At 49.2% G+C, this 137,158-nt stretch overlaps 10 protein-coding genes across 14 annotated transcripts in view; 3 read left to right on the top strand and 7 right to left on the bottom strand.

Moving 5' to 3' along the window:
• Nucleotides 1-17,131: 17,131 nt before the first annotated feature.
• CBY1 (chibby 1, beta catenin antagonist) lies at nucleotides 17,132-19,267 on the top strand. Its single transcript, XM_062491339.1, has 4 exons — nucleotides 17,132-17,376; nucleotides 18,056-18,161; nucleotides 18,246-18,361; nucleotides 19,187-19,267. The coding sequence occupies exons 1-4, from the start codon at nucleotides 17,299-17,301 to the stop codon at nucleotides 19,265-19,267; spliced, it is 381 nt and encodes a 126-aa protein (XP_062347323.1). The 5' UTR covers nucleotides 17,132-17,298.
• A 643-nt stretch (nucleotides 19,268-19,910) lies between these two features.
• On the top strand, nucleotides 19,911-21,768 carry TOMM22 (translocase of outer mitochondrial membrane 22). Its single transcript, XM_062491340.1, has 4 exons — nucleotides 19,911-20,033; nucleotides 20,133-20,251; nucleotides 20,550-20,667; nucleotides 21,046-21,768. Exons 1-4 carry the CDS (start codon nucleotides 19,923-19,925, stop codon nucleotides 21,118-21,120), a joined length of 423 nt encoding a protein of 140 aa, XP_062347324.1. The 5' UTR covers nucleotides 19,911-19,922; the 3' UTR covers nucleotides 21,121-21,768.
• A 229-nt stretch (nucleotides 21,769-21,997) lies between these two features.
• Nucleotides 21,998-32,351, bottom strand: JOSD1 (Josephin domain containing 1). The gene is made up of 4 exons (XM_062492181.1): nucleotides 31,347-32,351; nucleotides 26,048-26,176; nucleotides 25,740-25,934; nucleotides 21,998-24,385 (listed from the first exon to the last, which is right to left on the bottom strand). The coding sequence occupies exons 1-4, from the start codon at nucleotides 31,529-31,531 to the stop codon at nucleotides 24,286-24,288; spliced, it is 609 nt and encodes a 202-aa protein (XP_062348165.1). The 5' UTR covers nucleotides 31,532-32,351; the 3' UTR covers nucleotides 21,998-24,285.
• Nucleotides 32,352-33,484: 1,133 nt separating this feature from the next.
• GTPBP1 (GTP binding protein 1) lies at nucleotides 33,485-52,777 on the top strand. 3 transcript variants are annotated; one of them, XM_062492183.1, is made up of 13 exons: nucleotides 33,551-33,679; nucleotides 34,904-35,068; nucleotides 38,865-38,976; nucleotides 41,430-41,610; nucleotides 42,659-43,007; nucleotides 43,433-43,556; nucleotides 45,501-45,615; nucleotides 46,067-46,211; nucleotides 46,355-46,537; nucleotides 47,345-47,480; nucleotides 48,017-48,195; nucleotides 48,725-48,922; nucleotides 50,518-52,777. In XM_062492183.1, exons 3-13 carry the CDS (start codon nucleotides 38,871-38,873, stop codon nucleotides 50,608-50,610), a joined length of 1,809 nt encoding a protein of 602 aa, XP_062348167.1. In that variant the 5' UTR covers nucleotides 33,551-33,679; nucleotides 34,904-35,068; nucleotides 38,865-38,870; the 3' UTR covers nucleotides 50,611-52,777. The 3 variants fall into 3 exon arrangements, with proteins under 3 accessions (XP_062348166.1, XP_062348167.1, XP_062348168.1); XM_062492182.1 differs by lacking the exon at nucleotides 34,904-35,068 and having other exon boundaries at nucleotides 33,485-33,679; XM_062492184.1 differs by lacking the exon at nucleotides 33,551-33,679 and having other exon boundaries at nucleotides 34,319-35,068.
• Nucleotides 52,778-57,227: 4,450 nt separating this feature from the next.
• On the bottom strand, nucleotides 57,228-64,720 carry SUN2 (Sad1 and UNC84 domain containing 2). Its single transcript, XM_062491341.1, has 18 exons — nucleotides 64,694-64,720; nucleotides 64,198-64,352; nucleotides 63,456-63,628; nucleotides 63,200-63,334; nucleotides 62,913-63,008; nucleotides 62,631-62,724; nucleotides 62,375-62,445; nucleotides 61,992-62,116; nucleotides 61,423-61,644; nucleotides 61,265-61,342; nucleotides 61,134-61,177; nucleotides 59,909-60,074; nucleotides 59,604-59,831; nucleotides 58,491-58,575; nucleotides 58,292-58,407; nucleotides 57,978-58,145; nucleotides 57,453-57,545; nucleotides 57,228-57,364 (listed from the first exon to the last, which is right to left on the bottom strand). Exons 2-18 carry the CDS (start codon nucleotides 64,320-64,322, stop codon nucleotides 57,251-57,253), a joined length of 2,133 nt encoding a protein of 710 aa, XP_062347325.1. The 5' UTR covers nucleotides 64,323-64,352; nucleotides 64,694-64,720; the 3' UTR covers nucleotides 57,228-57,250.
• Nucleotides 64,721-66,815: 2,095 nt separating this feature from the next.
• Nucleotides 66,816-71,914, bottom strand: LOC134043210 (extracellular serine/threonine protein kinase FAM20C-like). The gene is made up of 10 exons (XM_062491343.1): nucleotides 71,439-71,914; nucleotides 69,801-69,976; nucleotides 69,635-69,713; nucleotides 69,045-69,137; nucleotides 68,744-68,859; nucleotides 68,261-68,441; nucleotides 68,035-68,144; nucleotides 67,276-67,357; nucleotides 67,132-67,191; nucleotides 66,816-67,050 (listed from the first exon to the last, which is right to left on the bottom strand). The coding sequence occupies exons 1-10, from the start codon at nucleotides 71,912-71,914 to the stop codon at nucleotides 66,816-66,818; spliced, it is 1,608 nt and encodes a 535-aa protein (XP_062347327.1).
• A 4,450-nt stretch (nucleotides 71,915-76,364) lies between these two features.
• Nucleotides 76,365-80,517, bottom strand: DNAL4 (dynein axonemal light chain 4). Of its 2 annotated transcripts, none has more exons than XM_062491345.1 (4): nucleotides 80,480-80,517; nucleotides 79,178-79,389; nucleotides 78,454-78,537; nucleotides 76,365-77,540 (listed from the first exon to the last, which is right to left on the bottom strand). In XM_062491345.1, the coding sequence occupies exons 2-4, from the start codon at nucleotides 79,247-79,249 to the stop codon at nucleotides 77,376-77,378; spliced, it is 321 nt and encodes a 106-aa protein (XP_062347329.1). In that variant the 5' UTR covers nucleotides 79,250-79,389; nucleotides 80,480-80,517; the 3' UTR covers nucleotides 76,365-77,375. The 2 variants fall into 2 exon arrangements, with proteins under 2 accessions (XP_062347329.1, XP_062347328.1); XM_062491344.1 differs by lacking the exon at nucleotides 80,480-80,517 and adding an exon at nucleotides 80,284-80,378.
• Nucleotides 80,518-88,399: 7,882 nt separating this feature from the next.
• Nucleotides 88,400-97,367, bottom strand: NPTXR (neuronal pentraxin receptor). The gene is made up of 5 exons (XM_062491347.1): nucleotides 96,777-97,367; nucleotides 89,881-90,103; nucleotides 89,504-89,748; nucleotides 88,993-89,172; nucleotides 88,400-88,624 (listed from the first exon to the last, which is right to left on the bottom strand). The coding sequence occupies exons 1-5, from the start codon at nucleotides 97,338-97,340 to the stop codon at nucleotides 88,400-88,402; spliced, it is 1,437 nt and encodes a 478-aa protein (XP_062347331.1). The 5' UTR covers nucleotides 97,341-97,367.
• Nucleotides 97,368-106,119: 8,752 nt separating this feature from the next.
• Nucleotides 106,120-118,828, bottom strand: CBX6 (chromobox 6). Its single transcript, XM_062491346.1, has 6 exons — nucleotides 118,738-118,828; nucleotides 118,527-118,570; nucleotides 118,325-118,390; nucleotides 118,037-118,103; nucleotides 109,211-110,178; nucleotides 106,120-106,323 (listed from the first exon to the last, which is right to left on the bottom strand). The coding sequence occupies exons 1-6, from the start codon at nucleotides 118,804-118,806 to the stop codon at nucleotides 106,272-106,274; spliced, it is 1,266 nt and encodes a 421-aa protein (XP_062347330.1). The 5' UTR covers nucleotides 118,807-118,828; the 3' UTR covers nucleotides 106,120-106,271.
• Nucleotides 118,829-130,258: 11,430 nt separating this feature from the next.
• The window catches only part of CBX7 (chromobox 7), a 9,120-nt gene continuing 2,220 nt past the window's right edge, over nucleotides 130,259-137,158 (bottom strand). Inside the window, exons 3-6 of one of the 2 annotated variants that reach the window (XM_062491349.1) lie at nucleotides 133,894-133,959; nucleotides 133,305-133,371; nucleotides 132,355-132,694; nucleotides 130,259-130,404 (exon numbers count right to left, since the gene is read on the bottom strand). In XM_062491349.1, coding sequence (XP_062347333.1) covers nucleotides 130,259-130,404; nucleotides 132,355-132,694; nucleotides 133,305-133,371; nucleotides 133,894-133,959 — 619 coding nt within the window. Of the gene's footprint in view, nucleotides 130,408-132,354; nucleotides 132,695-133,304; nucleotides 133,372-133,893; nucleotides 133,960-137,158 lie in introns of both variants that reach the window. The other variant, XM_062491348.1, reaches the window with a different exon arrangement.

Consider the following 137,158-nt stretch of genomic DNA (forward strand, 5'->3'; position numbering starts at 1 on the left):
CTCGATGCCCCTCAATCTCCCTCAGTGCCTCTCAATCCCCCTCACTGCCCCTCAATCCCTCTCAATCCCACTCCATGTCTGTCAATCCCCCTCAACCCCTCTCAATGCCCCTCAGTGCCCCTCAATGCCCCTCAATGCCCATCTCTTCAATCACTCCATCACCCGTGGTTTATCAACTACCGTACTCGCTGTCTCCCGGGAATATCGCGTTGCCCTTACTCTACAGCTGGGAAAGGCAGCCTTAGGTAAAGCCGCGTTGGTTTGGAAGGTGTTCACTTCAACGCGGCTTTGCCTTTTGTTTTTCCAGGGTGCCACTCACACGTCTTTCTCAACAAGGCACACACACGGCATTTTTGGATTGGATGGCCAAAATCTGTCAGAGAGCTGGAAGACAAGTGACTTGCCTGGAGTCACAGGACAAGAAAATGAGGCTGAGTCATACACATGACTTAATCTGCCATTTTAAAAGGATGGGAAAGGTGCTTTTTAGGATATGAACACTTCTACGAGACATCTGCAGTCTTCTTGGAGACAGTATTTGGAAAGCAGTCGCCCGTTTTAGCTTGCCTCTGGTAGCACAGTTGGTACGGGACTGTGTGTCAAGGAGACATCACATCTCCTGTGATCAGAAGTTCCTTGTCGCCCCTTGTGTGGGCTTGGAATGGCAGAAGGGATGGGAGCAGCATCTCAGCCTGCTTCAAGGGGTTGTGAAAACTTCCCCACCCTCTGCCCGTGGGAGGTTAAGGGCACCTTTTCCAAGCCATTTCTTAGCCAAGTCAGGAAACCAAGCAACAAAATCCATGACCCTGTGCCATCGTCAGCACACCACAGGAGTGCTCGCAGGGTCCCCATTTGAAACATCAAGCAATTTCTATAAGTACCAAAAGTCCAATGGCTTTGTCTATACAGAGGAAGCGGCTGGCATAGCTTTTGAAAACCACATTATTCTGCAAGAGCTATTCCAGAAGAGCACTTAGGCAGACAGCCCTTCAAAGGCAAATTCCTCCACAAAGTATGCTTTTATTCCAGAACAGAATGCACATGCAGGCGGTGACCCTTCTGGTGCTGCTGAGCAGCTCTGCAGCAGATAATACCTCACTCTGTAAACAACCTTCCCTTCATTATCCTTTTAGTTTGTAAAATGGTTCCCGGAAAGGTCAATGAATGCACAGAATCTTAAGACCATTTCCCACTCCAAAGAGCTACTTTGGGCAATAAATTGCATTCCACTGCTTCAAAACATTGTGTGATCATTAATTGTTCATTCGGCTTCAAGCTGGTGTTGTTCAGTAAACCCACAGAGTTAACAATGACCCATTAGACATTGGCCCAAGTGAGCAGAGGCATCCCTCAGTCTTGTCCTTCCATTTTACAGGTTCTGCTGCTGACCAATGACCAATCCCTGAGGTACACACTGGAATGCGACACACCACTGTGTTACACATTCCCTGTCCCTTGAGATCTTGTACCTGTTGTTGGACAAGGACCAAGTCAAACCATTACCATAAAATATTAAGGATTCCGGTTAATTTTTTTTTTTTTTTCATCCTCACAAACTTCCCCCACGGTTGCAAGAGGGAAATCATGAGGGGTTTTGTTGTTGTTGGGGTTTTGTTTTCTGTCTCTGGTCAGAACTAAGATGAACCACAAAAGCTCGGTGCATACAGTGGGTCTCAGGGCAGGACTGGCAAAATATCAGACCAGCCAAGCTTTGTAATCCAGACTGAAGTAACAGGAGAACTCTATTATTAAAATGGAATTACTGGAAGGAGTAGATATGGTACTGGGAGACTGAGTTATGTCTCTATCACAGTCTTGAGATCCTTAGGCTAAACCATGACAAAAGTACTCAATACTACAGTACTGGGAGTGATCCTGCATTAAAAGACAGAGATTTTGCTACCTCTAATTTATTTTGAGTTAATCACTAAAGATATGATATAGAATTAGATATCTCCTTTCTGTGTCTATCAAGATGTCCTGTCCAGACCATGGTTCAGCATTGCAGCTATGGAGGAAGTGATGAATTAGAGGGCCATGCCCATTGATATTAAAGAGATATCAGGTCAAGTCAGGAACACGACAGATTGTATGTGACTGGAAAAGCAGATAACAGTAATATCAAAACATGAGGAATGGGTATTTTCTAAATGAGAAATAAATTATCTGTGTGCCAACTGCACAAATACAGTTAGTCATAGCAGTCCAAGCACTACAAGATTCACTATTTTTATACGTGATTGTGAAATTAGAAATTGTTTATACATATAATTAAGGTTGACATGATAAAGTAAAATAAAATTTAAAGAAACTGGAGGAAAAAAGGCCACTTTCAAACTTTGCAAAACCTAAAGTGAGTTAGAGGATTTATGGAGACACGCATCAGTACATCACATGTGATCTATCAAAAAGACAAAGGAGATAACAAAATCTGTCCATTTTGAGAATGCACAAGGAATTTTTTATTTAAGATAAAAAACCAAACTAGTATAGAGAACAATAGGACTGAAAGAGACATCAAGAGATTATCTCAAAGCAGAGTCAGATGTTCTTTTGGCTGGGGAGGCTGCGGATTTTCTTCTGTCTTTTGAGAAAGAACTAGACAATTTCAGTGCTTGCCTATCCTTGCCATTACCTTTGTTGTCTACTCTTCACTATGTCATGTAATTTTATCTGTAAAATATAGTCAATATTTGAGCTAACTTCTACTTTTAAAAGTTCAGGTAACTGAGACTCTAATTCTTGCATGCTTTTTTTCTACCCCAAAAGAAAAAAAAAAAGCCAGCATAAGCAGTTCTAAAAAACCACCCAAACATGATGGATTATGTGTGCAGTTTGCTCTTACCTGCTCATGGGCTTTGGGGCTGAAACATGCAGCACTGGAGTACAATATTGCCACTCTCAGTAATTTGCCATAAGCTTTGTACTGAATGTGCAAGGCCTCGGGACTGAGCTTTGTCAAGTTTACTTTGTTTGAACTTCTCTGGATCCTTCTGTATCTTTTCCTGGTTAGCTGTGACAGCAGTTTCTATAATTAACCAGTCTGTGGCTAATTTGTTTTACTTCTGTATATCTGTGTGTGGTACAACCATCATTTTATATAAATAAAGTAACAAACAGTTATTCTGTGTAGAAAAAGAGATTTACGACTAGCACAATGATGCAGTGCAGGGAAATGCAGGCATGGAGCAATAGCAGAAGCCTCGAGAAGTGGGAGCAGGAGAATTGCTGAAGAATACAGGAATATAAAGGTAGCAGACAAGATATGGGCTTGGCATAGCTGGCCTGTTTGCTGTGAACAATTCACCAGTTATCTGTCAAAGAAAAGCTGACCTGGAACTGGATTTAGAGGTAACAAAGGGAAAAAAAAAAAGTAACATTCCTAATAGGCAATACATACCATAAAATCAGATGTAATGTGGTGCTGCCAGGTATAGGTGCAGCAATGTTGGAACCCTGCCAGGATCACCTTGCCATTCCTTTTCCAGCTCCAGTGTTCCTAGAGCTCTAGGCTCTTTGACTCTCTCAACCCTAAACCTAACCCTAACCACTATCCTAACCCTTTGGGCACATTTCTAACCTATGCTAATAGATATTATTTAAAAAATATATTTTTAAAGCAGGTTTTTAATTGTTAAGGTTTCTTTCTGCTTGAGCAACTGGTAAAGGCTGCAGTTTATCAGTCCCTACACACACACACACAAAAAAATCTATATTTTAATCACTATTGAAAAAAAAACCGAAATGCAGTTGGTAAAATATATTACTGTGAATCATTAAATGTATACTTTGGGAAGTGCATGTCTTTTTTTAAACTGTGAGAGCTTTCTAAACAGCTGTTGCAAATTCCAAAATAACTGCTCTTGACTAACTCCACATGCATAGATTTTTGTTGTGGAATAAGTGCACCTTGTTCTACTTCAGCTTAATATTAACTTTATGATAAACAGAAGTAACAGATTAATTATGAAATAAGACTGCCCACATACGTAACTAAGTGGGAGTAGTCATTGCAATTGCATATATCTTTGTTCATTTGAATTATATCCAAGATCAGATAAAAGTAGGATGAAGAAAGCAATAATAAAATTTGACATGAAACTGTTATCAGTCTTCAGATTTGGTGACAATGCTCTGACAAGCTTGCATTTGAATCAAAGCTCAGTCACAGCCCTGGTTAAAGTCCACGGGTGAATATCTTCATTCCACTAAGTAAACAGAAGAATTGACTAAACAATCCTCTGCTCACAGATTAAATGGAAAACCATTCCCCAAGGGAATGAAATGCATCACATGGCCAGTCCCTGCCATCAGGGGCCTGATCAGAGTAGAAAGCATGGCCAGGCTCCTACACTGACCTAACTGATGCCCCATATTCCAGCTCTCAGAGTGAGCCTGAGCTTAGCTTTAACCCAGCAAGGCATTATGATTTGCTTTTCTCCTATTTGTATTCCCTCTGGTGTTTATCTGAACAGTAAAAAAGGAAAGATGGAATCAGGGCAGCTGGGAGATGAGGGAGAACAATGAGGAAAGACTTCCTCTGCACGGTGTTGGATCAGTTTTGCCATTTGGTGGAGTGTCACCGTTCCTGTAGACAGACGGGCTTCTCTGGGACTGAATGCAAATACAAGGGGTAGAATTGTCCTGACAGCAGCTGTTGGTGCATAATAAAAAATGAGAGAGAGGCATAAAGGATTTGTTGCAAGAAGCTGAGTCAGAAAACTTGATTTAAATGCAATAACACCCAAGAAAGGAAGTTAAAACAAGAAAATGTTTCAATGCTGCAGAACATACACACACAATGCTGTTGTGTGTGTTCTTCACAAAGACATTCTGACTCCTAATGCAAAGTTGGAAGTACTGCAAATACTGTCTTAACTGTTATGGCCAAAAGAGTCAATGCTTCTTTAACTTATGCACACACTAGCACTGAAAATCAGCCTGCAAAAGACGTGAAGCAAAGCAGCTTTATGTACCAAACATAGGACATCAGGGTTTTCAGTGTTACAGCCGAAAAAAGGATAGTTCATTGAATGTCTTTTTCTCTCCTTTAATGCATTCCAGCTCCAAGAAGCTGAGTGCTTCTATTGTCAAGTAGGGTGAATAATGACTTTGAGTACACTGCTCTGTTGTGTACTAGGAAAACTTTTTCATTAGCATGATTTGGAAAGAAGAATGTATTTAAATTTCTAAGTCATGGCTGATTTCACTGGTCACATCAAAAAGTTATATATTACAGGAACAACATTTTTAGATTTGCATTTGGAGGAAATTCAGCACTGGTATTTGAGATATTTCTTCATTCTAAAAAAACCCACCAAATTTTGAAGAGCCTCTCCTTGAAAACACTAATAAATTTAACAGTCTTTCCACGTTCCTTATCAGTTTGGAAAAGCTCGGGTTTTCTAGCTTAGAACAGAACATGCTCTTCCTTTGGCCAGTTTTCTACTCTTGGCTTTGCCTGCTGCTTACAATTGAGTTTGTATGTAAACCACAGATAAAAACTCCAGTCTTGCTCCATTTGTATTCCATATGTTTGCCAGGCTATTGGCCACAAGAGATCATAAGCAGTTTGTTTTTCAAGCCTTAAAACTTGGATAGGCATTGAGTGCATCATCAGACAGTTATTTTTACATTATAATATTTACATTTTTTTATTTTACATAATTTTTACATAATAATATTTAAAGGTCTCAGGAATTATAATTGGCTTTAAAATACTGTTTCCTTGATTTTGCTACAATAGAGCCTTAATTTTCAGTAATGGTCCGGCTAATAATTTTCTTCAGTCTCAAACTTTTATTAAATTTCAGAGATTCATTAGCCTGATTATTCTTTTTTAATCCATCATTCTCCTTTCCTTAGATTACCATGGTTTCTTTACCAGCCTTGCTGGAAGTGAGTTCTTTATTAAACACTTCTCTGTCTACGTCTGAGAAAAAAAAAAAGCTGTTAATATCTCCTTCTCATGTTTTTGCTGAGTTGGTGATTATAAATGACATATCTGTGTTTCTGAAACTCAGTGCAGGTGCACAACTCCTACTCAATAACAACTCCCACTGGGGTTCAGTATGCCTCAGTACTTTCTGCTGCAGTGTTTCTTCCTATTTTGTCTGTCCTCCACTATTGTTCTTCCACTGGATTACTGAGGCAGCAATTCCTGTTTTAACAGTCAGGCAGTCCAAGACAGAGGAATAGGTCACAGTTTCTGAGACCAGAGTTCATACATGATCTCTGTTCTTATGGCAATGAGCATCAAACAAGAAGGAAGTCATGAGACACTCAAATATTTGATTTCAAAATTGTATTCAGCATTGAACTGCAGCCATGAGATGTTCCTAACTGACCAGGCACAGTTTCCCAGCCTCAGCTATCACATGCTGCTAATGCAGCAAAAGCAAACTGGAGATACGAAGCTAAGAGAACTACAACCATCTTTCATCCCAGGCATTTGCTGGAAATGACTGAGTGGTCCTGAAGAATGTTTTCTAAAGTAAAAGCCCCTGCAGATCAGCTCAGGATTTTGAATTGTCTGGGTGAAGGACATTGCTGGGTGTCGCTTCCCAGGAGGAGGAATTCAAGTATATTTGAAAGGATAGAGGACCTGCTTTCAAAGCAAGGAGTAATGTCCTCTCACCCATTCTTCTCAGGAAGACAAAAGGGTTTAAGTGGTGATGGGTAGGGACCTTACTGACTTATGGGCAGAATCTGTGAGAAAAACTGACAAAAAAGCAACACTAAAATGTGCAAAGCAATCCCACTTCCACACTGCCTTTACATGAGCAAATGCCCTTGAGAATTTTTTTTTTTTTTATTACAGGGTGCATATGGGTGCCACAAAACCAGCTATGTCAGCAGGAGAGAGGAAAATTAACTCAGTCTATGACATCATGTCCTATCCTTCTCCAAACACTGCATCACCTCCCTAGGATAAGGTGCTATTTTTAGTCCTCTAGTTTCAAACATATGTTGAGACTGCTTCCAAGTGTTTCTTTCTTATCCTTTTCAAGCTCTGCACCTTGGGTGTGGAGGTCTGAAATACTAAATATTTAGCAGTCCAGATTACCTACGCTTAGCACATGTCTGAATCCAAAACCTAAGGAAGCTGTTTGCGTTACTTAGGCACGCAAAGGAACACACACACACCCAAAAGCAGCTTTGATGGGTTCCAGCTGTCTGGGATTGACAAACATATACACATCTGTGTATAAACACTCCCCTGATTCACATATGGGGAACACCTATTGTGGCATAGTAATGACCTTCACAACAACAAGCCTGAAAATTCTTAGTAAAACAAATAGTGTTGAACCTTTTCTTCCCCCTTATATACCTGGAGAAGTCACTGGCTTATATTTTAATTGTTTGGACTTAGAAGATTTTCTTGTTTGATGACGATGGTACTTGCTAGAAGCTTGTCCATGTCTCAGTTCCTTCAAGAGAAATGAAGGGCAGAAAAAATGTCAGTAATTTATGATATTGTTAAGAATAATGCCTTCATTCTCATGCATTCCCTTTAAAAAGCCTGGCCCGTCCCCAAACGAAACATAAGCTGTCTCTGGGGCAAAATACAGCAGCACTAGTGCTAGCAGCACCACGCTGCACTCATGGGAGAAGGATTAAAAGCATCCTCTCCTGTTGAAATGGCAGGAGAAATTTCAGGGTCATAGAAGGCAATTGTAGCCTTGCAAAAGGCCTATGATATCAGGGAATGTCCTTATCTAGTAAAAATAAACCGATGGAATTATTCCATAAAGCTGTCTCCAACAGAAACTATTTGGGATGTTTCTTCCTTCAGGATTTATTGACTCCATAAACTGCTTTCACAAAATTAATAAATCACAACACACTTGTGTGTTTCAGTCTGCCAGCCTGGAGAGAAAAAGATGCTAGCATCACATGGTTATTTTATTTTTCTAAGTCAATTTTGTAAACAAGCTAATATCTCCCAAATTCCACTCCCTGCATAATTCCTTAGTGAAATATGTTTCCCCCTTGCCACTCCACGGTGACAAAGCAACACCGTTTAAAGGACTTTTTCTAACATGCTGTATTGGCAATGCCCTGCCTGTGGCAGGAAGAAAGTGGTGGGCAGCACAGCAGTATCACTGGGATGTTACTTAAACATAAGCAAAGGCAGGAGTTCAAAAAAATAAAAAATTACCTAGGTTCCATCATCATTGCTGTAGTAGTGACTATCAAAAGAAAAAATAAACCTAACTCTATTCAATTTGGTCAAGAGAAGCCAAAGATTTTGCTTCCACTTGTTGACACACATGTGGCAGCACAAACTTTCATTACAAAAATATGTAGAGATCAGCAAGTTGAAAACTGAGTAAACTGTGTTATGCTGAGAGGAGCATTGGCAGCATGAGTAAATATAAAAGAAAATGTTTAGTATACCTAATTTCAAAATTTAAGGAGAATAGCTTGCTCTCCTGCCAGCTTGTTTTCAAGAGCTCTGGATTTTAACAGAGCAGACAGATTTGTGTCTGATCATCTGTTTCTTCTCACTCCACCTCCCCTCCCTGCTTCAATGTACAGTACAGGAAAATTCACCAAGTGTATAACAATATAGATATTGTTCTTAACTTCAATTTAAGAGCAATATAATTCAGTTTAGTTCTGAAGCATTTGTAGTGAAATAAGTGTTTGACTCTATCAACACCAGCTTTGAAGATCCTCACAGGCTTCTGTATCTGGTTCAGTGTTCCTAGCCTCTGATTCAATGAAGCCTGTGTGCATTTACCACTACCATTCCTTCCACTGTTCATACTTTCTTCCATGCTGCTTTGCCCAAATATCCTTCCCTTGCTTTTTTTTCCTTCTCCCTTACTCTATTTGCTCCCTGTGCTTAGAGCTTTTCCCTTTTTTGTGTGACAAATAAGCATTTTTCCTTTCTCCTAAAACACTGACAAAAATCATGTTCAAAATTCCCTTTATTTTCTGTCAGACATTTCAAAGTAATTTGCTATTCTCTATGCAGATACAGTAATCATGCTGTTGCATTATACTCCATCATCCAGGTTATTCAGGTCTCAAGATATCAAACCAGGAATTAAATTAGGGGCACATAATTAAACAGTAAAATTTTAGTGGTGGGCACCTGCACTTCCCATTGACTGCAAAATAAATGCTTATTATGGAACATTTTTCAAAGTGTCACTACTTGCTTTGGATACTGCAATTCCCATTTTTTACTGGCAGATTATCCTTTTTTGCAGCCCACTGCACACTGGCTCACCTGTCCCAATTTTGATTACAAGCTTTCCCGTGTTCTACACCAGGCTTGACATCCCGACATGATCCCTGGCAACAAGTTATCACTACCAGTTGTTTAATCTTGGAACTGAAGTAGCACATTACTTCAACTGCAAATGAATGAGTGAATTGTGAGAACAGCCTGTCTGCTGACCCATGAAAACAATTTCCCTTTCTTTCAGAGTGACAAGATTTAAATCTTCAGAGACTCAGATTTTCATTTGCTTTTATTTCCAACAGGAATCAAATTACACAGATATGTGAGCTGGGAACCAGTTTCTAAATATGACATGCCTTCCCTCCCATGAAAAAGATGAGATTCTTTACAATATTTAAGCACGTGGTGCATAAGTCAAAGTTGAGTATAATTTGCCCTGTACCACATTCTTCCCTTACCTCTTTTCTCAAGGAAGTGTCTGCTGTATCTTGGATCTTGGCTAGCAAGTACAATATAGGCAGTGAGCGTTGCCTGGGGAATGATGAGCTGCAATAAATAAGAATCCCTGAACAGCAGAGGAAGTGCAAAAGGTGCTTGTGGGCATGTGTTTGAAATTAGGCTGATAGAACATCTGCCTAAATGACTTGAAGAAAGTCTTTCTGAATGGTTACAGGACAACTCCTGTTTCATGTCATCTGACAAATTGATTAAAAATAAAAAATCCAAAAATCCAACAAACCCAAACCAACAAACTTTTCAGTTATAGTAACAAGATGAAGAGTGTTGAGGAGCACATTCAGTGCAGGCAGCTCGGCATGCAGCTGCAGTGTCAGCCACAGGTTGGGCTCTGGGTGGTGAGAGCCCCAGGCAAGAGGCCAGGAACTGGCACTGACCCTTTGCACAACAGAGGGCACAGGACCTGTGGCACAGCCAGGTGACTGGATGCTGAGACACAGCAGGAGCTGAGGACTCAGCAGGAAGAGCCAGGATTTTGTCACTCACAGGTTGGGAGGGTATAAAAAGTCAGGGCTTTCTTTGGGGTCCCTTCTCAGAGGCACCCAGATCGAGCTGCTATTTTTTTATTGCACCATGGTTAAATTATTTTAAGGATCCAGATGTCTGAGACTCTGCTAAGGGAAATCCTGGCTTGAGGCAATAGGGAAACTTGGTCTGACTGTGGGAGTGTGGGGGGGTATAGGGAGTCAAGTGAGGCACCCACTGGGTCACTGGAGCTACTGACTGAGAAAGGGCTTCATTCCCAGTGTGACTGACAGAGTGGCTTCTGGATGGTCTGACAAGGAAAGTTTCCTTAAGAGCAATGAATACTTTTAATGAAAGCCTGAGCTTCTGTGACACATCTACTTGCTGGCCACATGTATTTGCAAATATATTTATATCCTGCATTCCTACCAGTCTTCTCTGAACTTCTTGTCATCTTGAGGGAATCTGGGGAAGGAAAGCAGAATGAAAAGCACAGTTACTAAGTTTAGAATCCAAGACTTAGTTTATGTTTTATTTTCAGTTTATGCAGAGAGAAAGCACCCTCCATTATGGCTCATTTTGCTTGGGCATTTAATGCAAATTCAAAATGAATACTTTCAGGGTTCGCTTTCCCTTGTGGACCAAGGAGTTTTACACTTGACACTGTGCAGGTACTTGTATGACAGCTGTTGACCTACCAAGATCACTTTCTGCCTGGTCCTAATATGTCTCATATTTGCATCTCTTGCTACCCCAGGGAACAACACAGAATTAGGACAGGACAGGGAACAAAAACCAACCAGATCTACCATCTATTGCTGTAAATACTACTGGCCTTTACAGGTCTCATAGGAATGGGTTCTAAATTGGCATCCTGGAGTAGTGCAGGCCATTGGTGAGCTGTCATCTGCATTCCTGAAAAGCCTGAAAAGCAATGTCATCTGCATATGAGCTGGCAGCAGATAGCCAAAAGGACTTTCTGGGCCAAACAGTCCATTGTCATGTTGTTGCAGACTCCACATCATCTAAAGACCAGGTTACTTCCAATTTTTGCATTTGATAGGAGGCCATCCACAGGCATACCTTCCTAACACAAAAAAATTAGTGTAAAGTAAGACCTATAGATCAAGGCATCCTGGGGGGAAAAGACAACCCAGTTGGATACAAAAATTCTTACTTTGATTAGCAGGGTCTAGGGAGAATGCTTACCTCAATGTTCTTATGACTCTCTCTTTGGCGACAGAAGTTTGTTCATCTTGAATTTTTCTGATTCCAGCTGGGAATAGTCTCGGTCAGTGTAGCTTTTGGGAAATGATAGTGTGCCTAAGTGAAGGTATAGAAGGAATGGTGAAAGAATATGGAAGAGGAAAGAATACTTAACACTTGTCTCCCACCTTCATAGCATGCTATATACACTGAGCTTCATGGAATCTCATGCTGCAGTTCATGATACACAAGTGTGCTTGTTTTGTACAGGCAAAGCACAGCTGATGCTCTTGTGAGGCCTAAGATGAAATCACCTTGGAAGGGAATTTAGAATGCAGGCCCTGTTTGCTCTCCCTTATAAACAGCTCAGCAGCACAGTCCAAAGGCCAAACATCTCGTCTCCAGCAGCTGCCCGTGGTGAAGAGTTACAACAGCACCAAACACCAACCCATATAGAGAGATGCTTGAGACCCTTTCCCTGATATTCCCTTTCCCTGAATCTGCTCATCAGGAATGTACAGACTGGAAGCTTAAATTTCATCCTTTCCTGGAAAGGACATCTTAAGTGAGCCATGGAAATGGATAACTATGAAAGCAAGAGACAAGGAAAAGGATGAAATACAGATGTGGAAGCAAGCAAACAGCAGCCAGGTAATAGGAACAAAGTGAAATAAAGCTTAACACAAACTTTCACTGCAATGTGGGCTGCTCATGTTCTCTGAATCTTTGGTCTCCTAGTCTCTAAGGACAGCCACGTGGCAAACTGTGTCAGGAAACAATGGATTCTCTCCAGAGCATGCAAGTGGCTCAACAGCCTGCATATTTATGTAAAGCCTTTCAAGTGAACAGTGTGGCCAGAATGGTGAGCATTGATTGGTAAATGTCCTCAGAGGCCTGGGTACTTTACATTTTCCATGCATGGCTTCATTTACACTTTTTCTGCTTCTTAGAGCAGAGGGTACATGTTTTCCATGTTAGCACATATTAGAGAGACCAAAGTACACAAATATAAAAATGTTGTATGCATGAACTCAGGGAAGGAGGGCAGGAACTGAGTTTGAAAGACAAGGGGTAACTCAGTTTGCAACTGAGGGTAACTTACCGCTTGCAAGAGTTGCATTTCCTGACAGGAGCAAAATTGTTCTCACCTATCATCCATTCTGAAATTGCATTGCAAAGCTGTGTCTTGGACTCATCAGTACTGAAACATAACCATGGGAAATAAGCACAGAAGCAGATACACAAGGCTTGACTCAGCAGTGAAGAGAAAAATAAATAGGTTTTAAGGAAAAAAGAATGACAACTCTACATACTTTTTAGTCAAGAGTTCATGTACACAGTGGTCTTTTGAATAACAAAGTCTACATTTCAGCCAAAGTAATGACTGCAGCTTTGAAAAGCCAGTAGGGAAGAAGTATGTGATTTGGTGAAAAAATAAGGATAAAAACATTTCTCCTTCCTCCTTTCTTTATTGGTCTGGTTAGCAAAATAGAACAACCAGAAAGAGTGTTAGTGCAAATATTTAGAACTTTTAAGACACTTTAAAAGCCAGCTGTGAAAAGCAAAAGGGAATTAAGAACCACTGAATAAGTAACTAAAAGAGAGAAGGCAGAGGCAAAGTAGGTGAAGGTGTATTTGTTGGGTGATGGAGGGCACACATGAGGGATGAGAACTATAACCCATGCTTTACTGCATTTTATTATTTTTTTAGGTTACTAAGATCCTTCCAGAAGACAGAGGCGTGAAGTTTCCTGGCTATCAGTCAGCTATTCAATGAAGGGTACCACCTGCGACAGACACTCCATTATCTCCAAATGTCATGGCATCCATGATAGCTGGATATTAGGATACTTACATTAATTAATTAATTAATTAATAGATGCCTGCACAGTACTCTGAAAATCTCAATTTATAGGATAAGTATTACATTCAGATTAGTCCTGTGCAGATAGGTTTCTCCACTTCACTCTCCTTTTTTTCTTTGCCTAGCTATAAGCACTGGAACGAGGGCCTCCTGGTGGTAGAATCTGTGACAGCCAAGCAGGAGAAAAGCACATTTCTTTACAAAGCACGGCTATTTTTATATCCCTTCAGTTAGCTATAGTGAAATAAAGAAACAGAGAGAGAAAAAGAAGTGTCGGCTTTGTCAACAAAAAATATTTTTTGGTATTTAATGTCTAGGATTCTAAAAGAAGGGACATCATTAACTGCACAGCACTGAAGCAACAAGAATTACCTCACTGATGAAAAATTTAATTGGGCAGAGAATTAATTTCAATATGCTAAAAAAGCTTTTATTTATAGGTTTTAAACTCAGTCTCATTTAGCCCACTAGGTGTTACCAATAGGTAAGGCTTTATAAAGCCTTACCTGTTGGTAACAACCAGGCAATGTAGCAACTTCCAATACAATAACTAAAATAAGTACTCTTTTTTTATGTCAGACTAAGCCTAGAGTAAGTCTTCTGAATTTACCAGTCAATGGGGTTTCCCTGCAATTATTGATATAACAGAGGACAATAATAATCCCACAGCATAGATGAAAAAAAAGCAAGAGAAACACTATGGAGTTAAAAGCAGCTCTGAGAACATCTAAGATATAGATTCTCTATAACTTTTGAGCCAAAAAGAGTTGAAGAAGATGTTCCAAATCAGGCAATCGAGAACAGCTTGGGTCTATTCCAAAATTTCCACACTGCCATGTGCTACAGCCCTATCTTCATCCTGTCAATCTCTCAGCCTTCCACCAGTGTTCTCTCAAATATGTCTTCCTGGGAACATAGGGCAGCTTCCTTACACGGTGACTGTAACATACAGGTTCTTCACCATTTAATGGGCTTTTGCAGTTCCTAAGTGATCTCTGTAGTTACTGTCTTGGGAGAAAGAGCATGTGCTAGGTGTTCTTTTCCCCACAGAGTGACAGGAACAGAAGGATGCACACTACTACACCATAATGCTTCTAACACAGCTGAAAATTGCATGTCAAACTATATATAAATACATATATATGTGTTTGCAATGTACTGAGAGACAATGCTAGAAACAGCAACAGTCGGTTCTTGTCTCGGTATCTACCTGATGTAGGTGGAGAAACAATGATGAAAAGTTGCTTCCAAAAGGTTGGTGCCTGGGAGGTTGGTGCAGTGAGGAAATTCCACCATTTTTCAAGGAAATGGAGTCTGGCGAGAAATGAAATTTCGTCAAACCATGCAGAAGAAGACAGATTCCTGAAGCAAATCACAGCAGAAATCAAAATACTGAACCTCCTTCCCTTAGTCTCCAGTGGAAGCTTTCTGACCTCCTGTTGACAAGCCCTACCAGCCATGAGACCATTCACACAGGCATTATCTATCGTGGGCACAGCAACCAGGCACAGAAGGAAGCATTCACCTCACATGCCAAGGCAGTGGGGATGGGCTGCCTGGCTTTTTCCAAGTCTCTGCTCCACAGAAAGAGGCAGTAAGAGAATCACTCTGAGACCCCAGATGCATGAGGCAGTTTAGTTTTACAATAATTACAGTGCATTTCTAGAATACTCATCCTGCTCAGCGCAAGGAGAGCTCAGGAAACAGCTGTGCTGAAATACACAGGTTTCTTCTAGGAAGGAGAACATCACTGAAAAAAAGACCCCAACCAAACTGAGCTCAGTCCATCAGTATCCTGTATGGTCTTTGGCTCTTAGAAGCAACCAGGTGAGCTGCCTTTATTTTCTCATTTCATAATTGTAATTTTACATGCTGTCAGCTTTTTTTCCAAAGTTCTTACCCTCATTTATCTGGACCTTCCTTTCTTCTTTCCTACCCAATATAATCACACACATATGGATATTAAGTGGTGATAGAAGCCACAACTACTTCACAATGACCTTGCTCTGAACAGTGAGTTATATATTCTACTTTTAAGTAGAATTATAATCACTTCTCCTATTGCAAAAATCACTGCTTTTCAGTGCACACTCTCGTATACTGGGTCAGAAGGCAACTGTTTTTATAGCATGTGTCCTGCAAGAACCAGGTATTGGTTAACTGAACTACCAAAAGATACTGCAGCACTAGAGATTTTTCCTGTCTCAAGTCATCGGGTTTAACTCTGCTATTTTTGCAATTCTCATTCCAAGCAAGCAATTTTCTGGTTCACTTAAGGCAGGGTGCCAATTAAGCACTCTGGGAATGAAAGACTGTTAGATAACTTTTTTTTTTTTCCTGGAGTACTAATAAATGTACAAACCAAGTCAAAATGTTGGTGATTCTCTTCTTTTCTCCTCATTTTATCTGCCTGCCCTTGTTTGTTTTTTTTCCCCTTGTCTTTACTGCTCCCTTTTAACTGAAGTCAGCATCTTACTATCTCATCAATCCAAAATTTCTCAGGAAAGCCCCAGTAAGTCCTCAACTAAGCTTTTTTTTAACAATGAAGCAAGTAACTTCAGATAACTATTCTAACATACTGGAGAATTATTTTATAGTTTGGGACATTTTGCCTCTGTAACATAAAAAGTATTGGTGATACGTGTTACATACCCATGCCACTCATTCAAAATATCCACTGCCACCTCCCATGGAATAAAAGTAACACAATGAATCTAAATTTATTCCGTCATGTGCTGAAAGGGAGGACTTTGCAACGCGCACAGGAAATCGGGATGCTGGGACTGCTTCAAAGGAAGGCGTGTGAGGAGCTGCTGCAGTGGAGCCACCGTCCCCGGAGGTGTTTGAGAAAAGACTGGACATGGCACTAAGTGTCACGGTTACGTTCACATGGTGGTGCTCGGTCCAAGACAGGACTCGATGATCTCAGAGATCTTTTCCAATCTAGCCGATTCTGTACGATTCTTCCCTCTCCAGCTCCTCACCCATCATCCCTGAACACATGCAGTTCAGGATGCCAGATCTCCTCCACTTCTTCTCCCACGCTCCCAACCAAGTAGGGGTTCTCTGCTTCATGGCGTTTGGTTATTTATCTGAAAAAATAAACAAACGCCACCAAAAACAATTTTAACAACTCTTCCAGGCGATTCGAGCATTTTAGGGAAGGTGAGAAGGAAAGCGCGGCGAGCACGGTACCCGTTTGACGCAGCCCGCCCATGAGCAGAGCCCGACCCCGAATCTCGCTGCCCGGCACTCCGCCCCCGTCCCCCTCCAGGACAGGAGGCGGAGCCGAGCGGATCCCATCGCCAGGGAAACGCGGAGGCCGCAAACCGCTCCCGGGACACGCGGCGGATCCCACCGGCGGCGGACGGCGAGCGCCGGGAGCGGGCGCGGCCCGACGGAAAGGTGCGGGCCCCCCCCCCCCAGGAATTAAGGCGAAGCTCGATGGAACAGCCCGGCCCAACCGCCCTCGCACCGCGGGGCTGACCCTACCACTGCGGCGCGGGGGGGATGGGGGGCATTCTTCATCAGCTCCGCTCTTGCCCAGCCCGCTGCTTTCGCCAGCGAGATGCCGGGAGGGAAAACAGAACAAAGGAGCATCCCGGTGGTGGCCCGTGCGGTGAATAACGCCCCGCGGGGCTCCCCTTCCAGCTTCTTGGCGTGCCCATAGCGTGGTACGGCCCGTGCTCTTCCCCATCCCCGAGGCCGCGGGGCGCTGGGGGTGGGGGGTACGGGCCGGGAGGGCGGAGAGGAGGGGGTGACACCTCGCACAGTCCGTCCTGTCACCCGCCCGGCTCGGTCACGTGCGGCGGAGGTGCGAGGGACGTGCCCGTTGAAGGCCGGTGCTGCCTGGTGGCAGTGGCGGGGAGGCAGCCGGGACTCCCCCCTCTCCCCTCCCCAAATCGCCATCCTGGCCTGAGAGCTGGAGGGCTTCGCCTGGGGAGAACAGCCGCCCTGTCACATCACTGCTCTCGGCCCGCAGCCTCAGACCCGTTGTGTCTGTCCTGCTCCTCCAGGAGCCCGCCGTAGGCCTGGCCAGCAGAGTGCGATGCCTCTCTTTGGGAACTCCTTCAGCCCGAAGAAGACCCCCCCCAGGAAATGGGCTTCGCTGTCCAACCTGCACCTGGTGAGTCTCAGCACCTCTGGTTTGCTGCAGGAGCGCTGCCTTGGTGGCAGAGATGGGTGGCTCCTGCTGTGAGTGCCATAATCCTTACAAGAGCTCCCAGCTGCTTCTGGGGCAGGAAAAAGTTCTTCACCCAGAGGGTGATTGGAAAACAGACTTCCCAGGGCAGTGGTCACAGCACCAAGCCTGGCAGTTCAGGAAGTGTTTGGACATTCCTCTCAGGCACATGGTGCAGCCCTTGGGGATGGTCCTTTGCAGGGCCAGGAGTTGGACTCAGTGATCCTTGTGGTTTCTTTCCAACTCAGTATATTCTATAATTTCAACTGTGCTGCTTTCTTCCTGCAGTGCAGCACCATTCCTGATCATTGGTGACTATACATGAAGCTACAAATGGAATAGCTCAGGGAAGAATCATCATCACCCCACCTGCAGTCCAGAACTGTGTCACTGAAAACTTCTCACCAGTGGTCTTCAAGTGTAGGGTAGATGAGTGGGTGGTAGAAGGTGCAGGGATGGCAGTGAGAGGAGTCAGTCCTCTACTGCAGCAATACATGACCAAAGTAGGGTTCCAGGCTCCAGGGCCATTTGGACCAGCATCTTCCACTGGAATGCCAGTCACTAAGAAATGGGAGAGCAGAGGGTGGCTCTGGAATTCTGTGAAACTCTGATCTTCTCCCTGCAGCTGGATAGATCTACCCGTGAAGTTGAGCTGGGCCTGGAATATGGCACCCCCACAATGCACCTTGCTGGCCAGAGCCTGAAGTTTGAAAATGGTCACTGGGTCTCAGGTAGAGTACAGCTCAGCTTGCTGTGGTCTGAAGTAGCCACAGTTGGCTGATAATCTGTATTTTGACCTCATTCCTTCCTCTAAGAATCAGGAAGCTTCCTGGGGGATCGCAGGGAACTGCAGCGCTTGCGCAAACGAAACCAGCAGCTAGAGGAAGAAAACAACCTACTTCGGCTGAAAGTGGACATTCTGCTGGACATGGTGAGCCTTTGCCCAACTCCTGCTTGCCCATAGCACTGGGGATGCCTGAGCAAAGAGTACTGGGTCCCCTGAAGAAGGCTGCTCTCACTGCACCCCTCTTTTTGCTTTACCTTGCCACGCAACATAGGTGTAATGGCAGTAATGGCTGAGGGAGTAAAGCCTGATCCCCTCTGAAAAGAGGGGAAGGTTCCCCCCTCATCAGAGTTTGTTGTGAACTATTACTGAGGAGAGGGAAGCTCCTGCAAGTACCATATCTCCTGTTTCCCTTTCTGCACAGAATGTGGCATTTTTCTTGCCACTCTGTCGTCTGCCTTAACTGTGAAACTGAGTTACCGCCAGTGTTTCTGGTCACAGAAGATTAAAACTTCTGTCTGCTGTCATGAGGGGTGTGACATACATCCTGTGTGTAAAACTGTGGATGAAAGATTTTCCACTAAATAAACCAAAATTCAACCTTACCCAGAGATCACAGCTTTCATGCTTAAAATCTGGAGAGACATTCAGTGAAATAGAACACACATCTATTCTCAGTTAATTAGTGATTTAGCCTTTATCTCACTCTAAACAAATGCTTTCTTTATCTTCACGTGTTTTAAAACTGGAAAATGGCTTTTGTGGCTGGAACACTTAGCAGAAGTGTTAGCTGCTCTCCAGCTTTTCCAAGTGATCTCAGTGAAGCGTGACATGGCAGCTTCCCCCTTGCCCAACAGGAACAAATTCCCTCCCGCAGGACCTGGCTTGTGGCTGTAAATCTCGGTTGTGCTGTGAAGTTGGAAAGGCCTCATGAGCCTTTAACTCACTCCTGTTGTTTGCTGTGCCTTCCAGCTTTCTGAGACCACTGCCGAGTCCCACCTCATGGAGAAGGAGCTGGAGGAGCTGAAGCAGCATAACCGGAGGAAGAAATGAACAAGAGGTGGCCAGGCTGGTCTTGGCCCACAGGATGCTGGGGCTGGCCTGGGCCTCCCTGCCACGTTGGTACTGCGTGGAGGTACTTTGTTTCACAGGACCACGGGTGCTGAGATGCCTCCAGTGTTGTGTGGTGTCATGGGTTGGTTTAAACCAGCTAATGGCTGGTTTAGCACCGCAGCACTCTTCATTAACACGATTTTCCTCAGAGCACTTTACCTCGATACGTTTCCTCACCGCAGCCCAGCATAGGTACCCTCTGCTCTAAGGCAGCCGGACAACAAGCGGTGGAGAAGATCAGTCTCCATGAGGGCTGCTCCTCGCCCTCTCTGCTTACCGAAGAGCTCTCTGCCCGCTGCCCCTGGGGAGCCCGCGGGTGCTTGTACTGACCTCACCGTCTGACTTGGGGCGAGCAGGATGCTGGAGTTGCTCATTCTGAGCGTTTTGCATATTTTACATAAAACTTTGCAATTAAAACCCGGTTTCTGAGGGTATTTTGTAACGCGTCGCGCTGTGCTGAGGGGGCCGGGGCGGGGGCAGCCGGTGTTCCTCCGGGCCGCCAGGGGTCGCTGCTTCGCCCGGGCTGGGCGCTGGGAGAGCCGCTGCGCTTCCGGCGGCGCTCTGGCCGCCGCTCCTTCCGTCCTGTCTGGTGGCGATGGCGGCCGCGGCGTCCCTGTCCCCTGAGGAGCTGCTGCCCAAGGGCGGCGCGGGCAAGGCCGAGGAGCTGGAGGACGAGCTCGATGAGGAGGAGGAGGACGACGAGGAGGTATCGTGGCAGGCAGCGGGGAAGGCCGGGCGGGGGCGGTGACCCCGCGGGGCGCGCAGGGCCGTGTGGCGCGGCCTGACACGGTGATGCCGCCCGCAGCTGGACGAGACGCTGGCGGAGCGGCTGTGGGGACTCACGGAGATGTTCCCCGAGAGCGTCCGATCGGCGGCTGGGGCTACATTCGACCTGTCCCTGACGGTAGCGCAGAAGATGTACAGGTGAGGGGGCGGCGGGCCGGGCCGGCGCCCCTCGAGCGGGCCCGGCGGACAGAGCGGCGGCGCGGGGCGGCTACGCCGGCTTTCGCGGCGGCTATGGCTGCTGGCAGCGCAGCGCGGGGCCTGCGGGGAGCGGTGGAGCCACGGTGTTTGTTTATGGGCGGCTTGGGCAGGGCGGGGATAAGGAGACGACCCGGAGCTCGGGGTTGGATTTGGAGGCAGGTTTATGATTGAGGCACGTAAGGGAAACGTGGGATTGTGCCTATAAGAACTGATTCCTAGGGTTCTTTCTCCTTGATAGATTCTCTAGGGCAGCTCTGTGGATTGGGACCACCTCCTTCATGATATTGGTTCTTCCTGTCGTCTTTGAAACCGAAAAACTGCAGATGGAGCAACAGCAGCAGCTGCAGCAGCGACAGGTGAGGCAGGAAGGCCAGCCCTCTCTCCCGGCCCTGCAGAGTTAGCTGGGAGTGCCTGCACCTCCCGCTGCTTCGGAAGCCTGGGGAGAAGGGTGCAGTCTGTTGTAGGCTGTGGCCTCACTCATCCCACCAGATTCTCTGGCTGGATGTTCTAATTGGACAGTCTTGCTGATTCCCAGTGTCAGGCTGGCAGCAATCCCTGGCAAGCACACAACCTGGCTTTCACCAGCCAAACTATGCTGTGAGGCACTGACCTTGGCTGTTGCAGAAGGCACAGGACTGGTGCTGCAAAGTGCCACCAGTACCTGTGGGAGGGGGAACAGCATGGCAAGGCGTCGTGTGTTCTTGAAACACCTCAACCAATTGTTTTCTTTCCAGATCCTCCTTGGACCCAACACGGGGCTCTCAGGGGGAATGCCAGGGGCCCTGCCTCCGCTGTCTGGAAAAATCTAATCTGCGGAAGCTGAGTTGGATTCATATCAAGTGGGAAGACCTTGTGATTATGATATATTGAACTGTTGATTTGTTGGGCCAGGGCAATTTTTTTTTTATTTTTGGTTCTCCTTTGGGACATTGACCTGTTCATAACAAGGGAGGGAAGCCCCCCTCTGGACCGGATGATGGCTCCTGTCTGCATCCCCCTCTCCTTTAGAAATCATGAGTATTTCCTTTTATTCAATCACTATGCCATAACCAGTTACATACTTGGACCGGGGGAGCTCCTCTGCCAGCTTCTTGCCCCACAAAACACCCTGGGGCACGGGTCAGGCTTTGAAAAGCAGCAGTCAGACACAACACCTGCTTTCCTGCCTGATTTGGAGCTGAAGGACAGTGGTGGCAGGAAGTGTGACTTTCCCAGCAGAGGAAGGAGGGGTGCCGGTGGCAATCAATACCCCGTGGAAAATACTCTTTGGGAAGATGCATCTGCAGAAACACTTTAGTGCAGCTGTGTGTGTGAGAACTGAGGGAGCAGCAGACCAGGTTTGAGACGATCACATCCACGCAGATTCTCTGCCTCATAAAGTAGAACAGACATCAGCTGCGTATTTTTTTGTATGGAATATTAAATAAATCCAACCTGAGCAGTGTGGTTTTAATAGATGTCCTTGAGGGAGGCTCAGTTCTTTCAGAGCTGCTGGGGGATTTCTGGGTAGGGATCTCTACTTCATGCACAGCCTGGCAGTGCAGAAGGGACCAATGTGGCTTTGTCACCTTCAGAGGGGTGGGGAAGCCTTGCATGGCTTAAGGGAATTCTCTGGGAGGTCATTCTACCTCAGCACTGGTGCCCACCATTCAAAGTCCCTAACTCACAGAAACATGGTGGTTTTATAACCAAAGAAAAAAAATTTATTTATCCTTTACATACTTTGTTACAGAACAATTCAATTGAACATACAGAAGTGATAGGACATTTATATGGAAACTTTTTTTTTCCATTTTTAATATTTGGTTAAACAAAATACATCTCTGTAAACAAACCCAAGACAAGGCTCTAACAAAACCAAACAAGCAAGGAAACAAAGAGGGGCTTCCCTGCTCCCAAGCTGTGAGACTGGACCAGCTCACCCACTCTGGGGGACAGCAGCCTCACCTCCCACGGGGATATGATCATACACTTTCCCTTTACCTGAGCAGCTGGATCACACTGTTTCTCCCCTGGGAAAGCAGCCCCTAAGTATTTTAAAACATCTTTGCATATTGCGCACTGATCCATTGGCTTGCAGTTTCCATGCAAACAGGGTTTTTGTCCAAAGTGCAACTTCAATCAGCATAGAAAATGTTGCTGTTGAGATTTTTATTTTCCCCCTCTTGAAGAAATGGCTTCAAGTCAGGAGCAGAATGCCTGCAGGCTGAACATCCTGCCTGGAAAGTGTTTGAAAACTCTGCCAGCTGGTATTGGTCATTGGAATGTGTTACGAAATAGGACTTTTTAAAATGTAAGAGCCATATGCCCTTGACTGTGGGAAGCTGTGCTCAAAGGACTGCAAAAGTGCTTGCCAGATGTCCAGGGGTCAGCAAACACCATCCTCCTGTAGTCATGTGGCCTCTTGTTTCCTGTTGGGATGGTGCCACTTTGGTGGTCTCTCAGGTTCGAGCACCTGCTCATGCATTTGCAGAGCTCTGAAGAGAAAAGTAACTGAGAAAAGGTCATTACAATTCATCCTTTCACCAGCTCAAACATCAGCAATGAGTTTCCTGCATGATGCAACAGGATCCTTCAAGCTCTATCAGGTCCCAGAGGGTGCATTTCAACCAAGACGTGTAAAGATGGAAGCAGCAGCTCAGCCAGGAAGTGCTAAACACAACAAGGTCAGTTCCAAATTCAGCATTTCCTCCTCCTGCCATGGAAGGCATGGCTGAGCTACAGCTCTCCTAGGTGACTGGGAAACAGCCAGTGAAGATTCCTCTTAGTGTCTCCGTGTCTAGTCTCTTCCCCATGGAAGGCAGGAAAAAGCAATACACCCATTAATGGAATGTTTGTTGGCCAATGCTAAAGGAGAGGCTGGTTCAGCTACCAAGCCAGGGTGTCTCCAAGGCCTGGAAGTTCTGGTGGACCCTCTGCAGCTCCCACGCCAGTGGATGGTAGCAATAAAAGGGGAAAACTGACTGTTATAAAGGCTCCCTTCCTCAGCCCATTTTTATTTTATAACTTGACCTCTTTCATTTCACATGACATCCATGACTGGGGGCTAGACTTCTGAAGAGAGGAAAATAAAAGGGAATTAATTTCTTTGAAAACCTCTTCAGCTTTATCCCTCTCTCCAAGAGGTGATCATGGGAGATCTACTGGGTGACCATGCAGAAAACCAAAACTGTCAATAAATAGTAAGAAAAATACCTCACCATAGCACGAAGAAACCCAAGCAGACTGTGGCCTCTCTCCAGTCCAGAAATTTGATACTCCTCAGTCAGCCTGTGCTTGCTGTTTCCATGTCACCTTACCCAGACACACTACCAAACAACTGCTCACCACATACATAAATCCTCGGAGAACCTGGGGAAGAATCCTCTAACTACCCGAAGAATTCCTTGGAAGATGACACTAGTTTTATTATTGTTTCCTAATTCCTGGCACAAACCAGCCCTAAGAAGCAGAGGGTCGTGCTGAGCACCATACCATTGCTAGTGTTTTGAGTGTCCTGAGAGACCCTTAGGAATTGCAAATGTCTGCACGACAACTTGGAGGGAGAGAACTGTAAAGAGGTGGCAGCATGCTCAGCCCCTGCTCCTTCCTGACAAGCCCTGGCGGGAGCAGTGTCCCACCACACACATCCTTGAACCACATGGGGAACTGGAGGCCCGAGGTTTCCAGGCACTTTCCCCCAGCCCAGTTTTTCAAGAGTGCAATGTCTTCCAGCTGGCCAAAGGGCACTGCAGCTCATCCACCTTGCAATTAAAGTGATTGGCTTCCAGTTTCCTCTGCTCTACCCTCAGCTCTTACCACCCACCACTTCCAATGTCCTGTGCCATTGCCCTATTGCACCAAGGAGGGAAGAGAAGAGCCTAACAAAGGAAATTCCAGACAAGAAGAGTCAGGGCACTCATCATCCAGGTTTTAGGACATCAGGAGTTCGGTAAAGGGGAAGAACTGTAGTGGGAGGACAGAGTCAGCCCAGGTCACACGTCAGCTCTCCAGGTCTGATGTGCTTCCACCTCCTCTGGCACCACCAATAGGAGTTCACAGTTCTTTCCTCTCAGCTGGTGTTTCAAAAATTTCCTATCATAAAGAGAAACAAGTACTACAGCATGTAGAGCTTTGTCATCTGCAACAACAACTAAATGCAACTAACTATTCAGATGTGACAAGAAATGGGGGGAAACCCCACTGTCTTGAGTTATTTTGTGACAGAAAAATCCTACAAACATGAAATTTGCCCCAATAAAGTCAACCATCTCTACCTAGAAAATTCTCATAATCAAATAGACATTACTGTAACCCCAACAGAGATGAGTCTATATAGATGCCACTTTCTTACTTTTCAAGGTTAAGAAAAACAGAATTAAAACCAAGTTTAGTTTCTTCATATTTATCATCATTCATATCAAGAATCCCACCTTAATTTAAAATAATTTCAGCAAATCTGGGAAAAAAATATTTTTCTTGTGAAAAAAGAACACCCCATCATTCAGATGTCCTTAAGGAGCAGTGTATCACTTGTTATTTGACATGGTTTTTTAGCCCTTTTCTGCATCTAAGCTTTTTCTAATACCAAACTTGGATTACTTCCAATAAATATGAAAAATCAACATTTTCTCCAATATATTTTGGTCCAGATTTCCAAAACTCCCAGTAGAGAAAGCCCTTTTTATTGCAGAAGAATACTATGCCGATGATAAAATCCACCAGAACCTCTGCACAGTAGTTTCATGAGAGAGTTACTTTACCCCAGAAATTCACCAAAACGTCACTGGAATGGCTGGCTCTGCAAACACTGCACATCCCTATCTCAGAACACGTCTAGTCAAGGAAGCAAGGCTGCTAGTAGGATTACAGCATGATGGAATGGAAGCTAAACAGCAATCAAGAGCAGGTGAAATTTTACAAAGTATTTACAATGATCATCTTGGGCTGAGCTTGAAGAGGCAAGGGGAGCCAAGCCAAAAGGGCAGCGTATGCTTACACAGGAAAAGTGATTCCTAACAAACAGCTCTTTACTGCTGTCAGGGATAAGGCTGCACTTTTAGTCTGGAAAAACCTTTGATGGAAACATACAGATTGTTACTAAAGAGGCAAAGAATGCTGATACTGTCATGTTTGAGGAAGGAGCAGGGTACAGCACACTGTGTTGCAGGTGTCACCCGCTAATACCAGAGGTGGCCTCTACCTGTGCCACCGACAGAGCCAGACACGTAAGAGGCCAAGTCAAGCTCTCCTGAGCTCATAGAGACACCACTGCCAAAAAATCATTTCCCTAGCTTTGCACAAATGGGGCATAAACCCAGGTGCAGGCAGAAGAACCTTATTAATCTCAAATTTTTACTACTGACGGTCAGCCATACATGTTTCAATCACCAACTGTTTAAGGACAGACTTCTTACCTCCAACAGGGAAGGATTAGAGGAAATCCTACCTGAGCTCACTTTCACCTCCAATCCACTCGGGCACCTTGAGCTTGGAGTCGAGGTTGTAGTAGGTGCCTCCCACCTCCCGGACACAGATCCAGTGCTGTCGCTTGAGGGGGAGCTTCAAGGGGCCCCAGCAAAGGCTAGAGGGCAGATTCATGATGAAGCCCATCACGTTAGACAGGGCAATGGCATTAACATCCCTGAAAAAGTGCATAAGACAAGACATCAAACAGATTATGTTCTGGTGCTTTCACTTCAATCTCTCATTTTTACAAACAGTAGCCACCTCCAGAATTACACAACTTCTCAGTACCTGCGCTTATCCCACCAAACCGCCTCGTAGCCCTTGGTCTGAAGTGCTGCCATAATCACGTTCACATCATAGTTCCCATTCCCCAGCATGCTCTTCTTGTGGGGGGTCACCATGGTGTTGGGAGACAGCCTGCAAACAGAAGAGGAGACTGCTCCAGCAGGTATTTGCTGAACCTGTATTTCACCAACTAGAAAGGGGCTACTTGCTGTGTAACTTGAAGAGTGGTTTTGTGTTTAAACACAAACTATTCCAGCCCCCTTACCTTTCATCAAATGGGCTAAGAAAAGCAATAACAATAACTCTTATGTACAAAGCCTCCAAAAATTCTACCTTTGATGCAGAAGAAATCATAAAGCTCTTCCTCCCTGACCCCTTGAACTGATACTTCTGAAGGATGCTTCAATCATGATTTTTCCTCAATTTACAGTTGGAGTAAATGCCAGTTTGCTATTTAGGACAACAGTTATTACAATTTCAAGAGTTCAGCAGTCAACACCAGTCTTGAAGTCTGAATGAGAAAGAGGCAGGGGAGGTTGGCTGCAGGAAAGATTGTTGTTCTTCCTCCTCCACTGGTAAATGAAACAAGTATTCAGACATAAAGCCATGAAGATACTTGGGGTTGAGAGCTTTCCAAAGTGTTGCTGTTGCTAGATGATAAAAAAATATTTATTGCTGTAGGTAACTAAACAGATAATCCTGATGCACACAAATTTCTTCAGCTTTGACGTGTAAGTTTGCTTAGACATTACTTGTATTACTACAGCATCTAAAAATGCAGTACCACAGTCCATCACATTCCTGTAACTGCAGAATATCCTGAGTTGGAAGGGATCCACACAGAGTCCAACACCTGGTCCCAAGCAGAATGGCCCCAAGGAACACACCATGTGCTTGACAGCATTGTACAAACACTTCTTGACCTCTGTCAGGCTTGGTGCTGTTACCACTTCCCTGGGGAGCTTGTTTCAGTGCCCAACCACCCTCTGGGTGAAGAACCTTTCCCTAAAATCCAACCTAAACCTCCTCTGACAGTGCTTCATGTCATTCCTTCAGGTCCTGTTACTGGTCACCAGAGAGGAGAGATCAATGCCTGCCCCTCCACTTCCTCTTGTGAGGAAGCTGTGGGCTGCTATGAGGTTACATGCCAAAATATACAACTGCCTTTGCACAAGTTCAGATAACAGATGTGAGACGTAACATGGAGATGCGTGGCAGAAAAGGGCCTGTGAGCCACTTCTATGGTTTTATGTTCCTCCTCTGCCCAAGAAATTTTGTAAGGAGGGAAAACAACAGGATGTACTATTATGATGACAGCAGGAAAAGCAAGTATGGGGGAAACTGGGAGAGAACAACAGAGTTACATAATGCCAATCCAAAGAAAGTCAAGCCTCAGATGAGTCCTGTTGTAATGAGTTGCTCTTTCCGTTGATAAGGACTCCATTAATTCTGCTAGTGCAAAGTTCAAATTTCATATTATCCAAACATCTGTGTTTTACCTGTCTCCTTTTCCTGTCAACTCCACCCTCAAAACTTCTAATGCTCCTGCACGTTCTTCCCTCAGCCTTTAGCACACTGCATATTCTGCAGGCATATTTCGTCCATTGAAAATCCCTCAGCCCTTCTGCATTCCTGCCCTTGTTACCCAACAAACTGTATTTCTTTAAAAAGGCATCCATGCAGCAGTGGCAGAAGACGTTGGAAAATTCTCTTTAACTTCAGCACAATAATGTTTGATCCCTAGATCTGTGATTAATGCCTCGTTTTGTACCATATAGTACTTTGTACAAATGCCAGAGATTAATGTGGCTTCGTGTTAGCTCCCTACATCTGTGACTAATAGTCTTGTACGAGCTAGCACTTCCTTATTTACGTATATCAGTGATTAAGATGTACTAGCAGATGTCTTAGTTTTGAGGACTAGTTTTGAGAACCTAGTTTTGACAACAAAGATAAGAGAACCAGAGCAAAGAATGATAAGAGAAGCGCACTGTGACCTGACAACATACTTGAGATATTCTCAAGGTGAAAAGATTCATTAGAGGATCCAGAATCATAAGCAGAAAATTTGGGGAATGGGATGTTCCCAAATTATCACCAAAGAGCCTCAAAAGACCCCTACTGATATCCAAATAAATCCATGGAAATAATTATCATATATGCATGTATTCAGGAAATATAATGCATTTGTAATAGAAATGCAGTGAATATATACTGGTTTCATGTATGTAACCTGGTCTGGTTATATGACTGGTAGACTGCTGGGTGCACATTAGGTGGAGTGATCCCCATGCACCCAGCATGCTGAATAAAGCCATCTCAGCTTTCTTGCCTAAGCACCTGTGGAGAGTTTATTTCCCAGTTTTCAATGACACCCCGACAGCATAAGGCATTTGACAAGAAGAAAGCAGTGGACTGAGTAGGGAGTTTCAGAGCAACCAAGGCTGGAGAGGCTACAGTCAGGTAGCCTCTGTCTTCAGCTGTGAGTTTTTCTGCAGCAGAACAGTCTGGGAAGTGTGTTCACTACAGAAGGGAGAGGAGTCCACAATACCACAGTAAGAGGAACAGTTGTTAATACCCACCATGGGGGTGTTATTTACTAATCACAGAGATAGAACCTGCAGCTTGTCACAGCTCTCCAGCATCAAAATAAAACAAGATCATTTGGCTACAGCTAATCCCTCAAGATCATTGCTTCAACCTACCAACTCTCCTGAGTGCCAGCAACCAAGGAAAACCTTAAAATTCAGAGAGCCCTTTGGGCTGCAGAAGCACCCTCTCATGGCACCATTTTCCAGAGCCAAGTTCATTCAAGAGCTGAAAGAACACATTTATCTTTGCTCCTTCACATAACTTTCAGAGCCCCAAAAACTCAATGAGGTAACCAGCATGGGCAACAAAAAACTGGCACCTGTGAGCAAACTTGCCCCAAGAACCACCTCACCATCTTGACCCACACATACCCAAGTAGGGTCCACAACCATCAGCTGAAGGATTCTGACTAAGCAAGGAATTAAATTATTGTTTTGGTTTTTTTATCAAGCCACTGAGCTGAGAAAGACTGACAAAGTTGGACAAAAATCCAGGTAATAATCCTCCTAATCTTTCTACATGAGAAACTTTCATCAACATGTTGTCTTAACACAAGGAGCTCCAAGATTCCTGCTTGCAGTTGTCTTTTCTAATCAGGTCTCAATACGCAGACTCCAGCGAAGCAAAGAGATTTTGTTGGTATCTCCATGCAACAGTTGGAACATGGAATCATACCTCCTGCAACAAAAGCCAGAGGAACATGAAAAAGCTATTTCTTGGTTTTGAGGAAAAAAGGGGGAAAGACCACAAAATAGAGGGGTTCCCAAACCAAGTTTTGGCATATGCTTGAGATGATATTCATCAGACTACCCTGGCTTTACACAGTAGGATGCAGCAAAAGGGAAGCTAATGATTAAGCAATGTGGTTCAATCATTCTCCAAGGAACGTGGTAAAAGCTAGAGAGCTTAAGTTTATTTGTGATTTTGTTACCTTGCCAATACCGGGTTTAGAAATCAGACCTCAACATTTTTGCAGGTTATTAAGAATACTCATCCATCCTTTATCAATACATAGCATGTGAGTAGGCACAGGAAAATACAAGTGACATATAAAGGACAACTAAATTCATGCTTCTTAAAGGCAAGTCAAAGAGCTACACACAGGTAGACACCCAACAGAAAGGCAGTGGCAACTCTTATGCATAGCTTATAGCTCACATTTCTAAGAGGAATATTCATGTGTATTTCCATATTACCATGGGCTGAGTCAATCTGTGTATCTTGATCTGAATATTAGGAAGGAACAAAAGACAAATTCTCCCTTCTAGGTAAAGAGGTTCAACAATATTAATATCCAGTCTTTTTCTGAGAGATTTCATGCTGCATACTAATTCTGTCTCACCAAACGCAATGAAAGCCAACTAATTAGATCATCACACTCCTTCTACCACATGAACTGCCTTTGTTTGCTTCAGGCCAAGAGCAATCCAGCTGTGATTAAGATTCTGACAATTGCTGCCGTGGGACAAAACCACAGTGTGTTTATACTGGACAAAGAGTGCCTTGAGCCTGCCATGGACCAGCTCCACACCACCAGCAGTCTTATCTACAATGCTATAATAAATAGCATTTCAATCTGATACTTGCTATTGTCCTTCACCACATTCTTTTACCAAAGACAGGCATGAGTTTGATGACTCAAGCACCAATTTCATAAATGTGCTGGTTTTCAGGAAAACAGCAACAAGCTCACAGCTCCCTGCTCATCAGCACAGGGTACCACGACTGCCTCATCCCACAGCGTGTGCTGCCATGATGTGGGATCTCCGACCTGTCACCACCACAAGATGCTGGCAACTGCAGGTACTCAACCATAACTTACATGATGTTTACAACATCTGCAGGTTAAGTATCACAGGAGAGCCCTTTTCCTTTATCGTCAGTTAGCTTAATCAGTGGTGGGTCAAAAGAACTTATAAAGGCTCACACCTTTATGGAGAATGTCCGTAAAGCATCAAAACACCATGAAATAAACACTGAGCAAAATATCAGCTATTGCACAGGCCACACAAACAATTTATATTCATTCCTGTAAAACTCAAACCCACTTTATTAATTATCTGAAGCTCCTGGGAAACATTTAGCAATGCCACAGGAAACAGGCATCCAGCTACTGAAATTAAATCCAGTTTAAAAGAGTACAGACAGTCTTGCTTCATGGAAAAAAAAAAAGCCCATAATATTTGAAGAACTTCACTGAACCTCTTGAATAAGGAGTCACTCCTTTGACAAAACTCCTAATTTCTAAAACACTTCTAAGTGTTGCAGTACTAAGTCAGTAAGTTTTTATGATGACCTGTCAGTCATTCCTGCCACCTCCATTCTCCCAAGACAATCCCCAAATCCATTATTAATATCTAGGTAATTCATCTACACATGGCAGGGGCAAATATATGGGAGACAGGTAGAAGAGGCATTAAGGTGAGTAGAGAAGACAACAGTCCAACCACATTACAGTATCTGCAATAAAGCCCTTGGACCTAAAACTGTCAACCAGAACAGGTTAAGAAGCAAGTAAAATGAGAGAGAATTTCTCCATGGAATAAAAAGGCTGGGGTTAAAAAAGATCCATTCAGTTCAAAGCAGTGGCACAGTTTGAATCCCTCCTTTTATTTCTACATTCCCCCCCCCCCAAAAAAAAAACACCCAAAAATTCCACCAACCAGCAGAAGACAAGGAGAAGCTAATGCCAGTACAGAGAGCATCCTACCTCTGGAAAATCTCCTGCAGGGCTTCCCTAGTGAAGGCGTTGCTGTCCTGGAAGACATTGTTGAGGGCATGGAGGGCACACAGTTCCCTGCGCTGCTTCTCATGGTAAATACGCTGTGGCGGTAGCTGGGATGGTTCTGGAAATTCCGATTTGGTCTTGTCACCTTTCCATGGCACACAACTCATTTTCTCGATGGGTGGATGGGGAGTAGGTGGTGAAAAATGAAGGAGGCTGAAGTTTCTGCCTCCACAGTCACAACAGCAGCCCACTGCCTCTTTCTTTGGTGGGCTAGCACTGCTTCCAGCTTACAAATTCTCCTCTTGTGCTTCAGTTTATTCAGTAATTGCCTCTGACAGCTGGTTTTAAAAACCACTTGAAGATCTGCAACCTCCCTCCTCCCATACCCCATAAAATGTAGTATTTCCCTCTCCTCCACAGAAAAAAAAAAAATAAGAGTCAAAATATACGATTCTCCTTAGTGTCAAGGTACCAGCCGGAATTTATCACATCGCTCCTTTTCTTCCATCTCCTTTGGTCTACAGTGCCACTAAAAAGGTACCCAGACCAGGTCACAAGGAGCGGCCCACCCCCAAAGTGCCAAAGGGAAGAAGATGAAGCCAGCGCCTGGTACTGCCTATAGGAGCACAGGGTGGTTAAGCACTTATCAGCTGCATTCCTCCATTCCTTTGGGAACGACTGAATCCTGGCAGGAAGATGCCAACAGCTCGAGAAAGGAAAACCACTTCTTCCTAGGCCACGAGAAACCCAAGTCCAGACTGCGGGGAAGGCGATTCCTCACCGGTCACCCTGCGCTCCGACAAAGGGAAGTCTCCGTTAGCAACCAGAGGCAGCACAAAGCCCGTGGGAAAGAGGGTAGGGCAGGCGGGACCAGACCCACGGCCTGCCTCGCACCTTTCCACCCCGCCCCTCCCCACACTACGCCCTCACAACCACCACCAAAACAATAACAGCGACCCAAGCGGGAGTCGCCACCCACGAGCAAGGCCCAGAGACCCCCGCAGCCCACCGCGCTGAGGAGAGGCCCCCGTCTAACCCCCACCCAGCCCTTCGGGGCTAGCTGCCGGGCCGAGGCGCCCGCCCTTCCCCTCGGGAGGGCTGGAGGGGCCCCGCCGGGCCGGGCCGGGCCGGGCCGGGCCGGACCAGGCGAGGTCGGGCCGGTCGGGTCCCGCCGCCGCCGCCTCCTCACCGCCCGCTCGGCCCCTCGGGCCGCCCCGCGCCGGCGCACGCGCGCGCCGAACCCCACTCGCGCCGCTCTCGCGCGCGCACGCACGCGCGCGCGCCCCCCCGCTCTCCGCACGCGCCGACGTCGGCCCCGCCCTCTCTGACGTCAGCGATAAAACGAGCCGGGACACAAGCGAAAGCGGCCTCACCGCCCCCTGAATAAACAAACATAACTCTTTCCTCGGCTTCGTTCTGTGCCACAAGCGTGCGTATGGCCAGGCGGAGGAGCAGGACAAGCAGTTTTCCCCGCCGCTCTGCAGAGGTCACCTGCCAGTCCGCAGAGCCCCTCAGCCAGAGGGATTTCCTCCTTGGCGCTGGCGTCCTGCCTGGCGGGCTCGCGTGGAGAGCAGGTGTAGGGGCTTTCTGTTGGGAGTCCGGGCGGCAGGGGCGGAGGGGTCCTTTGCGAACGCCGGGACAGCAGGTCCCGCGAACTGCACGGACACCAGGCGCGCTGCCGCCCTGTTCCATTGGCTGACACAGCTATCAGTGAAAAATCTCCTCTCTTTCATTGGCCAGCTCGAAAGAATGCCCACCCACCAGGGAGGGCTCTCTTGCAGCACTTAGTCCCATCCAAGCCTTTGAGATCCCTTATTCGATTGGCTGTCACGGTTGTTTGTCACGAAGCCAGCTCTCCTATTGGACAGCTGGCCCCGGACACGTCGAGCGGGCTCTGTTGTGTGTGTATGTGTAGAAAACAAGCCGAGCTGGCAGTGCTTCTCCCATTGGCTTCGCGCTCACCGAGGGGGCGTGGCCTCTCCTCATGAATAACCACTACTCCACCCGCTGTCGCCATGGCAACATGCAAATTTAGCCGCTGCTCCGCCGGTGATTGGCGGGCACCGCCTTGGCGGGCCCGGGGGCGGGGCTGAGGCGGAGAGCCGGGCAGGGAAGGGAAGATGGCGGCGGCGGAGCGGAGCAGATCCCCGGTTCCTGGGGGGTCCCCGGTGCCGGCCTGTATGTTCGCCCCGGAGCCCGGCTCGCCGGGCGGACGGCCTCGCGTGGCGGCGGCCGCCTGTCCCCTCCGCGCAGCCTTCGACGGCGAAGACGGCGAGGCGCTCAACGGCGAGCCCGAGATCGACCTCACCAGTAAGGTAGGCCCGGCGGGGGGGCGGGCGGCGGCGAGCGCCATCACCCCGCCGGGCCCCCGCTGCTCTCCTCCCTGCCGGTCGGCCGTGCGCGGGGGGCTGCCCCCCGAACCTGACCGCTCCCCGCCCCTCAGGAGAGCGACAGGCTGGGGCCCGCCTGCTTCTGCTGGCTTCCCCGACCCCAGCATCACCTGGGCGGGCGGCAGAGCCAGCGGTGCCGTGCGGAGGCGGCGGGGAGAGGCGCGGTAAAGTTGTCCCGTAGCCCGGCCGGGACGGGAGGGTGCTGGCAGGCCGCTCCGCCTTGCGCCTTCCCCGCCTCGGCTGCCCGTGGGGAACGCCGGCCCGCAGCCGGTGTAGCATCCTCAGGAAGCGCAAGGTTTGGAGCTGTCAGCTGCTGCAACGTCCCGCTGACGTTTGCTCTCCGCGCTGGGTCTCTGTAGTTATCTCTGCTGCCAGTTGTACTAGTTCCTGGGACTTTCTCCGCAATCTTAAAAGGGGGTTAGAGCTCGTAACTTTTGAGCACAAGAGCCCAGTGACAAGGGTGCCTTGCTCTTGCAAAGGGGGTTAAGGCAACGCAGAAAAGGCTTGTTCACCGTGTGCAGCTGCTTTTTGGGATCCCAGTGACAAAACTGTGGCGGTCTTATATCTGTCAGAACCAGTTCTCGCTTCCATCTTGCAGGAAGGTGCATTGTAGTAATATGTGTGTGCCAGAGCCTGCCACAGACTTCATTAGCTGCCTCCTGTCACTGTCTTCTATTTTTTTTTCCTAATTGGCTGATCTCTTTAACTGCATACGTTTTGCTGCCACAGGTTTGGTGTACTGTGGTGCTGTCTCCCACTCTAAAGCCTCCTGAAAACTTCATTTGGTCCACTTGTAATTGTGTGATTCAGAAGTCAGCATAGTTAGTGTTTCCTCCTAGTTTTCTGTCATCCTTCCTCTTCATGCTTCCAGCTTAAGTTATTCCAGAGTCCTGGAATTTTTGCCCTCTATGCGCACAGAAAAGGAAAGAGGAATTGTGTCTGTGGACGTGGAAACTTTTTTATTTAATGGGTATTTTACAATGTGGTAGTGTATTAAAACAAATGTTATGAAGATGTCTTGTAAGATAGTAAAGAATAGAAATCAAACCTGTAGCATCTATTGATCATGCCTTAATGAGCTGGACAAGATATTTATACAGGATGCCAATATTGATCTGTGCTTTGTCTTGGACGTGACTGCTGTGGAAGAGGGCCAAGGAGGATGCCAAGGACTGCATCACTGATTCTTGACAGCCAGGAACCTGACCAAAACTCCAGCAAAGAGAGAAGAGTGTTTTTCTCTCACAAGCTCCCATTTGTGGTGTCAATCTGTCTTCCATTCCTAGAAATCTGCAGGTGCTGTGGAGGTGGTAGGTAAGCATTTTTTTGAGCTTTGTTATGATATACTTTTCCATGCAGCATCGTGCACCTGCAGTCTTTTCCCTGGACTTTTCATTCATCTCCAGCTTGGATGAGGGCTAAAACTGTGAGCTCTGCTCTACCTTTCCAAGTTGATCTCCCACTGTGTGCTCAAAACAGCAATCCCATATAGTGAGAATGCAGTAGCTAACCTGTGCCTCCTTGACTCCCCCCGGCCCCCCAAATCTTTTCTGTCCTCCCAGCTGAATTGTTCCACTCCAATGCCTACTCAAAATGGGGACTCCCACTGCAACCAGTTTGTTTGATAGTTGCTAGTTCTGTCCTGGTCATTCTGATCCACTCCCTGGCTATATTAACACTTCTAACTGTGTTAATACTTTTCTCCTGGTCCTTTCCCTGTGCATAAGGTGAGCTCTTTTTAGAGAGGAGCACTTTGGGATTCTGTTATCAAGTGCACCTTGTCAGATGATCAGGGAAACGGTTCCATTCATCAGCATAAATTCATTATCATCTTGACCTTAATGGTTTGTTTTCCCTTCAGTGCCAGCACACTGCAGCAGTAATCAACTTCAGGTTGAAAACCATAGCACACAAGGCTATTAGTGAAGCTGATACTTATATTAGATCTACATTCACAACAGAACATAATAGCACCTGAACAGTGTATGTCTACAGGGCATAGAAAACAAAATATGACATTACAGAAGGTGCCTTTCCCCCAGCTTCTCCATGGCTGGTGGTGGCTTTCCAGCTGTGCTAAATGCCAGACTCTGTTTTTCTGATAAAGAGCAGCACTACATACCTCATAGGATTTGGTTTGCCCCTAATACTTATAGTTGGTCTGCCTCAGGCAATACCAGCTCTCTCCAGAGACTGGGAAGAGACTTGAGAGATAGCATTTCAAACTTGTGAGATATGTTTCCTTCAGCTGTCTTAAGAATAAAACAATAACTGGTTGTTACTTTTTTGCCCTATAGGAAACCCGAGGTTGCTAGACCTGCATGGCCCCTCCTGATAACAGCTCAGTGCCTGACAAAGTGAAAAGAACAAAAGTGAACATTTTTGACTTTGTGAAAACCTCTTAAAAACATGCATTTGTAGTTCAGACGTTGAAGGGTTGCTCAAAGGTGAAAAGTAAAAAAACCCAGAGAAGCGAAGATGGAGGGCTTCTCTTCGACTAAGGAGGTGGCAGAGAACAGACTCTCTCCATCCAGGAAGCTAAAGAGATTTTCAAAACAGCACGTCAGTTCTTGCAGTAACCCAGGAAACTGCACGACTGGCTGGGGCTGTGACTTCTGAAACAGTTGTCAGAAACGCTGAGTGGCATTGGAAGGTGTGATCTGTGAAAGCTGCTGTTTTATCTACAGATACTTCTCTTGATGTCTCTCTATGTCCTATGAACTGTAAGCTTCATTGGCCCCAGAGTAAACTTTGGAGGCAGTCTGCCACTGGAACACCCTTCAGGAGCACCTTTGCATGGCAGTGAAAGCAGCAGTGTGGGGGAACAGTGCTGCGAGCCGATGTGAGCGAGCCTGTGCTGTTTGAGGCCCGCAGCCCTCCTGCCTGGCATCGTGAGGAAAGCTTTAAAGGAGGTCCTGAGTACCTTGGTACTTGTTACAACCTGCCTGCTCACACTTCTGAAGTACTTGTACTCAGAAAAACAAAGCTGATGATGAGGCTTGAAGAAGTTGGTGTGCCCGGCACTGGTGGACCCTGCTATGTTATTGATATTTTTGTGTGTTACAGCCTGTTTAATAGATCCACCCACATCCCTGGCTTCTGCTGGTGCACTGGCATAAAGAGTGAACTTGTCTGCTGTGCATCCAGGAATTCCTGAAAGTACTTGCAGGGCAAAATGAGCCCTACGCATCAAAACACAGCCTTCCATTCCTGCCTGGATTGAGCCTCTCAACAGTTGCTGATTTTGCTCTAAATGCATTTACACCCAGTGGTTTCCCTTAAGAAGAAAGCGAAACTGAAAGGAAAACAACTGAAAGAAAAACTAATAAAAGCAACACTCATTCTTTTATAGCATGAAATAGAAAGACTGTGACCTTGCAGAGCAGAGTGCTTTGGTACCCTTTGCAGACCATGCCAAGTAGTTGAAAGGCTTGTGTAGGGCGCGTGTCCAAAAGGGGCACGTGAAGGTGATAGTATCTCTTGTAGCTGTATGGCTCTTGCAGACACATCCCTGTTCTCTGAGACCCTTAACATCTGTGGAAAAAGTTGCTTTGGCAGCCTTAAACGTTCTAACCAGCACCTGCTGTCTGTGCTTCAGTGTCCCAGCGTGCATCACTGTGGTTTTGAAAGCTGCTTAAACGTTATTTTGGGGGGGGGGGGGGGGGTGGGTTCCTTTACATTCTAGATTTTCGAAAAAGGCCTTCATCAAGTGTGTAATAGTGGTAGTAATAGTAGTGGTAAAGGTAATTTCTACTTGAAAACACATTGTGTTAACTGTGCTAAGCAAGTTAGGCTCTGTTGTAGAATGCTGGGCAGATTTGATGATGTTATTGTCAACTACTCGAAGCTGTATGTTTTAGGCAAACATCTAATTTAGCACAGCTTTCAGTCTCAGTGCATAGTGAAGTGCTTCTTTCTGGGTGTGATTTTGGGATGTGTACGTAGGGACAGCTGTGGATATCACTGAGTGTTGGCACAGGTGTGCCTACCCGTAGAGCTCTTGGTGGGTGTCAGCCTTTCATAACTGTTACTCGAAATGCCTTTTTCACACAAAGATGTATCTTAATTGCTACAGCTATCAGGCTACTATACTGGGATGCTCAGCCACCAACAGATTGGTAGCCATGGAGGCAGCCAGAGAGCAGGTACAGTGGCTGATGGAGTTCTTGGTCTGTCGCTGCCATGCCACCACTGTGACTGCTCTGTGCAAGTGCTCTCAGCTGTACTGTGTGAGCGGTATACCAGAAATGGTGCTAGACTATGCTAGGAAGAATCATTCCTGAAATACTCTCTTGTCCTCATTTTCTGCTTTGTTTCTGTTTTATTTTTTCACGCTCTTGATGTTTGTACAGGGAAGGGCAAAGGAAATTTGATTTTTACAATAGCTGCAGTCAGAGTTTCTTGGTAACACAGCTGCTGGCTTACAAAACTGCAGCTCTCCACTGCTGAAACCTCTAGATGTGCTTATACAAATTGCTTTGCATGTCTGCCCCTCACAATTGTAAAGTAACTACAGTTTGAAAATAATGCTTATTTGTGTTCTCTTCTTTCCTTCTGCCCCCTCTGAAAACAGAAGGGGACATCTACTGTGTGAAAGACTTAGGTGATGCTCTGGATTTTGGTGCCCAGGTGCTCTCTTCAGTGAGGTCTGGTTGGCTTTCTCTGACTGTCCAGTAATGTTTCAGGGGAGCAGCAGCACTCTTTGCAGCAGAGACTGTGGAGAACCCAGCTAAGGAATTTCTGTGGGGAAAATATCTGCTCCTCTTTCTGTTTTCCTTGAATGAAAACATATTGAAATGTTCACTTAAAATGTGGCTTTTCAACATTGGTTACATCAAAATGAGATGCTTGGTATTCTTACTTGCTTTGAAGTGCATTTTCCTGCATAAATGAACCCTGAGCTCAGACAAACAACCTTATGCGGTGTCACAAGGAAATAGCTGTCAGCAAAACTGGTTTAAAAAACAAAACAAAACCACCACAAAGTGGTCCTGGAAGAAGAGTCCTTCTCTTTCAGTGAAGCACACAGATTAATTGTGCTTGTAACTGAAGCTGGTTTTGAAATTGTTTGCCTGACATCTGCAAATGGATATTCAATCTTTTTTTCCAGCTGGTGATGGTGAGTCCAACTTCAGAGCAATATGACAGTTTGCTCCAGCAGATGTCAGAGAGGATTGATGAGGGGTGTGGGGAGACCATCTATGTAATTGGACAAGGATCAGGTGAGTATAGCTTCCCCAGCAAAACAACAAAGAATTGGTAAAATTACTAGAAAAGTCTGGTTCATCTAACTAGACTGCTGCTGAAGGGTTCCAGAATAACTTGAAAATGTCCATAAAATACAGTAGAATATGTGGGACAGATTCTTTTATTTTATTCCTGTCAACAACTGTCTCATGTAGTAGAGCTAAACATTTTTTTTTTTAAATAAATTCATGCAAGTTCTTTTTTGGAAATAAGGCATATCTTGTCTGAGCACACCAGGAAAAGACAAAGAATCTAAAATTATAATAACAGTTTTAGTACAGATGTCCTCAATGTCTGTGAAGGTCTTGTTCTGTCTGATTTTGTTCACTGCTCCGTTGGAAATAACATATTTTTACCCCACAGGAATGTATTATAGATACTTCACATAGCCAAAATATATGCTGCTGACTTTCTGTATTAGTATGTATCTGCTGTGGAGGGAAAGGTTTTCCTTTGCTCAGCATGAGACCTTTATTGTCACGTCAATTTGCGTGTGACTGCAGTCGTTGGCCTTTGCAGATTTTAGTAGTTAGCATGGCTTACATTTTTGTTCTTTTGGACAAATTGAGTATTTACGTCTGATGCTGGTAAAATAATACTGAGCATGCCCTTGCTTTGAAATTTCTGAATATAAAATAAGTGTCTATAGTTACCATAAGACAAAAGGCATGTTTCAAGCATACTGGATATCTACTGACTATGAAGTTGTCGTGATCAGACATTTGCTGTGTATGAGGAGGAATATGAAACCCTACCAGGTTTGGCTGAAATAATGGAGGGAGGGAGCTGTGTAACCTCAGAACTGTGTGCTTTTTGGGTCTTCTTGGAGTTTTGTGAAGCAGCCAACATAGAGGAGAAGCCATAAGTAGATGGCCAGTGTTCATGCAGCCAGTATCACAGGGATTACACTATTGCCTCCAAGCAAGCTTCCCACCTGTAGTCTGTATCCTTGGTGTTTGGGATAAGCACATCTGTAGTGGAGATCTAGCCAGCCAGGCTAGTGCCTGCTTTCTCTTCTAGGATACCTTTTGAGAATGTTAACTGGTGGTTGTTGCAATGATTTACTTAGAAGTAGGCATTTATTTTTTAAAATGTGAGGTTAAACTTCTGACTTCATCTTGGCTTGCAGCGTAGTTGAGGAAGATGGGGATATTTTCAGCAGAGAAAGGATCTTGGTATCCCTGCCACTGTCACTCTTTCTCATTCCGTTTCAGCATCTGTGATTTTGATCATTCTAGATACCCAACACAGCTGACTGAGAAGCAATTGAAGACTGCCATAGGAAGATTATTAGTTTACCCTTCCCTTTCTTCCTTGGGTCTTGCCCTCTCCTATCCTCTACTTCTTGTTCCCCTCCTGTAACCCAAGGCTTATTTTAGTTTTTCTCAGTCTCAGCCAGCTTATGAGCAAGGTTGGAAATCACCTAGTAGCTCTGCTAGTTTTGGAGCTGGGCAGTAATTAAAATGCTGATAAGTTCATGCAAACTGCAGTTCCTGCTTACCAGCCAGTGAGTCAGCTATGCATATGAACATGTACACATGGCAATAACTTTGGTCATCCAGGTGCATTGTGGCTCTCCACCTTTCCTTGTTGTTCTTCGGGAATTTTTTACCCACAAAGGAGATTCTGGGGTCAAATCTGTGCACCTTCACAGCACCTGGATTGAGAAGGAGACAGTGATGGCCTTGACCCTGTCTAGATAGTTGGGCACTGGCATCCTATATCTAGATAGATAGATGCCCTGGCATCCTCTGACTGTCAGTTCTTTTGCTTGGCTGAGCTGCTTAGAGGAAGCAGTGCCTCCTTGTTTTTTTCTGGTCTCATGTGCTCTCAGCATTTCTTTCAAGTGCTAGGATGAAGGCAGTGAAACAGGCCAAAAAAATTGTTTTAACTGGAGGACATGGAGTCTACAGAAATGGCTGTGCAGGTCAGACTTGTAGAAAATGTGCATTTGGGGTGTGGTTTTATAAAATAAGCTGGTTGTTTACAGTTGTCCCACATTTACTGGCCAATTGTGGTGATGCTTCACTTCGACCTTTCCTTTTGTTAATGCTTTACTTTTTCTTGCAATATGAGAGGAGATACTTTATCTGACTGAAGCACACAAAGTATCTTCAGCAGTGAAGTAAGGGAATTAAACAGAAATGTGTCTTTCTTGCCAATCCCCATGTATTTGCTTGTAAAAATTGTGAAGGAAACTCCTCTAGGTGAAAGATGGTGCTTTTCTAGTAGTATCTTTTAAGACTTAAAAGGGATGGTCTTCACTCTTATTTTTGGCCAAGGCTGTTTATTCTGTGTACATGGCTGCCATCTCCTGTGCACATAAAAGTCCCCATGGGTGTGAAGGTCCCGGGCAGGATGACATTGCTGCTGCCTGTTGCAAGGTGGTGCTCACTGTCTGCCCTTTGTCTCCTCTACACCACACCAGATGGGACTGAGTACGGGCTGAGTGAGGCAGACATGGAGGCATCCTATGCCACGTTGAAGAGCATGGCAGAGCAGATCGAGGCAGACGTGATCCTCCTGAGAGAGCACCAGGAGGCCGGGGGCAAGGTGCGGGACTACCTCGTTCGGAAACGTGTGGGTGACAACGACTTCCTGGAGGTCAGGTGAGGAGCTGGGTGGAGACAGGGTTAGTCAGCAGCTCAGCTGCATTTTTACCGTGTGAGCAGTGCGTGGTGCTGAGCCAGCAACGCCACTTCGAGTCTGGGTGTTGGAGCTGCCCAACAAAGGGAGTCGAGCTTGACTGCTCCTTGCTGACAAAATTTTGTTGTTGTTGCTGTCTTTTTTGTGAGCAAGCTGTTGGTGGAAGTTTGCCTGTGTTTAGCAGAGGGCTGTTGTTCTCTGGGTGACAGCCTCACAGTTGGGGCATCTTTTGTAGGCTGGTTTGTCAGAGGGAGTCACGTGTGCACATGTGGCTGTATGTATGTGTATATATGCACCCTGCTGGAACACAATACTTTTGGCAAAGGATCCAGTTCTGTTCCAAGACTGTGATGATCCAAATCATCTTTTAATGGACATATATTATCTTATATAACATGACTTGAGAGTCTGCCCTGACCTGGATCAGGAGGATTTCCAGTATTTGCCAACAGCCATAATAGCCACATGGATCAGAGTCAAAGAAGGAGCTTGCTGTTGGACATGGCTTTTTCCTAAAATATTTCAGGTTTTTTTTGTTTATCCTTTTCTGGGAACAACAATTTTAATTTTTGTGCTCTACTTAGCACTTAGTGCTGTTGCAACATGAGAAATGTGAGAAAGGCAGAGGTGTTCTGGACCAGGTTGGGATTTAGTCTTCCTTTTGAATTGCCACAGTGTTTATGTTGGATTGCAGAGACAAGGAGTTGTAAGAGAGATGCTTCGTGTGGCATCAAGCAACGTTGCATTAAGTTGACTATGTTCTGGACACCAGTGACATGTTTCCACAGTCTTCCACATCCCAGTCCCCAGAGTCTGGGATATCCAGTTTTAGTTAATAACTGTAAAAGAATCTCTGTTCTGCTTGTGAAGCTCTAACATTTTTTAATCTCTGAAGGATAGGAAGCAAAAGCCAGTTATTTGCAGGAGCAGTGATGTTTGGGTTTTTTTGATCACTTGGTCATTTCTTCAGGTACCATGTTTTACCAGGCTCCTTTTTCCTTTCCCCTGTAGGGTAGCAGTGGTTGGAAATGTGGATGCAGGGAAGAGTACCTTGCTGGGGGTCTTGACTCACGGCGAGTTAGACAATGGCCGGGGCTTTGCTCGACAAAAGCTCTTCCGCCACAAGCACGAGATTGAGTCGGGCCGCACCAGCAGTGTGGGAAATGACATTCTGGGCTTTGACAGCGAGGGCAACGTGGTGAACAAACCCGACAGCCACGGTGGCAGCTTGGAATGGACAAAGATCTGTGAGAAATCCACCAAGGTCATTACTTTCATTGACCTGGCTGGTCACGAAAAATACCTGAAAACCACCGTCTTTGGCATGACCGGCCACTTGCCTGACTTCTGCATGCTTATGGTAGGTAGCAAGAAAGATGGACTATACCAGCTGGAGTGGGGCTGTTCACAGTTTTAACAGCCTTGACTTCTCTCCTGTTGCAAAGTTCCTGTGGGGTTTTGGAGGGAGGCAGCATCTCACAGTTCAGGAGAGCAGAAGCCTCTGTGGCTATCTGTGAGGCAAGTGCCCCAGGACTGTCAGTCCCAGGCATGCCCAAGGTTTATGGTTCTTGAAAATTGAAAGATTTCTGAGTTCTAGAAAACCTTGTTAAAACTGGGGAGGAATGAGTCTGCCAGTGTCCACCAACATATGTCTAGTCATATGACCCCAGTGGCACATGTATGACCGAATCACAGTCTACTGCATGTCTGACACAAGGCCTTCTCTGTAATCCAGCTTACTGCAAAAGGAACATTGACATCCCTGTATTTGTGTCCCTGGTGTAGGTTGGGAGTAATGCTGGGATTGTTGGAATGACCAAGGAGCACTTAGGCCTGGCGCTTGCACTTAACGTTCCTGTCTTTGTTGTGGTGACCAAGATTGACATGTGCCCCGCCAACATCCTGCAAGGTGAGTCTTACACACTCTCTCCAGGGCTGTTTCTTACCTCCGTACGTGTTGCTGTCCTCTGCTTGGCTTCAGGAATTACTGCTGGAAGAAAGCTGCTCAATCTGGTTCTGACTGCATTTTAAACACCTTCCAGAAATCCATCCTTTTCCCTTGCTCATTTTGCAGGTGGTTGACTTGACACTCGCCCTGTTGAAATTACCCATGCTGGGGACTCAGTTGAGGAGCCCAAAAGTGTTTGCTACAAGGTTTTGCTTAACTGAGCTCTAAGAAGAGCAGCAGATAGTTGGGGTTTGGGCTTTGCTTTCTCTCTGAGTATTTAAACCTGGAGATAAAATCTGGAAGTTCTTTGGAAAGCTACTTTCTTCCCTGTCCACAGTTTGAGTGTGATCTTAAGCTGTGATGGGACTTGATCTCCTGCTGCTGTTAGTGAAGGGGCAGCTGCTTGTTACCTCCTGCTCACGTGGGCACCTCTCAGGTATGCTGGCATAACTATAGCAGCTCCTTCCTCTTGTCTGAACAACCAACCAGCACTTAATAAATCAAGGTTTAAAGCAGCTACATTATGTAGGCTATGGTAGCAGTGTGGGAGGCAGGACTAGGCACAAGCAGGGATGGCAATAAAGTAGCATGGGCTACTTTGATTCTTTTTCTCAGGAGAGTTAAAGCAGCGCCTCTAACCGCAGCAGTGTTCTATTAACCCATGCATGATGTTTTTTCAGGCTGTGAGCTATTCTCTCTTTTAAATTTTCCTTAAGCATTTCTCATGCCTTCAGAAACATGCTGTGGTTCATTGGAGCAATGGGGTTTTTTGACAATCAGTCCTAAGAATCAGGGAAGTGAATGCTTCTGGTACTGTCTGTAGTTCAGTTCATTACTATAAAAATCCTAAATATGTTTCAGGCAAATAGATGCACGTGATCAGAAGATAATCTGTAGATCTCTGTACTAGATGTTTGGCAAATAAATGTGAGGCCTGACCACAAGATAATAACTGGGAAGGAAGGAGAACTTTTGGCTCAGTGTGAGGAGAGAAGAGTTGCTCTTGGGGGAAGCTAATCCCGTGACATGCTCCGTTTAAAGTAAATACACTCAAGATTTGACTCAAGTATATCTCTGAAGAGCAGATGACCTGATTAGATGTTTGTGTTTCTGTATCTAAAACATTACTTTCCCATGGGCAATAGTTTGTTTACTAAAACCTGTCTAATTGGATGACAATTGCAGAACATAAATTATTTTCTCTTTTAAACCCTTAGTACCCTTTTCTATTTTTTCTTTATTTATTGTCGGGCACTTGGTAGGAGGTTGATGCTAGTGCATCAGGTAATGCCCATGCTGGCTGCTGGATATGAGGCTTAGAAAATAAGTTAAAAAGAGGCAAAAGCTGAAAATTGGGAGCCATAAGATTTGTCCTAAACCACTGATTTCTAAGTATGGTCCACCCACATTATTCTAGTCTGTGATGATAATCTTTACCTCTCTCATGCTTCTACAGCCTCCTGTGGCAAGCTGGCTGCTGGGGAAAATGTATTGAGGTTTGCTTGGTCAAAAGTGTTTTCCAGTTCGCATATTCTCAAATATTTCTGTCACTTGAGTCCTGATTTCAATTAATTCACTATGAAAAATCTGTTCTAGAAAGAGGAAATACCTTGTAAGTGCTTAAAGCTACTAATAGACAGCTGTAAAATGTCTATTTCACAGCACTGCAAACTTGCCTGTCCATGTATGGTGTCACTTGGCAGCAGGCTAGCTGGCATGAAATGGAAGATTGAATGGCTCCTTAGTCCTACCTGGGCTGCAGCAAGCTCACAGTCTCACCTTTAGCCATCTTCTCCTGTCTTATCTGTGGCCAGATTACCTGTCTCCTTTCAGGGAGAGACCCCACAAAAGTGATTTGTAAAGACAGGAGATGCTGCCCTAACAATATTCGTTTCACCCTTTAAGAAACCCTGAAGCTGTTACAGCGACTGCTGAAGTCCCCAGGGTGCAGGAAGATTCCCGTGCTGGTTCAGAGCAAGGATGATGTCATTGTAACAGCCTCCAACTTCAGCTCAGAGAGGTAACGGGAGTAGAGAAGAATCATTTCTCTTTCAATTCTATGTGGAGACTGGGTGAGGAGATTCAGAGTCCTATTGTCAGATGTGTGAAGATTGCATCTGCCATGTGGTGTGTTGATTCTGTAAGAGTGTGTTGATTTTGACCTGCTCGTGTCCCCCTCTCTGAGGCAGAAATGAGAGGCTGCTTCTGGGCAGTCTGCAGAAGGTGGCAGGGTATTTGGCTTCCTTCAGTCCTTCCTTGAGAACATTGCACCTTTTCCCAAATGTAATTGGAAGGCAGAGGCAATGTTGCAGGTGTTGAAACATGGGGTGTTGTGCATCTGACTGCTTGCCAGGCTTTCCCTTCCTAGCACTGGATATTGAATTAGTCCCAAGATTTTGGATGTCTCCCTACATGTGAAAAGCCAGGTAGGAAGGTGAACTAACTCCATTTTCATCAATTTTCCTTTACAGGATGTGCCCAATTTTCCAGATTTCAAATGTTACTGGGGAGAATCTAGATTTGCTGAAGATGTTTCTTAATCTCTTGTCTCCACGGACCAGTTACAGGGAAGAAGAGCCAGCAGAATTCCAGATAGATGATACTTACTCTGTCCCGGTAAGGGGCCTGGTATTTGGAAGAATATTCTTTTCCCTCTTTTAGGCTGAAGAAGTTATCTTCTCTGGAGAGGAGAGTTCTAGAGCTCTTCTGCTGACCTAGTGGAGTAACCACAATTACTGTTTTTTTCTTTTTTGACATAGGGTGTAGGAACAGTTGTCTCTGGGACGACACTGAGAGGCCTAATCAAGCTAAATGACACCCTGCTTCTGGGGCCAGATCCCCTTGGCAACTTCCTCCCTATTGCTGTCAAGTCCATCCACCGCAAGAGGATGCCCGTCAAGGAGGTGCGGGGAGGCCAGACTGCCTCCTTTGCCTTGAAGAAGGTGAGATAATCTCCTCTAGACCCCCAGAACAGGAGCTGCCCTCTTAATTTTCAAGTGTTCTAGGAGTTCAGCTGCAGTAAGGCTGTTTCTACAAACATCAGCTGCCTCATATTGCAGTGGAATGGAATCCTGTAGAGCCTCTGTGGTTCCACATTGTGGTTTTTCCTCCTAGGAGCTGCCAGGGGATAGCAATGCCACTAGATAATGATGTTGGAGATATCTAAGGAAGTGGAGACATTGCAAGAAAAGTCTCCTTTTGTGCTGGAACTGCATTAGTAGCCTATTTATTTAGTAGCATATTCACACTACTCCTCAGGACCAGCTGCATGATTTGGGATTTAAAAATGAGCAAAATTTTATATGACTCCTATTGCAAAAGGTTTCTGTCAATAGAAACTGCACTGATTTTGAGGGGCTATAGTTTAAGCTACACCATACTTCATGTGTTCAGGCTTATCATGTTATATTAACAGACATCATGATTTTGGAGAGATCATTTTCTTGGATAATGTGCAACCAGGATTTATGTTTTGCTTTTAAAGGATCAGTGAGGTAAATGTGTCAAGTGTTCAGCATTTCCAGTACTCTTAAACCTTCCTTATAAACTTCAGCTGAATTTGATTTTTGCAACCTTTACATAATCTCCTATACACAACATACAGCTATGCAGTTCTTTGCTTTGCCTTTTGCTGGGTGTGAGATAGTATCTCTGAAATCCCTTAGGATTCTGCTGGATGCAGTCAGCCAGAGCAGCAGATTTCTTCCCTGGAGAATCATGCTAAGGTTTTTTGTGTCTCTGCTTTTCAGATCAAGCGTTCTTCCATCCGCAAAGGTATGGTAATGGTGTCACCCCGCCTGAATCCACAAGCATCATGGGAGTTTGAAGCAGAGATTCTGGTGCTCCATCACCCCACCACCATCAGCCCACGATATCAGGCCATGGGTACGTGTGTCAGTGTTGGTTTCTCTTTGTTTCCCAGTGGTAGCAGTTTGTGTCAGATCTAGCCTAAAATAATTTTGCTCCTGAGGTCTCTGCCAACCTGAATATATGCCATAGTTCCTGGTTTTGCCTTTCCCAGCATTGTGGAGGAGAGAGGGAAGGAACCTTGCAGAGTAGAATGGGGGAAGCTATAAGGTAAAAAGGAGATGTGTGCCCTCCAGTGTTCTTGGAGCTGCCTATGCTATATCTCTGTGATGCAAAGATTCTCCACTTTCAAATGCTGGTGAAAAGACTCATTTTGTGTCCTTTCCTCTAGCCCAGCTGCTTGGTGTAGGATTCTGTTGAGGGTGCTTCAGGACAGGCATGATTTGAAGGCAGCTATTCTAGCTTATGTGCATGTTCTTTTTGGGGATCGAACAAAGGCAGCTGCTGAGCTGTACAGTCTTTGCTGTAGGATGAGGAGCTGCCTCAGACGTGTCTGAAGCTGGTTCCTCTTAACGGGCCTGGCTGCTGAAAGCTTTTGTGCTTTACATTCACAGTGCACTGTGGCAGCATCCGTCAGACGGCCACGATTCTCAGCATGGACAAGGACTGTCTGAGGACAGGGGACAAGGCCACGGTGCACTTCCGCTTCATCAAAACCCCGGAATATTTACATATAGACCAGCGGCTGGTCTTCCGGGAAGGGCGCACCAAAGCTGTGGGTACCATCACTAAGGTAAAGGCTGCCGAGCCCCACTTGCTTCTGCCCAATAGCTACTTCTTACACTGAGAAGCCAGCAGGAGAAACCAGATAGCTCTGGAAAATTTAGGGAAGAGGCTGTGCTTCGAACACAAGCGTCAGCCCCGGTGTTCGAACACAAGCGTCAGCCCCGGTGTGGGTCTAGGATGACAGATGTGCTTTGTCATGTGGTGGGTCTTGAGCTGGTGTGAATGAGGGAATCTAAAGGGAGGGGTTGAGCCATATGCTGGTGGTTCTAAAGGCACAGTCTCTTTCTGACATCTTGTAGCTGGTCTGTTTGAGTCAGAGGTGGAGGTTAGAGTGTCACCTCAGCCAAGTGTGCCTTTTTCCAAGAGTGGAAGATCAGAAGTCTGTGTTTCTTTGAACAGCTGCTGCTGCATTCTTCTCCTTATGGTTATTTTTACAAATTCTCCTGAGGCTTTTTGTTTAAAAGCGGCACTGAACCTCGCCAGATCAGCCTGCCTATTTTAATGCTGAGTTTGGCCTCTCCCTTTGCAATTTGCAGCTACTCCAGACCACCAATAACTCACCTATGAACTCCAAACCGCAGCAGATCAAGATGCAGTCAACGAAGAAGGGAGCTGTTACGAAACGAGAGGAAGGTGTTCCTGCCACTGGGACGGCAGCTGGAGGCCCAGCAGCTGGGGATGAGGCCCCCTCAACAGCTGCAGCACCACTGACACCTACTGCCCTGCAGCCATTGGTAAGTGAGGAAGATACAGTGTCTGTCCTAGCTGTTTGTGTCCTGGTTTCACCTGTTGGAGGAAGGGCACTCTAAAGCACAAGTTTTATCTCCTCTTACCTCAAACTCACGTTGCCACAGAAACAAATAGAAATATAAGTAGTCTCACAGCGGGCATCATAATTCTCTGATGACTGGATGACTCCATGGCTGACCTTCCAGCAGACAGCAGCTCAGGGTACTGGGGCAATTCAGGTTGGACTACAGGAAGTGTCTAGTCTAACCTCCTGCTCTAAATAGGATTAGCTGTGAGGTCAGACCAGGTTGCTCAGGGTTTTATCCAGTCATGTCTTAAAAACCTCCCAAGGAGGAAGACTGCAGAACCTCCCTTGGCAACCTGTTTCACTACCTTGACCATGTGCACAGTGAAGAATAGTCTCTATATACCCAGTAGCTGAACTAGTGAAACACCTAACAACCAGTCACAGAATGAGTCTTCAGTGTCTGAATGGGAGGTAGAATATCCCTACACTACAGAAATTACAACCTAAGCATTAGGCACAGGTCATCTGCTCTGTCAAAAAATAAGGATGGGGACATCCAAGAAGAAGGAGAGGCTTTAAATTTCTCCTTAGAGGAATTTATCCAGGTTGTTCTGTTGGTTAGGACTTCTCAGTTCAGCTTGTCCACGGAGGATACCTAGTCTTTCTGGCCTGAAAGGAATAGAAACTCAGTTCTCACTGCAGGCTTTGGGAGCCTACTAATCAGCTTTATTACTGATAGACGAAAGGCCTTCTCCTTGTTGGGTACTTCCTCAGGAAGTAAAGGGTTCAAGAACCAACTCTGTCAAGTGACAGGGCATTCCCCTTCTTAATTTGAGCTATAGGGGTTGCCGTGGTCAAATCTCACCCTCTTGAACCAGACTGCTCATCAAAGGGGGCTCTCTGGCAGGGGTTCTCTCCCTCTACTTATGCCTGGGGCTTCACACCACTTCTCCACCTCGTCCTTGTCTTTTGTAGCGTCACTGTGGTTGTAAGTAGTGGTCCCAGCTTGCTCTTTGTTTCATCCCCTGAGATTCTGGGTTGCTTTTGTTCTTGCTTACGTCTTCCTCTCTCTCCTTGCTGCGTCCCCTCAGCCTGCACTGGATGAAGAGCCCCACATCCGTGAGGGCAATAAGGTATTTGGCTGCTCTCAAAGAGAAACAGTGGGTTTGCTGAGGTTGGGAAAAGAGTCAGGTGAGCCTGAGAGCCATGGTAGGGGGTGGGGGGCTCTCCTTCAATTCTGCACCGAGTCAGGGGAGCCTGAGGCCTTGATTTCCTGTATGCTGAACCCCATGGCACCTGCTGGCTCTCATGGGAGCAGAGCATTTAGAAACTTGGAAAATCAAAGTCTTCCCAGCTTGAAGGGCAAAACTTCATGGTGCATCTGTCTCTCCTCCTTCCCTTAAGGTGTGTCTGTCTCCCTCCTGCCTTATCTCCTTCCTGCAGTGGTAGAAAGCTGGTCAGTCACAACTGCCTTGCCACTGTGTGAATGTGTGTGTGATCCATCTGAATTCCTGCTGTGTTGATATCCCAACTGAGAGGTTGCTTTGTACTAAAGTCTGTCTTGTTTTTCAGTCAAAAGTCGGAGGAGGAGGACGTCGACGTGGGGGTCAGCGCCATAAAGTGAAATCTCAGGGAGCCTGTGTGACTCCTGCCAGTGGCTGCTGAATTTCTTATTCCTCCTCTCTCTGAGGAATTCCTCCCCTTCCCTTCATTTCTTATCCAAAAGATCCAGAGCAGCGTAAACCAAAACCCATCCCAGCTGATTGGCTGCAGAAGAATCATCCCTCCTCCCTGCAGGAAGCGATGGAGAGGAGCATAATTTATAAGCTAATGAAGGTGATAAGACAGAGAACTGAGTAACAGACACCTTCCTCCTCCCCCTGTCGAAACATTTTTGTACATCATGGGCTTAGTTTTTATTCTTATTAGTTTTTATTATATTTTGTGTGCATGAAGATGAGAGGGGAGTCTGGATAGAGCTGCAAAGAGCCAGTTAGTTGCCTCCCTCCTCCCTCACCCCTTTCTGCCCACAGGACTTGCTGCTCTCCCCTATTTGCTGTCTCAGATCCAGGGGTTATCAGATGCCTGAAATTTCAGACTTGCAAAGGTTAAAACAGGTTGTTTAGGATGGCTCCATGGAGCATTGTTTCATCACCAGTGTGGCCTTGTGCCAAATATGTTTTGGATTCCCTCCCTCTTAAACTATTTCTAAGTGGATTTAATTTAATGTTGTAATGACTGAAGTTTGAAGGAGATGGTGAGAAAGTTCCTTAGTTGGAGATCTAAGAGGGAAACAAATTGGAAAGCAGTTGTTGATGTTAAGTTCAGGGATCCTATGCTCAATATCAACAAATAATGTTGAAAGCACTTAAAATTTTAACTAGTGACAGAGTGGAATGGGCAGACACTTACCCACCCCATTCCCCTTCCCAACGTGCTGCTTTTCCTAGCGTTTGTTCAGTACACATTGGAGCAAATCTAACCTGCCTCTCAAGGTTGCAGCAGCTCCACTGACAGTATTAAGAACAGTGCAGGAGCGCTCAGTCCATCCCGTGAGCCAGAGAAAAGCCTTCTCACCTCGACGGACAGAGGTCGCAGGTGGCAAGATAGCTTTGGAACAGAGACACCAGGCTAACGACCTCCCCTTGGTTTTGTTTACTCCAAGATTTCCAAAACCTTTTTGGAACTCACTGGCCAAACTTTGCCATGGCAGAGGTAGGATTTGTCTTATCCCCTCTTGGCCCAAGAGGGCAGTGACAGATTGGTACCAAATTTGTTGAAGTGCTTTCAAGGTTGGAAGTACGTGGTATTTTTTTTGACTTTCATTGATTTTTTTTTTTAAGATTTTATTTTTCTTAATGAGAAATTCTGGCTTCTCCAAGACGGCCCTTCAAGTACAGTTTACAAATTACTGGTGGAATGGTTTCTTAACCATATAATGAGTTTTTCAAGTGATTGATCCCTGCTTATTTTGATCTCTTTTCTTGGAACCCTGCCTCCTCGCTTGGCTCCGGTGAGGACAGGAATTATCCTCTGCCAGCTTGTGATGAGCTCTGGGAGCATGGTAGCATTTTGAGGAGGAGGTGGCATCCTCAGTAAATCATGGCTCTCCCCAGCAGGTGCGGTCAGGCTCGGTTTCCTCTGAGGGCTTCCTCCTCCAATGAAGGACTTTTATTTTAATTAGAGAGAAAGACTGCAAATTTTTTGTCCCTCCTTAGCGGGTTGTTCCTGTTCCGTACTCTGTGTCACCTGTGTGGCGTTCATTCCAGTTCACCTTGTGACTTGGGGTAGGCTTCCAGGCCGGCCGAGTGGCAGAGCGCATCTTCCACTGCCAACACCAGCACTCCAAGAGCATTCAGTGGCATGGGAGAGGTGAGAAACGTGGTTTGGAGACAAGGGTCCTTTGCCTTAGAGACTGCAGTGGGTGGAAGGGGGAGGTCAGACAGTCCTTTTCCAAGCTATGTGCCTAAATACCAGCCCTCTCCTGGCGAGGGAGGAACTATAGGCGGCTACAACACTAATAGCACCCACATTGTGAGGGGGTGTGAGGTGTGGCTACAGCAGGGCACAAGAGCCTGGCTTCTTTGTCTTCTGGCCCTGTAGCAGCATCAAACTGCATCTGATTTTACTGCCCTCTGCTTCTGAGGGGAGCAGGGAGCTCCAGGCGGTTTTCTCTTTCTCCATTCCTTGTGCTCCAAATGAAGGAGACTGCTGAGACTGAAAGAAGGTTCACTTGTTTGTGCAAAGGAGGTGGTGTGATCTCTCTTTTGTGACCAGCATTTACAGATCACTCAGGCCAGTGTGATCTATAAAATAAATTTTAAAAAAGTTTGTTCCAAGTGAAAGTGTGTCTTGATTTTTGGTGCTCTGGAAAACCAGGCTGAAATCCAGAGGAAGTGGGTTTGCCTGGCACCAGGTTCCTTTGCTGGCTACACGAAGAGGCTGTGCTCATAGTGACTGCAGGGCATGGCACAGCACAGGAGAGCTGCTGCTGAGCCCCTGCCCAGCCCTGACAGCTTTTACTCTGGCCAAAATGAAGTGCAGAGTGGTAAAATGAGAACATGGCTGTGTGAGACCCGTGCCAGTAGGTGTGAAGAGCAGCTCCAGCACATGACTTGGGGCCAGCCCCCTGAGAGAAACTCTGTTAGTGCACTGCTGCATCTCTGGCAGTGCCTTGCATGCCTGGGACATGCACCTCACCTGTTTCTACAAATACAGTGGGACTCTCCAGGGTTTGCAAGAAGCCTTTTTCTGCCTCCTTGGTTGCTCTCAGAGGTTCACAAAGGCTTTTTCTGCTCTGCACAGCCCTTTCATAGGTAAGTGTTGGGCTGTGGTAGCTGGAGCTGAGGCCCATACAACCCTTTTCTTTCTGGAGGGGGCTTGTCCAGGGCCAGCAGAGAGCAAACCTGGCCCTAGCACAGTCTTCAGGGAGGAGCTGCATGGGTATTCCTCAACCTAAGCCTTCCGCCAAGTCCAGGTAAAGCAGACAAGGTTGTGGCCCTCCTCAAGCCAGTTCAATTTCCCAGTTTCCAGCTTTTTTTATGCACTAACTTAACTTCCTCATGCTGAGGAAAATTAAGTATTTCCTTTCTGCTTGCTTTATAGCTGAGGAGTAGTTAACAGCCCATGTGAAGAAAAAGAGAAGCATACAGACACCCTGAACTGAGCTTTGTGTCAGGCTTTGTCCCTGCTTTGCTGCTTCTCAGGGCCAAGCTGGGTTCTGTTCATGGTAAGGCAGAGGATAAGGGTAAGGGAAGGCTTGGGAGGTGACTGAAGAATGAGGACAGCCATAATATCACAGACTTAAGGAAGCAGCAGTTTTAGGAGTAAGTCTTGTTTCAGTTTTTGCATCCTTGAGCCTGCTCAATGACAAGGTGATAAATCTGTTAACCAGCCCTAGACTTAGTACCTCAGGCTGGAAAACTAAGGATTTGCCATTAAACAACATAGAAGAGCTCTAAGAATAGCTTTGTTACTCCACTAGCTGTGCATCATTCCCAACAGCAAATTCAGTTACAAAACATCCAAACTATGCTGGGCAGTTTTGATATAATTTATGTCTTGGTCTTTTTTTTTTTTTTCTTGCATAGGCATAAATTACAATCTGTTGATTTAAAAAGGAACAAAACAGTGCAGCATTTGCAACAGGCTACAGCATCAAACACAAACTCCTGTCTGTAACCATCTGTTTCTGCAGGGCTAATTCATAACACGTGTGTAGGGCAAACTGAGAAGCAAAGAGAAGAGAGGAGGGAAATGGAGTAAATTAAGAGAAATCTGCTCCCACAGCTGTTCTGCATTTTTCCTGCCTCACCAGGCTCATCTTCGGCATCAGCTCTAGGATTAAATACCCCCGGGCAGAGAAGCACATGCTGAAGCAAGGGTTTTCTGTGCCCTCTTTTGCAGCTCTGGGAAGTGCTGCAAGTTACAATCTCAAGACCCAGCAGCTCTGGGCACTCGGCACAGGTGCTTGGGCTGCTGCCCAGCACTGATGCTGAATTTGGGGACTGAAAACTCAGCATATGTTCCTGAGGATCCTCACACAGATGGCATGGTGAGGCCTCAAAACCAGATAGAAAAGAACATGAAGCCCCAGGATGAGCTCTCACTAGTGGCTCCAGAAAGTTTTACTTAGAACAGCAACGATTTTCACGTCCAAAGGACAGAGCAAGCTTGCACTGTAAAGACAAAGGCTCCCTAATGCAGACACAGAAGTTAACGCCCACATGGAAGGAGCAGAGATCCCACTACAACTCCATTTTCAGGGGAAGAGGTCACCTTTCCTACCTCTCACCAGCATGCCTGATTTACCACAAAATATTTTTTTCTTGGGCAAAGACCTTGTCTGCCCTTACAGTCCAAGTCAGAAGGGAGGTAAGAAAAGGGGTTTTCCCAGGCTTGTGGTTATAGCTCTTACTCCAGCAGCCAGAAAAAGGTGAGAAAAAGGGAGAACTTAATCTCTGCTCGCTCTTTATGATTCAAATAAATACAGGAGTTGGTCTCCTGAGCCCACAACAGGTCTAGGCATTCATAAAAGCACAGCACCATGTGCTCAGTGCACTCATGGACACAACTCCAAGGCAAGCGGGCAGCTGTAGACCAGTTTAAAATAACTTTGGCTGTGGATGCCAAGAATTAAGACTATGCTCAATATAGGAGAGAATTTATAGTCCCTGGCTCTGGCTCCAGGTCAGCTTTCTCCCTGCAGCAGGGCCTCCCAGCTCTGCAAGAGGCTCCACAGGGTAATTTTAACCTGTTGGAGACAGGACTGTGCCCTCTGGGCTCACTTCCCCTGCTTGGAGCAAGGAGACCCCTTCAGAAGGGATGTGCTGCCACCATCCTCACCCTCCCAAGATGGCAGGGAGGGAGTCAAGACTCAGCAGCTCTGCCTGATGCCCATCACGGGACGCTGTAAGGAGACACTACTTCAGCCCCTCCTCCTCCTCCTCTATGCCTACAGTGCTTCAAGCAGTGACCACCAGAGGGGGAATCAATACATGGAGCTCTCATGGTGTGAGGGGAAGGGCAATGCCAACCCTTGACAGGGCTGAAACACTGACCATGAGCCTTTTAGCTTTTCTTTCAATGAAACATAACTAAAAGCTGGAGGAAGTTAACACTATCCAAGAACATAAGCCAAACTGTGATGCAGCCACCCAGGAGTTGGAGAGGCCAGATGGCCCTGGCACCCCTCAGCCTGGGGTAGGTCCCTGTGCATCCTTCCTGCAAACCCCTGCTGTGCCTCCACCCATCCCAACAGTACAGGCAAGATTTACATGCCCACTGCAGGCAGAACTCCCCCTCCTGCTCCAGCCCAGTCCTCCCACAGCCAGGGCTCAGAGAACAGTGCAATGCCAGTGAGGAGAGGTAGGAGGAAAAGGGAGCCCTTCCAAGAGAAAGGAGGTCAGCCTGCACCAGCCATCTGCCATGGAGGACCCGAGAGCTGAGGGAGCCCTGCAGGCAGGGGGTGGCTCTGCATGCTGGCACCTGCAGTGGCGATTGCCCCATCTCCCTCTGAAAAGCCCTACAGAGCCCTGGGGCAGCAGCTCCCACTTGCTGCTAACAGTCAAGTATATACAGATGCAGCCATGGGCAAGAGGCCACAGCCATGCATTGCAGTCTCGGAGGCCATCCAGTGAAAGGAAGGCAGGGAATGCCTCCAGCACCCCACCAGCAGCAGTGCACAGAGGATCCCAGCTTTCAAGCCCATCTACCAAGCCACCAATAATGTGAGGCCCATATTTTAAACAGCTCTGCTCATCTTATTCTAGCTTATCCTATTGTGTGTGCTATTCTCCTACTAAACCAAGCTCTAGCCCTCTCCACATCTAAACCACTCATCCAAGTGGCACTATGTAACATTCTCTGGTTAAGTACAAATTGCATGAAAAAAATCTTTTTTCCCTTTGTTACTACAAACCCACTTCCCCCCCCCCCCCGCACAAAAAAAAAAAAAAAAACAAACAACCCCAACTGGAAAATAGGTCCCCTCCCCACCCCTCTTAAAAAAAAATAATCAGAACAAACCCCCGAGGAAAAGCAGGCAACAGGAATTTTCAATAGCATCATCAAGCTTAACACTGGGGAGGCAGCCAGCCAGGGAGGCCAACATCTCCAACTTGGCTACTGACAACAGAAGGGCTTGGCAGCACTGATGTGGACTCTGCCACCAACACGCGCCACGCTCCTCTCCTCCTGCTGCCCTGAACCATAAGTTTTATGTTAATACTTCATCAATACTGTCTTATTTCCTCTTTGCCAGCCCAGCATTGCGGGGCTGGAGATTTCTACCCAAACCAACACCAAGGCAAGAGAAGTGACCCTGTGTGAAGGGGACTTGGTGGTCATGACCAGTGGCTCCCACCTATTCTGGCAGCACTGAGTCAGGCACCACGATCCCACACATGGATCTCCTGCACCCAAGCCTGCCTGAAGCACATCACAAAATGACACACCCCTCTCCCAAGCCTGGGCCATGCTAGAAAGGAGTGGGACAACAGGGAAGAGGGGCAGCGCAAACCTGATACAAAGTTAGCTTAAGAAGTTAAAATGTCCCATACCCACTGAAAACAAGCCAGGCTGCGCTAGGACCCACGTGGGATGCTCTAGCCTCACCACCCTGGTCCTTGGAAGAGTGAAAGCCTCACCCCTTCAACACCAGCTCTTCTCCTCCCCGCAGGAGAACAGCTTCTTCCTGGGGCAGCTGCTGACACATGCCAGGGTTTCTAAGTGCAAAGCAGTGAACCAGACACATCCCCTCCTGCTGTCAGCCCGGCAGCATCCTCATCCCACGCGGGGCCGGGGGTCAGTGCGCCGGCTCCCCATGCACTCGGAAGCGGTAGATGCAAGTGTACTCGGGGTGGCCCCAATTGCTCAGCACCCGAAGCTCCACCAGCTGGTATGTGCCCACGGAGTCACCCTTGGGGAGGAGGGAAAAGAAAAACCTCAGATCTCAAAGACCCCATTTACTTCTCGGGGGTCAGGTGCTTCAGGGACAAAGTGTTTACCTCCAAGTAAAATGTTTGGATGGGGTCACCATTGTGGTCATAGGTGAACTGTCCAAGGAGAAGGCCCTCCTCCTCTCCTTCTTCTTTTAAGCCCTAAGGAAGGGCAGGGAGGCAGAAGGGGAGAATCAGGGGTCATCAGAGAGGGAGAGCAGAGGTCATGCACTGCACACATGCAGGGCAGAAGAGGGACAGGGAGACACAAGCGTGCTTGGCCCCCACTCTTGCTCTTCCAGGACAAAACAGACAAATGGGAACAGGGACCAGGGGGGAAGGATGAAGGGGGGAAAGACCAGAAGTTACATCTAATCAAGGCCCTTTGTCCCTGTGTCCCCCCCCAAACTCTTTCTGAAACCTGGTGCTGCCCCTCTCCCCACCAGTATTTATTATTCCTCTTCTTCAGGGTAAGACCAACCTCCCCAGAGCATTCCACAGACAGGTATGGGGTTTGTTAGCCATCCCTTCCAGCACCTTCCCACTGTGTCCCACCCCCCCACCCCCCCCTCAGGTCTGGGCAGGGGCACTCACATAGACAGCAAAGTCCTTGGGGGCACTGGGGATGGTCCCCTGCGGCGAGAGGGCTTTTGGGATGTGCTCCAGCGTCACGGCCGTGGGGCGGATAATGCCAGAGAGGCGGATGACAGCAAAGCCCTGGGAGCCACGAAATGCCCAGCAGTTCCCAGGGTTGACATCTGGCTACGAGCATGGAAGTGAGATGCCAGCAATGTTACCACCATCAGAGTAATTTTTCTCCCACCAGCCTGGCTGCTGGCTTGGAGCAAGAGTCAAAAGGCAATAAAACCCCCACGATAACCAGCCCAGTCCTCCCACTCAGTGCCCACCTGCAGGATGACACGGGGGGACTGTGAGTGATACCACAGGGGGATGCCAAACAGGCTCAGCAGCGCTGTCCGTGTCTCGTAGGTCTCTGAGCAGCGAGTGTTGATGACGCTGGCCCCTGGCATGAGAGGGGATGGCAGCAGGTGAGCTGCATGCCAGCACCACGTGGTCACCTCCCCAGGACTCATCCCAACCACCTACCTGCTGACTCGAGGGCATAATCAACCATCCCCACACGGTCCTCGCTGTAGCGCTTCAGGGCCTGGCCCACGATGAGATGCACTTGCTGCAGCGGGAGCAGAGGGCACAGGAGGGCGATGAACTGGGGCAGGCATCCTGCCCCCCACCCGCCTGCCCCTGCAGGGACAGAGGGTGCAAAGACCTTCCCACAAAACAGCCAGGGGATAGAACAGCCACGGCATGAATCACCATGGCAAAAATGAGAGGACACGCATTTGGCTGGGAAGCCTCGTTAGAGGTTGCTAAAAATACCCCATGGGAGAGGAGCTGTGTAGTGAAGGGGCAGTGCCCAGGCACGCTGCACTTGCCTGTCCCCGAGAGGGGGCTGGCCCAGAGGGAGGAGAGCTACCACCAGTCAGTCTGACAGACCACCCAGAATCATCTGCTGGTCCCTCCTGCCCTGTCCCACAGGACTGAAGGGAGCTCACCTCGTCCAGAAAAAGAGGAGATGGCTGGAGCATCCATCTGGAGCCCAACCCAGCCGAAGGAGCTAAGATCCTGCAGCATCACTTTGGGTCAAAACTTTACAGACAGCACAAAGCTTGCACAGACTACAGGGACTGCTAATCCCAGCCTGATCCCTCCCTCCACTACCTCCACAGGGAATTGCCAGCAACTCTTTCCAAAGCAAGCAGGCTCATTTTTTCCCCTTGGTGTCATTCTGCTGAAATGCTTTGCACCAAACAACTCAGCAGTGCTGCTGAAGAATGGGGATAAGCAAGATGCTCCACCCATGAAAGCCTTGTTGGCACCTGTCCCACATTCTGAGTGAAGGCTGCACGAGCAGAAGCTTGGATTTTAAGACATTAAGAGCCTTGCAGGGCTGCAGGTATTACCACCTGCAACCCCTTCCAGAGCACAGAGCAGGCGCAAACTGAGAAGAGAGTGGCAGAGGAGTTGATCCTGGGCTCCTGTGAGCCCAGGATCAATATCCCAGCCGTGGGGACTGTGCCAATGCCTCTGCCACCTGCCAGACACACACGCCAGCCCCCTGCACACACGAAGAGGGGCACAGTCCCCAACCCCATACCTGTGGTCACCCCTCATGTCCTTGGGGCTCAGGCCAGTACTCACCTCCTCTGTCACTCCTGCAGTCCCTCCTTGCCGCAGGGCCACTCCAATACCAGCCTGGGCATCCCGTGCTGACAACCTCCTGTCCTCCAGGACCTTAGCAAGGATCTTGTGCTCCAGAGCCTGGAGTTCTGCTTGCAAATCTTCCCGCTGGAGGATGAAAGCAGCTGCAGAATCCTGCTGGGACTGGGACAGGAACCTACTGATCCACACCGGGAATTGCGCTTCCACCTGGAATGGTGCAGACAGAGTTTAGCCTTGGAGCAGTGACCCCTGCTTGCCTTTCTGCCAAGGGACCAGGGACTCACATCAGCCCTCACAGTCTTCAGCTGCTCCAGTATCCCCTCCACATGCTTCCCCATCACCTCCTGGTCTGACTTGAGGCTTGCCAGCTCCCTCCTCAGCACGGCCACCTCCTGCTCCAGCTTATCCAGCTCCTGCCGGAAGGCGCCTCGCAGCTTTTCCTGCACTGAGCTGTGCCGAGAGAAAGGTAAAAAACCTTGTGCCAATAGGCCCAGTTCCCTTCTGCAAACTGGAGGAAGAGGCTCATCCCACATCACCTATGCTCAACCCCATCTCCAGAGCCAGTTCTAATTCCAGTGGCAATGACCTCTTCTACTCCATCCCCTGGGAAAGCATCCTCAGCTCACCCTTCAGCTGAAGGGCCACATTCACAGTCATGCAAAGTAACAGTGGCAAAAGTCATTTGTTGCCATTGCTCTTGGAGCCCTTCTGCCAGCCACAGAATCACAGAATGGGTCAGGTTGGAACAAGCTACAGAGGGTCATTTGGTCCAACCTCCCTGCTCCAGCAGGATCATGACAGAATACGTGGCACAGGATTGCATCCGTAAACTGTCTCCAGTGAGGGAGTCTCCACAACCTTATCTGGGGACTCTGTTCCACTGTGTGGTCACTGCACAGTAAAGTTCTTCATATTCAGGTGGAAGCTCCTGTGTATCAGTTTCTGCCTATTGCCTCTTGTCCTATTGCTTGGCACCACTGAGCAGAGCCTGGCTTCACCCTTCTGACACTCTCCCTTCAGATACTGATACACACAGGTGAGGTCCACTCTCAGTTGTCTCTTCTCAAGGTGAACAGGCCCAGCTCCTTCAGCCTTTCCCATTAAGAGAGTTTGTCCAGTCCCTTCATCTTCTCTGTAGCCCTCTGCTAGACCTGCTCCAGGAACTCCATGTCTTCCCTGTACTACTGAGGCGCCCAGAACCGGACACAGCACTCCAGAGGTGGCCTCACTAGTGCTGGATAGAGGGACAAGATCACCTCCCTCAACCTACTGACAATGCCCTTCCCAATGCACCCTAGGACACCTCTTGCCTTTTTGGCCAGAAGTGCTGGCTCCCACAGACACCCACACATGTATCCTTCCTTTCCCCTACCCCACACTATGCCTCTTGATCTTTCCTTTGTCCCAAATCAGGCCTGCAGACCCCTCCTAAGCCTGGTTGAGAGGAATTCACCCAGCTACCTGCCTGCCCCTAACAGAGCAATGGCCTTGCCCCACAGCGAGCGTTACCTCTGCCATTCCGAGTTCAGCTCCAGCAAGCGTGCTTCCATTTCCTACCAGGAAAGGGGGAAGTGGTGAGACCTGTGACACCACTGGAAAGGGTGTCCCGTCCAGGTACCACCACATGCTCGTCCACTTACCCGGGAAGCTTGTGCCATCTTGCCCACGCGCCCATCTAAATCCCTCTGCACCTGGGTTCGGAGCGCATCCAGCTCACCCTGAACGATGAGGAACAGGGTGGAATATCAGAGCCTAGTCCTGCACACCCCTTGCACACTCCATTTCCCATGTCACTCACCTGGAGGTGGTTGGCCATGTCAGTGCGGAGACGCTCCTTCAGCCCCGCGTCCCGGCGGCTCACCAGTCCCTCCAGCAGAGCAAGGATGTCCCCTGGGGGTGGTTCTCCCCCTGCTGCCACTGCTGCCGCCCCATGACGCAGCTCCCACCGTGACAGCTCAGCCTCCAGTGCCTCAAAGCGTTTCTCCAGGGACTGGAAGCGAGCCAGGAGTCTGTGTCCCCCCTGCAGCCACAAAAACAGGGCGTGATACAACCCCCAAGGGAAGTACCTGTTCCACAGGACCTCTGTGAAAGGGGAGCCTGACCACCCATTCCCCAGAGTCAGTGGCATCTTATTCATCTGTTGCTTCCCAGGAGAAGGCAGATGTTCCCTCTACTCCACCCCAGGGACACCCCAAGCATGAGATGGCCACAAGCTGGGGGAGCCAGTGTGGAACCATCATCTGCCCCATTCTCCACCATTCCTCATACCCTGGAAGCAATCGTTCAGCCATGGATCACACTGTCCCAGCTCTCCCTGAAAGGCACTCATCCCACCTGGGCCACCCTCACGCCTTTGCTGAAGCATACCTGGTCCAGCGTGGTCAGGTCCCCTGCCCCAGGAACATCAGAGGAGGAAAGCTTTCCAGCTCCCCACCACGGGAAGGAAGGCAGGCTGAGCGGTGACAGTCCATATGGGTAGAAGTACCAAGCTCCTGGGCGCAGAAGGACAAGATGGTCAAAAACCACAGGCTGGTAATGGGGCCACAGTGGTGGATAGGGTGGACATGCAGATGCTCAGCCATCAGCATCTCCATGGATTACCAAGAGACAGTGGCACAGGGATGCAGGTAGACCACGTTACCAGAAGCCAAGAGCATGAGCTCCAGGCCAACCCATCCCCCAGCTACTGCAGTGGGATGCTCTGCATTGCCCCAGATCTCAGGGCAGCACATCAAGGGAGGCTGGCTCACCGTAGGCAGCAGCAGTGAGGAGCAGCAGGAGCAGCAGCAGCAGCAGGGACCTCTTCAGACGTGGGTACCGCCTGGAGCACAGAAAAGAAAAAGGTGCCTGTAGGGCTGCAGCCATGTTCCATCACCTTTGGGTGAGGACCAGAGGGAAAGCAAAGAGGACAAGACACCACCACCCCAAACGTGCCTCCCCTTTCCAGGGTCCTGCAGGCTTCCCCCACACTTCCCCCATCTTCGTGTCCCTCCCCAGCACACTCACCTGGAGAAGGGGACACTGTCCAGGTGGGAAGCCTTGCCAGTGAGGCGGTGCCAGGCCCCTGCCAGCCCCGAGAACAGCCACCCCATGAACCGAACTGCCAGGAGGAAAAACAAGTCTCAGGAGGAACCCGGGCAGAATGTCCCCTCCATGCCCAAGGGGTGGCACCACAAGGGGATAAAACCCCTCCACCCAAACAGGGAATAGCACATACAGCAACCCAGAGAGTAGAGATGCTGACTGGCAAGAACACTGCTAGAAGTGCCCATCTACCCCTCCACTCACCTGGAGAGGTGAACACTTGCCAGAGGAAGGAGCCCACCCTGGAGGCTGCAGTTCTCAGACCTGACCCAGAGCTACTCTGGCCTGAATAATAGTGACCTGGAAAGGAAGCAGCAAGTTACCAGTGCAGACAGCATCCCAGTACATTGCCCACAGCAAAGGCTTTGCACTGGGGGTGGCATCTAGCAGGGACTGGCAGCACACTGGGTACAGCCAGGCCCTGGGCTGGTCACCCAGGGGATGCCTCCCCTGCATTCCTGCCACTTACAGACAGAGTAGTGCATCCCTACCAGCGTAATCATCCTCGGAGGAGTACCCTGATGAAGATGTGTAGGTGTCGTATGTCTTGCTCTCTAGAACCCCATTGATCTTACTGGACTCGGTGTCCCCTGTGCCTCTTCTCCTCCTAGTGGAGAGCTCTCCACCTGCGCCCAAAACAGAGAGTTCCACTGAGAAATCACCCATCATCACTTCCCAGTGATGTGAGCCAGCCTGGGCAGTCACCCCAACAGTCCCCAGCTGCCCTAGGAGAGTGGGGGGGCTCACCCCAGTATGTGCTGCTGTCCAGATCATCATCCAGCACAGAGCTACCCAAGGCAGCAAGGCCCCGGCTGCCCCCCAAGTAGGACTCGCTCATCATGGACTCGCTATAGTAGGAGGTTTGTGTGCTGGGAGCTGGAGAGAGGCGCTTTGTGCTACTCGATTTCCTCCTGATCGTCCTGCGGGAGGCGAGAACAGGTTCATCAGACACGTGTGATTATAGGGTGGTGGGGGGAAGGGAAGGTACAGCGCACCTACGGGGAGGAAATGGGGAATTCACCCCAATCCCTCGACCGGCATCACTTCCCTCCACACCGGATGGCGGCAGCTTTCAGAAGCTGCAACCTCTGCTTAGCGGAGGCCTCCCACCCGTCCCGGGCATCGCTTCCGCTCGCACCGCTGCGGTTTTCCGGCCGGCACTTGCAGCGCACCTCCCTCCCTCCCTGCTTCCCTCCTCCCTCTCGCCATCCAGCTGCAGCTAGGAGCTGGCACCCGGCCACCCCCGGCAGGCTCCCGTGCCGGGCCCGTGGGGACGCAGCGGTGCCTGGGCAGGGAGCGCGGGGCTTTGGCTGGAGCAGGGGCACAGCCAAGGCGGCCATGCCGGAATGCGTCGGGCTCCCCGTCACGTTCCCTTCGGCAGGCTCTCCCCACACCTCACCCAGGAAAGTGCCCGCTCCCCGGTGCGGGATGCAATACCCCGCCCTTGTCAGATTTAAACGGGGGGAACCCCCCCCTCTTTCCCACCGACCTGCCGGTGGTCTCCTTGAAGGGGAGCTGGGTCCCACCCAGCAGAGATGCGCTGCTGGTGGTCGTGGCATCATCGTCCCCGGGGTAATAGCGGCTGGTGACAAGGCGCTGGCTGCGGCGGGACATGGCGGCAGCAAGGAGGGGGGCTCGGCTCACCTGGGGTGCGGAGAGGGCGGCGGACAGGGAGAGAAGTGACAGTGGCAGGATCCCTAGAGGAACGCACCCAGCAGGATCCCACTCCTGGAGACCCCACCCCTGTGGCAGGGGTCCCGGCCCACACCGACCGCCGTCCCGAGCTGCCCCCGGGATGGAGCCTCCTTGCCATACAGTGATCCCCGATAAAGCCCCTCTCCTCCTGTCCCCTCGGCGGACCGCCCGCGCTTGGAGCGGCTGTCCCCGGCCCCACACATCTTCCTCCCCACAAGGCCCAGCTGCTGAGCCGGCTCGCCCGCAAATCCCCGGCTTTGCCCCGGCGCGCCGTCCCCTCGCAAACCCACCGGCGAGCTGAACGCTCCGCTCCGTCCTTCCCGGCCGCCGCCGCCGCTCCCTTTTGTTTTGCGGGGGAAGGCGGCGCCCGCCTCCCCGCCCTCCCCCGGATCCCCCCGCCGCCGCCCCGCCCCGCCCGCCACCGCTCCCCGGCCTCTGGGGACCTCGTCTTTATGATCGTCGTTATTGCTATGTATTATTATTGTTGTTACCGCCACTGGCGTATTCTTTTAATTTTATTTTGTTTTCACCGTTTTAGGGGGGGGCGATGGTGAGGGCCCATCGGCACTCCCCAGACATCTCATCTTCTTCCCGGCCAAGCCCAGCACGGGCAGCAGCCAGCCCACGCTGCCAGCCGAGGGTGTGGGTGATGCCAGCCCAAAATGGGAGCTCCCAGGTGCAGGGCTGTACCTCAGCCCTGTTTGGGCTTTGCTGGGGTGGCTGGTCCGCTGGTCCTGGTGGGGTTGAAGAATCTCCGCACCCCACGCACCACCCATCACAGAGGCACAGCCGAACCTATCCCTGGGGCGTGGGCAGCCCCGCTCGACACCCGTGTGCCCCCACGCCGCCTCGACTGGGCGGGCGTGTTCTGCTGCTCCCTGGGCCACTGGGCTCCAGACACCCCGCTGCCACTGCTTTATCCCACGGGCGGCTGGGCAGGCTCGTCAGGGGCTCGTGAGCCAAACCGGGCTGCTCCCATGGGACCTTGAACCGCTGCGGCACAGCTGAGACCTTGTGCAAACTCACCAGGCTGAAAAAAACAGCCACCCTCCCACACCACGCCTTTTAAATCTGACGGCGCCTCGGAAAAAGATTTGCCTGGGGGAGCTCTGAGTGTCAGGGCAACTGGCCACCTGTGTCTGTGGAGCAGAAGGGTATTTATATAAAGAGTTTAAAAAAATACGAAGCTGGCAGAAGGGAAGGAACCTATTGCAAAACAGCCCTGAAACCTTTTCCTCCGTGTGCTGGGCTTTGGGGCACAAGCAAGGGCAATGGCAGGAGGACGTGATGTCAGCATCGGGGGGGCACACCACAACAAACCCCGATTCAGCATCCCCAGCCCCGTTGTGTAACACAGACAGATCCTCTTTGTCTCCCTTTTCTTTTCCTTTTTTTTTTTCCTTCCTTTTGAGCCCATTTGTGTTCCAGCCAAATTCTCTGCCTAGCTTTTCCAGCTCCATCTCCCACTGTGCCAGCTGCCCTTTTTTCACCCTTTCCTGTGGCTTCCCATCCTTCTGCAAGTGTCTGGCTGGGACAGAGAACATTTCCCCTCCCCAGTGGCACCTTTATCTCTGGCCATGTAGATGGCAATCCCGTGTCTCGACCTAGGTACACTGGCAGTGGCTGTCACAATGGCACCTGCTCCAGCTGACCTAACCCTGTGTGGATTAACCCCCCAGGAAGCTCAGGGGATAAGCTGGGTGCTGAGCCACCAGGCACTAAGTAGGGTGCACAGCCCCAGGTCAATCCATCCCCTCCTTAGAAGCCACTTTTTTGGGTGTGAAAGGAGTCAGTGGTAGTTCCTGGGGGATTTGGGAAGGGGTGTGTGGTTTGTCCTTGCTGCATCCCTGATCCTGTGGAGGAGGTAGTGATGTCAGAGCCATGGGAATTTTTGAGTGGGTGTGGGAAGGCTGGGGCAAAGATAAGTGGTGTGTAGCTGGGAGATTCTGCCTCGTTTTCCCCACACTAGCAGTGGGGAGTCTCAGCTCTCTTTCTGGGGGTCACCAGGGCATCACCATGCTGAGGATGGGGGTGGAGCAGAAGGAGGCTGCCAGCTGTTCCAGTTTGGCAGCTCTTTCTGGGGAAAGGCAGGAAAAATCCCTACCCTTTCTCTAAAAGGCTTTGGAGGGCTGAAGTGACACGTCCAGGCATGCAAGGACAGGCCAGGCCTGGGAAAGCAGCCTTGGTGGGGAAGATCACAGCCCTTGTCTTCTCCACTAGGCCAACCTTTTTATTTAAATTCCCTCCCTGTCCCAGCTATCCTTACAACCTGCTTTCCTGGTTCATCACGCCACCAGCTCCGGCACCACCAAAAGCTGACGCTATACAGAATCAGAGCTGCACATCGATCCCCACATCATCCTCGGCAGCACAGCAAAACAGCCCAATCCAGCAGGGTACCAAGCCCCCCATTCACACCCATGACCCCACATCATCCACCAGCACCTCTTCCTGGCGGGCTGCCCTGGCCAGGCAGTGTCCCACCTCCACCAGCACCTTCCCCAGGCGCCGGTCCAGTGCCCGCAGGTGGGGCTCAGCCAGGACAGGGGCCAGTGGATCTGCGGCCAGTGCCTCACGCAGCACGTCACTCAGGCGGTAGGGCTGGGTGGCCAGCAGCTGCAGCCGCAGGTAAGTCGACTTCTTGATGCTGCCAGAGATGAGGAGGGAGAGGTCTCCATAGGAGGAGCCTCTCTCCAACAGCAGACGGGGGTGGGCGGCAGCCCCTTACCTGCAGCATTGCTGGAGAGGGGCCAGGATAGACGGTTCATCCCGTGAGTGTGTGCCAAAGCTGGGGGTGGGAAGAAGCCCATAAGGATGTGTCAGGGTGGCATTGCAGCAAGACTGGAGGTCTCCCCCTACTCCCCAGCTTTACCCGCGACCGTTGTCCAGGTGGAGCAGGAAAGTGTCATTCCCAAATTTCTCAAAGGTCTCGTAGTGGTGCCGGTCCATGTTGCCTGTGGTGGGCCAAAAAATTTGCCATCAGGTTGTGGGCTGGGAGATGGGAGCAGGGACATGGAGCACTCTCCTGGTGTGAAACTGAAACCCAGAACCTGGGGAAAAGGGTTGGAGGCACCTTTAAGGTGTTCATCTGGTGGCCATGGCCATGCAGGGGTACTGAGCAGACACTCCATGGCCTCCAGGCCCCTTCTCATCCCAGCAGCCCCACACAGGGACAACGGTGGCAAATGGAGCAGACGTAATGGCAAAGGCATGGCTGGGTGGTCAGGAATGAGGAGACGGGAAACTCTCCCAGTCAGATGCTGATGAGGGGACAGTGCAGGGAAGAAGTGGCCCAGGGATAGGAGAGGCAGCAAGAGCCCCGGGCAGAATCATCTCCACCTCTATCTCAGCAGGGGCTGCATGTGAGAGCATGCTGGAAGGTGCTTGTCATGTCCAGGGTATTCAGTTAGGGTCTCCCTGGAATCTCTTCACCTTCGACTTCTACCTGGGAAATGTCCTGGTGGCACAGCCCTGTGCTCTCATTGTGGATATGACCGTGTCTCACTGCAGCCTGAACAACAGTTTGGCCAACAAACCTTGCAGGGCATAGTACCATGGGACATGGAGCCATTAGGGCCTCTTGGTCCTGAGGGACCTCCAGAGCCCCCAGCACAAACACAGAGGGGCTCACCCATGAGGAAATCGAGGATTGTCATGTCGATGAGGTCGAGGAGGCGATGGCCCCTGTCATAGGGTGGTGTCTCTCGCACCTGAGCGCAGTAGTTGGAATTCAGCTCCCACCTGGTAGCAGAAGGCAGGGAGGAGAATGGGGCCATGAGAGCAGCTGTGGAGAAACCCCCCTCCCATCCCACGGCTCTGCTGGCCTATGTCCCCACACCCCCCATGCCCCGTCTCACTCAGCCTTCTTGCTCTTGTGGTAGGAGCGGCGCCAGGGGCTGCGCCAGGAGCGGCGTTTGGCCAGGGTCTTGTCAGGGAGCAGGGCAGCCATGGAGCCCTCCAGCTGGTCCGGTTTGCCACAGAGGGCGTGCTCAGTGGAGCAGTAGTAGGAGCACTCCCCATAGAAGCAGACGTTACCCGCTGGCCATCAGGACAAAGCAAAGGTTGACAAAGAGAAGGAAGGCAACGAGCCTGTGACCCTCAGATAGAGCGGTCCAGCAAGCAACCAGGGGAGGATGCTCCATGCACTCTGGCCATGTGCCACCAGCAAAGCAAGGGAAGGGAGGCTGTGAGGAGCAAAAGCCTGTGACAAGGTACCCATGGAAACTGGAACAGTCCCCAGAGGGATAGTGAGTGTGGGGGGAGCCAGGGGAGCAGCAGCCAGCTCCAGGTGAGGTCCATCCAGCTGGCCACAGGAGAGGACAGAGAGCATGAAAGCTCACCTGGGGAGATGAAGAAAGTCTTGGCCAGTTTCTTGTCTGTGGTGATATCCCGAATTTCCTTTGTTATGTTGACCAAACGGCCAGAAACTGGGGGGATTCGCCGGAAATCCAAGATCCTGAAACACAGAACTTGGAACCATTTTTTACTGATCTTAGCTGGTTTAATAACAGTGAGTTATTAAAACTGACAGGAGACACAGGTATCCCTCACAAAAGGGAGCAAGAGCTGGGATGAAGGAGCAGTTTCTCTGGTGCTTTGCCAGTATGGGAAGGCAGGGTTGGATGCAAAGCTTATGCTCACCTGTCCAGGTGGAAGGCTGCAATCTCTGCATTGTGCCGCTCAAAGTCTGAGAAGTAGAAGAAATCAATGGGGGTCTCCTGGTCCCGAGTCTGCCTGGAAGGAGAGGGGATGGTAGGAGCAATCATAATGGATGGGGTCACTCCAAGTATGGGGTTAGTTCTAAACCACCACTTTATATTCCCTGGTGACACCGGAGACACAGCCAGACCCAGTATCCAGTCACTTCCTGATGGGTGGGTGGCTCCAAGTCCCCTATCCAGGCTCCCACGCAACCCCTGCCTCCAACTCAAGAGTGGGGAAGCCCTCATGGACTGGAGGCTCCTGGATGGTTCTCATGGACCACCTTCTTCCTTCCACCACTGGAGGTCACTACCCCATCACAAGCTGCATCCAGTTTGCAGCCAGCACCACCAGGGAAGCCAAAGGAAAAGGGACCATTCTGCTCGCCTCAGTTTTGGGATGGAGGTGCTGAAGTGGGGCAGCACATGAGGCATTTCTCCTTTTCTCCCTCCGTGATCCCCTCTGGCCACTCCTGCCTACCTAACAGGACTGTGTGGGTGAGGTATATGGTTGTCCCAGGCTCTACTCACTTCATGGGCTTGAAGAGAGCTTGCCCATAGTTTGGGAACATCATGATGAGCTTGAGCTGGGTCCCACCGGACTTCTGGACTGAAAGGAGGCACATGGGCATGAGGGAGGCAGGCAGCAGGGAGCAGGGAAGGGGTGTGGACAGGGGTGCAGGCAGGGAGGTGGTACCTGAGCTGACGATCCTTTGTGTGGCCAAATCCCAGAGGAGCATGGGCAGCAAGGGGTCCCGGCGGGGGTACAGCTCATAGCGGTTGATGCCAATGTGGAACTTGAGCCAGGTGGGGTAGGTGTCATAGGCCGTCTTCCCTGTCGGGAGGAGCGTCTCGGCTTTACTGCTGCTGACCCTGCAGCCCGACAGCCACCACCACCCCAACAACAATGACAGCTTTTAGTTGGGACAGGATGGGTCCTGTGTCCCCGGGCCCTTCCTGGGAGTCAGTGTAAGGAGGGCGAGGTGGGGAGAAAGCCCAGAGCAAGCCCTGGATGGGTTCCAGGTTTCATGGTGGTAGAACCCTCTGCCCTCTGCCTCCAAGGGGCTCTTGGCACCTTGCAGATCCCACCCAAAGTCAGTGGCCAGGAAGACCAGCGTGGCTGGATGGGACACAGTGTTTTCCCTCCATCCCCCATGAAAAATCCCTGGGTTGATCCTGCTTCTCTTATCCATGCATTTATTTCCCTGCTGGAACAGATCATCTTATTGTTTTTCCCTAAGGGATTGGCTCCCAGGAGTACAGTCTGCTACACCCCTCCCTGTGCTTACTGGGGATACATGTGTGTACACAGAACAAGGGTGGAAAAGCATGGGCTACCCACCCATCCCTAGCACTGACCTGAACTCCCATCCTCAACAACCCATTCCCCTTGGGTGGGTTTCCCCACGGGGATAAATTTGGGTTAGCAGTATCCCTGTCTCTGTGCATCCTGCAAATTTGCAGTCTGCTGGCATTCAAGGGAGCTCCTGGGGGTATCTGCCCCACCTCTGTGCTAGCACACACCGGCACTGAATGGGACAGTTAGCTCAGGGCATCTATAACCCAAATCCATGTCTCTGTCTAGGATAACACAGACTGTGCATTGATTTCATCAAACCAGACCCAAGGCTACCCATAGGTGGTCCTCAGAGACAAGGTAAATGCCCATTTGTGGAAACCAGCTCTTAAGCCAGTTTTTATTCTCACCCAGTTCTAGCAGGCACCACTTTCAGAAGGTGTGCTTTCCGTGAGGAAGCTGCTATGTGTTACAATGATTAAGCTTTTAATGTCTTCCCTTCTAATTAGAGGTTAGTAGTCTAAAGATAAAAATAGACAGCCATCAGCAGTGAGCTCACCATACGGTCGAGCCTAAAGAGGTCATGCAATATCTTGCAAAATGCAGGACAGGAACAGTCTCACGGTTAGAGGTAACCTATACTGCAGGCTTTGCATCTCCAGCATACCAAGAGAGGGGGACAAAACCGGTTAGAAATCTGCAGCAGGGACTTCCTCATATACAGAGAGAGACACTAAGGGCTAGTCTGCACTGGGTAAGGGAAGGAGTTGAGGAGATCACCTAATAGACATCCCTAATACAATGAATAATTCAAGAGTCTCCCTTAGCTTTGCTGTGTGCTACAAGCTTATGGGTAGCAGCCCAAAAATTCAGGGCTAGGAGAGGATTTGAGATGTGAGAAGAGCATGCTTAGCAATGGGGCCCTTCTGGGGTAGGATGCTGATCTACAAAAGGAAATTACATGTTTGCTCCCTGCTGCTTGTCCCCTCAAACCCACATACCCCCCAAATGCAAGGTACAGTTGAGCTTGCTCCTCACCATTCGTCACTCCCACTGCTGCGCAGGCTGAACTTCTCCATGGGGTTGATGATAAACAGTTTATCTTTTTCTGTCACCTCTGGGACTGGGATGTTGTAAAGAGGATGCTCAAAGAGTGCTGCCAGCTTTGATCCCTTGGTCCACCCTACATTCCTCTCTTCTTGTTGTTGGACTCCTGGCTCTTCAGCCCTCAAGTGCAGCCCTGTTCTCTGTGGCTGGGAACTTTTCTGCAAGGAGCTGTTGCTTCCACTGAAATCTTGAAGGATTCGCAGGCTCAGTTTTTTGAAGCTGGCTGGGATGGGGCTGCCTGACAGGACACCCACAGCTTTTGATGCTTTCATATCACAGCTGCAGGGCCTGTGGGCAGTGGGGAGAGCAAAATCCATCACCAGGTGCACGAGAAGGGCCAAGAGCAGAAGAAGGAGAAGGCTGATTTTAAATTTCCTCTGGAAAAGCGTTTGCAGCCGGCACCGCATCCTTCCTCACACAAAACACTCAGCAAGGGGTGGGCACCCACACAGGGTTAAAAATGTTGGTGTGGCTTCAGCCTCTGTGCAAAAATAGGAGAGAGGTTTCCTGGATTTAGAGCATGGCAGCAAAAGAGCAACTGGTGCAAGGGCAGAGTGGCAGGAAAGATCTGTCACCACAGTACCTCATGGTGTGACACCACCAGGTGGGACGGGAGGTTGTGGTGGGGTTTATCAGCACTGATATAGGTCAGGTTGGCACTGCCAAGGTTAGAGTGAATGGGGCAAGTTCCAAATCAATAGCTGTAAGGCTGGCTCAGGGACAGCAATGGCTGCAGATAACTCTTCACTGTCCTGCCTCTCCATGCTGCCGCCGGCACAGGGCTGCAGAACATTTCCTTGAATATAAGGCATTAAAATGGTTCTACCCCTCTACAGCACCCACTCTGCCAAGCACTGTGTAACCCTATTCCCCATGTTCATCATATCTGCATTTGCATAATCCAGAAGAATTTTTTTCCCAGTGCTCAGCCATATAAATTTTGTCACCCTCCCTTATCCATTGATAATCAGTCGTACTCAAGCCTCCTCTCAAAAACCACTCAACCTAGATAAAACAAAGGTGATGTGAGTATTGACAGTGTAAAGAAGGGCTACCAGGCAGGTGAGTTTCAGGGGCAGGGGCCTCTAAATCAGGAGTGGGAGACAGGCAGGCAGGAGGGGGGATACTGCCTTGGGCATCAGCACAGAGGCTTAGTGGGACCCATCCAGTGCTGGGGAGGACTGGCAACTTGTGGAAGGGAAGAGCATTTCTTTTTACAAGAAATTAACTTTTTCAATGACATCCAGAGATACAGAGCTGGGATGTGTGCACAAAAATGGTTCAGGACGTGTAGGGGTGGAGCTTTGTATTTGCTAAGGGACAGAGAAGCACAGGACCACCAGCACTAAGTCTGGGGGCTGGGGTACAGTCTGGCACAATGTTTCTTTTCCCTTTAATCTTCCAAGGGGTGCAGAACGAATGTGAAACCTCACATACATCACGTCCTTCCTTGTCGCGCGATGCACCAGCAGCCAGCTTGGGAATGCTCGCTCCCAGCCAGGGAGGGTCTGATCATCACTCTGCAGACCCCCTCCTCTGCTGCCATCCCCGCATCGTCCTGTGCCGGCTCCTTCCGCGCGTGTCTCGGTCCCGCCCAGGCTGGGAACGCGGTGTCCCCGGTGTTCTTGGCTCGCGTGTCCCACGGCGCGACAGTTGCCTGGAGACCGCCTCCGGCTGACACCATCACCGCCCCAGATCCAACCAGCCCCGCGTTCCCGAGCCTTCTGCTAGCAACATGGCCGAGGAGAGCCGGGGCAAGCGAGGAGGAGGAGGAGAGCTTTCCAGCCCGGCTGGCGAGCTCGAAGCCCCGCAGAAGGAGCTGGTGGAAGGAAGCAGATGGCTTCCCTGGGTGGGGGAACACAGCGTCTTGCGCCGGCAAGTTTGCTGAATTCAGTCCGGACACACGTTTCAGACAGAAGGCCCCTAGGAGGGGCTGTAGCTGGAACATGGGATCATTAGGTCATGGCTCAGAAAAACAACAACCAACCAACCAACCAAAATACCAGCTTCGTGTTCTAACTGATCGCATCAGAGGAGCTGGGCTCGGCTCCCGGAGCAGGGCCACGGATTTCATTATTCCAGAGCCAGCCCTGAAGAGAGGGAGAACTCCTTCCAGTGCCCCAAACCAGCTTCAAACGGGGCTGGAGGAGATAGAAACCTCCTGCTCATGTCCTAGAGTCAGATGGGCAGAGGGACCCTATGGGCTGAAGCCACTGGACTGACTGCTAGTCCCATTCCCAGATAATGAACCTTGCAATTCTACCTCCTCACCCTGATTTAGCAGCCCACTGGAAAGCAAAGGCGGGGGGGCTTAGGTGAGGCATGCACTTAGTACTTCAATACTGGCATTAAATATTCACCAAAAGATTTTTCAGAGAGTCAGACATGAGCCTGCAGCAACAGAGAAGAGCTGCAGACCTTCAAAGTCTGTCCTGATCACCTGACAAGCACTTCGATGTACCTCGTTGCCATGACATCATCATAGAAATGTGGTTGAATTTGCACCTCTTTCTTCTCATCTCCCCCCTCCAGCTCTTCCTCCATCTTCCCAGCAGGTTCGAGTCACCCTTGGGGTGGAGGAGGGGCCCTACATCCGAGGACATTTTCACTGCTGGCTCCAAATCATCGGCAGCTGATAATGATGTTCCCATCTCCCCTCTGCAGGGAGGGATGAAGTCGTGAAGCTCAGCCTCTGAGCTACTATCGCAGCTTTAGGGGATGGATGGATAGAAAGAGTCATTTTGGCTGCCACCCATCCATCACCCTGCGTTTTTCATCTCATTTTGTACATCTGACTCAGCCTGATGCTTTGATGGGTAATGGCAGCAATACGCAGGGGGGCAAGAAATGAGAGGGAAACAGAAAAGCAAGCAAACTGTTGCCAACTTTCCCAGCTTTCCACTGAAAATCCATAAGGAAAAATCCTCCAGCAACTGAGAACAGTTTTATAGTGTAAAGTAGAGAGGCCTTAGAGGTTCCAAAGCCTTATAGAATCGTGGTTTGGGTTGGAAGGGACCTTTAGGGGACACCCATTCCAATGTCCTTGCAGTGACCAGAGGCATCTTGAAGTAGATTGCATTGCTCAGAGCCTCATCCAACCTATCCCCGAATGCTTCCAGGGATGGGGCACGCACCACCTCTCTGAGCAACCTGTTCCAATGTTTCACCACCCTCATTCTAAAGGATTAATTCTTCCCTTCCCTATAGACAATCTAGAACAAACCTCTTTCAGTTTAAAACCTCTAACACTTGTCCTGTCACAACAGGCCCTGCCAAAAAGCCCTTCTCCATCTTTACTGTTGACACCTTTCAGGTACTGATATGAGGTCTCTCCAGAGCCTTTTCTTCTCCAGGCTGAACAACTCCAACCCTCTCAAGCCTGCCTCCGCAGCAGAGGTGCTTCAGCCCTCTGATCATCATCATGGCCTCCTCTGAACTGGATCCAGCAGGTTGATCAGCCACAGAGGGGTCTCTTAAGGGAAAATATAGGATAAGGGACCATCTCTGATCCATAAACCTTACTCCTCTGAAAATTACAGGTATGGCCAAAGATGTTCCAGCTCCACAGCAAAAGGAGGGTGAGTGTCTTTTTTCTAAGACACAGGGCCTAGCAAAGCATGGCTCAACTTGCAACAGGTAGGACAATTGATCTGATTGAGCACTTGCCTCAGGGCAGAAGCTCTGACACATGGCCACATTTTTGGAGGGTGAGGCTTGTGCTTTCAGGTACAATGCCAGTGAAGGGAATGCAATCCAGCTAACATGGGTTTACCTCCTCATGATAACTTCCTGTAGGAAAGCTGTTACCTGTGCGAATAAAGATAGCCTGCCCCTCTCCCGTGAGCCACCTACCTGGTGATAATGGCATCGTGGGAGCTGACTTGCTGCACATTCACACCTAGCTCACCTTAATCTGTTTACACACTCACCCTTCCCTTGTTGCCAATGCAGGTCATGGAGACATTAGCTTTGGTTAGCTGGTGGCCAAGAAGATAAACAGGCAGCAAGTCCAAGAGACTGTGTGCTGAGGTCAGCAGCTCGGTGTGGTCATCTGCAGGTCACCACGACCCTGCAGAAATGCCCATGACCAGCATGCCTGTGCATATGCACAGAGCAGTTAATTATTCATTAGTGTGAAAGAGGCACAATTGAAGTGACCTTGGGATGGCTGAAGGGATCATCCTACTCCAGTGTGGGGCATTCCAAAGACTTTACATCTTGTTCTGAATTTAGAAGAGACAGAAAGTTGCAGAAAGGGAAGTAATCTTTTCCATGTGCCAGCTGTAGAAAGTGTTGTCAATAGCACTATCTTCACATAAAGGCAGCCATCTGGAAGGACACAGATCAACTGTCCAAATTTGAGATAATTCTTAATTGGCTTCATATTACTCCAGTTCCTGGCTCCCTGACACAATGAAATTGAGGACATCCCCAGCATAACACTTGAGGTTCAGAAAAATGAACAAAAGGAATTTTGTTGACCAGGTTGATCCACCAGAGGCATTAATACAGAAAGATCCTTCAGACTTAACTATGGACTAGAGGTGTCAGCTGGCAACACTCTGAGAGGAAATCTGAAAATTAAAGAGGCTACCAATACGAGACTCCAATGGTGAAAGTTGAGGCACACTGTTGAGGCAGCAGACACAGTTACATTCCCTAGCTGCTACTGCTTAGACAAAGGGATGTGGCCAGCAGAACCATGGGCCTGGCAACCTTCCTCACCATTGTAGCTTGCACTGGTAAAAGGAACTGAACAGGGAAGATGAGAGTCACACAGGAAATTTGCAGGATGGACTCATAGCTTACTTATTTCCATGTTTCTTGAACTACTTTGCCTACATAAACGCACACAAAGACATTTTACTGAACTTTTATTGTAAAAACACAGTTCCCCAGGTTTTATAAATAAGCCATATACGTAACATAGTTACGCTCATTCAATCCTCCAACACCAACAGCTTTAAAAAAATGAAACAGGCTAAAAGAATGCAAGTCCAGAAAGACATTAGGTTTCTGATGACCAAGTTATATTTCACATGGAGCATCCTTCCTCTGTCAACCTCCAAACAAGATGCTCAAAGTACACAGCACTTGCAACACCCCCAGGAACTGACAGGGAGGCATTTGAGCCTTAAAAAGAGCTCTCACCCACTCCCCAGGCATCATCAGCTGCCTGTGTTTTCATGCTGTCTCAGTGAGCTGTGGGTGAGAAAGGAGGGGGCAGTTTGCATAGCAACCTCCTACACCCAGGCAGCTCAGCTGTTGTACCCTCCCAAAACAGCAGGGAAGGGCAATCTGGGACTGTTTCCCTGTGGCTCACACCTCCATAGACAGCCTGAAGAGAGACCCTTGGTGTTATCAGGTCTGCACAGACATCTCAGAAGGGAGGAAGAATGTATAAGCAGCATCCAGAGAGAGGAAAGACAGGTGCTGGTCAGAGCCATACTGCATGGTAGCAGAGAAAGCAAAGGAGAGAAGAAAACTATGTGGAACAAATGGGAATTAAAAACACCATAGGGCTAGATGGCACCTTTTTGCTTTTACTTTTGCTTTCCCCTGCTAGTGGTGATGTGCAGTGTGTTGTGAGATTACCTATTCCTTACTTCCCTCCTGCTCCAGCTCAAACACCAAGGAAAGAGCCACAGACAGATGAGAAATCCCACAAGCAAGGACAGGACAGTTTAGCAAGTTTATACACACACATGCACCAACTTTATGTATCCCACAGAACTGTTACGTCAGTATGAAAAAAGAAATCTTGACATTTAAGTATTAAAAATAGAGCCCCACCTCCAGATCATACAAAGCTTGTCAAGAGCAAGAAGAAATCTCTTGTGTTCAGTAAGTCTGGGACCTGGCCAGGGGTCAGGAGCACTTCCAGACACACACGGCCAGGCTGCCACCGAAGAACATGTACAGCAGGTTCTTCACCTCATGAGTGATCTCAAAGCCAAAACCTTCCCCAATCACCACATGCCAGGAGGACCCAAATTTCTTGTCCATCGTCTCTTTGATCATTTTGGCAGCACTCTGGAGAAGGTTAAGGAAGAGAGCATAGGGTAAGACAAAGCAACCAGGAAGGTTTTATGCAAACATCCCCCTCATCTTCTGCCTTTAAGACTACTCAAGCCATAGGCAACAGGCATAGCAGCTGCACCGCAGGAACTGGGAGCTCCCCAGAGGTAAAGCCAAGGGTAGAACTGGTCTCAGCAGCCTCCAGCACAGCAGCTAGGAAAAATTAAAGAACTGCATCACTTCTGTTGTTTGTACAGTCTGAAGCAAGAGTTCTGCTTTAGATGCTGCTGGAGTTATGCTGGTTGTGGTGACCATGAGAGCAGATTCATGTCACTAAGCTGCAGCTATTTTTACAGCAGTCCATTTTTTTTCTCCAGCTAATTACTGAAACACTGAAAGTAGGCTGACTTTTAAAAGGCTTACTTCTCCCAGATCACACCCTGCTTGAACCAAAAGAAGGCGAGAGGAAGATTTTTCAGTGACAGGTGAAGCCCTACCCATGAAGCACGGTATTTTTTCCCTTGATTGTTGGTCCTAAAGCCAAGAGGGAACACTTAACAGACTTCTATGTACTCATCTCCAAAACAAGAGACTCCATGCATTTCTGAACCAAGCCCCCAGGACACAGGGCATTTTATGTACAGAGTGGGAGCATATCTCAGGAAGGCAGAATAAGCAAGGAGATAAGATTTGGGAGCCAGCATCACTACTAATCTCTGCAATGTGCTGTTATAGATCTTGCAGACCAAGAGAAGTGAATCTGAGATCTAGCCAAGCTCTTTTCCTCCTTCTACCCTAGCTCAGAGAGAGAGAGAGTAATAGAATGCCAGGACCTGACTCTGCTCTGCCCTATACCCCCACCTCTGCTCCTGCAGGTTCCCTGAGCTGCAGTATCAGCAGGCTGCCCATTTTGGGAGGTGGCTGGTACCTCGTTGTTGGTGGCATGCTTCTCACATGCTGTGACACACAGCTCCATGGTCTCTACACGCATCTCCTCCGGCATGTCCGAGTGCTGGAAAAGGCAAACACACAAGAAAACTAAGCAGAAAAATAGATGTAGTAAATATGAAAATGGTTTATTGAATTATAAGTGAACCATTCCTCCATCCAATGAGGAATTCTTCCCTACCTACATGAAAACTAGCACTGTGTAAGAAGCACAGCTTAAAGGAAGAGATCAAGACACTTGCCAGTTTTTCTGCTATAAGATAAGGGGAAAGCACACTAACACTGTTTCAAACACACTCCTTCATTATTGCTATATGAGTAACAATGAAGCCTGAATTACACAGCCTTTTCTTCTGCTATCTGGCTGGCTAGAATAATCTTCTGCTCCAGCTTCTCTAGGACAAAAAGCAAGTTGCATCCAAAACACAAGAGGGGGCTCCAAAAGCAGTGTGCTCTCAATCTGTTTGATGGACCACTTTGCCCCAGGCTTACTCTGGCTGACATGGGGGACACCGATGCTATTGGATTTCCCCAGGAGAGGTCAGGGACAGGGAGAAAGCAGCAGTGACAACCAGGATCTCTCCACAGGACCAGCAGTACGTATGTTCTCACAGTAGCTACTCAGCAGGAGAAGGACAGTAAGAATGAAGGCGGATTTTCATATCTCTGACACTAGTAAATGTGTAATCCAACCCCCTCCTTACCCTTATCAGAGGAAAACTGTGAAGTCTTTTATAATCAGCCTCATCCTTTTTTTCCTCCTCAGTTTCTTCCATGATCCTTCCACAGAGACGCCAGGAAAGAGTGGAGGGGCTACCTGGAGTTCAGCAAAGTGCTGTGGCACAGCCAGCTGAGAGAAACAGGGCTCTGTGTTCCTCTCTTCAGCAGGACAAGTCACTCCTTGGCCTAGAGGACACTGCTTCAACAACAACAAAAAAAAAAAAACATGGGCAAGAGACAGATGGCTTTCAATTAAAACTGAAGGCAAATGAAACTGTTATGAGAATATCATGCTATCTCACTTGCCATTTCCTCAACACCACCTTCACACCCCACTGAGAGTCTTAGCTCATACACCATTAATGCAAACAAATTATTAAACCATTTCTTTTTCCATAAGTGAGAAGCACAGCACTTCCCAGAAGCACCACTGGAGCTTGAGGGAAGAGCTGAGCCAAGGTACAGCTTTCAAGAGAGGACAAGAGAACAATATATCAGCTGCTACTACTCTTGATTAATTCCAAAAGGATTTTCCCAGGACACTGTTTTCTGCAAGAGTTTCAAACTGCACATGACAAGAGAAGGGTAGGAGTATTTTAGGCACAAAATCTGCGTACTTGTCTGGACAGAAATGTTTAACAGGAACATCTTGGTCTCGTTTGTGAACGTGCGCCTCAGGTCCCTGAGCATTTGTGAGCTGGGGAGGGCCATATGGGAAAACTCTGGACGTGCCTCAGGGCCTCAGTACCAGCCTGCCTCTACCCAGGCAGCACAGAGACACAGCACCGAGGGATTCAGAGCAGTGCACCGCGGTCCTGCCGCTGGTTATTTCTCCTACAACAAAGCATCCTCCTCTCCTATCCAGGAGGAGCAAGGGTGAGCCCACATTAAAAGGAAACCAACACGGCGTCAGGCGACACACCAATCATTTGTGCCACGTACACAAATGAGCTGTTGGCTAAAGCACCGACTCAGACCACCAACCCGCACATGGGGGCCGTGGGACCCGCAGGCGTCCCAAATCACGACCTCCGCAGGACAGAACCCCCGCCTGGCCGGCACCATCCCCGGGAGCCACTTCAATACCCACCCCCAGCCCGGGATGTGCCCGCGGCCACAGCCCGAGGGCGTGAGGCAGCGGAACGCGGCCCGAGCGGACTGCACACCCGAAGCAGCCACGCCACGCCACGCCACGCCACGCCGGTCCGCCGCCCTCGTCCCCGCGGAGGAAGAGCTCGGCCAACGGCGCTGGGCGGGACCGCGGAGCGGCGGGACCGCGGCCTCACCTGCTCGGCCGCCGCGGCCCAGCGCTGTTGCTAAGGAAAAGCCGCGCTTGTCATGGCAACCGGTACCGGAAGTCCCGCCCTCCTCGGCGCCCATTGGACGAGGTGCACCGCCTGACGCTTCTGATTGGCTGGCTGCCTGCCGGCTGGCGCGGGGGGCCTTGGGGCGCAGGCGGCAGTGGGGTGGCCGCGGAGTGCCTGTGCTGTGCCGCCTTCCCCCGTCCCCAATCCGGCGTGTGGCAGCTTAATATTTTTCTGATTTAAAACACCTTACGAGCCTAGTTCTAGTTATTTTTTTCATTTAAGCAACAAGGATAAATATAAAAACAAGGAGCGATTTGGGACAATTTTGTCGGTTTTTTTTAATCACAGAACCAGGTTAGGAAAGACTTCTGAGATCGAACACCATCATGTCAACCAGATCACGGCACTAAGAGCCACGTCCAGTCTTTCCTTAAACACCTCCAGGGACGGTGAATCCACCACCTCCCTGGGCAGCCCATCCCAATGTCTAATGTGAAAAAGTTCCTGCTGATGTCCAGCCTGAATCTCCCCGGTGCTGCTTGTGACTGTGTCCTCTTGTACTGGCCGGTTGCTTGGAAGAAGAAGCTGACCCCCACCTGACCACAGCCTCCTTTCAGGGAATTGGAGAGGGATCAGGTCATCCCTCAGCCTGCTCCTCTCCAGGCTGAACAACCCCAGCTCCCTCAGCTGCTCCTCACAGGATTTGAGCTCCAGACCCTTCACCAGCTCCATTGCCCCTCTTTGGACATGCCCCAGCATCTCAATGTCCTTCCTGAACTGGGGATTCCAGAACAGGACACAGTTCTCCTTGTGTGGGAGAGGCAACAGCTCATGTTTGCATGTCAACAGGAATGTAAAGAAAGAGAAAGTGGTTCTGTGGGGATGAATCATGAGTTTGCAAACATCTCCTATAGCACGAGCTTCCATCCCCACTGAGAAAATTGCCTCCCTCCCACCCTCTGTAGGTTTATGCTTGTAATGCCTGTTTGTTTTGAGGTTTTTCTTGGCTCTGGGCTTGCTACAAAACCTCTGTTGTCTCTGCACCCTGCTAGCCAAACACTGGTTTCCTCTAAACCAGGGCTTAAACAGTTTTCAAGGAGGTCTAGGGTTGTATTCATCTGAAATTAACACAGGTGGAGAAGCAGCAAGCTCCAGGATAATACCAAGGGAAAGACTTCTCCTGTGCAAAGCTTCAGCTGCTGGGTGTGATCCCTGGTTTTCCATCAGTGACCATCCTTGTCTTGCAGAGTGGCTCATGGGTCTGATTTTTCACGTGGTCCTTCTGGCTGGTGTGTGTTTGAAACGTTCTTGCTGCTCGCTGCCTGCTGAAAGAATATGCTTTCCAGCTGTTTGAGAAGGAAAAGACTGGGAGAGGAACAATCTGGGCACTCTCCTGTCCCTGCCAGCTCAGGAGTCCTCTTCTCTCACAGTAGCACCAAGCTGTGCCCTGTGATCACAGGGAGAGCACCTTGTTACCTCTTTCCCAGGTTCAGCAGTGAATCCGACCTCCTGGCTGTCCTTTGCCTGACAGAGCAGTGCTGGAGGCTGGGAAGCTGCCTTTGGGCTTGCAAAGACAAAGCCGCAGTGATCATTCATCTTTTCCTTTTCTGTCGCTGCTGGTGGTGACAAAAATGAAGCACTGCCTCCTGTGCCACTCATTCTCCTACCTCCTGGGCTAATTCCTTCTCCGTCCTCTTTTGGGCCTCTTGCAACAAGGCAGGCACAGAGCTAAAATTGTCAAGAGACAGATAAAAGCTGGGAGATCATATTTTTTTCTTTTCAGACAAGATAATTAGGAAGAGAATCTCTGCGAGGAAGAAGATCTTTCCATCATCATTACTTTATCTCCAGGCAGCTACTCTAATCTCTCCAGGGACACGGCGCTTTCAAGCACCATATTCTTGCTGTGGCTTTTTTTTTTTTTTTTTTTTTGCTTTAATCCCTGTGTAGTTCACCCACTTTTACTACCAAGCAGCAAGTGAGTGTGAGCTGGTGTGTTTGTGTGCATGTGCCTCCATGCATGGGGCAAGGGGGAGCACGCATGTCTGTGTGATTCTGGGTTCAATTAAATGGGCTTTGGTTCAGATCAATGTGACAGCCGGGGGTGTTTCCCTCGGGAACTGCTTGTGAGGGTTATTCATCAGTGGCTCCTAGGTGAGAGAAGCTAAAGGAAAATGGCCAAACAAAACCTGTGGTTGGCCCAAAGATAGGAAGAACAATGTCTTTGTGATCGTGGTGGGTGATACAGAGGGGCTGCAAGAGAGATGCCTCCTGAGGAAGGAGAGTGTTCTGCTAGCCTGTCTCCATCTACTGGGGCTTAACAAAATGTGAGCAGTTGGTTTCTGGACCCTCAAGTGCAGGGTTTCCACAGGCCAGTCAGAGCCAGCAAAGGTTATTTGTACTGGTCCTTTTGCTGCTGGCTCTGATGGTACAGACAGCACATCATTTGATCTTTAGTTTCCAACACTAGTGGACCAGATACACTTCTGTAAAGTGAAACAAGTCCAGAGCAAGGGTTCAGTTCACCCCCCATGGATCCAGTGGGAGCTGGAATTGTTGCTTTGCTCTGGCTGGTCGTGCCTTATTTGCCACTAGAGGTGGAAAACCTTTCATCCCTTTGTTTTCTGCAGCCACAGTGACATGCACAGAAAAGTAACCATTGACTGCAAAATATACATATATGTAATAAATATACATATATGTAATAAATATACTGCCTCATGCTTTCTTTTAGTCATCTTCATTGACCAGACAGCAGACTGACTCTTCATCAGGTTGAGAGCACTTTTCTTTCTTTCTTTCTTTCTTTCTTTCTTTCTTTCTTTCTTTCTTTCTTTCTTTCTTTCTTTCTCTTTCTTTCTTTCTTTCTCTTTCTTTCTTTTTCTTTCTTTCTTTCTTTCTTTTTCTTTCTTTCTTTTTCTTTCTTTCTCTTTCTTTCTTTCTTTCTTTTTCTTTCTTTCTTTTTCTTTCTTTCTCTTTCTTTCTTTCTTTCTTTTTCTTTCTTTCTTTTTCTTTCTTTTTCTTTCTTTCTTTCTTTCTTTCTTTCTTTCTTTCTTTCTTTCTTTCTTTCTTTCTTTCTTTCTTTCTTTCTCTCTTTCTTTCTCTCTTTCTCTCTCTCTTTCTTTCCTTTCTTACCTGCTTCTGGCCAGGTTTTGGGACTTTCCCATTGTCCTTGTGAGCACAGGCTCTGCTGTGCCATGTCCCATCTTATCTTTGTGGTAAAGCTGGAGCTTGCTGTCCAGCCTGTCAGCCACAGCCCAGGGACTGGGCACTGCCTCCACACCGCTTTGGGTAGTAACAGAGGCCAGGGCTGGGGACTTGGGTCACACTGAGGTCCACCCTGCAGCTGCCCCAGGATGTGGAGGCAGCTCTCAGGAGGCCCCCTGAGAATGCTGAAGCCACATTTCTCTGGGATCAGAACCCCCACCCTGTTGAGCTGCAGGAAGGCAGAGACGGGGACGCTGGTGTGCAGGAATGGGTGGCAGCCCGAGAGCAGCTCATCCTCTGTGCCAGAGGACAGGGCAGCTTGCTTCAGGACAACCAGATCCCCTGGTCTGCTGGGAAACACAGTGCCCCACGTGCTCCCGTAGCTACTACCTCTAGTAACTACAGCTACTGTTAGTAAGGTCTGTTGCTGCAGCACTAGCAGCCGTGCGTGGGCTGTTCCTGTGCCAGATGCTCCGGAATCGTGGAGCATTCCCTGTGTGAGCACTGCACAAGGCTTAATGAGCCTTCCTGGCTCTGGGAGGCAGCAAGAGAAGCTCCCAGCAGGACAGGGAGGTGAAAGGAGGCAATTAGGCAGTGCCCCATTGCTAGTGCAGAGCAGGTAATGGGGACTTTGGAAGTCACCTCCTGGGGACAAATATTGGCTGGATTGACCTCGTTTGAGGGCACCAGGAGGTTGACACACTGCAGGGAGCCGTGACATGCAAACTCTGCTGAGGTTGTAGGTATTGGGGAGAACTGGAGGTCCCCAAAGCCCACTCTGAAGTCGAGGGTCCCAGGATTGCCCATGTCCATAGGAAGGCAGCGCCTGCATAGCCAGTGGTGCCCTCTGGAAAGAGGGGCAGGGGCTGGACGGGTTCATAAATGTCAGCATTTTCTTTTCAAACACAATCATTAATAGCCATCAGACCATGTTTGACTTGGTCTTCTTCACAGCCAGACAAAACCCTTTGGGAGAATGGGATGGGAGGTATTTAGCTAAGCCCTTGGCTAGCAGAAAGCCCTGCAGCAGCGAGTCATGCAGATTAGGAAAGGAAATGGCAGTCCCTTTCCTCTCCTAGAAGCGTGCTTACATCCCCTTGGCAGGGAGATAGGGGACAGCACGTGGGTGGTATCCATCACACCGTCTGTCTCCCACACCATCTCCCCTTCTGCCAGCTCCTGCTGAACTGCCACAGGCCAGCAGTGCCCCTGACCTGCACTGCCGTGCCCTTCACTGCCCAGCTTTCCACCTCTTCCCTCCTATCCTGGATATTTGGACACAGCACAGCCAACCAGCTGAAGCACCTACCACAACCACAAAACCTTCTCCACGCCACTGTTAAAAATTTCCTTCTTTACCCCCCCCCCTTTTGCTCAAAGCTGACTTTATTGTTCCTCATCTCTTCTGTGCACAACATGTTGTTTTCCAACCTGCTGCCCTTAGAGAGACACGGGGCTTCTCCTGAGTGCTTCTGGTTAATTTAGAAACAAGCAATGTGTGTAAGTCATTGCAATTACTCCTTGCAGCCAGCAACGCTATTGATTTGTCATCTCCTCTGCCTTTTAAGCCCTGTCACAGGTTTGCAGCTTTTGCAAGGCTCGGCTTACTGAAAAGAAATGGTCTCATCTCACTCTCCTCCTCCTCAGACGGGTAAGAAGCAGACGTTGCTTCCTGCAGAGAGCAGGATGGAAATCAAATATTTATTTCTGCTCTTCATTTGTGTCTCTCATCCAGTTTCTAATCTCCCATAATGCCTTTGTTTCCTGAAGAGCCTTATGTGGAGGCATTTTCTGGAAGCTTTTAAAAGGTTTGGGAAAATCCTACCAAGTTTTCCTGTCTGCCCCCAGGTCTGCCTAACTGGCTGTGAACCTCTGGGAAAGAGGAGTGTATCCTGCAGAGGCTCTGCCACCAGGCTCCCCCCATTCTCCTGCTCCAGAAGGGGCAGATCTACATCCTGGGGACATGGCTGAGATTAGGATCATGCCAGCATCATTTGGCAGGGATGAGGAGGGCAGTACCGAAGGCCCTGATCAAGCATCTTCTTGTGTCCCCTTCGTTTCTGCTTTTCTGGAGAGGATTTACACACAGTTTCAACGCGGGCTGGGTTTCCGGGCTCCGGAGGAGATGGGTGTTTTGCCAGTAACCTACATCAGCGGCCAGGCTGTTTCCATCCTTGTTCATCCTCTCACATTTCTCCTGCCTTGGCCAGCAGCCCCAAGAGCCCTCTCACAGTGCTTTTGCAGTTCTGATAAGAAGGTTTTCTGGACCACTTTCCCCGCCGCCCCCCCCCCCCCCCCCCCCCCATTTAACTTCCTTCTGAGTTTATGATCCAAGCAGTGTTTTTTGACATTTCCTTCTCTAAAAAAATGTGCATCTCAATTATACCGCTGTTATTTGGGCACAGGAGCAGATGGCACCTGTTGAACTGTCTCCTCTTAGTAATAGGGATGTGAGCCTCCAGCTCAGCAAGGCCCTTGAACCAGTGTTCCAGCTGAACCACATAGTTTTTCCCTAAAACCCAGCCCTCAACTTCGTGAAGACGTGCTGAAGGTGAGAGGGCCAACCTTTCTTTTATGGCATTAGATACCCTCCAGAAAGAGAAATTGGGGGGGGGGGGGGAAGGAGGGGCAGCTCTGACTCAGAGAGCATGCCAGCAATGGGAAAACTCAGTCCTCTGGCTTTGTATTGTATTTCCCCCAAATATTGGAGAAGTTGTGCCTTTCATAGGAGGAGCAGGACCCACTGAGAGGCAAAAGCACCATGCAGACCTGGTCACAAATTGTTCTGCAGTAGGAGCTCCACGAGCCCTGCCTGAACCATCTTGTGCCTAGCTAGGTCAGGAACTCATTAGTAGCACTTAATTAGATTTATACTCAATGTGAGTTCCTCACTACCATGCTCTGACCTAGAGGCCATGATTTCTCACTTGTTTCTGCTTCCCTCCATGGAGAAGAGTTACCCCCAGCCCCATGCCCCACCGGCAGCAGCCTGTACCCCATACTGCTCTGCAGTGGGGTAGATCAAAGCTGGCCAGACTGATACCCGCCCCTGCCCTTCTGGGGCAACAATACCAAACCCCTGTGATGATATTCCTGTAATGCCAGCAGTGGGACCAGGCAAACTCCCTTTAGTGATGCAGCCCTAAGCACCCTGGGGAAGATCACCTTATCTTGGGCTGCCCAGTCCCGTCCATCCTCCCAGCAAGCTCATGCTCCACAGGAGGCTTGAACAGAAAACATCACGTTTATTGTTCACGATCAGCTTTACAAAAGAAATGTCCCAACACGGGTGCACGTCAGGGGCCCTTTTCACGAACGTGCATTAGAGAAAGCGCGCGAGCGAGGGAGAGGGGGCAGCTCCTTGGGGTGCACGAAGGTCACACTGTTCCCACTTGGCACAAGAGCTGCTCCCCATCCCCATTGTGTCATTCCCAGTGGGCTGAGCCACCCCAGCACTGGCAGAGACCCTGGGTTGGGGGGATGGGGGGTGGCAGGGCTGTCCCTTCTTCCAGATTTGCCTCCCCCAGGGGTGGGGGCAGCTGTCACCCAAAGTGGGACTTGGGGTAGGGGGGAACACTGGAAGCTGAACACTGCATTGAGCAACCATGAGAGCCCCAAAATAACCCTCCCACCCCACCCCCAGACACACACACACGTGCACATACACACACTCACATATTGAGATGTTGGTGACCACACAATGTGGAAACAGCATATTCTCAGGCACTCCACAGGGAAAACACCAGCCTGTTCTTTCACCCTCCCAGTTTCAAGGCCAGCGGCAGCCATGTTCCTGGCAAGGAGCAGCTAAAGAAGGGGAACTGGATAGAACCAAGGGCAGTAGCCCAATTCAGTACTAAAAGACTGGGGGATGGATGGCAGGGCTCGTCTGACCACCGCCATCCTCTATCTCTTCTTCTCTTGCTTTTCCTCCCTTCGGTGGCAGTGCTGCCCTCTTTCCCCCTCGGCCAGCGCTGGGGGAGATGTTTGCCCCTTTCCCCCCATTCCCTTGGTGGCTGACCCATCCCCCAGTTTGGAGGTGGTAGACAGTGCCCTCTTCCCTCTGCCTCAGAAACCTGGCTCCCCTCAGGCAGCCCTGCCCAAACAGGCAGCAGAGGCAGGGAAAGGGGTGCAGGGGAGTAAGTGCTGTGCGAATCTCTGCCATTCTCCCTCAGCTTCTCTGGGGCCACATTTGAAAAATCAGGGCAGCAGGAGGAGGATGGGGCTGGAGGTGAGATCCTGGAATGCAGGCTCATAAGACCAGACAGTGAGGTTGCTAGAAATAATAAGGAAAGGGGGATGTGTTCAGGTGATGCCTGCACCCTGGCATCCCACTGTGGCTGGATTGTACTCAAAGTAGATGGAGTTCTCCTTCCCACTCCCTGTTGGGTCTGACAAGGCGAGGACCCTCACCATACCAAGGACACCTGCAGGTATGGGAAGTTCCACCCAAAACAGAAGTGGGGCAAGATGAGACTCGGGAGCCAGCCTGCCAGGAGTGAGGACAAGCCACAGCACCAGCACAGGGACAACAGGGAGACTTCCAGGGGCCCCCCTCCCTCCTGGGACACCAGCACAGGGGGCTCAAGCACCACCCCAGCAAGGCTTACTGGTCTGGGAGGGGAGAAAGGGGCTCCCTGCTTTGGGGCTGCCACCGGGCTCCTTGGCACTGGGGAGAGGGCTGGGGGCTGCTCATGCCTTCCTCCCCTCCTCACAGGCAGCAAAGCCCGCCTTGCTGGCACCTCCAAAGACCTCCACCGCCTCGTCATCCCACTGGATCACATTCCCTTGGAGGTGGGAGGTGCAGTTAGCCAAGCCCAGGATCTCTGCTGGTGCCAGCATGTGGTCCCACACACCAAACTGCGCCAGCTCTCCCACGAAGGCCTGTGTGGCATCAAAGCGGCCCCCCAGGGTGTCCTGGGAAAGAGCAGGAGAGGTGAGTGAACAGAGATGAAGAGAAGAGGAGGAACATGCATCCAGTGGGAAATGGTAAGGGGGAGAGGGAGAAGTTTGGGGAGATGCAGAGCAGGGTGCTTGATGGCAAGGAGGGGAGGGGATGAATGCATGGAAGAGATTCAAGAAGATGAGGCAGGGAGGCCAGAGGGATAGGGAGAGGGAAGAGAAGACAATGAGGGCACGTGGCCAGCCTGGAGAGGCAACTGTCCTGCTGAGCTCTCCTGCCCATGCTGCCCCCTCCCCTCGCCTCACCTGGGGCCTTTTCCCCCCAGCCAGTTCCACTAGAGCCATGCTAACTGGGCAGCTCTCGGTGTCAAACTGGTACCTACCTGCTCCTGACCCAGGATGATGATGCCCTGGGGCCTGATGGAATGCCAGGAGGCCAGGTTCTCACCAGCACCCCGCTGTTCACCATCCTGGTACGCCGACCACTTGCCATCCCGTGTGGTCCATGCCACACAGATGTGGTGCCAGGCCTTGTCCTTCAGACTCAGCGGCAGCTGGGCAACCTTTGGGAGAAGAGCAAGATTGTATCAGTGCTCAGTAGGACTGCTGGGGACCCCAGGGTCTCCCAGCCCCTTGCAGAGCAAACAGTGCACCCCCGTGGTGGTGGTGACATCCCAAAATCTACAGACAACCTGATGTGCTGCTTCTCCCTCTCAAAACTCACCCCAATGAGCCATTCTCCCAATCCTCCTGCTTCCCACCATTAATCTAGGGCCCCTTCCTCCCAGCTCCCCCACACCAGTGCCCTCAGGAATATAATTTCCTAGAGGGATTGAAGCAGGGAAGATGAGGGCAGGGTTTCGTCTCCTGCCCCTCCTGCAACTTTGGGCTGACCTTGTCATTGATGAGCAGCTCTAGGGGGTTAGAGCCCCACTCCAACAGCACGATCTCGTTGGCTTGGCTCGGGACAGAGTAGGAGAAGGGGGTGCCAATGCCTGCCAGGGCCTTGGACTTCAGCCACATGCAGATGGTGAAGGCATACAGCTCCGGCAGGCTCTTCTTCATGCGGGCATACATGTAGTTGTTCTGCACTGGGATGGTCACCTTGAATGCATCAGGAGGACTGTAGCCCAGTGGTCCTACATATCAAGGATGGGGAGGAAAGAGGAAGGTCAGCACCCGTAGTTGGGATGAGGGTGACCTGTCCTGGGGCTCTCCTGGCAATGTGCCTTGGGGTAGCCCCACTTCCATGCCCGGTGGGCAGGACTCACCGTGCTCCAGCTCCGTCACCCGGTTCTGGAGGGAGTTCAGCTCCTTCTCGATGTTGTGCTGCTGCTGGCTGCGGTCAGTGCTGGCAGCCTGGCGCTCCTTTTGCAGGGTCAGGATCTTGGAAAGGAGCTGCTCCTCCAGCTGCTCCATCTTGGTGTGGAGGGCATCACGGGCAAGTGCCGGGGCAGTGGGTGCTGAGCCATTGGTGCGGGCTGGCAGCTCCTGCTGCATTTAGCAGCAGCCACAATGGTGGAAATAGGAGGCACAAAAGAGAAAATTCATCACGGTATCACTATAACAGCTTAAATAAGGACATGACCAGCCTGCAGCACTACAGGTAGTGCTGGGATGACAGTCCCATATCCGCACTGGGGTCTTCTCCAAAAGCCTCCAGCTGACTTTGTACCTCCCCTCTCAGAGCCCCCATTGAGCTCATTACTGCAAAACGAAGCTTGGCTGCTCTTAATGGCTTTCTGCTGCTTCAGAGACAGAGCAAGGATGGGATGTTTGGGTCATCCCTTGGCTCTGCTCCTGCAGGCAGCCTCCCACAATGAGGAAATGATGCAGCAGGACCTTGGAGCTCCCAGCCACTCCTGCTGCTCGTGAGGCTGCTTACCTATAGCCAGCACATTAACATCACTTAATGGGACTGTAATCCTCTTAGCCGAGCTCAGCTGGCATGTGGGGGTGTGTGCACGTGTGCCAGGTAGCTCTCCATTAACCAACCTCTCCCAGGCCACCAGAATGCCAGGGAGACGTGGGACTAGTGCCAGCATCTCTGATCCTCAAGGCATGAGCCATCACCTGGGGACATCGAGGCTGTCTTGTCCCATCAGGGTTAACACTCAGACCAAAACTCTTCCCATGGCAAATCCAACATGGCAGCTGGTGAAGGTGCTCCCAGCTGCTACTGCACTCTGCAAGGATCCCAGATCCCACCTTGCTGGGAGACCCCATCCCAGCTGTAAGAAAACCAGTCTGGAAGGGAGAAAGTGACCCTTTGCTGTGCTCCTGGAGTTTGTCTGTAAATAGGAACCCTCTTCTGTCCTATGTCCTTAGTGCATTAGTGTCTCTGCCATGGGCTCTGAAAGATGGCAAGCACCTTCTCTGTGTTGCCAGAGGTGCTTGAGCAGCCATGGAGACCCTTGCCTTGGCTCCTCCAGCACCGAGGGATCTGCATGGCTGCATCAGCCCCAGCCATTCACATGGCTTGTGCTGGCAGGACAGGGGTGACACCATCCCTGTCAATCTGAACAGCCTCCCTCTGTCTCAGAGCTGGCCTGGGGAGGTCAGCATGCTCACCTGTGGTTGTGGGTTCCTGCTTTTTCTTCCTTCTTACATCCAGCTTCTCCAGGCTGGACAGGACCTGATAATCATGCACACAAAGCTGAAGGGGAGAGATGGCCACTCATGTCACCCCTAATCTTTGCTATCCATTATGAACAACAGAGGGGAGGGGAAGGCTGGAAGAAAGTCCAGTTTGGCTGGGCAGGATGCAGCCTTGGCGGATGGGAACAGCAGGGAAAGAAAAAGTGAGAAGATGGTGTTGGTGTGAGCACAAATGTACCCACTCTGGGGAACAACATGCTCAGGCTACAAATAAAATAAAAGTTGCATTGCCCCAAGGTCTGCAAGAGCTGCCAGCAGGATCTGCTGGGGCAAACCCACAGGTTTGGTGAGGAAAAGCAAAACCCAGCAACAAAATAGAGGTTGGGCTTGGGACATCTGCCAGCCCTGACCAAATGCCAGGTCTCACTGCCAGCTTACTCTGGGAAGCACCAAGGGTGCTCTTGCAGTGAGAGCAAAACCTCTCTGGTAAGGGAAAAGTGCCCGGCAAAGAGCACCCTACCCTTGGTCTTTGCAAAATTGAAGGATTAGCCAATGGGAAAGGTCCTTTAACTCTTTTTCTTTTTTCTTTCTTTTTTTTTGTAAGGGGTCTTGGGGATACATTGGATGAAAGAGGGTAGAGATGGCAGGAAGGAAGGGAAGTGGAAAGGTTAATTCTCATCCTCCTAGCAGGGATAATTCCCGCCTGGGACTGTCTGCATTTGTACCCAAGCTGAGCTGGCTGAGGAGGCAGCACAGATGGGAGAGGGTTGCCTTTGCCTCTATGGCCACATCTCGTGGGCTCCAAGAGCTTTTCTCCTCCTTTCACTTCAGGCTGCCTGGCTGCAGCGGAGGCTGGCACGCTCCTGTCTGCCGCACGCTTTGATTGCTCGAGCTGCGGGTTTGGAGCCTACATCCCTGCTATCATGCATGGCTCCATCTGTTAATGACGAAAAAAGAAAAACCTGGGAGATTTTGTCACTCTCACTAGCCCCCGATAGCCTGCCCTACATTATTCAGCAGTGACTGAGTATGTTGGTTTTTTTACCTCCCTCTTCCTCCTGCATTTCTCCCTGCTGCTAGTTTCTTCCCTCTGTAACTTTTCACCCTATGGCTTTTTTTTTTTCTCACTTAGGAGCTTCTCTTCCTGATGCTTCTCTCCATGCAGACACACTATCTTTCCCCTTTCACTCACTTTCTTTCCCTATCCTGAGTTTCTCCCCATCCAACCCTCTCTCCAGATCTTGCTGGTCCTTCCACATTGGCAGCCAGGGTACCGACAGCCAGAGCCACATGGCCAAATGAACCACTGCTGACTCCCTGCTCCTTATGGAAAGGGATTGTAACCAGTACCCTCACCTGGCAGGGTTTCAGGGCATTCACCAGGGTAAACACCATCTGTATCACCACAGCCAGATGGTGGCTGGACAGCAGACTGGACTCCCCATTTTACCTTGTGCAGCTGAGTTGTGCTGGATGATCCCCCCAGTGCCAGGCTAGACTGCATCTCCGAGCCATGATCCTCATCTCCGAACTGCCACTCAAGCATCTTTCTCACAAGGCAAATTATTTGCAAAATTATTAATGGTTGATGTGCAGCTGTTATTTACTGGTGACCTTTGGGGAGGAGAAGGGGGAGAAGCGCCTTCTCCCTGGCTGTTCTGCAGGCACCCGGCTTCCCATCTGCCACCGCACAGGCAGCAGGGGAGTGGGCAGTAGGTGTGGGGGAGGCTCGTTCCACTCTTTTTGGCCACCAGAACCGGCGGAAAAAAAAAAGATTGAAAGATGCCAGGTAATATTAATCACATTAAATGTCAGTGGCTGGCAGGGGGCGGGGAGGGGGGGGGCAGGGGGTTGCGGCAGCCATGCCGGCGTGTGCTCACTGGGGCTGCAGCCCTCTGTCAGCAAACGCACTTTAATTTACATAAGGAGATCAGAGCCTCATTTACTAATGCACCGGCAAATCTGGGCACCGCTGCTCCCCCTCGGCCCCCAGCATGGCAGTGCCCACCTTGGCTGCTGGGACTGGGCAGGTAGGAGCACAGGATGATGCCTGTGGGATGGAGCCCTGGCACATCCCAGGGATCATGGTGCTCAGCTGGGTGTGCGCACACAGAAGACTCATCCCATTCCTTGGACCCGTGAATCCTTACAGCCTGCACAAAACTCCTCAGTGGCTGCTACCCTGGGATGCTCACTGCTGCAGGACAGCACACCTGCTGCACCAGGGATTTTTGGACCCTGTCACCTCTTTGGACCCAGGCAGGAGCTTGGGGAATCATTAAACTCCAAAAGGGATTGCACAGAGTAGAAGAAAAATGGGAGTGCATCAGCCTTTCCCTTTTCCTCACAAGAGAAGGGCTCACCATTGATCCTGTCCCCCTAAAACCTCTCTTGGTGGGAACAGGGACTGTCACGATTTGGGTGTGTACATCCCCTCAGTGCTGGAGATGAAGACATGAGGGAAGCAGTTAGGTCACTACCATTCCCTTTCCCTTACCCGAGGGTTTCCTGCCAGCAGCCAGGTCACCAGCTGCAGTGGCACAGCCACGGAGCAGCTGAGGAGCAAACAAGCTGTTGCAATTCCACCAGGTCCCCATGGAGCCCATCAGGCTGTCCCCTCTCCCGCTCCGCTCTCCTGCAAGGGATGATGGGGAGAAGGGGGGCATCCGCATCTCGGCAGGCACAGCCCGGGCAGCCAAGGTGATTCTCTCCCCAATCCCTTTCCATTTGCAGCAATAACTAAAAGCATGAAAAAGGAGCACCTGGGTCCCTCGGCTCTATGTTCCAAGATGCACCAGAGTGTACAGACATGAGCATGTGCTGAGAGAAAGGGGGGGGACCCTCAAAACCAGGATGAAAAAGCCTTACTGGGCTGCTGTGCATGAGGAAAGGATGATCAGTGCCTCGGGTGGCATTAAGAAGAGGTGAGGCAAGATGTGTGAATGCTGTGCTGATGCTAGCCCAGCTCCGCAGAAATGGCAGAGGACAAAGAGCAAGACCATGAGGGCCCTCTCTGCATCCTCTCCTAGGAAATCCTTCTGCCATGCTGACAAAATTAAGAAACAAATGCCTTAATAGGTTTTTCAGTGCACGAATAAATCTTGTTATGCCTTACAGACGGGGCTGAGAGTGCCCAGATTAGATCAGCAATCTTCCACCAGTCCCCTGCAAACAGTCCCAGCTCTGAAGCATCCATCAGTAATCCCTGCTGGCAAACCTGACTGGAGACTCCCTGGGATGCAACCTTCCCAGAGTGGCTCATTGCATTTTTTGTCATCTCTCTTCTGAGACTAAGCCACCACAGACTTGGCAGCATTTCCTCTCCTTCCCAATGGGTTTTGCAGATCCTGCAGCACATGGGGGCCACCCTAGGACTGTCCCCATCGAGATCACTTTTGGGATGATCATTGCCATCATCCAGGGTAGCTGTGGAGGCTGAGAGTGCCTCCCGTGTCATGGGGTACCCCAGGAAGGCTCCCAGGGCAGACAGCTGGAGCCATGTGGAACAGAAGAGTGCAGGTGCCCCACCATGAAGTTTTAGGTGTCTGCTCCCGGGGTGGGGTGGGAGGCAATTCGAAGAAAGAGGCCACAGGCAGCCATCACTGGGCGTGGTGCACACAGGTGACACTTTTTACCAAGTGGGGGCCAGGATAAAGTCCAGCCCACCTGTAACACACTGCCCTATTTCCTCACCTGGCAGGGCTCACTGAGCCTCAGGGTGCTGTGTCTCCCCTGCAGAGTATACTTGGGACACTCAGGCCCCCGGCAACACAAAACTGAATATTTTTGGTCATGTGCCACTTGGCTTCTTCATCAGTGCATGCATGAGCTTCATCCCAGCACTGCTTTAGACTCCCTAGGCACATGTGACAGCCAGCTCCAACCCTTGTGAGCTTCACCCTCCTCCTCCACCCCAAACCTCCCACGTTCATCAGAAACCCCAGGAGAGGGGCCAGGGCAACTCATGGGTGATGCTGCCCCACAAAGAAGAGGAAGAGCATGGCTCTATGGCCTGATGCTCCCCAAGATCCAAACTGATATGCTGGGCACCATCCCAACATACACTGTCTGGTATATGTGTGCAGAGACTTATTTCCCTCCTTTATTGTTGGGTGAGCATACCTGCTGTGTTATTCTGCTGATGGAAAATCATTTGTTTAGGGTGGCAGGGGGTTTTGGGGGAGTCTGTCCCTTGCTTTGGCTGCCTTTGGCTCTGGGCAATGTGTCAGACAGGCTGCACATCCCACTCTCCCTGCATGTGCCTGGAATGCCTCTGTGTTTCTTCTTGTGCTTCTGCGTACACCACCCTGGCAGGTCACAGGCGCTTCCTCTGTGGTCTTCCAGCTCTTTTTCTTCTTGTGTTCATGTGCTTATTTGCCTTTCTGTCTTTTCCCTTTTCATATCACCATCTATTACAATAACCCTGTCTCCCAGTCTCATTTCTCAGCCTGTGACCTTAGTGGCTCTGAATTTCCCATCCATTGCCTGCTGTGGTGCCCACATATCTGTAGTGAGGGGGGCAGAAGGGCAAAGCTGAGGAGAGGGACCCCATAGGTGCTGCATGACCACCCTCTTAGCTCCACACTGCAGGGAAGAGTGGAGAGGGCAACAGGGAACTGAACGTGAAGATGAGAAGGTTGAGGACTTGCAGGAGGCTCCTTGCTGATGTCTCTGACACCTGACAGACCTCAGGGAACACCCCCTACCTGGAGCAATTCCCACAGGGAAAACAGACAACTCTCTTCTTGCAGTTCTCACATACCCAAACCATTGCCACAGCCATATCCTGCAAAGTCTGCCAAGTTCTGTGGCACTGCTGAGGCCAAATCAGCCCAAATAAATCAACACTCACATGCACTCTGTGATGTGCCCCGTGACAGGCAACATGGTAGAACCTTTGGTGCCACTGAATTGTGGCTGGGCCAGGGCTGAGCCTGCCAGGCACACGCTGCACAACTGCTCCAGAATGGGGACCAGTGGTCTGCATCCCAAGTGCCAACAGGAATGGGCACAGCAAATGACCCCAGCTGTGCCCTTCTCTCTCCAGCTCCTATGGACCATGTGGGGAAATGGTGCCAGGCTCACAGTGGGTGGCACTGCACTTCACTTTGTGAGATGTCCCATTCATAACCGTGATGGCATCAGATGGGATTTCCCTTCTTGCTAAAGGTCAGGATCTGGCCCTGAGCTGCCAACCTGCTCTGGAGGAGTCCTTAGCAGGTTCTGTGGGGCAAGCAAGGTGCCCTGCCCGGGTGCAGACTGGGCAGAAAGTGGGGCAGCCCTGGTGCTTTGGGACTAGCCCGCATGGAAAGAAGAGAGGAGGACTCAAGGTGAGTCCCTTGCCCCTGGGCAGAGATCTCAGGAGAAAGGGAGGCAAGGACAACCTTCCTGAAGCCTCACGAGTGGGACGAGCTAGTTTGGGACGCATGCGGCTGCAGGCTTAGGGAACGGCACGTGTGGAAGCATCTTTCACTGGGAGCATCATTCCCTGGGAACATCCCTCCCAGACCCCCAGGCTCATCTTTCCCGGGGAGTGTCCCTCCCACACTCCCAGGAGCATCCCTCGTACCTCTATCCGGTCGATTCGGTCCTGGAGGGTGCGGACAGCCTCCTCCAGCTCCCGCACGGCGGGCGGCTCGTCGGGAGGGTGCCCCATAGTGCCGGGGCGCGGGGCGGCGCGGAGCCCGGCGGCGGCGGCGGGGGAGCTCCGCAGGCCGCCCTCGCAGCGGCTGAGCTTGCCGGTGAGCTCCCGGATTGTCTCCTGGTCCATACGGATGCGCTCCTTCTGCTCCAGCGCCGTGCGGCGCAGCTGGGCCGCCGCGCTCCGCAGCGCCAGCAGCTCCTCGGGGCCGGCGGCGCTGCCGGCGGCGCTGCCGGTGCCGGTGGCCGGGCACTCGGTGCTCAGCGGGGTGCAGACGAAGCGGCTGAAGAGCGGCGGCCCCCCCGGCAGGCGCGGCCCGGCGCTGGCCAGAGCCTCGGCGGGGCCGTGCAGCGCTCCCAGCCCCTTGTCGGCGGCGGGCAGGAGAGCGGCGGCGGCCGAGTCATTGTCGGAGGCGGCGGCGGCGGGCGCGGCGGTGCCGGCCGGGTGGACGCTGGCGATGATGCAGATGATGGCCCCAAGGAAAGCCAGCATGCCCGCCGCCAGCAGCACCGCCAGAAACTTCAGGGTGGCAGCGGCGTGGGGGGCCCGAGCCCGCGGACGGCGAGAAAACAAAGCGGGAGGGGATGGAGAGAGGGACGGACGGAGGGATGGACGGGCAGCCCGGAGAGAGCTGGCGGCGAAGGACGGTACCGGCAGCAGCACCGGCGCCGGGGCCCGGCCGCGCCGCGCCGCGCTTATATGTGCCGGGCGGCGCCGCCCGCACCGCGCCGCACCGCCCCCGCCACCGCCCCCGCCCTGGCCCCGGCCGTGCCCCTCTTAGTGACCCCCCCTTCCCGCTGAGCACCTTCCCCGGGCTGCATGCGCGACGGTCCGAGCGGTGGGAAGAGAGCGGGCAAGGGGACGGGAAGGGCAGGGAGGGCGCCCCGGGGCACCCGGGGACGGGGCCCGCCCTGCCTCGGGCTCGCTCAAGTCAGCCCGGCGGGAGCCTCCGGCGAGAGGATGCTGCTCCGGCGTAACCCAAGGGTCGATTTTTCCCCTGCGAGATGCCTAGGCTGGAAGTACAGGGCCCCTTGATACCTCGAGGGTGAGAGCCTCGTAATCATTCATTCCCTGTGATGGTCTTTTGGGCCTTTTCCTCCTTGCCTGTCTTCTAAAAATTAAGCTAGCAAACTTTCTAGCTGTCTTGCTCTCCCACCTCAGACAGGACTGTTGCAGAGAGCTGCCATGGGATGCCTCACCCTCTGCCCTGCATGCCTGTTATCCATTTGGGAAATAAAGATACACGTTTAATCCTCCCCCACCATCACCCTTGTGAAATAGAGAAACTGGGAATTAAGAATCAAGCATCAAGAAATGCTTTGACTAAAAGGGGGACTGGCAAAACTGTATTGTTTGCTGTAATTTACGGTGCTTACAAGTCTGAGCTGCTAGTAAATGAGCTACTTCAAACAACCACTTTCTTCTTGCTCCAACAGAAGCTGTGCCATGCCCTCTCCTATTCCGCAGGCACAGTGGGGCCTTGGCCACACAGCCCTGACAAGAAAAGAGGAGCAGAAGAGGGAAAATGAACAAAATCAATTTCAAGCTCTACTCAGAAATGGCAGGAAATCCTTCCTAGCCGGCAGGGAGGCAAGAGCATGTGTGTTTAAAACAGCTCCAGTGCTCGGTATGAAACAATGGTAAAGATTAACTCTTCTTTTTCCCCCAGGCATATTTGAGTGGATAAGCAAGGGAGCCAAAGCTACAAAAGGGTCCTCAAATTTGGCTGTTGCCAGGGTACAGTCACCCTTACTCCCCACAGAGTGCATTGTACCCCAGACCCTGAAAACCCTCACCCTGGAGCCAGCAAGAAACCTGCCTGACTTTTGGTGTTGTAAGGCTGTGGGGAGGAGGAGAGGAAGACAGAGGGGCAGTTCAAGGAAGAGGTAGAGATGAATGGAATGCTGAGGAGGAAAAGTGGAGCCAGACATGGAGTAGCCTGGGCAGGTGGATGTGAGGAAAGCCCAAGCAGCAGGAGTCTGGCCCTGGTGGCAAGGCCAGCGAGTGCTCTGGGAAGGATGAGTGCTGGGTGTGCTGGGACTGGCATGGGATTAAAAGGAAACAGAAACCTGCACCCCATGACATGAGGGGAGGCCACTGGCCTCCAACCTGTTCCTTGCTATCAGTGGCAGGGTATTGCACCCTGCTGCATCACCCCCTGCGTGCCCACCCTGGCAGTGGCCAGGCAGGAGTGGATTTGAAAGGAACCCACGTGAGTGCTGCACCAGGCCACCCTGCCCCACAGTGTGCAGATCAGGGTGGGAGGGGTACCCTTTATCTGCAACCCTGCAGGAAAAATGTGCCATACGCTTCCACAAAGCTTCTTGCCAGGGGAAGGGATGCCGTGCTGGGGACTTTGCACTGTCCAGATTTTATTACCGAAGTTTTTGGGATCATGGTGGCAGTGTTTATACCTCTGATGCTGCTCTGGCAGTGAGGGGAAGGGTGAGCCCCTCTGCACCACCCTCTGCCCGTCCTCACTCACCCATGCTGGGATGGGGAGGAGTTGGGTATTGAAGCAGGGCAGGGCTCACCTCTCCCACGGTCCCGACCTGTCTCTCAACAAGGACCACAACTTCCTCCCAGAGACAAAGAGGTGACAAAAATAGATTTTCACAGGGGGTGATGACTCAGACTGGTGAGTGGCCAGAGCAGCCTCCCTGTCCGATGAATAACAATTCAGAGATGCTTGGTGGGCAGCCGGCCCTTGCAAGGACTCGGTGTGTGACAGGGTTGGGGAAGGCAATGTGGGGCTTTTTGGTTCCTGTTTTGAGCAGGATTGGTGACAGAAGCTGGATTTAACAAGAGCTCATGGATTCAGCCATGAGGGACTGGAAACAAGAAATTAGGGGTTTTTTTTCCATCTAATTAACACCCAAACAGTGTCTGGGGCTAGCAGCTGTCCCCAAGGGGTGGCTGCAGGCAGAGCAAGGCCGGATAAGGAGTGGCCCTGTTGTGCCCCCTGGGTGAGAGGGACGTTTGGGATGGACTGCTGGCTTGAGGAGTAGGACACTCGCTGCTCCAAGGCTGCCCTGCATCCAACCCTCCCCACAGGAACCAGGCAGCTCCATCGTGGCCAGCATGAAACCCTGGCCCACTCATGACGCCGAGGCCAGCAGGGTGGGGGGGGTGAGGGAAGAGGACCTTTTCTCAGGGGAGTGTAAGCTGATGCCTCTGAAGTGGGGGATTCCCTCCTCCCAGGTTATCACCCAGCTCAGAAGCATCGCCAGGGCCACCCTAAGGAGATGAAAGGGCTCCTCTGCCACTGCCACTCCATGGACTCGGGTCCACCATCTCCTCAGAGCAGGAGCCTTCAGATCCTGGGGATCTCCATGGAAATCCTGGCTTCTTTCATGCCCATGTTTCTCAGCCCTGCAGATGTGACCTGCATGACCTTGCTCTGGTTCCTGGGTGTGCCTGCACCTCATTCAATGTGTTCAGTCAGGCAGGGGTCTCTCTCCAGCCTTCCTCCTGCTACAGAAAAGATGGGTGAGAATTGGCTTCATTTGGTGTTCTCAAATCCAGCCAAAAGCACACTGGCTTCTGAGCAAACCAGGGTGCAAGGGCAAGGGAGGAGGGAGTGCCAGCTTTGTGTTTTGGCACAAAGAGGCAAGGTGAGCCTGATGGCATGACATGAATTGACACCTGGGCTGTGCTTGGCTTTGGCAGGCAGCATTCCCTGCTGCCAGCTGTGCCACCACTGGAGCACACCCTGCAGTGGCTTTCCAACACTCAGACCCTGCAGAAGTACCTCAAGGCAGCAACTGTCTCCAAGCAATGCCCAACTCAGCCCAATCTCTCCCCTCCAGGTGAGACCTCATCACACTCTCCTGAAGGGCAGCTCTGAGGGTGGTTGTGTTGGAGCTCTGCCCAGACAATGCCCTTTCCCAGTACCCAGAAGTGCTGCCTTCCTGCCCCTCTCTCCTGCCTGCCTTAAGGTCACCTCTGTCCAAAACCCACTCAGCTTGCCTCACCACAGCTCCCACCTCCAGCACTTTCCCACTAGAAGTTTGGCTGAGCCTTTTTATGCAGCTGCTACAGTGTGATGGAGTCAATCTGGAGCTTCAGTTACATACAGGGAAAAGATTTTTCACCGTATTTCCTAAATCAGCTTGTCATAAAGGGCACTTAAGCATGTGTTCTGGAGTTGGGAAAATCCTAAAGCATTTTTCAGACACCAAATGCTAGGTTGTACTCATTCTTAAAAGGATGTGGGAGATCCATGGGAGAGTCTCCAAAGCACTTGGGAAGAGGGTGCTCAGGTTCCACTTACTACAGCTCAGCCTTCCCAAATGCTCCCTCTGCCCTTAACATTCTAGAATACTCCCTTGGCTTTTGTCAGAGCTTCTCTGTGTCCAGAACGGTCCAAAGACCAAACCAGGACTGATCTGTGGTGCCCAAAAAGGTGCAGGTGCTCATGTTTGACTGCAGAGCTGATCTGTGGTGGCTCAGGGCAGGCACTTCGGTAGCCCTCCTCCCAAGCTACACCTGTCACAGCCCGCCCAAGGAAAACAACAGGCTTTGGAATGTAACAATTTATTGGGGTTAATTTTTTGTTTTAATTTTTAACTCCCCATTTCTGGCATTGATACAATATTCAAGAGCAGCAGAAAGAACAAAATGTACAAGAATACAAGAGTAATTAGCACAACCCCCACCCCCAAACCTGGAGCAAACCAGTTTCTTGTAGGAAGCACCAAGGGAAGGGGTGATTCAATCATCCTTCCATTGGCTCTGCCTCCCACCCATCCACTCTAGACAGAGTTTAGCCAGCTGGGAACTGGATTAAAAAAACAAAACAAAACAGAACAAACACTATACTTAAAATGAAAATTGCAAGACAAAAAAATAATATATAGATATACAATTCATTCGTGCACAATCCTTAAATGCATTTTTTTCAAAATAAAAAAAATTACATATTTAGGTTTATTTTAAATTAAAAAAATTTACCACCTTCACTCTGTATGCCAAGTGAGGGGAAATGAAGAGATAGATGGGTTGCACCAGAACTATCAGCACTCTTAGAGTTAGGGCTGACCTTCTCCAAGAGAAAGGAAGGGCTCTGATGCTGCCAAAGCTCAAGCACAGGCAGAATCTGAAGCACCCAAGTACCTCAGAACTCAGTGGGGTCACTCGCCTGCTTCAAGTTCAGTGTTTGCAGGAATCTGCAGCATTTGAGCCTAAGCTTGGCACAGGGGAAGGTGAAAGGAAGGAACAGATGAAGCAGGCCCCTGTCCTCCACCACCAGCAGACAACTCTCTATGCAAAAAGAAAACAAACAGGGGAAAAAAAAATCCCAAAGCAGAGTCTCCTCTATTCTTAGGGAGTGTATGAAGTTTAATGGCACAGGGGAGAAGAAGGAGGACAGCACACTGAGTTGATTTGCTTAGGGGAGGTGCAGGCATGACAACTCTTTTCTAAAAAAAGTCATCACAACGATTAATTTTTTTTTGTTCTGTTTGAGAACTTGACCTAAGATTCTGCCCCGCTTTGCAGCTGGGGGCTGGAAGCAGCAGGCTCCCTCCAGAGCAGCTGAAGAGAAAGCTAACTATGCAAGAGCACCTACCTGCTGCTCTGCCCAGAGTGAAACCCTCAGCATCCCTAGAGAGCAGGGGCCAGCTGGGGGGCTGCTTGGGAGCATGGAAAAGCCCCACTAGTCCTACGAGGCCCTGAAGCCCCATCAAGTGCTTTGACCAACCCAGCCGTGTTCCAGAGGTTTAACGTGAGCTCTAAGTGCTCAGCTGAACAAGGAATGAAGTAAAGAACCAGGGCCCTGCAATGGGAATTAACACTCTGCCCGCATGTCCCACCATGTCCCTTCCTCCCAGCACACACATTTTCTGAACTGCTGCAGAAGCTGGCACCACTCTGACTGCATCTTGCTGCAGCACTGTCACCTTAGCTCTTCCCTGTGCCACAGCACACTGCTTGCTGCCCACTTCCCAGCTCCACTCAGCCCAGGAACACAGAGGACATCCAGCTCCACCATCCCAGTGCCATCTGCCAGTGCCTGGAAGGGGTGGGCTCAAAGCACAGAGCTCACCTGGGGTGGAAGGACCCTCAGCCCAAGGACTGTGCTTTTGGATGGCCCTGGAGTAGTTTTATTTCCCATCACAGAGAAGCTGGAACGGACAGAAGAGCTGCCAGAGGCAGATAACCACCACGGGACTGTATCTCCCTTCACTCCTGGAAAGAGAAACTTAGAGAAGGGAAGAAAGAACTCAGGGCCCTGCTGCATGCTTACAAGTGAGGCAGGTGGGACATGGGGTACCTCAGAATGCACCACACAGAACACAGGAGAAGCTCCTGATGCCAAGACTGATCCTGCACAGAGAAGGGTGCAAATACCTCCGACCACATCAGTCTGACACAGGGCAATGGAAAAATGTGAGAGGAGCAGAGGACGGAAAGGCAAAGGTGAGGATGGAGACAGACTCCAACAACTCCTGCCATCTACACCCCCAAAAAGAAACCATATACATTGCACTCTGGGGAAGGATCTCAAAAATGGAAGTAAAAAAAGAAAATAAAGACACTTATTTTCTCAACCTCAGAGAGCTGGTGAAATGAAGATACTTCCTGGAATTACCTGGGGAAGGAAGCACAGACAGGGAGCAGGGGATTTCTGAAGCAACACTGAGCACACCATCTCTGTGCAAATGCCTTGAGAGTTGTGCTGCCAGCACCCTCAGCAGGATGGCCTCCTTCACCCACCTCCCCTTTGCACGAGGGAGACAGAGGCACAGGGCAGCGACACAGCTGCCAGGAAAACCACGGCAAGCCAAGAAGGAACAGAACTTGGGAGGCACCGAATCCCCGACCCCAAATTAATCCTCTACAGCAGATCACCTCCAGAACGGAGATCAGGGAGGCTGTGCACAGGGTGGTGAGTGAAATGGGGAGAAAGGGGGGGAAGGCTTTTTATAGTCATATATTTATATATAAGAAGTAAATAAGATCCCAGCTCTTGCATGATTATTGGGCAATTGAAAAATGCAGCAAAAGCAAGCGACATTGGAGTAAAAGGATGTGCCAGGCAAGGAGGAAAAAGTCTTGTCACAAGGTGGGGAAGGAAGCAAAAGGGAAAATAAGCACTTAGCCAAACACGCACTCCAGGTTTGTTACACCTCTCCAGGAAGAAGGACCTGCTCCTGAGCAGCCTTGCTAATGCCACAGCCTGGGGTTGGCACAAGTGTGGGGAACTCAGAACACCATCCTTCAAGCACAGCAACCTCTTTCTGCCAGGAAGTCCCCAGGAAGGTGATAATCTCCAAACGCTGGGAGCTGCTGAAGCCTCCTCTACAAAGAGGGGCTTGGAGAAGGGAGTGATATCCCTAGGAAGACTCAGCTCAGAGACAGCTCCTACTTGGTAAAAAAGCATGATTGTGGCTGTGATTTTTTTTTTCTTTTTCTTTTTTGTTTGTTTATTTGACAAAATCTCCCTGGGAACTTCAGTAAGGGGAGACACAGAAAAATGCTCCCTTTCTCTTTTGAAAACAGAATTTGAGCAGTGGCTCAGCACAGCTGGGCCTGCTCACCATACTATTTCTGTTTTTCATCCCCAAAGGAGCTTGTATCTCATTAGCTTCATGCCCCTCCAGTCCCATGCTGCTCATTGAGGAGAGAGCATGAGAAAGGAGGTGTCTGTTCCAAGTTGAGAGCCATGGGAAGCACAGACAGTTTAATGGGTAGAGAGAGAATTTCCCAAGTGCAGCCCAGACAACGGGAAGCATCAGGACATCAGCCCCTGCAAAGGGCACCAGAGAAGTCCAGACAAGAAAAGCTGATCAAGCATCCTTGCCTGCCATCTTCTGTTCAGACACCAACATCTGGTGGTTTCCCTCTTCCCTGCAGTCACTCCCACATGAACACCAGAGACATCTTGGACAGGGAAGCTAGCACACAAGAGCCGCCTCCTTGCTCTGAAGGAACATTCAGGCAACTCTTCCCCACCACCCTGAAGGAAGCTGGAGAAGGCTGCCCTACTTGAGCACAGTCCTGTCAGGGTGTTCCTCTCCCTCTGCCAACCTAAAAACATCCAGCATTTGCTGGCCTCGAGAAGAGGGTGCACGTCCCTCAGTAAAACAATCAGAGCACACAAGGCAGCTCTCTCATCTGCCTCCAGAGATCCAGCCAGAGAAGGGGTGCTGGAATACACTCCAATGGGACTCAGTTTTCTGTCCTGATGTGGTGAATTCTGTACAGAAAAATGTCACCCCTCACCTGGTGTTGGAAGAAGTTAAGAAACCTTACAGAGGGGAGGCATATCTGCTTCCCAAGAAATAAGCCCACCATGATTAATTCTGCTTGGATACAGGGCATGGAAAAGAGAAGAGAGCAATTTGGCAGGAAAGGTACACGCCAACCTCAAACGTTAGCAGCTTGCTGTGTATGCGAAGTAAGTCAACTGTTTCCACGTTGATGGCCTGATCCGCTTTCTGTCAAAATGTGACTGGCCATCTCTGAGGGCTGCTCAGCCAGAAAACCACTTGGAGACTCCACCTTAGCTCACAGGAAAGGTATAGGAGGGAAGGGAACTCACTCCAACACTTGGGAGGCAAGGACGGGAAAGGTTTGTAGACAGGGCTCCTCCAACATGCAACTTGCCTTTTCAGCTCAGAGATCGCTGCTTAGTCCTAGAATGCCTTTCCCTCCAGTTCAAGCAAGCCAAACACCATCCCAGACACACATGCTTCAATACTACAAAATACTCTTTTCTCTAAGGACCATCTAATACCACTACAGTTTGTGCAATCACTGCATTTATTATTCATTTTTAAACTCTCTCGCTCTCTCCCTGTAGAAACTTTTTTTAAAACTTTTCTTTTTTTTATGCAAAACTAATCATTTCACTTTTTCCACTCCGTCATAAAATCTCCTCTAAAAACACGACGACAAGAACAAACATGGCACAGACACAGAGAATATTTCCCTGTTTTTGTTGATTTTTTTTCTCCTAAGGGTTATGGGGAAAGGAAGGGGATACTTTCAAATAAACTCCTCCTTCAATTCCATGCCCATTTTAAAAGGCACGGATGAATCTTCTTTCCTATCTCCCTTAAGGAGCAAGGGTAAAAATTCAGAAGGAGGAGCGCAGCCCACGTGAATATGAAGGTAGGTTAGTTAGCCTCAAGTGTCTTGTCCACCTGAGGGAACTTGAGGCGGCTGCTGCATTTAAGTTAGCAAACCTCTAACTCAAAACAGCATGGGATCCTCATTTCGGATCCAGAGGTTCAGGGTTTGGTTCCCACCTGGTGACCCACCCAGGGAGGGATTTGTCACACAAGCAGGTGAGCTGTGTCTGCAAGCCGGATCATACTCCTTTCTTCCTCCACAAAGAGGATCTACTGCCCAAGTCCCTCTGCTGCAACAAGTCCCCTCATCTCCTCACCGCAGGAAGAAGGTCCTTGCGGAGCATCCCTACAGTGACCCACTGTTTTGCTCTTCACAGACAGTTCCCTTGCTTGCCACTCTGGAGAAAGGCAAAACCCCTTCAATTAAACAATTCCCGCCCCTTGCCCCCAAAAAAAACACCATACAAGAGACACTGGGGAAAAGAATTCTGCCAAGTAACACATCTTGGCCAAAACACATCAAGAGTTTCCTATTAAAGTTCCCTTTTATCTCCCACTTAAACGCTTCAACACTTTTTTTCAGAACCTTGATACCACAAAACAAAACACATCACCACATACACACCAAACAGTAACTTAACAACCTAAAGTGACTGGCTGGTTTGCATCCACCCCATAAAGCAGCTCCTCTTATCTCACAGCCACAGATTAGTTTTTATTCTGAAGGGGGAGGAAAAAGAGAAGAATCTCCTCGTTATTTTCCTAAGAAAGAGCTTTTCCCTATGCCTACAAACTCCTCATCTTTGAAGCTGCAGTCAAATGGATCGGCTATGCTAACATAAGGGACCCCTGGGTGTGCCAGGCACAGGAAAGATGCGCAAAAGAAAACAAAAAAAAAAAACAAAAAAGAGGAAAAAAAAGAAAAACACCCACAAAAAATACAAGCAGGTATTAACACAGACACGCACACAAGTCCAACAAGTTAGAGAAAGCCTTAGCTTGGTGAATGGATCAGGGAAGTCTCTTTCTCCCTGCCCCTAGCTTCAGCTGTGAATGAAAGCACATCCCCAAAGAGTCCACAAAGCTCTTTAACCAAGGAACAGAAAAGAAAGAGGTGTACCAAGGGTGGTGCTAACAGCACCTGGAATCCCCCTCAGACTGTCTGCACACACACCCAACCACAACTGGAGAGAATTCACTGTTTCCCACAGATTGAAATGCTACCCACTGCAAGGCAAGGTTTGTGGGGAGGGCAGCAAAGATTTTATTACACCAGCCCAGGCGCTGGAGGCAGGGAATAGACAAGCTCTGGGCACAAAAGCCCTAATTAAGGTCAGAAGCTGGTCTATCCCTCCACCACCCTGACAATGTCCCTTGGGCAGACAAATATTACTTCCCTCCCACAAATTGCCTCCCTTCTACGCTCAGATCACTGCAACCACAAAATCACTACTGCAGGAGAGCACTCCTCAGAGCCAGCAGCTCCAGAACATCCTTGTAGGAAAGCACCAGAGGGGCAAATTCCACTTGTGTTCACCTGCCCAGGGCAGGTTTGGAAGTAAATGGACCCTGGCATGAGGAATTTTTCCCACCCTTTTCACCTCTGCAGCATGTTAGGTAGAAGTGACCCCCCTCTGGCCCCATTCAGGGACAGGGCTGAGAGGGTGAGGCTCTCCCACCAGTTCACCAGCATCTCTTTTCCTTGTCTCTACAGGCTCAGTCCTGTGCAAGTAGAGAAAGAAAGGAGAGCAAAGGAATGGCTTCTCACCTTGAAGCTTAGGATCCAGACAGAAACAGAGCAAGCCAGAAATGTCAGGCAAAAAATAGAGCTTATTTTCAGATGTGATCAAAGCTGGTCAGGGAAAGGGGGAGCTGTGGAATAAACAGCAAGCTGTGGTCTTGCTCCCCCCAGTCTGCTAGGGGTGAAGAGAAGGAATTTCTAGATCAGCTCACAGGAGATTTTTAGGGGAAGAGATCCAGCGCACATGTTTATGATGTGAGAGAGACAGGTATTTCTTATGAGCACCTTTGGTTGACAGTTGTAAGGGTTGTTTCAGATGCTGAAAAGACAGAGGAGAAACCTCTTCCAGGCCACCCATCAGAGGAAGGGGAGAGCAGGAGAGGCAAAAGCAAGCAGGAAGAACAAACAACCTGCCTTAGCATCCACTCCTCCTTCCTTTGGCAGGAGCAAGAGGAAGCAAAGAGGGCCAGGGGAAGCTTATGCACCAGGCAGGAGCAGCCTCATGCAGCTGGGGCAGTGTCACACTGTTAGCATTATCTTCCACAGACTGAAGGATGGATGCACAGCCCACTCCTGCTTCCACCACAGACCAGGGAAAGGCATTTCATGTCTCTCTCTCTCTCTCCCAGACAAGTGCAAATGATGAACATGAGGAGGAAGATATGGGCTGGAAGCAGATGTCTCTTTTCTTCCCTTTCTCCTGAGGAGCTGAACAGGTTGGAAGATGCAGGAGAAGAGGAGGGATCAGGGCACCTGAAAGCATCCATACAACTGCCAAGGTAGCACCAATATTCAAAGGAAAGGGGAAGCCAATATGAGGCATAGGCTGCATGGGGCGCCCCCACCACCCCAGCTTTGTTTCACGCACCTTCCAGGCATGATATTTCACCTGTCCTTCTTCCCCTCACTCTGAGGGCATCTGGATCAGCAACTGCCTCAAGGACAGTAGAGGAGAGGGCAGATCCAGGCCGCAGGTGATGAGGGGAAGGATGGCAGGATGGTAGTCATGGCAAGGAGCAAACAAGAATGGAAGAGTCTGCATGCACATTGTGGGAGAAGGTCTGGAGGACATGGGCAAGGGCTCCAATCCTCTTACACACTTCCTCCCCTCAAGGGTTTGGAGGTCCTCTTCCATTTCTGTCAAAGATGGAAGGGGAATGAGGAAGAGCAGCATCTTCGTCACCACCTGCACAGGCACACAGACACGTGCTCACTCATCCCTCAGTCCCAAAGGCTCCACTGCCCGTTGGACAACACCACATTCAAGGACAAACAACCACACCCCAGCCCCACCACAACCCTCCCTGCCTCCTCCTAGCAGTACCAACACCCAGGAACAGTGGGTGCTCCCATACCCCCACTGACACACTCCAGCCTCCAGGCAAGAGGAAATGGGCAGGAGGAAAGGAGGAGGAAGGGTGGCAGTGAGGGCAGAGGGACAGCCAAGGGGAGAAGGAGAGAACTAAGGACAGCCATTCGCAACACAACTTCTCTCAGGTAGAGCTCCCCCCACACCCCTGGAGCGGGGGGACCTGGCTGCTCACTTGCTGCCTCCTCCACCACCACCCGCCGCCACCTTCTCAAAATCCTCTGCATTGCAGAACTCCTTGATGGTTACAGTGAGGAGGTTGCTGGTGACATCTGTGACCACCACATTAGAGCAAGGGGACATCTCAGGACGCCAGTCGCCGGCCTCCTGCTCCGGGTCAGAAGAGGAGAGGGACAAAGAGGGCGTCTGCCCCCCACTGCACCCTCCCGAGGGAGAACGCTTGCTGGTGGCAGCCGACTCAGGTGGGATTGAGAGGTCGAGGACCTCCGACTCACGCCAGTCGGGGATGGCTGGGCTGAGGGTCTCAGGGAGCAGCTTTGGAGGGGAATCATCTGGGTCAGAGGAGGAGTGAGGAGCGGGCGATGGGCAGCCAGAGGAGCTGGAGCTGGGGGCATCATATGGGGTGGAGCCCATAATGAGCCCACAGGAGGCTGCCTGGGAGCCTTCAGCCTCCCCCTTGCCCTCCAGAGAGGGGGTAGGTGCAGCAGACGGCTTATTGTAGAGCGCAAAGGTGCCAAACTTCATGTGGCGGATCTGAGTGCGGAGGACGCTCTCGCTGAACTTTTTGCTCTTGCCAATGACACGGTTTCGAGACGGGATCTTGGGCCGGGCCAGGCCCCCGGCCCCATTGGCTGGCTTCCCACCTTTGTCAATGACTTTGAGGTTGAGGATGATGCGGCTGCGTTTGGGCTCGCGGGGTTTCACCTTACGGTTGATGATGCGGACGGTCTCCGAGAAGGGCGAGACAGGAGGACGAATGCCAGCCCCGCCACCCACGCTCCCACCATTCTGGGGGTCTGGACGGGGCAGGGGGCGCCGGGACATGCGGTGGCATCGCCGGATGTCTTTCTTGAGCCGGTGCACCGCGGCGCTGGAGTGGAGTTTGGGAGAGGAGGTACTGGAACCAGGCTTGACAGAAAAATGTACATCCCCAATATGGAGGGCCTCCGCTTGGGCCCGAGCCTGCGGTGGTGGGGAGAAAGAAAACAAACAGGGTCAGAGAGGCAGGCTCGGTGCAGCCAGATGTCAAATCGGGTGCTGCTCACTTCAGGACAAGCACTCACCAGCAGTATCATGACACATTCATACCCAACATCAATGACAAGCACAGGCACACACCTTCAAACTATTGATAGCTGCAGCACAGCCCCCAGACAGGCACAGGACACTGCCTATACAACTTTTTGGGAAGCTAATGTCTCCCCTAGGCCGTACCCCTCTTGACACATGCTTTCCCCAGGGAGAAACTGCTGCTTCCCAGACATGTTTCAGGGTTAGAATTAATGGTCTCCCAAGTCCCCCTTGGTCATCATCAGTCAGTGTGCACAACCCTCCACTGTCAGCCAAAGCCAGCATTATCCTAGGCACTTGGGGCTGTCAGTGCTGAGACAGCACCAAATTTACATAGGGATTGTACCAGGTTCTCTACAACTTGAGCTCAAGTTAAGAGGGAGAGGCAGATAATGCCGAATGAGAAATTCCTGTGAAAACCGTGATAGAAGGGGGTCTTGAGGAACACAGATGGAGGCTGGTGAGAATGGTCTGATGGAGCTGTCCTCATTAAACACAGTTTAGAGATCTGATTTTTCACATGCAAGCCATTCATCCTTACTGTACTGTAGGAACAAGGTCCACTGGTAAAGAGATGAGGCCTGGAATTCAAGTAAAATTTAACTGCATCTCCAAAGAAGAGACTGACTTGTCCTTTTGAGTACCACACTTGTTTGAAACCTAGCACTGGATCGGAAGAGGAACAGCACGTGTTCAACTGCTCTGTGTCAGCCCTCCCCAAGAGCCAGGCCAGAGGAACAATATTTTTAAGCTCTTCTGGTGCCAAAAACTGCCCTGGTTCATGCACCAGAGACAGGAACATTTTCTGGCAGCAGGAACAACTGTTCCATTGGTAAGCTGGTGCTGTATAACCTGTGGGCATGGAAACCCAGAATCTATTCTTCCATCACATCTCCTCAGAGCACTCTTGCTTGTATAGCTCATCTTTCCACCTGCACCCCAGTACTTGCCCAAACCAACCCCCTTTCACATTCCCTCTCAGCAGCGGTGACAGGCAGAAGTCACACAGGCCGGGAGGAGACAGGCGAGCCCCCACTCTGTGACTGCCCATCCCGCGAGCAGCTTTCCCCACCTCGTGGGCACAGCAAGAACTGCAGTGCTAGAAGACGACAGCTGCTTTTCCTCCCCAACTTTTCCATCCCGTTGCCCCTTGCACACGCCAAGATCGGGATGGCTTCTTGCCAGCAAAGAGCTTAGCACTCAACTCCAGCTCCTTTGTCACCCTGCAGGCTGTGCCTCCTACCAGAGAAATGCCTGGGGAAAAAAATGTGCGTGTAAAGGCAGGGATCTAACAGATCTAAGCAAGGGGCCCAGCCAGCCCCTGCACAAAAAGCTCAAAGTCCTGCCCTTCAGCTCCAGAGCTTTGCTGTTAGCCAGAGCCCCTCTTCTCCCACAGAGAAACTCATGGGAACTGCAGAAGATCTTGAATGAGCAGAGAACAGAGACATGAAGACATTTTGTTCCTCTCTAACACTGGATGATCACAGCCTTCAGTACTACTTGTATTCTGGCTTTAAAAGGACTGCAAAAATGAGGCCTCCTCTGACTGTACAAGAAAACACACACTGAAGGCTCATCCTGACAGGGGACCTAGACTCTGCGTTAGCTGGCTGACAGAGAAACAGAAACGAGTTAGCAGAACTCCAAGGCAGGCACATACGCTCCGCACTTTAACAAATAGGGCTGTTTCCACCTAGCTAAAGGGAAGTATTCCCAGCACACACAAACCCTGACACATCCTGCTGTAGCAGACAGTATCCCAATGTTCACCTAATTACCCTTTGCTCAGCCTCGTGTGTTACTCCATGCCCCAAACTCTTGAGAAAATAATACAAAGTATCTGCAGCAGGTATCGTACAGGCCTGAGCACAGAAACAGCTCCAGATGAACTCCCTGCATCACACATCAACTCTACCCCTACTATCTCATCAATAAACAACCCGGAGACACTGCAGACCTGGTCAGGTCACAGGCACAGGCATATTTGGGCTGTGCTTGCTCCATCTCTTCACAGGTCCCTCTGAAGCAGATGGCAGACACAAAGACAAGCTAAAGTTTGCTTTCTGACATTACATACCAGCACAGCCTGAATTAGCAAATTTGCTCCTTTTCATCCTGCTCCACATCACAGCCAGCCCTTCTTGCATTGATGCTTTTGTGCTCTGGGTTTCCCACCAATTTACCTCTACCAAGCCAAGAGCAAAATGCAACACAATGTCCCATTTCAAAACACAGGTCAGGGAAGCCAGGCAGAGGTTAGACAGATGCATCACTGAAAATCCTTCTACGGCTTCAGTGGATGGACAAAGGTACCCTTCAGAGCCTCTCCTGTTGCAAACACTGCACATCTTTCAGATTAATTGTGTACCCTGTAATCATGCCTTAGAGTGAGGAGTTCTGCCCCCTCTGTGCCATTCTGCGCCAAGTCAAACCTGCCACCTTCCACCAGCACCACCTCCATCACCTAGGAGAGAAATGTGGCATCTTCCCAGAAGTTTGGGGGAAGCAGTCACAAACACCCTCAGTTTCCTTATACACCCCAAAAATTCCTGAGCAAATCTTCCCATCAGCCACATTAAACAAAGTGATAATGCTGGGATGGTCACTACCCAACCACTTCCACAGCCATGCTGATTTTACTTTGTCTGCCTGTACAGCTCCTGTCCTGTTTTCACAAAGAGACCTGTTTTGGCTTTGTGCTTGCACTGCAGCTAGTGCAGAGCCCTGGTACATGGCCTGGACTTTTCTAGAGTGCCAGAACTGGTAGGTCTCATTTATGTGCTATGTGTCTGCGTTTCCAGTTACTTCTGGGGCACTTTTTCAAGGCTGAAACTGTTTCTAACTCATGTTTCAACTATCTGCCTTTATTAAATTCCAGCTTCAGTAGTCTCCAGGTAGTCTACATGCAGCATTGATACTTTGGTCAGATTATTAAGAGATAAAGTTAGGGTCCAACAGTCCTCCCCTGCTGCTACACAGCTATCTCCAGTGACCACCTTCAGTGCAAGTTCCAAAGAGCATTATGCAAATATTCAGCTTAGCTTGAGATTGTTTTTCCAGGTAAGGTTTCAAGAAAAATCTTATCAGGTGCTTTATCTAAGACCAGCCCCCAGAGCTTTCTCACTTGGGAAGCTCAGTATTCCTACCACAGGATCAGGTTTATTCAGGCATCACCTACATGAACTCATCCCTTCACTGCAGAGAACAGCACAGAGGCTCTCCTTCCTGTTTCCAACTTTAGATGTTACCTTTGGTTTGGAGAAGACTCAACATTTAGTTTTCTCTGTTGGAAATGCACTTCTCCCTGCTCTGGATCCATTCCCCGATCACATTCACAGCCATATGAGGATAAGGTCTTTGAAAAACAAACCTGCTGAATCCTTTCAGCTGTATCACTACAGTTTGCTACTTGGCTTGCATGTTTTCCACATGGAAACTACCTCTCTAGGTTTTGCTGCTTTCACCTGCAGGATGTGCTCACTGCTGAAGAAGTACTCAGCACGTATACTAAGTAATTCACTCTCTGCTTACAGCTCAGCCTACATCAGGATGCAGCTTCTAGAGGCTTGCTGCAGTGCTCTGTCATGAGAGCAAGCCAATTGCCAGGATTACTTCCCTTCCCCCTCTTCCCGTCTGGGATATGTATCACCTTTATTTATCTTGTACAGCTCTCCCTCACTGCCCCTGGGAACTAGTGTATCTCCCCTGTTCCCTACTATTTCTGAATAAGTGTCCCTTGAGGCCCAGCAAACATATTTGTTCATTCATTCCCTTAACGCACTGAGGCACACAAGCACGTACACAGACACGTGCTTAAAAAGGCTTCTCTTACCTGATTTGTATCAAAATCTCTCCCATTTGGAAGAAAAAAACAAACCAAAGACCTTGTAAGGCAATGGATTTCTAGTGAATTATTTCAAATTCTTGTCAATTCCAGTAATGCTGCTGAACCATTGCAGCACTACTCTCTAATAAATTACTGGCTCTGCTTTGTCTTTTATTCTCCACCTGCATTCCCACAGTCTTTGCTCCAAACAGCATTTGCAAGAGCTCTTCTTTCCCCTTTTTGGCTGCCATTCTGCCTTTTTATCACCCGCTTTCTTCAACAGTCTTCCCAGTGACAAGGCAAAAGCCAGCCAGTTCATAGCACAGTTCTCCCAAGCAACACTGCCATAAACTAAAGTTTCCCTCAGGATTGGGAACAAAATGCTACAAAAGGGGAATGGTCTGATTTCAAGTTATTCAGGATAATTTACGAACAGGGAGGAGATCAAAAGAAACCCAATTCCAGCTTGGGAGTTCAAGAAAGGGCGAAAGGACAGAGCACCATGCTGCTCAGCCCCTTCTTACCCCACTCTCCTACTAAGAATCCCTCTACTCTTGTTCTCCCTTACTTCTTTCTTCCCATTAACCTTCTTCACTCCTGTCACCTTAGTATTTATGGCCACCCCAAGGAGAGGTCTTTGCCAGCCACCCACTGAGCTTACGGATCGGGCTCTGCCTCTGAATAGCACTTGCTAGACTTTAGTAGATGGGTTTGTGAGGTTTGCATTCCACACAGTGGAGTGCCTAGAGAAAAAAAAAAGCAAAATAAAAAGAGCAAACTGAACAGAGGAAAAAGAGAAAGATCACCACAGTACATGCTATGTTTCTTTCTAACCTCACACCAGCATCCATGCTGAAGGGCCTGTCCTCAAGTCTGACTTCTGCCAGACACGTAAGAAATAAGGCAAGAGCCTTACGTACAGTGCTGCCCATTTCAGATTAAGAACTTTGTTTCCCATCTGTTCAGCACAGGGCGCAGCACACCAGCAGCCTCCCAAGAATCACAGCCTCCCGCCAAGCCTGAGCTCAGCTGTGGGAAAGTTTGCCCCTAGCATGCAAAGGATAAAGACCCATTTCCTGCCCAAAACTTTGCAGTTGAAGCTTGCAGGGGTCGCTTTCAACACTGGCCATCTTGATAGCGATATTACAAAACCTAAACTGTGATGTGCTTCTGCAGTCTGATCGAAAGGCCAAGTGTTAGCTCTCAGAAACAGGAGCCTGGCTTAAAAAGGCAGCAGGTGGTCAAAGATGCAGCTTTTCAAAAAGAGTGGGCCACTAACCTGCTGGAATGCTTTCTGCAACTCCCCCTGGGTGCCTATCTGCAACTTTTGTAAACTAATCCCAGGATAAACCTAGTCCCAGCTGCAAGCTAAAACACCTACACAAGGCAAGGGACTGAGTAGCATATCAGGGCACTTATTTTGATGCCATTCTGGAGACTCAGAATCCTAGGTTTAAGCACTGATACACATGAAAAATCCTAGCAAGCCACCAAGTCAAAGGAGACTAGTCTATCAAAGCAGTCCTAGGCTAGATTTCTGCTTAAACATCACTGCATCCAGGCCTAATCTGTTCAGTTAACAGATCAAAAAGAATATTGTTCTAACTGCCAACTCCAAATACTCCCTCTGGGATACAAGAATCAAATTTCTTCCCCTGCTTCCGAAATTCTCACTGGCAAGAGATTCTGCAGCTGAAAGAACTGAAAATACTGTTAGTAATGCACAAAGCAGAATCCAATCCCACTCCTCCCACAGCAGCGCCGGTGCTGCAGGGCTGGAAGAGGTCAAATGTGCATCTTTGGGGGGCCAGAAGAACTGAGTTGCAAACCATCTCTAGCTGCACTTGTGTTAATTGTGGTTTGCCTGTAGAGAGCTCGAACAAGTTCAGATAGGGCTGGCTCAGACAGAGTTACTTCTCGCTGCCTGGTCTGGGGTTTTATTTTTAGGGTAGGATCCGAAGTCACAGAGGAACAGCAGGTCAGAGCACTAACAGTTACACCAGCTCTGTTTCCCAGAGGTGCAAACCAAGCACCAGTGGTAGTGCTCTGTCCTGCCAGGCTCTCCCGCAGCGTGGCACCAGCCTTCAGGAGAGGTGATCTTGCTCCCTATCACGATTCATCTTCTACAAAGTACTGAGCCAGCTCGGCAAACCTACAGGTTTCCATTACCATTTGAGGATCTGGCAGAAGGAAGATGTGCCACAGAAACAGACGTGATTCAGGGGATGCTGCTGAATAATTAAGGGGGGGGTTTAAAGAGTAAGGGGAAAAGAGAAGCAATGAGTGGGTTTTGAGTTCGGGGGTTGATCTTGGCTTTTTAAGCGAGTGATTTTTTTTTTAAATGAGTGATATGGCAATAGATACGGCCATATCACATTCAGAATAAAAAAATAAAAGAAACTGATTACACATAGCATAGTCACCTCTCTACAGCTCTGAACAGTTTCAGGTGTTACAAATACCAGTATTTTTTAATGCAGGCAGAGAACTATTTCAAGCTGGTGGTTTTCCCTTCAAGTGTTCCTTTGCCTTGTTGGAAATTTAAACACAATGCGTGACTGCTAGAAAGAGGAAAACCAACTGTTCCCTGAATACAGCATAAGAGGTAGCACATATCAGATAGATTTGTTATTCTCTGGCTACAGTTGCAGAACAGTGTTAGCAGAAAAACAGGCAATGAGGAAGGACAGTTCCATCAGCAGGACTTCCCAAGGATTACCATGGTCCCCTGGGTTTCAGGCAGAGCATCAGAATACGCCTGTTCCTGCATTTCTTCTGTGTGCTTCATTATGCCCTCTCAAAGCAGAGAAGTGACACCCTACCCCTCACTGTGCTTTCTGGTGCTCATGCAGTTAAAAGCGCTGTGCTGACTTGAGTAAAGCTCCTACTGCTGCCAGGCAAAAGGGAAGTATTAACCTGTTTCACAGATGGGGAAACACGCACAAAGCCTAAGTGACTTGCCCAAAGCCACAGGATGACTTGGTGATAGTGATGCCCTACTACAAGGTCCACACTGGCTGTTCCAGGGCTTCCTATCAGGACAAAACCATGGGAACTGTGGACTTGCTCACCTGTCTGAATTGTACAAAGGTGTGTTCTTCCTATGCTCATTTGGAGCCTGAGATTTTGACAGCTGGAGAGGAAGGGGAGGGAAGAGCAAGGCATTTGGTTTGTAAACTAATAAATTCACAGAGCTCACATAACACTCACACAGCCACGGGAGTTCTTAATTAAAAGAAAATAAGGTAAAAATAAAGGGCAAGAAGGCCTGCACTAGGGACTACCTTCCTTGCAAGCAAGTAGAGAGGATCAGTCTATCAGAGGGCAACTGGAAACTTCAGCTGCCATCCTATGCAGAGGTGAAACACTCCTCCACCTCCCAGCCACCCCTCTCCCTCTGCAAAAGCAAAACAAGCCTGCAGTTCACAGATCAAAGCACGAACCCTTCATGAAACTCCCGTAGAGCACCTACATCCTTAAATGCAATCAGAGGAGCACAAGTGGCAGCGGGATTCCCGCCTCTGCTCCCTGACCGCTCAGCATGCTGCTAAGTTGCAGGGCACGGGTCAGATGGAACAGCCTGCTGAAAGAAGAGGGAACAGGGCTGGCTAGCTCTCCACTGCAGCAACAGAAGGCCACTAGAAGGAGAGGATATTGGAAAAAAAGAAACTGCAGGCTCACCACGCACATCTGTGTGTGCTGACTGTCCTGCTGAGGCACCCCTCGTCGCACGCACACGCGCTCTCCCCTCACACGCTTCTATGCCTCTGCCCACCCCCACTTTCCTGTCGGGTTTTCCCCGCGCTCCCAGAGCCAGGCATCAGGCACAAGTCACTTGAAAGTCCAGTCCTTCCAAGGGCACGCTCCAGCAAGGTTTGAGAGATTTTTTTTTTACTGGGCCTAAGTTATTTAAATAAGAGTTACCTTCAGCAGAAAAGTTTTAGGTTTAGGTCCTCTCTTCTTGGGCCCGTACAGCTCACGCTCTCGTTCCCTTTAGGGAATCAAATTTGTCAAGAAGTTAAAACTTTTCCCAAAGGGAAAAACAGAAGCATACAAGTTAAAAAATTTAAAAGGAAAAAAAAAAAAAAAAAGAAAAAAAAAAAGGAAAAAAAGAAAGGAAAGGAGCGCCTGGACGCTGTTTCCCGCTCGCCCACCCAAAGCCAAACCTGCTGCTGCAGCCCCCCCAGCCCAGGGTGGGGGATGAACACTCACTTCTGCTCGAAGGCGGCGATGAGGCGGGAGTCCAGGATGTTCTCCTCGGGCTCCCAGGTGCTGTACCTGCCGGGGCGGGAGCAGCGGAGGGGACAAGCGAAGCGGTTAGCGCCCAAATCCCCCCAGTCGCAGCCGCACACAGATACCTCCCCCCTCCATCCCATTCCGCCCCATCCCCGCAGCCCGAGCGGGATACACTCACTTGATGGCCCAGCCTTTCCATTTCACCAGGTACTCGATGCGCCCCTGCAACACACGGGGGAAAAGGCGGGTTGGGGGGGGGGGGGGGGGGGGGTGTGAGGCGGGGGCCCGGCGAGCGGGCCAGCGGCGCGGCCGGGGCCCGGCAGCTAGAACCGAGGTTGAGGTGGGGGGAGAAAGGGGGTCCCGCAGCCCCAGTGGAGACGGCCCCTCACCTTTCGGATACGGCGTTTGATGATGGACTCGGCGGCGAAGACGCGCTCCCCCACTGCAGACAGCTCCATCTTGCTGCTCCCCCTCAGCGGCGGCGGCGGCGCCCACAGCCCATAATAATCCCGCCCGCCCGCGCGCGCCGCCCCGCCCCCTGCCCCCCGGCCCCGCCCTCCTCGTGCCGCCGCCGGCTCGCGCACGCCCGCGCGCCCCCTCCCGCCGCGGCCGCGCGTGACCTGCCCCCCACCGCGGTTAAAGGCCCTTAAAGGGGCCGCGCCTCGGGCGGCGCCCGCAGCCCCATGGCCGTGGGACGGCAGCGCAGCGGGGAGAGGAGCGCGGGGAACGGAACGGAAAAGAATGGAACGGAATGGAATGGAATGGAAGCGAAGCGAATCCCGCCCGCACCGATCCCCGGCATGGCGGCGGTATTACCCCTTCCCGCCCGAACGGCGTCTTTTTTATTTTATTTAAAACAATGGCGGCAGCCTCTTCTCCCGCTGCAGATGCACCGTCACCCCTCTCGCCAGCGGGGAAGCGGGCAGCCTTGAAGCACGTACTAAGGACGAAACGATCAATAAAGGCGCTTAAATATTTTCTTTCCTTTTCCTGTGTTTTATTCCGTTTAGCTGCCGTGAGTGCGTGCCACTATAAGGTACGATATTTGAGCCAGTGTAAGGTACTGCGAGGTAAATGGGCCAACCGTGCTACATAAACCTGTAAGGCAACCAGAAAAATGTTAAGTCACTGAGAATTCCCTGCCCTGACTATTACTGCAAACCCCTAATTAATTTGCAGCATACTTTACACTGTCTTGCCGGTGCTAAAAAGACAAAAATTGCAGTCAAAAATCCTTCTCTGTGATTCAAAATGGAAGCTCACGGCTCTGCAGCTGTTTTTGTATGGAACGCAGGGTCCTCCCTTACCTGGAGGACTTCACCTGCTTTCTCATCTTTCTTGGGTGAGGAGGCTGTGCATTTCAGAAACCCTTTGGGAAAAGTGGGAGCTGTGATGAGGCAATGGTTATTCTGCATTTGCTGCTCTTTCTAAACCTACTGTGACCTGCAAGGTGCCTGCAGAGCCCTGGAACCTCTGCTTTCTGCTCCTCAGCTGGGCTGGCAGGCACCCCTCACAGGCCCTATGGCCCTTGTTAACCCTTGCTCCATTTGCACTCACATTCCCTTTCCACCCCTTGCTCAGGGGTTTCACCCACAAGGACGGAATTCTGGAAACTGCTATGTTATGGCAATAATATCAGTACTAGCAGGGATGGTCGGATGGTCCCAAAGTCACGGCAGGCAGGTAGGACAATGAATATTTTCCTCACTGCCTGTGATTCAGGCAAGATCTGTCAGTTTTGTTCTTTTTCACCTTAGCAGCTAAAATATAGCAGCCAATACAAGCTCTCTGCCCGGAGGAAAAGTGACTCAGGAGAGGATGTGCTTCCCACTGCCACGTCCCCATTTGAAGTGGGGTTAATGGAGGGGTTGCTGAATGCTGATGGAGACAATCACACAGACCCTGGTTCAGGACATGTGAACAATTCGGAGGAGAATGAGCGTTTCTGTGGTCAGGGACTGAATCACTGATTATTCTGCATTTAGGTCATACCTCTCACTTCCAGAATAGGCTCTAAGAGGCCGTTTCTCAGGTATTTGCCATCACATAGCCAGACAAGAACAAAAACTCAAGACTCTTGTCTAGAGTGGGTCAAGTCCTTCTGGACTGCCGCTTTTCTCTGGGCACCACTTTTTTAAAATCTCAGTTCTTCATATGCTTGCAGGTGACTTCAAAAGAACAAGTCCATCACACCCATTGTATTTTGCTTTTCACTTTTCTAACTTTGCACATTAAGTGCTCATTAACACCATCTATGTTTAAATTAGCATTACTGTTCACTTTTTTTAAACAACTGCTTTTACATTTGTAGCTGAGTGTCAAGCAACTGAGCATTCAACCAGTAACATCATCCACTCTCAAAAGCAGGCACCCTTAAATCAAAAGGGGGGAAAGTCTTTGCATGGCTACACAAACACATGTGCAGCAACCAAGACTGGTGGCCTTGTCCCAAAACAGATGCATGGGTGACAAATAGCACACCCCACCCCAGACAGGAGCAAAAGGCACCATAATCCATGGACCAGAAGGGGCAGCAGCTTTTTAGAGAGCTCCACGTGCTCTTTCTAGTTATTTTCTCCTTCGGTCTGTCAGAGGAACCTTCTTTCCAGCCACAGCCACTGCTCAAATCACTGCGAGTTGCCATTGAACAGGTATGGCCTAACACTTTCATCTAACTTTTACTCTCACAAAGCAAAATAGTAGCAGAATATCCAGCTGTTCAGGGCATTGTTGTGCATTTCCTTTCTTTCATTCATGTTTCTAGTAAAACACTTTTTAAAAAAAAGCCAACCCACGTGGGAAAGACAGCCCTCCCTGAACAGCTATTGTTCACTACAGACACTAAAATAAAATATTTTTCTTGCAACTCACCATCTGCAAAGCCCTGGTGCTGTAGGATACACTGTAGCACTTCTTACTAGCACCAGGAAACCAGTGCCTGGAAATAATAAGCTTTGGGAGAGCAACAAGATCTTTCACATCAAAACCCCTGGTGAGCGGTGTAGGGGCACAGGGGGACAGCAGCAGGTGCGAGAACATTTTCATGTGTTTTTGAAATAACACTTGAAAATGGGAAACTCACCTGCTCAAAGTCAGTAGCTGCCTCCAAGCTCAGTTTTTTTTGTGGACCTGGCGGAGTAGCAGCACTTATCTCCAGGAGAACAGCTCCAAGGGTTCATCAACTGACTCTGCTGCTCTTCACTCCAGGGAGGTCACTGTTAGGAGCAGCAGATTTTGGAAAGCAAATGGTCAGTCCCTCACCTATACTAGGAACAGCTGCACACAGCCCAGTCCCTCCAGCCAATGCCATATACGTTTCCAAGCAAACCCTTAGCACTCTGGGCATCCGGGTGAATGTGTGCTGGGATTTCCCTGCTCCAGCTCTGAAACCCACATAGGCAAAGACAGGTCCCTCAGAGCTGACCCTGTATGCCAGGTGCGGGTGGCCCAGCATAGCCCTAGCAGTGGCCAGAACAACCAGCCCTCCAGCCCAATAACTTTTTGATGCAGCAGAGAGAGAAGGCCCATGGGCCTTCACAGGTAGGATGCTGTGATATCCCTGAGGCCTGCCTAGGAGTTCCCAAAGCAGGCCCAGCTTCCCAGGCTGCCGCTGGCTCAGGATGATTACACAAGCCCCCCAGATTTCTTGCATTCTTGCTTTAAAAGCAGTCGCTTGGCAAGCAAAATGCTGTGAAGAGCAGGGAAGTTATGTGGCACTGAACAGACAGGAAGTGACTGCCATCACAGGGGTCACACAGACTGTACTTCACTCTGTGCTTCTCAGAGAACACCGAACTGCTCAACCCTTGTGGTTTCCCCTTTCACCAAGTGCCCTTGTTCTCAGGCATCTGATGGAGAGAGCTGTACAAGGCAAGTCGGCTGCACTGCATGGATCAGAGGGGCGACATAGCAACAGATTATTAAAAAAAAAAAAAAAAGGAGGACTGACCAGATTAACCTTTAATCCAGCCAACACATGCATGCAAAAGGACAAGCTGTTTCTGGTACCAGCCAGCCTCTGCAGCATTGGCAGAGGTAGGAAGATAATCTCCGGAGCAGGCTTTCCCGTAACTCTGCACTGCAATTTCTTACAACTTCACCTGACTCACTAGCTGTTGCCAGAAAGTAAGTGGCTGGCTGGAGTCCTGCTCTGATGCCATCACTCAACTTCCAGCTTCCCTGGCTTAAGGCAAGCATGCTGATGGCACTTTGGTAACATAGGCAAGACCTAGCCACGCTGCCTTGAGCCACGACTGACTCAGGAAACACACCCCATCCCCCTCTGCTTTTGCTCCACATGCTTTTGTGATTGATGCTGTGGCTGCATTCAGGTGCAGGGCTCAGCCCCACGTTACATCTACTAGAGGTATCTCAGACAGCCCCATACTTTTGCCCAGGTACCTCCATAAACACCTGGCCTCTCCCTCCACAGGAGATGGAGTGGGACACACCTTGAGGGAGCAAGCCAGGCACCCAAATGGACTAAATGACATCTGGGACTTACTCCACGGAGTATCAGCAGTTCCAGGACTCAGGCTCCTTGGCTAAGCCCTCGAGTGAACCAGAGGCCAAACTGTACCCAGGAGCAGCTGAACTCCTGAAGAGGTCCCTGGAACCCTTGCTGGCCAAACCATTGGAGGCGTTGGCTTGGAGGACAGCTGCTGGCAAGCACTGCAGAGCATGTCTGGCAGCCCAGGCCTCACCTCAGACTTTCTCCATTCCAATGAGATGCAGGGTATGGGACACACCAGCACTCGCCTGGTGCTGGCAGAGCTGTCCTGGCACTGCAGCCTCCTGCAAGGATGTAGAGAACTCCCTAAACCCAAAGCAACAGCCACCCTGCCATTGGCATTCTCCTCTTCATATTATAGCCCACCAAGGACCAGTCATCCCAGCTCACCCCTGGGCAGCTCTAACTTACCCAGTGGGTTAAAAACTACTAAAAACTTGACCTCCTCCAATCAAAGTATTGAGTAACATCAGAAACAGCCTTTTTCAGGCTCCATTCTTCATCGATCCTTCTTTACTGATCTTCTTCACACACACATGCATGTTTTCCAGCTGCACTGCACATTCACACAGCAATAGATGTGACTGTTGGAAAATAATTCAGCTGTAGAATTAAAGCGGGAGGGAGGTAAATTACGACACAAACATACCATGAGGTAAATGTCAGTTCTCATATTTAATATTTTAATAATTTTGTTTGCAACATTTACCACATAAATCATCTAAATAAATAGATGCTGTACAGTCTCTTATCCATATCAGTACAAAAATAAAACCACACTTTATGTCAAATTATACTTGAGCCTGCCCTCTCTTTGCTATTACAATCTCCTTTTACAGCACATACTCGCTCAGAAAAGGCATTACACTCTGATTTGTTTGTTTGGAATTGGTTTACTCCCTATTTCCCCCCCTCCCCAAATACATTCAATTAGTCTGTACAAAAGCTAGAAGCTCATTCTGTGCAAAAGGAAGCTTTCTGTGTGCAAAGACTCCAATACTCTAGCGTGCTGATGGGAACAACAGCAACAACTGAAGAGACAGGAACAAAAATAATTAGGGATGCTCCCCTCTAACTGACCCCATTGTCCCTCATCCTCCCCCTGCAACAGAAAGGGAGCACACCAAATTAGATGAGTGAGTGTGCAAAAGCATTCTAATGATGCGTACGCCGAGGGAAAAGGATGGTGCTGAAAACCCAGCGAGAGAACTGGGGTGCTGACCCCCATGCTGTAGAGCTGACTATGTGAGGAAAAAGTGTTCTCTGCCCTTAGCCTGCTCAAAAGGTTCTTGAGATACACAGAACAAAAGCTTAATCGACATTATTTTAGTTCTTTTGTTGCTGTTCTGTTGGAGATGAGGTGAGGAATGGCCTGTGGAAAAATCCAGCAGCTACTGAAGACAGCTCCTGGTTCACCCTCCCTTCCTCTCCCCACCCCCTGCAGAAGGACAGACATCTATCTCTTCGTTCCACAATTAAGCTAATAAGGTGCAATTTTTCAGACAGGAAACTCTATAAAGATGTCTCCAGAGCTGGAAGAAATGGTCATAGTTCCAGACTAGGACCACTCAAACTGAAACTCAGCTTCATTTTTCCCTTTCCTCTATCAAAGGAGGTAGAAAGGAAGGAAGCCAACCTGTGCCCCGAAGGCAAATGGAAAGTCCTGCAGGTTTTGCAGGGCTCCTCTTCCCCCTTAGGGAACCCTCTGCTCCTGGCATGGTGGAGTACACTCTCCCCCATGGGAGGGAGGCAAAGGGCTGGGTGGCAGCTCTGGAAAAATGATAAGGAGCAGCCAGCGGCCTGAAACAGATACATCTTTTGCTTTTCAAATGCCACTTTTAGACAGATGATAAGGAGTACTTAGCACTCCTAGTGCTTTGCATTTCCAAAGTGCTTCAAAACATACTTCAGGTTTAAAAGCAAAAAAAAAAGCTGCTTAACATTTTGACAGATTTGCAAAAAGCTTCTTTGTGCTGACACTACATTTGCTGGTTAAAAAAACAACAACAATAATAATAAAAAAATTTCCACCTCCTCCAAAATTCCCCTCCCAGCCAAAACTTTGCTACCCAGCAATGAGATAAGCTGTGATGTGGGTTCCCAGCAGTCTTAGGAATTCTACCATATCCCAACATTGTAGCAATCCACAGCAGCCCCAAATGCTCCCACGGAGCCCTGCACCTCTACAACTCCCAGTTAATTTAGGGATCATTTCCCACCTATTCCCTGCATTTCAAGAAGTTATGGGGAAAAGAGAGAGGTGGAAGCGAAAAAGGGTTCATCTCTACAGCACGTGCTAGTTACAGGAAAGGATTTGAAGGGTCTGAATTTCATTTTAAGTGATTGTTTCTCTCTCCTTCCAAGTGTCCCGGGGCTCTTTTATAAGCCTTTCTGTCCTGACCACCTTTGTGTGTGGAATCCAGGTGGTTTGACACCCAGAAGCTCACACTTTACCTGTGAGAACAGTAAGCTCAGGTACAGGATAATGTGGCCTGTTGATCATAAGCTACTATCTCAAAACAAGTTTATCAGGCCCTTGGGGAAAACCTTTACACAGGCATGGCAAAGTGCTCCAATGCTATACGTTTTCACGTAGAAATTACCCTATGCAAGCTGTCAGCTGTCAACATACACATGTCCCTTGCATTCCCAAATGGCAGAACATTGATAGATAAATGCAGCACTCTGCATTCACTCAGCTTCTCTGCAGGCCCATTCAGAACTCCACTCGCATATGCAAGAGATCAGTTTCACTACAAGCTCTTTGTTTACAACATACTTTCTCTCTCAACTGCCAGCTCACCCAAAGGCCCCTCCTCAACCACCTAGTGAGAGCAGCTCTGAGGCAGCTCTTTCCCTCCCTTCCCTGACCAGCATTTGTCCCTATTATTTTCCCAGAAAGGCCCATTGCCCTCTTCTTCCTAGGCTGCAGGTAAGCCAGGGAGGAACAAAAGACGGGTAGATATCAATTAGCTTTGGAAAAGGAGGTTTTTGTACTTTCCCTACTTCTGTAAACAAAAGCTCAAAGCTTGAGAGGAGAGGAAGAGGTGGAGAGGTGGTGGTAGACTTTGCTTTCCTTAATACACAGATGTGGCCGGCAGCCCCCACTGTCTTCTGCACCCTGGCCTCAGTTGTGGCTACCATGGAGGGACTTCCCTGAGCTACCCTGCCTATTTTTTGACCTGTGTGAGGCCTCCCTTCTCCATTCCAGTGAAACCATCAAGCAGCACTAGCTGGTGTACAGCATGAAACAGTACTGGGACCAAGGGCTCCCTGTGAGGTGAACAAACAATTTTATACATCCAGTCACAAAACACCAGAAGAACAATTCTGGACAGTTTCACAACACTAATAACAAAAAAAGCCATTCATTTCTCAATAAGCTTCTCTATGTCTGAGCTCTGACATAAACAAGAGTCAATTCACTAACAAATTTGGGCTTATTTTGGCAAATGCAATTCTTTTTGGGTGTTCTCACAATAATATCCTGATCTTTCTTGGGAAAAAAAATAAAAAAGAAAAAGAGAAAAAAATCACCTTAGTCTGACTTCATAAGCAGAAGGGCCCCCAAGCAAACGCAAGACAATAAGGAGCATGCAGGAGGCTACTTAATGCTACTATTTACGTGTTAAAACTTGCTGTTCCAAGGCATCACTTGTGTATCAGAGCAATAACATCTAGTTTATAACCATCCAGGAACAGAGGCAGTCCTTTCCATATGGATTTTTTTTTAAACACAGTGTTAACAAAAAAAGGCTTTCCAGTCTAATGAAGTCCCTCAGGTCTATCACATATACAGTGAATTCACTGCAAGATTTATAAAATAAACACTTCTGTCCCCCAACACTGCTGATAAATTTTCACATGGAAACAGTTCTAAGAATGACTATTAGAGCAGCTCTCTGAGAAGGTTGTTTCTTGTGTACAGTTCAGTAATTTCCACTGGCTGAAGTTTATTTTTCTTGTTTACAGCCATGGAGCCAAACAAGGTATGGGAGAGTTAGCCCACTTCTATTCTCGGCTCGTGCTTCAAATAGAATTATTAAACTCAGCTTCAGCTGGATGCTATTCTGGCTCTTCTAATCAAATGGAATGCTTAACAAAGATCCAAACACAGCATCTGATTTTCATGATATGTTAGCACAGGAGGTCCCAATTCAATTGCCAAGTTTTGAGCTGAACTGGCAGATGGACAGTATTGGGGAAAAGAGACAAACCCAGACAACCTGTCTATCTATCACTAGTAAAACTCTCTCTACACCTGCAGAGTTGGAATAAAGCTAGTTTCAAAGTCCCTGAAGACCAGCTCCACCAAGGAAGTTTACAGTGACATGTCAGCAGACAATGTAGAACAGAGCCACATTTTAAAAAGATCAAGAGAAAAATCTTCTCAAAAAGTTCTTTGAGATAAAGAAGAATTCATGAATGTCAAAAAAAAAGTCCACACCAACAAAGTAACTACTTACTTTCCTACCACAAACTCCTCTTCACACCCTCCCCACCAAACCCACGCACATTCAGCTTGTTGTGTCTTAACCCCAATACAGTTAGCTCCTCATTGACACAAAGCAGCATGGCAGCCAGGTACTTTGTTCCACACTTTGTGTAGCAGGATGATTAGTCACCAGCAGAACACTAGATAGTCTGATCCAAAAAAATGATTAAGATATGAAGCTGTGGGTGGATCCTCTTTGAAAGACCACCACAGGTCTTTGAAAACTCCACTGCAAGAGAAAGAAAATATGTTTAAAGAAAAATGCCAAAACAAAGTGTTGAGAAGTGTCAGCTGGAGAGTGGAGAGAAAAGCAGAGGATGGAAATCTAGTTTATTAGGACAAGCTCTTTCCTGCCACAGGATTGATATTACTTCCAATGTCAGCCAAAGCCAGGAACTTAGTAAATAGGAAGCTTTTTTTGGTGCATTTGTACACTGAGATGAAGACATGACAAAGGCAGCAGTTGCTGCATTAGAATAAAGAAACCAGATCCTATAAATGCCATGAAGACTTAGCAGGATGAGCTGCAGTTCAAGACTTTTTTTTTTTTTTAATAAGCTAAAAAACTGCGCTCCTGCAACCATCACTACCTGCTCCTACTCACAAGAGTGGACTTGGCCATGTAGTGTGACCACTGGTCACAACAGAAGAGAGATGCAGGTATTCAGCATATTTGGCAAGTATCAGGAAGAGGGGGTGTGTGGGTGATGGTAACAACACCGTCTGACCCCACATCCTGCAAAAAAGGGTGCAACTCCAGACACAGAAGCCTCGCTCTGGACACCCACGTTCAACAAACATCCTGCGCCTGCACGCTTACCTCATCAGCTTGCCCTTGCTAGATATTGCAAGCTTCTTTTCCACTCACTCTTCCTCCCACCACATAATTCCCCCCAAGCTTCCACTTCTCACCCTCTCAGATTTCTTCATAATAAAACTCCCATCTTACTCCTCTGAGAGACAAAAGGTCAGCCCAGAAATTCAAGATCTTCCCAGAGATCCTGAAACTGGTCTGATGGCATGAAAGACAGACCTGCTCCAACAGCTGTGAGATGGAAGGGGAAATCCTAAATTTGCATTGAGCTGCCATATCCTAAATGAGGTAAAAACTGCTTCTAGTAAAAACCCACAATGGTAGCCCAAGCACTTTATAATAAGTAGATGTTTGGAGGACCAGAAACCCTAGAGATCCCAAATTCTGCAGGCCAGGAGTCAAGCCCTTCAAACAAACACATTGAGGATTTCCACATCTGTCTTTATCTCAGAACTAAGAAGGCTCATAACTTCATTTTGAATACAGCAGGTAAGAGATGCTTCAGGTGAGGTGGAGAAAGGAAACAGAATTTGAGGACAGTAATCATGACAGTAGCCAATGTTATTCTGCAGCACTCTGTCCTTCAGTTCCCACTTTAGACTACCTTACTTTTCTCGCTTTCCATTGCAAAAGGTCTGTATTTTTTAAATTATTTAAATAAAATTTGCTTTTAAAAATGGAAGAGAACATGCACATACAAGAGCAGATGCTATGCTAAACTACCAACTCAAAATACAGCAATTCCTCAAAAACCTCAAAGTGTCACAGGCAGTCCAGCACAAGGCATTTTTAAGTGCAAGATCAGGTGGGTCTATTGAAATGCAGACCACTTTCCTTGGCAAAGATTTTTAAGCCTTCCAAGGGGAAGTTCCTATCAGTAAAGTAGAACAGGATCACAGATACTGTGAGGATACTGGAGTCACGGAAGAGTATCACTCAGGCAGCACAATCCAAGAATTCTCATTGCTAAGAATCAGGAATTTTTCCCCTCCTCAAATCTAATACATGCCTTCCCCACATGTTGTTTATTTTGGATCTCTCTATGGGATCCAAGAACAGAATTTGCTGCTAATCAAGGTCCATTTCTAGCTCAGTTCTGTCCAATTCCCGTGTCCTGGGCCTGTGCCAGTATCTTGGATATCTCTGCAGCGCCAGGCAATGCTTCAGTTGTCCTACTAGCCCCTCCTCCCAGGGGAGAGGAATCAGTTTTCAACCAACTTATTACCACAGATTCAGGGCAGGATTTGTTATTAATACTGAATTTGGCAAAGGGTAAGAAGACCCCACTTTCCATAACGTATTCCTCACACAGCAGAGGCAAGCCTGGAAATCCTGTTTAGCATATACACAATGGTGTGTCTCAAATATGCTGGCCTTCTGAGCTTTTAATGATGGCAAATTGAATTTATGTTGCCAGTTTGGATTTCAGAGATGCGTTTCAGCCTTTCCACATAATCAACAATCAAAGGGAGAAAGTTCTGCTGTCTATACAGACCCGTGCTGCAAAGACTGACTTACCACAGACAGGCAAATAAGCTTCCGAAGTCCTGACAACAGGCCACAGGGAAAACAGCACTGGAGAGAAAGTCTTAACAGGCTGGAGTTATCTACACAGGTAGGATCCATCGCCTCTCACTGCTGCAGGAAGAGAGGGAGGAGGAAGGTGGGAAGAGCAATGTACAGAAATGTATCTTTATCTGAGGGATATCAATTGCAGAACAAGGCAGCAGGCTAGAGATCCAGCTCTCTTTCCACCTCCGCATGCCCTCTCCCCACAAATGCAGCTGCCACCACTTAACAGGATAAAAGGCGAATTGTTCAGCTTGCTGCTTTCACATCAAGGAGGAGAGTCTTTGCCAGGGAAAGGGCTGTCAGTTTTTCAGCTGGACAAAGCAATGACAAACACACACCCCCTACACTGCCCTTTTTTGCGTATCTGAAAGGGGAAAAAGGAGGAAAAAAAAAAAAGGTCTCTGTAAACATTTTAAGAGGAGACATTTTGGATTTTTTTTTTTCTCTTAAGGGATAATGTAACCCTTCCCTAGCCCCACCCTAAAAGCACTGATTTTGGGGAGCACTGCAAACAGACATTCAGAACTGTGCACTCCGGTCTCGAAAGAAGCCCTCAGCCACTTGTGCTTCTCTGAAAGTGACGGTAATGGAGTTTGCTGTGATGTCTGTCACTGTCACTTCGCTGGGGGGCACAGTGGGGATCCAAGGGAGACTGGCATCCACATCTGCTGCAGAAACAAAGGCACATAAGAGCATATTAGTGAAACAGAGAAGGTGAGGGAGAAGAAAGGAGAAAGGGAAAGGAAGGATGGAAAAAGGGTCTCCTTTCTGACAAACCGCAGGTGAAATCAGCCTGTAGTGAATCTGCATGTACAGAGCAAGAACATGTGCAAGTCCTACCTCAGAGGCTAAGGGAAAATGGAGGATCAGGTGTCCAGATACACAGTGGTATCAGAGCAGCCTATGCCAAAGTCAAAAGACCCTGTAAAACCACGGAGTTCATCTAACCATCCACAGTTCCTCCATACCCCTCATCCCATTTCAGCCCCTAATCTGGTTGTGTGTCAGCAAAGCATACTCACCCTAATTTGAGCTCACTGTCTTCTAAATGCCCCACCCTTCTGAAAAGGCAGCAATTAAAATCTCTTAAACACACTTTTCAGTTACTCCTAGGGAAGTCAAAGTGAGCCAAAATGGAGGGTCTGCCTTGTACTGCACCTGCAATGCAGCCTGGGTGTGATGCTCTCAAATCTCCATGGAGTAGTGCTCCATACAAGACATCTAAGCACCCTTGCACTTTCTCATTGTAAGATAATTATCAGCCCCTCTGCCACCCAAAGGCTCACTTCCCCACAGTTCCCAGAGACTGCCACGTAAAGAGAGAAAGGAAAACACACCCCTTCCCTGTCACTCTACCTATACAACAAGGTATATATCTTCTTGTCCCAACCTGGCAAAGAATGAGAACTCCTTAAGAACTTATTTCCTGGCTTCTGTCTCAAACACCTAGGGTGTCTACAATCCCCCCAGAAAGAGTCAAACTTCCCCTATCAGTAACTGGCATTCCACACAAGCCGTCTGTCAAGGGGAGAACAAAAACAGTTTTACAATCCTGCCACTCACTCTTCTGATCTCCAAGTGCTTTAGTGTCCCAGACTTCTGGGGAGAATAGCCCCACACATTTCCTCACTGCCAGGATGTAATACTGGGTTCCTCTGTGCTACTCCCATTGCTGCCTCCCTGGATTCTGAGCACCATTCCAGTCTCTCTCAGAAAGGAAGGAATAGCGCTGATTTCCAGAACACAGCCATCTCCCTAAGATCCTGCCTAATCCAGCCTAGCTACTCCTAGCAAGGAGTAACAGGATTCCCTTAGCTACTACAAGCAGCACAAGCCCTGGTTTTCCACTCCTCAGGAAAGCTACGCCTTCAGAAGCTCTAATAATGCAGGGATAGAGTTTCCCTGGTAACTGAGAGCAACACACACATCCCACAGCCCTCCTGCACAAGATGCCGGTATCCTTCCCCAGAATGCCAAATGTGCTTGGACATCTCCCATGCCTACACTCATGCTGCCTACTCAGTGGGATCAGGCAGGAGTTACCATCCTCACTTCATCTCTCTCTCCCCTTCTCACATAGTTCAATAGCAAGAGGCTGTAGAGGGGAGTGGAGAAGAAAGGAAAGGAGTGGGCAGGGGAGTACACTGTGAGCTCCTAGCAGCATTCCCGTATGCATCTTAAAGCAGCACTATGACAGGAGTGCTGCTGTCCAAGCTTGTCCACTGCCAAAGTCCTTTGAGCCAAAGCAGCAGGCTGTGCATATGTGGATAATGTGGACAGAGGCAGAGTTCATCTCTCTCACACTTGTGTGTCATCTCTGCTGGGAGGTAATTTTAAGAGAGGAAAAACTTGCAGTATCTTCTACAGTTTTCTAACACTGAGAGGGGCATCAGGGATGTAAGACTACAGAGAGCCAACAGGACCAAAAAAGCAAATTATCTGTGCTCTTCAAACAAGAAGGAAACCTGCAAACAAGAGGGACACAATATGGGCCAGTGAAGGCTGCCCTGAAGACCTGACCTAAACCACAATCCCAAAAGGATGTAACCAAGGTGGAAGGATGCAGAACATCCTTCACATGCTCCAGAACTTCATCGAAGGGTGACTGGCCTTACCTTCTTTGCTGGTGTGCTGCGTGGCCTCCCAGTCCTCAGGGCTCTGCCTGGCCTCTAGGCCCACTGCATCATTCAGAAAGAACTCATGCCTGCAGTTCCGGTTCTCCAGACTCGCCATGCGCGGGAACTTCTTCCTTGACAGTCGTAGGTACTTCTGGTTTTTGCGTTGCTTCCGGAGAGAGAATGGCAGGACTGTACCCCCAGTCTTCTCAGGGAACTCTGCCTGCCCTGTCTTGGCCCCTGGTAGGCTACTGTCTCCTCCTCCAAACCTCCGTGCAAGAGAGAAGCAGAGCTTCTCCTTTCCCTTGTGAGCACTCCTCAAGTCCATGCCATACAGCCGCTGCCAAGACACCAACGCAGCAAGGGTCAGAGCAGACATCGGATCATGCAGTCAGGGCTCCCCACTGGGAACCAGGAAAATATTCTTTTTTCTGTCTCTGAACATCTAGATGAGCTAGGATAAGGTGTGCTGCTTTGACAGCACTGTTTCTCTCCCCTTTTCAACTGCCTTCTAAGCTCTTCCCTAAGATCTGCTTCCTAGGATTGGCTGCTTTGCTTGGCAACAGTAAAAGCATGCTGAAATGCTGCTTCCAACTATGGGCTACTTTCGACTTGATGGAAAGTCCAAGCTCAACATGAAATTAAAAGAACACACAAACCAGGTAACTTGCAACTGCCCAGGCCCACACTTTACAAAATCCTAGCTCATAGAAAAAGAGCTGTTGTTTTATTTTGTTTTGCTTTTTTTAAAGACGAATTAGCTAGCTCTTCAGCCAAGAGGTTAAAACTAGCTGCCTAAACACTGATTTCATGATTCGGTGTTATTGTGTTAACTTGTTACCTCCAATTTTGTCCATGCAACAGCAAACAGACAATTTCCACCTCAATGACAGCGGGGGAGCAGCACAGCAGCTAAGGAGTTAGAAATACACAGAAGAGCAAGAGGCTACCTGCAGCAGGAGGCGCTTTGGTTTGGGGCCTCTTTTCCTGTACCCTGATGCACGGTCTCTCTCTTCCCTGTGAAAGAGGAATACAAATCACACTGAGTACTAAATACCACAACATAAAACCTAGTTGGGACTTCAAGTTTTGCACACAGCTCCCTCAATTTCCTTCAATAAAAGCCAATGGTGGCCAGTGGGAGCTTGGAAAACATCCCAGAATTGCTTCCTCTAGGAGTGAAAACCTTGCAATAGGGGAATTTCTCTGACACAGCTAATCAAGGATGGGTTACAGTAACTTCCCACCTCACATCACTCCAGTCTAGCTCTGGACCTGATTAGAACCTGAATCTGATTGTTCTCTGGCTCAGTGCTGCCTGTTCTTGGCCTCATTTCCTGAACAGTGCCAATCTCAGCTGCTTTAACCCCGTCTTCTCCATCTCAATCAACACCAGGGTAGAAAAATCAAACAGGATTCATTGTTATACATCTAATCTTTAACTGAAGGAGGGACAACAGGGGAACTTTGTGCATATAATGAAATAAAGACACTATTTATTTTCCTGTGTCCAGGAAGAGAAAGAACATGTGCCCTTACTTTTCTTCATAAGCCACTACCAGGCGAGGGTCCAAGATATGATCCTCTGGCTCCCATGTGCTGTATCTGAAGAAAAACATAAGGAATAAAAAGTAAACATTTTAATGAAACATTCTCTCTGCAGGCCTGCTACTTGTGTGCTGCAGCCCTGGATACTGTCTTCACAAGGGTCGATGGGGCCTGCCACAACATGGCAAGAGCTCTGAGGAGTCCCAGCCATTCCCTTCCCAGCTTCCCACAGACACCACCTCCCCTTCCCAAAACAGGCAGGGCCAAGCATCAAGCAGCTCTTTGTACGAAAACAGGGAAGACTTTCCTCCCCAGGGCCCCCTCCACACTGTGTGCAAAGCCTGTTCAGACACTCACAAACTGTTTTTAAGTCCATGCCTACACAGATCTCATCTGCAGCACTCCCTCAAATCCCACAAATCCCATGGAACAATCAGGCAGTGGTCTGATACAGCTTTCTGAAAAATAGGTCTCTCTTAATTTAGAGTGCTTGAAGAGTAAGTACGCTTTCTCACCTGCATTATTAATTACTTCTAATCACTGAAGCTGAAAGGATTCATTTAAGACTTTAATTTTTTTTCCACCGATGTCGTTCAACCAAACATGTTGGGAGCTGGGCCCTGGGGCAAGCTGATGGCCATTTGCCAATGCCTCCTCCTCCTGCTCGTCTCCCCCTACAGGTGGTTCCTATCGAGTGGAGCTCGCGGATACAAAGTGCCCCCAACTGCACCGCGGGCAGGGCCACCAACTCTGCTCCGAACAGGCTTCATGCTCCCAAAAAAGCTTGGAACTGCCCCAGTTCCCTCCTCCACAGCCAGGCAGCTGTGACAAGAATAAGATGCTCAGGACTGAACCCACCTAGAAGGCAACCCAAAACTGGTTCCCAAAGTGCACAGATGCACTTAACACTAGGGAGAAGCAGCCAAAATGCTCCCACTGTGGAAGCTGAAAGAATCACAAAGCAGTCCTTGGGGCATGTTTACTTCTTGGGGGTCATGCTTGCCCAGAAAAGGTGGGTGTTGTGTCTCTACCACACAAACGCTAAAGCAAGAAAGCAAATCTGAATCCTCAAACGCCTCAGAACCCTCATTTTCCTACAATATGAGATCCAGGCCTGGAGGCAGAGCTCCTCCCAGACCCTGGGGAGGAGGAGCAGAGAGAAGTCACATGCAGGTGCATAAGGGTGCATTTGTACCAATGCCTTTAAACAGCAAGAAAACATTTTAGGACGCTTACATTTCTGGATGAAGCACAGACTGCATGTGAGGACACGGGATAAATGGGTACACAGGGGAGGTGGTTTGGGAATGCTTTTCCCTTTTATCTCTCCATTGGAGAGAAGAAAGGTACTGTAATACAGGAACATTACTGGAGGGTGGGTCTAGAAATGAAAATACAGTTCTTTTACAAAAGGAAGAAACAAAAATATAGCATTCAGATATGCCAAAGTGCGCTGTACATCAGAGAGTTAAGAACAGTCATGTCTTCATAACCAGCTGATCCCTCCCTCTCCCCCCCCCCCCCCTTTGCTCATGCCTCCTGCAGTAACCTGACTATGAGCTGTCAAAGCCAAGATACTGTTTGAAAGAGGAAGGTTGCCTCCCAGCTGCAGGGATTCTGGCACTCATCTTACAAATTTAAGAAAAACAACACCACAAGGGGAAAAAAAAAAATCATTGGATTGCTTTTCACAGGCAGGAGAAGAAAAGGGATTTGCTTAAAAAAAACACCCTGGTGGGTGTTGCCTTCTTCTCTGCAGTTCAGATTCTGGCTTCGCTGCAGTGGCAAAACACTGCATATTAAAAAAAAAAAAAAAAAAAAAAACATGGTTGAGTTTGCCACGCGCGCGCGCACACAGAGCTTTATATATGGGTACACACAGCCCAGGCTGCAGCAAACTGCAGAGAGCAGGCACTCTGGAAGACACAGATCATATGATCTTCCTTCCCCCTCCTTCTACTCCTCCTCTTCCCCCTCCTTTTAACTCCAACACAAGTTGTAAACAAGCTTGTAGCTAGAATCAGATTGTCACTCCTCCATTCCCTGACTCCATAAATCTGAGGTGTAGGGCACAAATAAATTTTTTTTATTAAGAAGGGAGGGGAGGGAAAGTGAAATATGAATTGCACATGAAAGCAGTAAACTACTGACCCATCCTTATTCCCTTCCATGATACTTCCAATGGGAATGATGGGATAATAGGTACAGAGATTACAAAGAGCAATGCAACAAGGTTGGTAATTAAGGAAGGGAATGATGTGGGATGAGGAAACAGACAAAGATACAAACAGCTTGTGGTGCTCCATGCCATCAGGGCATATGTATGTTTAGAAACAAAGAACAGAGACTGCTAGTAGGATGAAAGTGACTCCAATGCTCTGAGCATCTTGAGTTTGAGTAATTCAAACCACTAAGGCAACAGTTAAAGTGGAGGCAGGCAGGAGGAAGGAAAAAAAAATCAATGGTCTTCTCATTTGGAGTTTGGGGGAAGAGGGAAGATGCTTGGACATGCCATACATCAAAATAAGAGAACCCTGGCATCCTTTGCACCCAGGAGAACAGTGCTTTAAATTCCCCAAAGTGTTTCTGTCTCCCCCAGTGTTCCACGGCGCAGGACAAGGAAAGGCAGCGGTTAAGAATAAGGCCTGCTCTGTCCAACAAACATTACTCCGTGCCTCAGCCCACCTTCTTGGCAAGGCACTTTACAAGAGAAGGCCTTCAATGCATTTGTTGAAAGGAGAATGGGATAAACATCAGTATTCTGGCCGAGAGGGGATGAGGCCTTGCAGGCTCCAAGTACATTTCCCACCCTCTATCAGTGATGAAGTAAGACTTGGCTATTTGAAGCTGAAGCAATCCAAGAAGTGACCCCACACTGCACGGCAGCCGGTGCTCAACAAGTGCATAAAGTTGCACTCTGACAACAGAACACTCAAGAATAGTCACCCTCTCCCACCACCACCGAAGAGAGGAAGCTGCTTATCTTCACACATGGCCTATAATCATAAGGATTAGGCACCCAAGAACACATTTTGGCTTCTTGGACACCAGGTACAGCCTGACAGAACCGTCCTGGCGGGCCCCACTTTGCAGCTTAGAGGATGAACCTGTAACAAGCGGCTCCCTCTGCTTAGCAACACGCAGAGCAACTGCGTGTGTAACACTGCTGTACCCACGCACATTGTGTGTGTACACACACAGGCACAAACAGAAAAGCAAAGACAGGGCCCCATATGGGTTGGCCAGGAGGCTGTTC

This window comes from Cinclus cinclus, chromosome 4 (assembly GCF_963662255.1).
Source record: "Cinclus cinclus chromosome 4, bCinCin1.1, whole genome shotgun sequence".
Lineage (NCBI taxonomy): Eukaryota > Metazoa > Chordata > Aves > Passeriformes > Cinclidae > Cinclus > Cinclus cinclus.

What these genes read in the sequence shown, in the direction of transcription:
- CBY1 (XM_062491339.1), top strand. Translation starts at nt 17,299, where the DNA reads ATGCCTCTCTTTGGGAACTCCTTCAGCCCGAAGAAGACCCCCCCCAGG. An exon ending in CGCTGTCCAACCTGCACCTG is followed by an intron (nt 17,377 to 18,055) that starts GTGAGTCTCAGC and finishes TTCTCCCTGCAG; the next exon opens with CTGGATAGATCTACCCGTGA. An exon ending in AAATGGTCACTGGGTCTCAG is followed by an intron (nt 18,162 to 18,245) that starts GTAGAGTACAGC and finishes CCTTCCTCTAAG; the next exon opens with AATCAGGAAGCTTCCTGGGG.
- TOMM22 (XM_062491340.1), top strand. Translation starts at nt 19,923, where the DNA reads ATGGCGGCCGCGGCGTCCCTGTCCCCTGAGGAGCTGCTGCCCAAGGGC. An exon ending in AGGAGGAGGACGACGAGGAG is followed by an intron (nt 20,034 to 20,132) that starts GTATCGTGGCAG and finishes TGCCGCCCGCAG; the next exon opens with CTGGACGAGACGCTGGCGGA. An exon ending in AGCAGCTGCAGCAGCGACAG is followed by an intron (nt 20,668 to 21,045) that starts GTGAGGCAGGAA and finishes TTTTCTTTCCAG; the next exon opens with ATCCTCCTTGGACCCAACAC.
- JOSD1 (XM_062492181.1), bottom strand. Translation starts at nt 31,531, where the DNA reads ATGAGTTGTGTGCCATGGAAAGGTGACAAGACCAAATCGGAATTTCCA. An exon ending in CTGCAGGAGATTTTCCAGAG is followed by an intron (nt 26,177 to 31,346) that starts GTAGGATGCTCT and finishes TTCTGTTTGCAG; the next exon opens with GCTGTCTCCCAACACCATGG. An exon ending in GTTTGGTGGGATAAGCGCAG is followed by an intron (nt 25,935 to 26,047) that starts GTACTGAGAAGT and finishes GCACTTTTTCAG; the next exon opens with GGATGTTAATGCCATTGCCC.
- GTPBP1 (XM_062492182.1), top strand. Translation starts at nt 33,485, where the DNA reads ATGGCGGCGGCGGAGCGGAGCAGATCCCCGGTTCCTGGGGGGTCCCCG. An exon ending in CTGACTTCTGCATGCTTATG is followed by an intron (nt 43,008 to 43,432) that starts GTAGGTAGCAAG and finishes TCCCTGGTGTAG; the next exon opens with GTTGGGAGTAATGCTGGGAT. An exon ending in CCTCCTTTGCCTTGAAGAAG is followed by an intron (nt 46,538 to 47,344) that starts GTGAGATAATCT and finishes TCTGCTTTTCAG; the next exon opens with ATCAAGCGTTCTTCCATCCG.
- SUN2 (XM_062491341.1), bottom strand. Translation starts at nt 64,322, where the DNA reads ATGTCCCGCCGCAGCCAGCGCCTTGTCACCAGCCGCTATTACCCCGGG. An exon ending in AGATGGCACAAGCTTCCCGG is followed by an intron (nt 61,178 to 61,264) that starts GTAAGTGGACGA and finishes CTTTCCTGGTAG; the next exon opens with GAAATGGAAGCACGCTTGCT. An exon ending in TTATGCCCTCGAGTCAGCAG is followed by an intron (nt 58,408 to 58,490) that starts GTAGGTGGTTGG and finishes CTCTCATGCCAG; the next exon opens with GGGCCAGCGTCATCAACACT.
- LOC134043210 (XM_062491343.1), bottom strand. Translation starts at nt 71,914, where the DNA reads ATGCGGTGCCGGCTGCAAACGCTTTTCCAGAGGAAATTTAAAATCAGC. An exon ending in ACAAAGGATCGTCAGCTCAG is followed by an intron (nt 69,714 to 69,800) that starts GTACCACCTCCC and finishes GCCTCCTTTCAG; the next exon opens with TCCAGAAGTCCGGTGGGACC. An exon ending in CACAAGAGCAAGAAGGCTGA is followed by an intron (nt 68,145 to 68,260) that starts GTGAGACGGGGC and finishes TTCTGCTACCAG; the next exon opens with GTGGGAGCTGAATTCCAACT.
- DNAL4 (XM_062491345.1), bottom strand. Translation starts at nt 79,249, where the DNA reads ATGGAAGAAACTGAGGAGGAAAAAAAGGATGAGGCTGATTATAAAAGA. An exon ending in ACAGTTTTCCTCTGATAAGG is followed by an intron (nt 78,538 to 79,177) that starts GTAAGGAGGGGG and finishes TGCCTTTTCCAG; the next exon opens with CACTCGGACATGCCGGAGGA. An exon ending in AGCATGCCACCAACAACGAG is followed by an intron (nt 77,541 to 78,453) that starts GTACCAGCCACC and finishes AACCTTCTCCAG; the next exon opens with AGTGCTGCCAAAATGATCAA.
- NPTXR (XM_062491347.1), bottom strand. Translation starts at nt 97,340, where the DNA reads ATGCTGGCTTTCCTTGGGGCCATCATCTGCATCATCGCCAGCGTCCAC. An exon ending in ACCGAATCGACCGGATAGAG is followed by an intron (nt 90,104 to 96,776) that starts GTACGAGGGATG and finishes TGCTAAATGCAG; the next exon opens with CAGGAGCTGCCAGCCCGCAC. An exon ending in AGCTGCTCATCAATGACAAG is followed by an intron (nt 89,173 to 89,503) that starts GTCAGCCCAAAG and finishes CTTCTCCCAAAG; the next exon opens with GTTGCCCAGCTGCCGCTGAG.
- CBX6 (XM_062491346.1), bottom strand. Translation starts at nt 118,806, where the DNA reads ATGGAGCTGTCTGCAGTGGGGGAGCGCGTCTTCGCCGCCGAGTCCATC. An exon ending in TCAAACGCCGTATCCGAAAG is followed by an intron (nt 118,571 to 118,737) that starts GTGAGGGGCCGT and finishes CGTGTGTTGCAG; the next exon opens with GGGCGCATCGAGTACCTGGT. An exon ending in GGTGGTGGAGGAGGCAGCAA is followed by an intron (nt 106,324 to 109,210) that starts GTGAGCAGCCAG and finishes GCCTTTCTCCAG; the next exon opens with AGTGGCAAGCAAGGGAACTG.